The sequence below is a fragment of the Telmatherina bonti genome (genome assembly GCF_933228915.1).
Source record: "Telmatherina bonti genome assembly, chromosome: 9".
Taxonomy (NCBI): domain Eukaryota; kingdom Metazoa; phylum Chordata; class Actinopteri; order Atheriniformes; family Telmatherinidae; genus Telmatherina; species Telmatherina bonti.
In genome coordinates this window covers 21,073,446-21,217,624 of record NC_136627.1, presented here as the reverse complement: position 1 = coordinate 21,217,624, position 144,179 = coordinate 21,073,446, and the positions used below count along the sequence as shown (strand labels likewise).

The 144,179-nt window shown below is 38.1% G+C and overlaps 2 protein-coding genes across 2 annotated transcripts; both read left to right on the top strand.

Moving 5' to 3' along the window:
* Positions 1 to 30,361: 30,361 nt before the first annotated feature.
* Positions 30,362 to 84,024, top strand: LOC306760153 (cGMP-inhibited 3',5'-cyclic phosphodiesterase 3A-like; the record flags this gene model as incomplete). Its single annotated transcript, XM_079245945.1, has 16 exons — positions 30,362 to 31,273; positions 59,670 to 59,720; positions 65,996 to 66,241; positions 71,797 to 71,942; positions 72,018 to 72,133; positions 72,224 to 72,467; positions 72,704 to 72,780; positions 72,926 to 73,122; positions 73,314 to 73,451; positions 74,705 to 74,816; positions 76,520 to 76,627; positions 77,122 to 77,321; positions 79,166 to 79,369; positions 80,163 to 80,324; positions 82,917 to 83,178; positions 83,708 to 84,024. 16 exons carry the CDS (start codon positions 30,362 to 30,364, stop codon positions 84,022 to 84,024), a joined length of 3,492 nt encoding a protein of 1,163 aa, XP_079102071.1.
* A 23,480-nt stretch (positions 84,025 to 107,504) lies between these two features.
* Positions 107,505 to 143,280, top strand: LOC306760152 (solute carrier organic anion transporter family member 1C1-like; the record flags this gene model as incomplete). The annotated part of the gene is made up of 14 exons (XM_079245944.1): positions 107,505 to 107,600; positions 121,532 to 121,673; positions 127,132 to 127,264; positions 127,426 to 127,547; positions 128,904 to 129,050; positions 130,299 to 130,397; positions 132,441 to 132,689; positions 134,784 to 134,948; positions 135,722 to 135,917; positions 136,910 to 137,075; positions 137,441 to 137,613; positions 139,300 to 139,364; positions 142,314 to 142,431; positions 143,043 to 143,280. The coding sequence occupies 14 exons, from the start codon at positions 107,505 to 107,507 to the stop codon at positions 143,278 to 143,280; spliced, it is 2,109 nt and encodes a 702-aa protein (XP_079102070.1).
* Between the last annotated feature and the right edge of the window lie 899 nt (positions 143,281 to 144,179).

Genomic DNA, 144,179 nt, shown 5'->3' with positions numbered 1-144,179 from the left:
CTTGGACATATGGGCTAAATTCAACAGGAAGTCGGCCATTTTGAAAAAGGTGCCATTTTTGGGGTCATTTCTTTGCCATGCATTTTAAACAACTCCTCCTAGGGATATTGTCCAACTGACACCCAACTTGCACAGGATGCTCAGGAGGCATGTGTGATGTAAAGTTGTGTTATTTCTTCTAATAGAAGATTTAGTTTAGGAGGGGCGGACCCTCAAAGTTTTATGTCTCATTAACAAAGACTTACTGCTAAAAGTCCCACATAAAACAACATATCAGCACAGGAATCGACACATTTGATGCCAGTCCCATGATGAACAAAATCTACAATGCAATAATGGGACTATGAATTAGCCCCACCCCTTGGCAACAACAAGTGTCTGATATCGTGAACCAGGAAGTACCTGTAACAAAGCCATGAAATTGTTGATCTTCACCATACTTGCCATGAGTCATGACAGTTATGTCCTTAATAGAGTAAAATTACAATATAGTGGAGAAGATAGTAAATGGCTCCATAGCGCCCCCTACAATATTTCAATCAATCAGCCCCGCCCACTACATTGACTGACATGGATATGATTCGGCACAGTTTTAGAACCTTCCAGTACCTTCAAAAAAGTCTCTTGGACATATGGGCTAAATCAAACAGGAAGTCAGCCATTTTGAAAAAGGTGCCATTTTTGGGGTCATTTCTGTCATTTTCTTTGCCATGCATTTTGAGCAACTCCTCCTAAGAATTTTATCCAACTTTAACCCAAATGCGTCAGGATGCTCAAGAGACATGTGTGATTAAAAGTTGTGCTATTTCTTTTAATAGGGGATATCATTTAGGAGAGGCGGGGCAGCAAAGCAGATGTGATGCAATGAAAAGGAAAACTGACATAACTCCCACAAAAAACAACCAACCTGCACCAAATTTGCTACAGATGATGCCAGTCATATCCTTCACATTTGTGCATGTCAATAATTAGATGATAAGTTAGCCCCGCCCCTTGGTGACAGGAAGTGACCCTTCATTAGGCCTAAATGGCCTGAAGTGCAGTCTGGCTGCACTTTAGGTTGAGAGAGGCATGGGAAGGATGTTGCCAGGGGAGGCGGTGGCATTATGCCAAGCGGCGCCATGGTGCAAGGGCCTATATCACCGCTTGCGGTTTTAATTATTATTATTATTATTATTTTTATTCGGACACTTTTTTTTTTTTGGAGGCCTGAACGTGCTCGAAAACTCACCAAATTTTGCGAACCCCCCCAAGGGAATACGAAAAATTTGATATTTTGAGGTGCTCCAGAATGTTTGGGCGAAACTGAATGAGAGCGCCACCTATTTTAGGTGCCCCGCCACTGCATATCGTCAATCTTTATGAAACTTAATACGCATGATCTACATGCTAGGGCGAACAAAAAATCCTCTTAATGTCATGGTGAAATGTCGACAGGAAGGCGGCCATTTTAGGTCAAAGTCAATATTTTGGCGTTTTAGCACCTCGCATTTTAACGAACTCGTTCTAGGGCTTTTATCCCACTGAGCCACAAATTGCTCAGGATATTCAGGAGACATGTGTGATTAAATGTTGTGTTATTTCTTCTAATAGGAGACTTAGTTTACGAGGGGCGGGGCCTCAAAGTTTGATGTCTCGCCATGAAAAGTTAAACGGATATAACTCCCACATAAAGCAACATTTCTGCACCAAATTTGCTAGATATGATGGCAGTCCCCTCCTACAGAGTTCTATATGTCAATATTTTGATTATGAAATAGCCACGCCCCCTGGAGGTCAAAAGTGTTGTTTTTTGCTCACACACCCATAACTCTGGCTTGGTGGACACCACATGGCCCAAATTCACTCAGGCATCACAAAACATGTTGGTGAAGAGATCTGGTAAAGGACGCTGCTCTACGCTGCACGGCATGCCCGTGACGCCATGGCGAAGTTCTATGCGGCGGCGTGACATAATAAATCACTATAAAATTGTCTGTTTTGATCTGATCACCCTAAAACTTATAGGGATTAATAAGGGATCAGTCCTGAACAGATTAATGTGACCATTGCTGGTGTAGACCTAAGCCCCGCCCACTTACAACAGGAAGTGGTTTTTTCCACGTTTGAGGGTCATGCTTCTAAGCAAATGTTTCAAAACACTTGAGCCTCCTCCAAAACATGTCAAACCCTTTCATGAGGCCACAATAAAAACCTCAAGTCGCTACGCTAAACGGGACATGGCGAATGGCGGTCCAACGCCATGAAACAGGAAGTACCTGTGACCAAGCCATGGAACCTTGGACCGCCACCAAACTTGCCATGACTGATGACAGTAAGGCCCTGAACTAAGCCCCATTGAAACATTATGGAATAAATGGAGCATGTCTCCATAGCGCCCCCTACAAAATTTAAATCAATCAGCCCCGCCCACTACATGGACCGACATGAATAAAATTCAGCACAGTTGGAGAACCTTCCAGTACCTTCAAAAAAGTCTCTTGGACATATGGGCCAAAACCAACAGGAAGTCGGCCATTTTGAAAAAGGTGCCATTTTTGGGGTCATTTCTTTGCCATGCATTTTAAACAACTCCTCCTAGGGATATTGTCCAACTGACACCCAACTTGCACAGGATGCTCAGGAGGCATGTGTGATTTAAAGTTGTGTTATTTCTTCTAATAGAAGATTTAGTTTAGGAGGGGCGGGCCCTCAAAGTTTTATGTCTTATTAACAAAGACTTATTGCTAAAACTCCCACATAAAACAACATATCAGCACAGGAATCGACACATTTGATGCCAGTCCCATGATGAACAAAATATACAATGCAATAATATGACTATGAACTAGCCCCACCCCTTGGCAACAACAAGTGTCTGATATCATGAACCAGGAAGTACCTGTAACAAAGCCATGAAACCTTTGATCTTCACCATACTTGCCATGAGTCATGACAGTTATGTCCTTAATAGAGTAAAATTAAAATATAGTGGAGAAGATAGTAAATGGCTCCATAGCGCCCCCTACAATATTTTAATTAATCAGCCCCGCCCACTACATCGACTGACATGGATATGATTCGGGACACTTGTAGACCCTCCCAGCACCTTCAAAAAAGTCTCTTGGACATATGGCCTAAATCAAACAGGAAGTCGGCCATTTTGAAAAAGGTGCCATTTTTGGGGTCATTTCTGTCATTTTCTTTGCCATGCATTTTGAGAAATTCCTTCTAAGAATTTTATCCAACTTTAACCCAAATGAGTCAGGATGCTCAAGAGGCATGTGTGATTAAAAGTTGTGCTATTTCTTTTAATAGGGGATATCATTTAGGAGAGGCGGGGCAGCAAAGCAGATGTGATGCAATGAAAAGGAAAACTGACATAACTCCCACAAAAAACAACCAACCTGCACCAAAATTGCTACAGATGATGCCAGTCATATCCTTCACATTTGTGCATGTCAATAATTAGATGATAAGTTAGCCCCGCCCCTTGGTGACAGGAAGTGACCCTTCATAAGGCCTAAATGGCCTGAAGTGCAGTCTGGCTGCACTTTAGGTTGAGAGAGGCATGGGAAGGATGTTGGCAGGGGAGGCAGTGGCATTATGCCGAGCGGCGCCATGGTGCGAGGGCCTATATCACCGCTTGCGGTTTTAATTTTTATTGTGACTAAATCAGCAGAAGGATATTATTTAAATGCATTAGTTAATTACATTAAGGATATTTGCACAGTACATCATTACCATCTATCTATCAATCAATCAATCAATCAATCAATCAATCAATCTATCTATCTATCTATCTATCTATCTATCTATCTATCTATCTATCTATCTATCTATCTATCTATCTATCTATCACATAATTACATGACATTACCTTTATGTGACTATTTACTAAGCAGTTTTATATCTAATACTCAGTTCTTTTGGAGACTCTGAGTGCAGTCCGCTGTTTGAACAGTCTCCACTTAATTTTTTATATGCCTCAATGACTCACCAAGACATAACTTTGTTCCCATGAAGGCATGCATTATATTTTAAATGTTTGCCCAGCCACCCTGAGGCTGCAAGTGCCCTGAGGTTTACTGACAGACTGGCAAGTCACCGACGGGGCACCCATCTGTTGAAGCACAATTTACATGCTTCTGATTTGCATAAATAACATGCAGGTGAGACAAGGCTTTGTATGTCTAAGTTTTCTTAATGATATTGTTTGAAGCCAGAGTATGTTCCACGTGGAAGCAAAATCTGATGGAATCATACTAACTTTACGCAATGCATTGCCCATGTAGGCTCAAACATTCATTCATGCAAATGCCGAAGCACACACCGGCTTAGAGTGGTAAACTATGCAAAAGATATTTTTGTATGTACCTTGTTGTTATTATTTTATTAGATTGTTTTTTTTTTATGCTGTGGACTCGTGTAGGTAAATAAACCTGGTTAGTTTATCTAACTGTGCAGTCATATTTTATACAGATTTATTTGTCAGTACAGACAATCTAAATGAATAATCCATTTTTCTGAACTCACTAGAACATTGACTCTCAAATGTTAATAACCTTTTTAAAAAATTTTTTAAAAAAGCACGTTTTTTTATTTTAATCATAACAGACTTAACAAAAACCACTGAACGAACAGTCAATATACTGACAGCGAAAAAAAAACAAAACAAAACAACAAGGGAGGACAAAGAAAAAAATTGCCAGATTGAAACCAGCCCTCAAACCCTTGAAGAAAAAAAGGTTCAGTCCCAAAAAAAGTCATTATTGATCAATGTAGACTCAGGGATTAGAGCATTACACATCTAAGAGGTAGAAAAACTGATTTTACCTGTTTATTTTAAAGCCAATGAACTTGCCATATTGTTCAAAAGGTAGCGAGGATCTGGGGGACTGACAGAGCTACTTCATCTATGTAGAGAGAAAAAACATGGACGTAAAGCAATATATGACAGCTATTTTTGCTGTTTTAAATTTCATATAATCACTGGGTCCTCCAAGCGTATAATGACTGACAACAATGACCACCATGCATAATGCTCTTAGGACAGCTGATTAATTTTATGTGAATTTATTGATTATAATTTCTCTTTCAGATCATAGGCAGATCAGCTGGTTGTCAAACAAAACCATATGAGAGAGTAAGCATCCACACACACATGTATCCACACACTCAGACTGTGAGGAATGATGTATGAACTTCTCACCATCTGTGCTTGTGGCAGGCTCTCTTTTGTAATGACAACTGGGATATAAACAAACATCGAGCCCAGTCACACACAAACGCATGGACTCTATTCCTGTTTCTGACATCGACACACATCACTGGCTGGTTTTATCTTAGCCAATCAGCAAACGGCTCACTGGGTGTTTCCTTTTACTGCAGCAGGACGGACGCAGAGTGCTTCAGACGAATGGCTCAAAGGTGTATGTGAGAGAGAGGAAGGGATCAGACCACTTACTACAGTGACGTGAATTTGTTAATTGTACGTCAAACAAGAAAGCGGTGTCACACCGGATAGACCAATAGGAGGCAGAGAAATGGGGCCACTTATGACATCAATGCTGGCTTGGGATGAGAGCTGCCTGCATGAGGGAGCTTTCCATTGAGCAGACAGAAGGAGGGAACAGTGATGCTCAAGACATCAATGATACAAAAACTCAGCCCACAAGCTTTCTGCATTTCTCATTTTCAGTTATGTGAGCGAACAGCTAGTAGATACTCAAAAACTACAGCATGCATTAGAATTATATGGTGGATATGAGAGCTTTGTAAATCTGCTCATCCTGACTTAAAATAGCTTTTAACTCTCTGGCTGCCAGCCATAGTTTGAACAAATGTCTTTGGCAGCCAGTGAGTCAATATTACATTGAGGCAGTTTTATTTTATTGCAAAATTCCAGCCTCATTCCATATAGGCAACCTGATATATAAGCATTTATTCTCATCATTTGACTGAACAATAATTAGATCCACATTTAAGTCCTTATTTTTTTAAATGCACATCTGGATGTTGCTCTTCCTTTGGTAAATTTTATGGTGAAATACATCATTTTGACACTGCCCCCAATATTGAGTAAAGTATGTGGAATACACACACACACAGACACACACATTCACATAATTACATAGAGGCAGGCATGCAGGAATCCAGATAGGAATATCATGTTTCAGACCAAAACAAAGACCTCTCTTTCTGTGTATCTCCATCTCTAGCAGACATAATTACACATATAATGGAAGCTCTTGCTCATACCATTCATTTTATACACATACTTATGTTGGGATGTATTGTTTTTAAGAGAGACTAAAGCACAAATATACAAATTATAAATAATGAAATTATTTTAATTAGATTTATATCATTAATCAAAGTCATAATATGAAATTTGTGTGTATGTCCCGATGGCAAAGGAGACGAAACTGTCGGAAATTACCAGCAAGTGCACACAAGTTACTTAGGTAAAATGATAACATATCTTACGTCAGTGTTCATGCATACATCTGCACCTACTAAATTAACAGTAACAACACTTAGAATGGTAAAATGTTATTGATTCCAGCAAATGAAATTATAAAAAAACGTTTCTATTAGCAACAAAGCACAACTTGTAAATGAGCTGTGATTGATCAGAAACCTTCATTAGATATCACTAACAGTTTGTAACGAGCTCTGTTAATCCCAGAAGAACCAACAGTAATCACACTCAAACATAAATTTTACTTATCTTTGACAGTGTATAAGCACCATAGGTAAGCACACATACACTTTACAAGCAACTCTTCTGTTATTGCTGACACGTCTGTAGACTGATATATTGAAAGACATCGGACAGTCATTATAGTATTATATAGTATTATGTATAGCATTATGCAGCCAAAGTTTTAAATGTAAAAAAAAAAAAAAAAGTTATAAAATAATAGCTAAATTAATCATAACAAATTTTAGGTCTAATTAGGTCTAAATATGTTTAATTCATCTTATAATTACCCACGAATGATTAGCACTTCAGTAAATTAATATGTCACTGAACAATATTTAGATTTAATTGCACATTTCAATTTTATTGCCAAATAATAAATTACAACTATGTCAATGAATTATAATGTTGCCTTCACTATTTACACAATCTGAAACACTTAAATAATAAATGACAAGAATTCTTTATTTTCTCAACATTATAATGTTAAAAAAAAGGGGGGGGGGGGGGGGGGGAATCATGTCCTCATTTTGCACTCACAAACGAGATGGAATGAGATGCTTTGTAAAAAGTGCTGACTGTAACTGTTTGAAACATGAAAAGGCATTGTAAGTGGCCCAAAAATACTATTACTCTATTACCTTTTTGTGTTGTAATGAACTTTTTGAACAGTCATAAAATGTGACCAGTGACAGGCCTTATGGGAAGAGATCCAAATTCAACAGTGAGCAGCTGTGCCTCAGGAAATAGCAATGAGAGAGATTCTCAGACTTACTATAGAAACACCTCTGGGGAATGTGGGAAATTTATGGCATCATGCTGAACTTGTGAACAAGCCATTCTCCTTAGGACCGGACATACTGAGTAAAAGCAACCTTGAGTTTGTGAATAAGCGAGGGACATGCAAACTTCTGCTGATGTGAATCATAGACAGAATTTGACCTAATAAATCAGATATTTGGTTGATAAATAGGCTTTATCAGATCGCATATATATATATAAATATATGTTAAAGCAAAATTCATTTTTAGTATCAGGAACAAATGGCATGTGATACTGGAAACAGCAAAGTCCTGACTCTTATTAATGCATTTTCCGCAGTTACTAATGAACAAGCTGATGTCATTTTTACAAAGAGCCTTGCTCTGAATCCTTGGAATTTTGCCTTCAGTAAATCTGCATTTCTCTCTGTTGTCTTTCTTGCTTTCTCCCCCTCCCCCTGCTCTGTTGGCTTTAGCCCACAGCTCCTATGGGAAGGTGTTGGGATGATAAGAAACAGACAGTTTGGAAAGCAGGGATAGATGAGAAGGGAGCAAAGGGGTGGAGTGATGAGGCTTTTACAGCTGTATCATGTGGTTTACTCTACTTCTATTTATGATTTCCATATGTTCATAAGACAGACAGATCATGATAAATGGTTGAATGTATAATCAGTGTATTTGTCATGCAACCAAAGAATCAGTTCACCAGGTGGTGCATTTTGTTGCATAACTTCTATCTTCTCAGACAAGGCTACTCTACCAAGAAATGTAAAAAAAATAAAATAAATAAAAAAACATAAAAATAAATAAATAAATAAATAAAAAACAGGGCCTTTTGCAGAAAAACAAAAAGAAGCTTATGGGGTAATGACGTCATCAGTGACTTTGCTATTTCTATTACAGCAAGAAAAGCTGTTACTCATCAACACTGCAGTAACATGCGACCTTTACAGTTGTTCATCATGCCGGTCATCTTTGTCTCAGGTGGGCAACAACATACACTGCTCAAAAAAATAAAGGGAACACTAAAATAACACGTTGTACATCTGAATGAATGAAATATTCTTATTAAATACTTTGTTCTTTCCATAGTTTATTGTGCTGACAACAAAATCACACAAAAATTATCAATGAAAATCAAATGTATCAACCCATGGAGGTCTGGATTTGGAGTTATGCTAAAAATTAAAATGGAAAAACACACTACAGGCTGATCCAGCTTTGATGCAATGTCCTTTAAACAAGTCTCAGTAGTGTGTGTGGCCTCCGCGTGCCTGTATGACTTCCCTACAATGCCTGGGCATGCTCCTGATGAGGCGGTAGATGTTCTCCAGAGGGATCTCCTCCCAGACCTGGACTAATGCATCCTCCAACTCCTGGACAGTCTGTGGTGCAGCTTGGCGTTGGTGGATGAAGCGAGACATGATGTCCCAGATGTGCTCAACTGGATTCAAGTCTGGGGAACGGGTGGGCCAGTCCATAACATCAATGCCTTCGTGTTGCAGGAACTGCTGACACACTCCAGCCACATGAGGTCTAGCACTGTCTTGCATTTGGAGGAACCCAGGGCCAACCACACCAGCATATGGTCCCACAAGGGGTCTGAGGATCTCATCTCGGTACCCAGTAGCAGTCAGGCTACCTCTGGCGAGCACATGGAGGGCTGTGCAGCCCTCAAAAGAAATGCCACCCACACCATTACTGACCCACTGCCAAACTGGTTATGCTGGAGGATGTTCCAGGCAGCAGAACCTTCTTCACGACATCTCCAGACTCTGTCACGTCTGTCACATGTGTTCAGTGTGAACCTGCTTTCATCTGTGAAGAGCACAGTACACCGGTGACGAATTTGCCAATCTTTGGCAAATGCCAAACGTCCTGCACGGTGTTGGGCTGGAAGCACAACCCCCACCTGTGGACGTCAGGCCCTCATACCACCCTCATGGAGTCTGTTTCTGACTGTTTGAGCAGACACATGCACATTTGTGGCCTGCTGGAGCTCATTTTGCAGGGCTCTGGCAGTGCTCCTCCTGTTCCTCCTTGCACAAAGAGGTAGGTAGCGGTCCTGCTGCTGGGTTGTTGCGCTCCCACGGCCTCCTCCACATCTCCTGATGTACTGGCCTGTCTCCTGGTAGTGCCTCCATGCTCTGGACACTACACTGACAGACACAGCAAACCTTCTTGCCACAGATTGTATTGATGTGCCATCCTGGATGAGTTGCACTACCTGAGCCACTTGTGTGGGTTGTAGACTCCGTCTCATGCTACCACTAGAGTGAAAGCACCGCCAGCATTCAAAAGTGACCAAAACATCAGTCAGAAAGCATCAAAACTGAGAAGTGGTCTGTGGTCACCACCTGCAGAACCACTCCTTTATTAGGTGTGTCTTGCCAATTGCCTGTAATTTCCACATGTTGTCTATTTCATTTGCACAACAGCATGTGAAATTAATTATCAATCAGTGTTGCTTCCTAAGTGGACCGTTCGATTTCACAGAAGTGTGGTTGACTTGGAGTCACATTGTGTTGTTTAGGTGTTCCCTTTATTTGTTTGAGCGGTGCATTTTGATAATATACTAAACTTTTGTGTTTAAATGTGTGGCAGACTTTGTACAGCTACAAATAGTTCTTACAGGACATTTAATCAAGGTCACAGATGTAAAATGGGCAGCATAAACAATTATAGAACAAAAGATTTGAAATTCAGCAAAATACATACAACTAGATATAGTATTTGCAAATAAACACCAATCAAAATGGTGGTACTTTTGTGTTTATATTTTTCCCATATTTCAGTCTTCTTTACAAATCCATCTTTATACTCTACATTTTTCAGATTGTTGCACTTTGGATAGAAACAAACACTTTATGCAGAGAAGTGACTCAATGGACCCGAAGTATGACAGGAGGCATCCCAGGATAGTTGAAACAAAAAGCAAAAAAGTAAATAACAAAACCTGTTACACTACTTTTCTTGACCCTGATAGAAATCAGCGAGAGTTTAGGGAAACATGACAGGGGAAATTCACGAGGACTTAAGCTTTAACAATAACTATATAGTTCACCCATGTTAAGACTAAACTGTGGTCTGCAGCAGCAAATCATTAATGTAAAAATAACTCCATTAGAGCTGTTAATTGTTTTAAGACAGTGGACAAATCCTCTAGTTACAAAGTGCTGTCACAAGCTGATCATACTCACCCTCCTGTTCTCATATTTATGAATCCCAGTTAAACAATATACAAAAACACTTGAGTATCAACTTAAATTTTGTTGTTGCAAGGAATTGTGGGACAAAACTATGCCCTTTGCTTTGGTAAAATATAGCCTGGTAAGCATTCAGCTGCTTTCCTCAGCATTCATAGAATTTAATTTGCCCTTATCATAGCTGCCAAATTAGTCACTTTGGGTCTTTAACTCAAATAGGAGTCTTTTCTCTAAAAAAGTTTTAAAAAATGAAAAGTTGACTACACCACTGCATGCCTGCCTGAGATATATAGCAACCTGCAAAATATTATACAATGATGTAAATTATATTCTACGGAAATCATGATTGCACATGACTAATAATGTTTTTTGCAAAATATGTCATGAGTAAACTGACATCTCCTGTTTGTCTACTCTTTATTTATCTATCTATCTATTTATTTATTTTTTACATAGCACTGTTACAGATATTTTCTTCTTTATTAATTCTGTTATAACTAAACCTTAAAATTCTTTCAAATAGCAGCAGGATTCACAGCTTTAATATAAGAATTACCAATGTCTGTGGGTTTGTTTGCTCAATGTGAACCAAGGACACCTGTACAATGTCCCATAATGGCTTGTTTCTGGACAAGGAGTCCATCTGGGTGATGGGTAAATGGACCAGCCTTTCCCTTATGTCCGTTCACCTCTCACTTACTTCTAAAATATTATGGGGTTCCTTCTTGAATTGAAAGTATGTCAAACTGCAAATCTATATGTTCCTAATTAATAAGTAAAAAGTTTACTAGAAAACGTTCACTTTTTTTTTTTAATTTTTTTTTTTACTGAAAGTCTTATTTTTTAATATTTAAATATAAGCCTGGCGTGAATATTTATCTTAACTGACAGCTTTTGTGCATCATTTGGGTGTGCAGGATTTACACTACATAAGCAAATAAAAAGCTGTTGAAGCAATACATGGGATATTATAACAATAAAGTATATTTTAACAAGTTCTTACTTTAAAAGGAAAAAAAAAACAAAAAACGACAGATGTTTCTTGAAAAGTCATGCAGCATTTAAAAAGTCTCGCTGTTGTTGGAAGTCTTTCTTTTCTCAGTATGTAGAGTCAAATTTCGATCCACTTTGATAACACCTCATGTTTTGGAAAATCCACTCGATCAAATCTTTTGTAGGGTGGTAAAGTGGTATTTTTACCAGTCCAGAACAGAAAGTACCTCTCAATCTTTACGACAGTACAATGTGATTCCTGAGGGATGGTTTCTATTTCAGTGTAAGCACACTTTCAGCCACTGGATGTGTATGAGATGATTAGAAGAGGTTTATGGAGGAGAAGGATAATACTATGTCATCCCAGAACAAATCTGTTTGGCAAGTCCTTCAGATCTTTGATTGCAGAGCTCAAGAGATTAGGTATATTTTATGAGTAAATATTGGTTAAATGTGCTCAGGTACATCCATTGCACAGTGGTGTTCACACTAATAACAAAATTAGTTACTGAATAATAATAATAATAATAATAATAATAATAATAATAATAATAATAATAATAATAATAATAATAATAATAATAAAAGTTACAAACAAGGCAAATTCAACCTAATTTGTAGGTCATGACCCAAACCTGCTATTCAGTTTTAAAGCTTTTTTATTAAACTGATTATATGTCACCACATCTTTGATCGCTTATTGATTTCAATTCAATCAGGTGCAAAGACTTGGAGCTGTATGTCTCACAGCATTAACTAACATATTAAACCTAATATAATGAATTTAAAGGCATAAGCCAAAGCAGCATAGTTGCTGCTAAACATTTTTTTCTAAAACAAAATGCTTGTTTTCTTTATTTTTAAATTTATATTGCAATATCTTTAAAACTTTTGCCAATCTATGAAAATCTGAAGAGTAAAACTCTTAGTATGGAGCCCAGAAAATATATAAGGTATAGTTGTATTTTTTTCTCATGACATGTTCTTAGTTTGAATGAATGACATCCAGTAGTTCCAGCTGCTAAAATTGGTATCATGATCAAGATCACTAACATATATTCATTAGTACAAAGAAATAAAACAATTGACTGGATGTGCTCTATCATTCATAGACAATACAAAATTTGCACCTGTGTAGAGCATGTGTTTTAAGAGGCCTAGACCAAAAATATAAATTGTCCATCTTACCAAATTTGGCTGAAAAAGAAATGAGGTAGTGGTGGTCTTTAGGGATCATAGAAGCTTATTAAAACAGTCTGTGTGGATGTGTACAACTCCACAAGCCACTTGTCCTCTGGACAAGTATCCCATCATTGTTCTTTGCCTTTGAACTTTATGCTAATCGTGTGTTCATTCGTGTTTGCAATTCACAGCAACACTTTGTTGTTTTTCTCCCATACAGCCTGTCTTTGTGAACAGCTGAAAGAGTAATTGCCAGCCTCACTGACTGATTTGGTTTTCATTGCAGTCAGCACATTACATTATAAAACCAATTCAAAGAATCTTTTTTTCCCCTGTTTTCTCCCATTACCCACAAATATCATTATAACATGTCTTAGAAATATATCTTAATAACTCAGAAGGTGGCTGCACGGTGGCATGGTGGTTAGCACTGTGGCTTCACAGAATCACAAGAAGGTCGTTCATTCGATCCTTGGCTGGGGGGAGGTTTGGACAGCGGCCTTTCTGTGTACAGTTTGCATGTTCTTTCCGTGTGCGTGTGGCTTCTCTGCGGGTACCCTGGCTTCCTTCCACTGTCCAAAGACATGCATGTTAGGTTAATTGGTTACTCTAAATTGCCCATAGTAGTGAGTGTGAGCGTGTGTGGCTGTTTGTCTCTGTGTGGCCCTGCAATGGACTGGCGAGCTGTCCAGGGTGTACCCTGCCTTTCGCCTAAAGGACTGCTAGGATAGGCTCCAGCTTCCCCGCAACCCTTCATCGGATTAAGCAATTAGGATAATAAATGAATGAACTCAGAAAGTTAGATTAGGCTTAAACTCTCATTCGCATAATCACAGCATGCAATTGTTTAAATGTACATGCCATGACTACAGAAATCTGGGTTATATTAAGTCAGCAGTTGAACTAAGTCATGTCGGCACAACTTTCCTGGTCCCACAACAACAAAACACAGGCACAAGTTAAGTTTTTAATATCTTTACCGTAATTTGCCTAAATTAACTGTGATCAGGCTGCTGTCGCAAATGGTTTTTATGATTTCTTACAAAAAAGTTGTTCTCTTTCGGCTATGTGTGGATAATTATACATACCCTAAGAAATCCTGAGCAAATCAGTGCAATGATGAATCAGTGGTTGTCCTCTGTTGTGTTATCTGCAGGACTTATCTGTTTCTGAAGAAATGGCCAAAAGGCAGAAAATGCTGAAGAATTGTTTTAGATATCTTAATCACAACTTCACTGATTTATCTGTGGTGCAACATTAAAGTTTTGCTCTCTAACAACATATTCTTTTGTGTATGTGGGTATTATTAATGCCATCAGACCACTTTGAATGAAATGTGATCACAGACTCTTAGTTTCATTTATACTGACTGAAAAGATCCTTTTATATTCTCCTATTATCAGTTCACCTCTAGAAGTGATAATAATAATTATAACTAACGAGGCGTATGCATTGAATTAGTTCCCATTTCAGAGCTGCTCATCAGACTGAATTTACAATATTAGTGGTCCTTAGCCTATTCATATGGAAAAGTGGGGTTATTATCACCTGATATACAAAAAGACTCTCCATCTCATCAGACAAGAATCCAGTCTGCCAGAAGACCTCAAATCCTCAGCATTATGCTGCATTTTCAGGGATTATTTGCAAAAAATAAAATAAAATTGCTGCTTCATAATATCTAAGATGAAAGAAATCTGATTACTAAATAGAAAAATTAAGCAGTCTTTTTTTTTATTTTCCAAGAGCCTCTAAGGTTTCAAAAGATTGTTGCTAATGCAGTTGCTATAGACGCTACTACTTGCATAGCATACTTCTGTCACGTTTTGGGCTTTCTGCTGTCAATGGGCTGCACTTCACTTCAAATTACCATTGTCGAGTGGCATTAGTAAGACCTACAAGTCTAACAACAACACTGATAGGGCAGTGGCCTGTGTCACAAATTAAATACATCTTTACAAGACTGTGTGGGGCCCCCACCAATATTTTTCAAATTATAAATCCTGGATAATGATGAGCATATGATCTCCAGACCAGGATCAGGTCTGCCCAACGTTACTTGAAAAAGATGGCGGGCCTAAAGAGACTATAAGGTGAGGCTGTCCCGTTATATTCACCCTGAGTTGATTTTATCACTGTGGATGAGGTGAGGTCTGAGCTGAGAAAGCTCCATCCTGGAAAGGTCATCTGGACCTGATGGAATCAGGCTTTTAAAGGACTGACTTCAGAAGTGGCTGTGGCTCTGCACACACTCTTCAACTGCGGCATACATAAGGGCCGTGCCAGTGGAAGTCATCCTGCATTGTGTCGGTGCATAAGGTCAGGAAGCCGTCTGTGGTTAAGGATTACAGACCAGTGGCCCTGACATCTGTAATCATGAAGACCCTTGAAAGGCCCTTTCTCCGGCTCCTGGGGCCACAACTGCAGTATGCACAAGATCCCTTACAGTATGTCTATTGAGAGAATATGGGAGTGGAGGATGCCATCCTGTACATGCTTCACCGAGCCCTCTTTTTTCTCAGTGGCTCTGGGGGATATGTGAGGCTAATGCTTTTCGATTTCTCGAGTGCTTTCAATACCATCTAGCCTCAGATCCTGAGAGGCAAACTCGAGAATCTGTGCACGGAGCCTGCATTCATTTAGTGCATCGGTAACTACCTGACATAGCAGCCACAGTATGTCAGACTTGGGTATTTGATCTCTGAGATGGTGAGCACCAACACTGGAGGCCCCCAGGGAACTGTGTTATCACCTTTTCTCTTCACCCTTAACATATTCAATGTTGCCTACAGCTTTCTATCATGATACATACAGAAATACTGCAGCTGTGCTGGATTTTGTGGAGAAGGGGAACAAAAGAGTCATCCTGGACTTTACATGCTGGTGCAGGTGCAATGGACTAATCCTCAATACATCTACAACCAGGCAGATGGTGATGGATTTTTTTTTTGGGGGGGGGGGTTGGTTACATAATCTTCATGTGGTTATTGAGGGGCAGGACATTGAGATTGTCCAGATTTATAAATATCTTGGTATCTACATGGATCACAAGATGGACTGTTTGTTGAATGCAGGTGCAGCAGACAAAAAGGACAATGCAGACTCTTCTTTCTCAGGGAGCTTAAATTCTCAGAAGTCTGCAATGAAATGCAATACCTGTGCTGGGGGAACTGCATGATGGCCAGAGTGGGGGAAAGTAGTTGACAAACCGGTGAGGAAATCTGTGGATCTGATGGGGACGGGGGGGGGGGCGGAGTCTGTTAGAGAACTGGTGGAGATGCGCAACAGGGGCAACATGCAGGCAATCATCAGGAACAGTCATCACTCTATGCATGTCAATGTGGTCCTCCAAAGAAACAGCCGCAGTAACTGACTCCTCTCCATACGCTGCAGGACTGAAAGCCTCAGCTCTGTTCCGGCCGTTATGAGACTCCACAATAAATCCAGCTAATGGGCACTTTATTACAACTGACAACTGAATTTCCCATGCTGGCAATAAATAACATCATTAACATATATGTCTCCTGTCTCAGCAGGTCTCCCTGGCCGGGAGTAGCAGTTCCTGTTGTCTGTTGTCTTTCTGTCCTCTTCCCCCCACACAGCAGAGGCAGATGGCTGCCTGTCCTGAGCCGGGTTCTGCCGGAGGTTTCCTTCCTGTTAAAAGGGAGTTTTTTCCTTCCCACTGTTGCCAGTGTGCTTGCTCAGGATGGGAGATTGAGTTGGACTCAACTCAATCTGTTGGTTTCCTTATATAGGCTATTATGAATTGGCCTTCATTATGTTTTCGCCTCTGTCTGTAAAGCGTCTTGAGATGGCATTGCCGTGATTTGACGCTATATAAATAAAGTTGAATTGAATTGAATTGAAATAAAATAAATCTTATCTTATCTTGTCTTATTTTGTCTCCTCTTGTCTCATCTTGTATAGCGTACCACAGTTCATTTAGTGAAATAATTAAGATATTTTTTCTGCATTAGAAAATATAAACTTGTGCCTTTATTTTGACATTCCAGAGCCAGAAAAATTATGCACACACCATGACAAAGCTTCACTACGGACTAAACATTGCCTTGATTTCTGTGGTGCCAGCACATGTGTTGAAACCTCACGATTGTTTCATTTATTGTTGTAAGATCAGTATGGTATCTTTATTTAGTGATGTCAAACCATACCATGCATACAAATAAAGAACAAATTAATCCTCTGACCACAATAAACAATCAGAAACACACACATGTAATATGGCCATCAGGGTCCTGACAGGAACTTTTCATGCATGGACTCCTTAAAGCTTTACAGAGACAGATTATCACTCTGCTGTAGCAGTGCTTACTAAAATATCTTTGACAAATATAAGCTATTCTTTTACCTACTGGTAAGAAATAAGATGCTGCTTCAGTAATTTAATCCCTCTGTTGTCACGCATTCACACACATTCATGCAAAAACCTATAAACACAAGGATATTCATGGTCCAAATCATTACTGGTGAGAACAGGCCACTGTTTGAGATTTATGCCTGTTGGAGTGAAACAAACAGGATATGGTGCTTCTTTCTGCAGTGCTGACGCATAAACAACTTCTAGTTCATCATATGGAAACAGTTATGGAAAAATTGTAGAGGCCTAAATGATGTATGAGGGTGTTTGTGTGTCTACATATTGTGGTGGAAAATACTCTGGTCTTGAGAAGTTGTAATACATCTAAGAGTCAACTGTCTTCTTACAATGAACATTTTATTATAAACTAATACAAGCACACGCTGGAGCTTGGAGAGAGAACCCTCTCTCTAGATGCTGAAGTAACACCCAATTATAAACCTTGCTTAACTCCTCCTAGTTGCTGGGCAGACCATATGAAACAATCATTATCTCTTATTTAAGACTAAACTGAACTCACTAAGCATCAATCACTTACTATATTACTTTATTACCTTTAACCTTTAACAACTGGTCAACCAAGCAGCTGACAAAAACAGATGCCCTGCAGGAAACTCTTCCTGTCTCAGACTTTGTCTGCACATTCCAGACAAGGATCATATAATTTAAAGAAAGCTTTGTGCATAGACACAAAACACAGCAGGATCACAGCAAATCAATGCATATATGTCTAATACTTAATACAAACCAAAACCCATAACAATTTTCCCCAACAATATAACTATATATATTTCTTTATATACTTATATCTATATTTTCTTTTTTATCTTATTTTGCAAAGCAGTTTGACTAAATGAAATTGAATAAACTTTGATTTAGAGTTTGCAAATGATCTGCCAACACAGCATTTTGCCATATAAAATACAACCGCATAATTGTAGATTTCATGGCTAAATTTGGAAAGAGTGGAAAATGAAATGTTTAGCAGATTTCAAAATCCTTAATTGCAGTAAGTGGAATAGGAGGACACAAAGCTGAGTTTTTTTCTGAAAGATACGCTCCATGAGAGTCTCAAAATGATATGCCACGTTATCTTTTAGGGGTACATTCAATTCTTTGGAAGCTGGAAAATAAGAAAAAACTTTTGCAAAGATGAATGCATTTGGTGTGATTGTGTGACAAATCAGTGATTTCATGACCTTAGTTTGCATTTTCTTTCAAACATTGTCCAAATTTTTTAACAACTCCTGTCCATAAAAAAAACAAAAACAAAAAACAAAAAAAAACTCTGTGATTGATGTTGGGCGGAACAAAAACTTTACAAAGCTTCCATTTGCATCTGAAGTACTGTAATCATGTTTAGTTAATAAAAAATAAATCACTAAAAATGCAGTGCAATGGCATGGGGTCTTTATGAAAACAGTACTCATATGGTTTTGTATTCACCTGCTCATCAGAAAATATAAATGCTTGTCCAAATTTCTTAAGAACTCTTGTCCATAATTTTGTCCACATTTACAATATGTTTCACAGTTCAGTAGGCTTAATGCCCTCCTGACCCCAACCATCACCCTAGAAATTGACATCATGAATGTGAACATCATCAGTACTTTACTTTCATTACAGTAGAGTAGGTATCCTACACTCTGGTCCTCAAGGACAACTGACCTGCAGATTTTAGATGCTTCTCTGCTCCAACACACCTGATTCCAACAAAATGGTCATTTGGCTTATAGTGGTTTTTTTTTTTTTTTTTAATACAGCAGTAATAACGGGACATGATTTCAAACCCTAAACTTCCTTTTATTTTTATTTCTTACCATGACAATGTACTTTTAAAATGTACTTTTGATACCAAAATCCAAAGACTTGTCACAGCAAATGTGGACAATTTCACCAAGTCTGACTGAAAGTTACAACAGAGTTGTGGAGTTTCTTTTCTAATAAATGTAGGAAGAAAAAAAAACAAGATTCAAAGCAGTTTTATTGTATTCTTTAGATAGTTTTTTTTATTTATTTATTTTTTATTAAAAATTAAAGGAAATTCAATATTTGTGAAATTGAAAATATGATGTGTGAATGACATACTGGCATCCTATGCTAATTTTTCTATAAGTTGTCAGTTTTGCATCTTTCAGTTTCTCCAAGATGGCAGATGATACTTCAAGAAAATGACATATCATACCGCAGTTTAGTGCGAAAACAAAACACAAACACAAATTACATGAAATGTTGCACTTGTGGATCACTCTGTTTGTCACCCTATGCTGGAACTATAAGCCTTATTTCCACCTTAATAAGCATAAAGAAAAAAAAAATTAAAGGTTCTATTTTTTGTGTGTTCCTTTTTTTCTTAAATGTAATCAAAATATTGTTCATTCACATTTGAAAATTACACCAAAGAATTTCAACAATAAATAATTGCCTTAAAATTAATTTAAATTAAGTTGTGTTGGCTGTTTTCAGTCTTGTGTTTACTTCTAGGAGTCAGAATAAATCAGAAGAATTACACACCTGAGAAAACTTTGGAATCCACCTGATAAGCTGGTGAAGAGGACGCTACATTATCTAGCCTATCTAATGACACTGAGGAGCAACCTCAGACAATTTGAAAGATTAAGGGCCAGATCTATTACAATCCCAATTTGTGAGTAGTAATGTGTGTGCAAACTAGAATTTTTTTCACATGGAGATGAGCCACTGTTTACGGTTGATTTACTAGGAGCGATAACACAAAGGGGCGGCAGGTGCAAACATGTTTCAGACTCGTTATTTAAATGAGAGATTTTTGTGTGACGTGGTTATCAGCATTGCTTGTTTCGAGAAAAAGCAGGACCTACAATAAAGAAATCTGACTGCCACACAAGGTAATGCCGTATGGAAGCAAACTTATGAAAAAGTTAATGTTGGTGAAACAATGTGAACAGGGGATGAAGTAAAAAGACAGTATAAAGATATTATCATGGTGAACAAAAGAAATATTGGCATATCATAAAGCAGGAGTTTCGGGTGTATGTACTGTCTAAATAAGAAAGAAAGAAATAAAAATAAGAAAAATAAATCCACAATCTGATACTTGTCTAATAAAAATAAGAAAGAAAACATTGATATGACATAGTCTTTTGTTTCTAATACAGGTCTAATTAATTTTTTTAGTAGGATTTCAGAAATTGACTCACCTATGATCCAGCCGACTCGCACTCAGAGTGCGGAAGACATCATGCATTGATGTGAGGTATTTTGCACATGGGCGCAATCATATGCTCCTATTACTGTAAAAAAAAAATCTAGCCACTGAAAAAAAAAACTTGTTCGGTCTCAGTTCCAGACTACAGAGTGTGTGGAAACCTAATAACTGTGACTATCTGGCAACATAGCTGTCTCTTTCTTTTGACAGTTATGACAGCCACGTGCGCATTTACGCACACAGACTGTTTGCATGTACTTTTAAAACTTTTTACAAATAGGCACATTTTTGATTAATAAAATTGTTATCAGGTTTGATACATTGCAGGTGCTGAATTAATATATTTCAATTTTCTCCTCTCAATATGTACAAAATCATGTGTGAAAATGCCCATATTGCATATTCATTGAGGTAGACATACTAACTGGATGCAGATGTGCTTTTTTGCGCCTTTGAAAGATACAACCCTCAGCGCTGCTGTTAGTAAATCACTTTGTAGTTTTTTTTCTATGCAGTGAGTTAGCACACATTTTATTACAGGTAAACTTTTAGTCGATCTAGGTCCAAGAATCTAACTTTTTGCTAGACCTTTCAATTGATGTTATGTAAACATTTGAATAACCAAACCAAATTTACCAAGATGATGGTTACTAAAACACTTAAGACTAACAAGTTTATCCCCCTTCGGCTACCCCATGCAACATAACTAGCCTTCTGTTGGGTGTGCCACCAATGTATTTATAAATAATTCATCCTAAACTACGAGAATACATCCTTTTGGGTTTCGACTTCAGTAAAATACATATAGTAGCCTATTCATGAAATCATTACTTAATTTTTGCTAATAAAAAGCCAAACCCGTCACACACTGTGGCGAGCTCTCCAGCTTTCCCGCAACCCTTAATTGGATTAAGCGGTTAAGAAAATGAATGAATGAATGAATGAATGAATGAATGAGTTACACTCTGTACCTTTAAAGGTATTATAGGCCTTGTATAAGGGCTGTTGTTTTCTGAAGCTCTTATATGATCAAACTCGTTTTTTTCTGTGATAGCCACAGGCTATCATAATTTACTGTGCTTTGTTTAGAATGGTGAGTCATATGTCTTTGAAATAAAGGCTTTCCTCAGTGCGGGTGAACCACTGCACCCAACACTGTACAGAGCCATATGCTGTATAGTTGCCCCACAGGAGCAAGAGAGGGGGAAAGCAGCACTTTCAAATAATATTTCTGCCTGTTAGCAAAACATGAAAGGCAGAGAATATAAGCAAGACATCAGTCATCTTACTGCTGTCAGGCCCCAGAAACACAGTCCCTCCTCTTTCTGCACATTGGGACTTTTGCACACTCTCAGGTATATACACATCAGCAAGCATGTAGGTTCTTATCTGATAAGCACAAAGACAAGTAATTTGTTTTTCTCTTGTAGTCAAAATTATTACGTACGATGCATCTACACTGTACATTGTATCGGGAAATGTCTGATGTTCGAATGTATCATTATATTTGTTTAGCAACATCTAAAATGCAAAGATGTTCACAAGTCCTTTTTGCAAGTCCAAGTCAAGTCTCAAGTCTTTGACCTCAAGTAAAAGTAATGTCTAAAGCTTGCCATGAAGCTTGCTATCTGGTCTGCTTGTATATCCAATGGATTTAAAACCTATACTCACCCTTTGTCGACCAGCATTTGATAACAGCATTGATCTTTAGCTTAAACTGACAAATGCTCTGGACCATTTCTTTGCTTTTCTGAATTAGGACAATCTGTAGTTGAAAATGTAAATATATTCAGATTTGTAAACATGCTCTTAAAATATTTTTCCTAAGAGTGTATAAAAATCCAATTGGATCCACAGATACGTTTTCAAAAATAATATTGCAGTTCATAGCATTTACTGTGGAGAAGATGGGGAAAATGCTACATCTAAGTGCAAGGACCTGCTGTGCAGGTTTTTAGATGTTTGTCTGGTACAACACATTTGACCCTAATCACATTTGATCCAAGTGACATCTTGTTATAGAGGTCTTCACAAGCCTCTTGTGACCCATTAATTTGCCTTGGGAGTATTGTAGCAGGTAAACATGTGAGACAGTGGCTCAAAAGAGCCACAGTTGGCCATCCCTGCAAAGATGAATTAGTTGGTGATTCAACAGATGCACATGTAGTTTATCAGCACTAAGTATGGAAGAGAAGTGTTTGAATAATGGAAACAATGTGAAGTGCTTTGAGAGCCTTAATAAATGCAATAGAAATCAAATTAATTGTTATTAAATTTGTAGAGCATCAGGAAAATCTTAATCAGTTTTAAATGTCTTTAAATAACGGAGATTATTCATTTGAAACGTGTTAACCCTGCAAAGCTAAATCTATCATGTTTGATTCATACAATTTCTGAGACCTTTTGCATGAATTTATGTTAGACACTTTACTCAAAATCCACAATCTGATACTTGTCTTATTCCCCCCTGAAGTCCAATTTAAAACTTCAGATTAAAAAAATTGGACTTTCCCCCCAATTTTTCTAATGGTGGAATTTAAGTTTAAAGGGTTCAAATTCTATCAAAAAACATTTTAATTAGATAAAAAATGTTTAATTAATTTAGATCCTAAAGTTGCAGGCCCAATAGCTCCTAAAATTCTCAAATCAGCAACAGCTCTAACAAACAGACCCAGTAAAACCATATGTTTTTCAGAAGGTCATATTCCAGTTTGGCCAAGTATAACATCATCATGACTAAGGCACAGTGTATGTAAACTGTGGTCAGTAAAGGTTTTATTCTTCTGAAAAGAGCCAATATGAGGGAGGTAACATTGTTTCACCACAAAGGTCCTGTAACAGGCCACCATTGCATTTCAAGGGTTGAGCATGCTGTTTCTTTGCAGTGTTGCCATTGAGTAGGCAGGTTGTTGCCATTTGGTAGGATTTGTAGTTAAAGAGTGAATGAAAAGACTAGAATCTTCATGGAATGCAACACTGGATGTCTCATTTCCGTAAATTATTTTGTTATCAACTGTTCCTGACCCCAGGAAGCTTATTGACAAGTTAACATTTATAACATTGGGGCTCTAAACCTATTACTTACATAGGTGCTGACATTGAGCTTTCATGTTACAGGGAAATCATTCCAGCTGTGTTTTAAGGATGGTAGAATGGGTCATCCACGCATCAGAAAAATGACAGTTTGATTCCTATTCCCCTAATCTGTCATTGAGCAAGACATTTTACCCTCCATGCGTCCAATGTTAGCATCGCTGATGTAGGAATTTCGGCAGTAAGAGAGTCCGTTGGCGCAAAGTGACGGCATGTTTCCATCCAGTGCTGTGGCTTTTATTTTGGACCCTGTTTATGTCATGGGTTCGCAGAAGATTAAGAGGATGAAGGATTCACACTGAAAAAAAGAATCATATCCAAAAGTTTATTTAACAAACAGAAGGAACAAGGAACTGGAAATGACAACAAATAGACTGGTGCCTGCTGGGGAGAAATGAGTTGGTTATAAAGGGAGGTGGTGGTGATGGTGGGCAGGTGTTATTCATTGACGTGATGAGGTGCAGCTGTGGCTGGAGAGGGAGCATAATCCAAGTGAGAGCAAGTGGAACCAGGAAGGCAGGGTATGACACTTTATTAAGATTATAATATCCAAAAGTTGCAGCAGCGCTGTGGAACAGATATTCTAGCATTGCTATTGTTTTGAAAGGGCGTGTGCATGTGGATGATGTTAATTTCAAGTTTGAGTTGAGTCTCAAATCTTTTTGTGAGATTAAGTCTAGTCTTAACTCACTAGAACTGCGACTTAAGTCCAAGTCTCAGAAACGAGTCCCCATGGGTGTGTATTATAGTGCGCTAGAAATCCTTACCTCATAAGGACTTTACCATGGGACACAATTCTACGGTGGCCACCATAGAATTGTGTCCCATTGTAAAATCACAACTATATGAAATTTCAGTCTTTTAGAAAGGTTTAGTTCCAATTTGAAGGGCTGTCCTGTCAGTTTTTATGACATCAAAATGATACCAGAACAGTTCTTGACAACATATAAGCAGTGTTGAGGCACAGGGAAAAAAGGCTATCGTAGCAATATAATTAATGCTAATATTTCTCATACTAGTTAAATAATGTAAAATGTTTGTGCATGCCCAGTAATTATGAAATTACTTCACTTTCAAGGGTAGAAAAACATTGCCAGCCAACACTGTCCTTTGCGAATACTGTAATGCATTTGATTTTTACAACTGTATAATTTACATCATGTTATCAGAATTCTTTGTACAGCACAAAAGGCAAGACGAAGCAGAAGGCTACCTTCTTGCCATTGATGAATCTTAATTGATATATGCTAAATACTGGATATTTTGTTATACTTGTGAGCTAACACAGATTTTTTTCAATCTATTTTGACCTGCAGATGCCATCCTCCATTTATCAGCTCTGCTGGAAATACAAGTTTGAAGAAGCGTTTTATTGGATAAAAAGTAACATACATTCCATAATGCAGTTATTAAAGCACATTATTTTAAGTAATAAATAAATAAATAAATAAAATGCAAACTCTAAGATAAAATTAAACAATTTAACAAAATAATATTATTGCTGAGATGCAGATGGGTGACGTAGTAAGAGGGTGTTTCACTAATATTCACTCCAAATTATTGGTCTCCTGGAAGAGTCATTGGTAGTTTGTGGGCAAGAAAATATTTCTAAGGAGACATCAACAGTTCAAAATATAAATGCAACAAATATTTGTCACAATGAAAAAGACATATTTAAACAAAAAAAAATTCATGTGACCTGTTCACAGTTTAACAATGCAAAACTTTGTTCACCTATTTTATTCCCTGCTCAGCCCACACTGATACAGAGATATTCTTTCAACAAATAAGGCTGACAGTTTCTGACCTCAAACAGTATTCTTTGTTATTTCTGTCTCAATGATAGTTTTCAGAGGCAAGCTCTTAACCAAAACCTATGCTGAAAACGACAAGTTAAAACATGAATGACATGGAAGCTTGCTTACTGCAGTAAAGTGTAAAATCTATCCAATCTGTCTGATTAACAAAGAAGATATTTTACTACATGCAATGAAATGAAATCCGTAAGATAAAGCTCAAAAAGCACAAATGAAAAGAAAAAGAACAATTTCCATTCAGCAATCAAATCAGACCCACTTTGTTAAAAGAGGCGCATTCAAAATCCCCTATCAGAAAGCATTATGTCAAACCATGTCAATGCTGCTGAGCGAATTTCACCTTTCAGCCATGTTACATGAAATTTATTCTGCTAATTGGTTTGACTGTCATTGATTGGTAAGTTAAGACACCAATGAGCTTTTAAACTCCAGATCTATTACCGAAATGTGCAGTTAAAACAAAGAAACAAAAAACTATTTTTCCCTAATCTCTTTTTCTTATATCATTGTAAATAAATTCAGGTGTTGAGTATGACTGTGTAAGCATCCACATAGCTAGAAAAAAACCAAAATCCCAGACATCTGCAGTTCTGTCAAACATTTCCCATTGATAGATGACAACATTACACCACTTTCTTAGTACAGCAGAAGGGTTATGTCGGGACAATTTCTCTATAGGGATAAGGACAAAAACCATTATTTTCATTCACAAATGTGATTTGCATTATTGCATCATGTGGACAACATTGAATGTTTCTGTTTATTTACTTACTATATACATACTATAAACTTACTATGACTTACTATAAACAAGTTGGCAACTATCTTTGAGTTAAAGCAGAATGACAAGTGTACATGGGATTTGGAACATTATTAACTTCCAGAATATAAAATAAAGTCCAAATGGACCTGTTTTCCTGTACTTGTCTTCCCATTAGTTTCAACACCAATACACAATAACAATAAATTTATGGGTTGGATGCAATTGATTCATTCCACTGGTGTTGTGTAACACTGCTGTATGTGGAAACACTGCTCGTATGTTGCATCACCATTCACACAAGTAATGAGGGAGAAGTGGGCCTTTGTATGTTTCCTGATGCATTTGTACACATATCAGTGTACCCCCTATTAGACAGATGTTTTGACCTCGTTTTCAGCAGATCAGAGATAATCCGGCTGTTGTAATGCATCTCTTTGCAGAGGAGCAATTTATCTGAATCTACTGAATTAATAATACAACAGAAAGAGATGACAGACATGAATGGCTTTATGCGATTGCAGTGGCTTCTCTTAAATCTTTTCCACAAATGTAGGGCAGCAGGTGAAGAATGCTAACTTGGCCTGCGGTCTATGACACAGGAGGAAGAGGATGATGGGATTTAGGAATTTAATCCAGAAAAAAAAACAAGACAAAACATAATTGATATCAAAGAAAAAGTATGTTTTTTGCTGGACTGTGCATTTTGCTGTGGCACACTGTCTGACTAGGAGAAAAATCACCACTAAAAACGAAGGTCACACAATTTAATATTTTGTTGGACAGCCTCTAGCTTTGATTATGGAGTGTGTTTGCCTTGGCATTGTTTTTGATAAGCTTCTGAAATGTCATAAGATTTATTTCCATTCAGTGTTGCATTCATTTTTCATCGACAGCTTATGTTGATGAGAGTCCAAACGCTAAGCCTTCTCCAGCACATCCCAAAGATTCTCAGAGGGGTGTGAAAATGATGTCTCATCCTCACTGAGCCACTCTTTATATATTTGAGCTCAATCAATCCTGGCTTCACAATCTTAGAATATCGCCCATGCCATAAGGAAAAAGAGAAAAAATACATTGATGGAATAATTCGTTCATTCAGTATATTCAGAAAATCAGCTGACCTCGTTCTGTGGACACATAATGTTGCTGAACCTAGATTTGACCAATTGCAGAAGCTCCAGATCATAGCACTCCTCTCACAGGCTTGTACAGTTTGCACTGGGCATGATGGTTGCATTACTTCATGTTTTCTCTGCTTGATGCATGTCAATGATGTGTGTGGTTGTTTTTTTTTTAAATTTTTTTTTTTTTTTTTAGCTCTTAGTCCTTTACCTGGTTTGTCCTATTTCTGATTTATACAACTGAAAATACAGGTTTGTTTTGTCAATTTCATTGAGAAAAACATATGGACTGATGATCATATTTGTTTAAATTCAGTTGTTTTCATCCATTTCTCATCCATTTAATTTTAATAAAGATTTTTCCTTTTTTAATTTTGTTTTTACTATAATACTATATTGCTATAAAAACATTAGCAATATTGAGTGATACAGCTCTTTATGGACCATATCCCTCCTTTAATCCTACCTTATTTTCATTTATTTAATCAGACTGGACATTTCACTGAAACCCCTAGCGGTGCACCATTTACTTAGTAAAGCAAGAACTGAAAATGTTTAATGTCCAGTGTACAAACTATTGCCGTTTGTGGATTATTTTTCCATTCCATTTTTTCTTCAATGAAACTTTTTGTACTCTCTTCCACATCACTTCTCAAGGATTATCAAAATGATAGCCTGTGGGTGGATCAACAAACATCTGTGATGTAACCCTGACCGTGGCCCATGCGCTGGGTGCTGACCCTAAATCCAGCATTTTAGGCCTTTCTTCAAGCTATATGAATATTCTAGATTGTGAATAATAATAAAACTTTAAAGGTGACTCATTTTGGAATATACATTCTAAAAAAAAAGAAGGAAAAAGGTTCTTTGTCAGTCAACTAAAGAATAAAATAGAATAAAAAATTGGCTTTCCGACCTTTGAACCTTGACCTCAGTGCATATTTAAAGGCTTACAATTTAACAACAAAAGGGGTAAAAGACATGGGACAGATTGTTATTAACTTAGAGAGTTAAGGCTTATTGCACATTTTGATGGCCAAAATGTTCTAAATAAAAAATAGAGAAAAGCCCTCTTCTGAACTTATAGGCTCTGCACATCTCAAAAGCATTAAGGTCATATTAAATCTATCCATCATGAAAATGCAGCTGACTGGATAATTTTATCTGGCATCTAAAAAAACACATCAGATGGTATCTCTGATCACATTGATTTCAAATGGAGAAATAAAATAGAATTAGTTATTTGAACCAAAATTAACAATGATTCTACTGGACATTGGTCATGGATATTGATGAACCACCCCTCATAGCTTCTGTCTTATCTTGGCCACCCCTTTTCTTGGATATGCTCCTGTTTAGTGGGAAAAAAAATCACTAGTTGTAGAATCCTAAAAATGAGAGAGCCTGCATATTTCTTGTTGTAAGATGAACACCAGTCAGAAAAGATTGGAAACCATTGGTTTAATATCAAACAATGTGTAATATTTGGAATGAGTTCCATCTTACAAACGTTTCTGTACAGTATAAAATATAGTAAGTTATTTGCTACACTTACTTTACACTATAAATAATGTCTGCATGCAATGGGTTTAAAGGAAATGGAAGAAGTAAATAAAACTACTCCCATATCATTTTTATGTGTTCTTTGTGAGAATTTGTGCTGATATATCACATTGTTTAAAGTCACATGGCACCAGTACTCTATCCATTTTTGGTGTCCTGTCATTACAGAAAGCTGCGTGTCTGAGATGTATTACAGGTTCACTATTGGTCCTTCTCACAATGAGCTTCTCCATCTTCCAGAACAAGCCAGGAAATCTTCATGTAAACATGGCATGCATCCACAGTGAACTGCGTCGCTCCCAGAGCAGACTATGGGGTTCTGTTTGTGTCAAAAAAAAGTATATGTAATATGTGTACATGTTGTTGGTTTATGTTGCTCCAATGTGTCTTTGGTACATGTCTATGGCCTAATGTTTTTGACAAGTGTTGTTGCTTTTTGTATATGTCAATATTGTGTATGTATTTCTTGCATATGTACATGTACATGTTGTATATGTACATGTATCTGTTGCATATGTATTTATTGCACATATAAATGTTGAATGATGTAAATGCTGTACATGTATGTTGTTGCATTTGTGTTTGCTGCATATGTAGACTTCGTATTTTGCTGCACGTCTTTACCTTCTGATTGGCTAATGTCGTTGCTTTCTGTTGTTGGTCAATGCTGTTGGTTTATGTCGTTGGTCTCTGCCGTTGTTGCCTTTGTCACAAATAAATGCTGAAATAGGCCATGTCTGGTCTAAGTGTTTATTAGACATTACAAAAAATGTTAGAATTTTAAGAAATACATATTTTTAAAAGCTTGCAAAATATTTCCATTATAGCGGGTTTTTTTTTCCCCTTCAGGCGGTAATTCGGACAGCAAAGGGGTCCTAGTGCAAATAGCATATAAATACATATGCAACAGATACATATACATATGTACATATACAACATGTACAACATGTACATATGCAAGAAATACATACGCAATATTGATATATACAAAAAGCAACAACACTTGTCAAAAACATTAGGCCATAGACATGTACCAAAGACACATTGGAGCAACATAAACCAACAACATGTACACACATTACATATACTTTTTTTTTTTACACAAACGGAACCCCATAGAAGACTGCAGCCTGCAGCCTGAGCAGAGCTGAAACGTGATGGAGTAATCAGCGGAGCGGCACAAAAAAGGGATAATGTCTAGTGGGAGGGGAGAGAAGGAGAGAGAGGCTGAGAGAGAGACCATGTAGAAAAGTTGAGGCAGTGGCCTAGATGTGTGAAACGCCAGAGGTTGCTTTTTTGGTTCACTGGTTGACGACCAGGGGCAACTCAATAGTCGACCAAATGTGATGGGGTAGTTCTAACCCACAAAACTTAAAGAAAAGTTTTACAACCCAAACTTAAGCGGTCTTTATATATATTTATATATATATATATATATACATGTTCTAAAAACTTTAGTTTTGGAGGCAAACATACCTGACCAGTGTGCGCACTGATCACGCGCGATTTGATGGAAATTGCTGATGAAACATGTAGACAGAAACATTAGCACAAAAACTAAATCAATAATTTCTCTGTACTGTCAGCGCAGCATTCCACTTGAGCAACTGTGATGGCCTTGGAGTCATTCAGCGACATAAGTTCATCAAGAGGCGCTCGTGAAAAATATCCTCAGGCACTGTTGGAGCGCGGCGGCTACGTGAGGACATGTGTCACCCCGCTGTACCAGGACGAAGCGAGCCAGTCCTGGTTGAGACTCGCCGTGACATGGACTTGCCGAAGAGTGTCGTCTGCGGTCTGCGTTGCCTCCATCTCCGTTTTACTCGCTCTGCTGCTCAGATTGGTCGACTGGGATGCAGGCAGCAGCAGCAGCAGCGGAAATAGCAGCGGCTCCGGCTGTCGTTTCCATTTAGCGGCGGGCTGCGCTGTGGAGCTGCTTTTCACTGCGTGTCATTGCGTCTCTCCGGTTTTTACACTCGTATGTGCCTTTTTCTGGGTCTGGCTCTTTTTGATTCGCTGTGGGGTGCTAATCCGGAGCGCGTTGTTTTTGTTAGCGGTGTGCCACTTAGGCGAAGCGGCGGCGCAGTCTCTCCTGCGCGGCGCCGAGGAGCAGCTGCTGTCCTTAACCGCCACCCTGGTAGTCCTCAGCTGCCTGGGCAGCGGGGCTCTGCTGGTTGTCCGGTTGGGACAGGGAGTGTCCATCCTCGCCTTCATTAGCGTCATCAGGGCCGTATCCCTTGTTTCTCTGAGCAGAGTCCGGGCCAGTTGGAGACCTTACCTGGCCTACCTGCTGGGGCTGCTGGGGGTTTTGCTTGCGAGGTATGCTGACCGGCTCTTGCCGGCCTCAGGGACCAGCGGGACGGGGTGCTGTGGCTCTGTGACCGGGGCGAAGGAGGAGGACATCCCTGTCTTCAAGAGGAGACGGAGGTCCAGCTCCATAGCGGCCTCGGAAATGATGGCTCACAGTCAGAGCAACAGCAAGTCCCTCCGCAGGACTTCGCTGCCTTGCATTCCGCGGGACCAGGTAAGATATGTCTAACTTTGGACATCTGGAGCAGACCATATCGGATGCTTTGTTGCTGCATATGACCTTTCAACAGCTGTCGGCCTGTAACGACTTTGGCTCTCCTCTTTTTCTCTGATGGCATGTGTGGCAGCTTTACGCGCGTTTCCTTCATCGCATTGGGACAACTGGAATGACCAACCACTGTCATCATGATGATGACTTTTTGCTCCCCAGGCCGTCATGTAGGCCCATACATGCTGATAATGGTCTATTGCTTCTGTGTTTATAACGTTACACCATCAAATATATTCCTCAAACATTGCTGCTTGTAGTTTTGACTTTGGTCTGGATTCCGCTATCATCTGTGTGTTGTGTGTTTTTAGCAGATGATAAGCAAATGCATGATGCGTTTATCGTGCCAAGTTTCTGAGTGCCCGAGTGTGTGTGAATAGGTGTGAAGTATCATCTAAATATTTTGAAAGCCTCTGCTTGTCCTGGTTGCGGGCCAGTGCTGCTGCCAGACTTTACATGGATCCTCTCGTGATGCATGTTTTTGTTCTGGCATTGTCAGCATATGGTGTACTGAGTAAGTCGTGGTCATAATCACAGCTCTTTTTTTTTCTATTTTTGCATGCACCTTAAAATCAGTGTGATCCATCCACTGACGGTTTGTTTTATTTTATTTTATTTATTTTCAAAAGGAGGGGGTGGGGGATCCTCAGTGCGGGGTATAGATGAATATGATGGTATGGATTCAAAATGAGGTAGATGACTAAAAAATCATGAATGACATAAATGTACTTTTTTCAGTACCAATGAGTTGACAAAAATAGAAACCTGCTTTTGCCATTTTTAGTTTCTGAATAGTTAGTGCAAAATTACTGTTTTTCTTTAATCTCAGAAACAATATTATTATGACCAATTGCCTCTATTATCTCTACGTTTAACTAAAAAGCCTCTACCAAGAATTCAACCTACTCTAAAATGACAGGTATACCCCTGTACACATCTCAGTATCTTTAGCACTGACAAAAAATACGTGACCAAATTCAAAGCTATCTTGAGAAAACATACTCTGCAAAAGTGGCCTCACATCAGCTTCACATTTTGTCCTCTTCATTTTGATTTGGATAAACAGTTGATGTGGTCAAAACAAGGAGTGGAGGTAGAATGTAGAAAGTTGAGCAAAACTGAACAAAATCACATTTAGATACGTTTTTATGTACAGCAATGTAGTAAATCAGTCATCAGTCTTTCCTTCAGCTGCTCTGAATGCTGTTTTCTTGCATCCCTTACTTTTTGTGTTTTCTACTGTGCTTAGGTCTTAACTGACCTAAACAAAACACAACTAATAAATTCAGATCCAGCGCCAGGTTTTAGGATGTCAACATGTAGAAAAAGAAGCAGTTTTTTCTTCCATGTGCATGCAACCCACAGTGGATTCTGTGTGATGATTCACTTAGCTAAACCGGCAACTTTAGCCTGGCTATTTTGTAGTTTGAGGAGTCAAGATGGAAGGGAATGCCTTATTGAAATAACTTGATTCTAGGTGTTTATGTATTTTAGAAGGTGTTACATTTTGCTTACATTTCAGTAGCATCAGGCCAAAATATTGTACCTACAGTGTAACCTTCACACTTTGTAGCCACTTCAATATTCTCCTTCTACCCTTGTCTCTTTTCACAGTATGATCGTCATTCTGTTTTGTGCTAATTATTATAGGAAGTGGTAATGAGGAACAAGCTATAAAATGATGCCTTGAAGACCTTAAATCAAACTGAATTGTTAAATTATTATTCTTCTTTTCTACCTAATTTTTTCTAACTCTAAGAAATCTGTAGAAACATAAACAACTCTGTTTTATTGTCACTGTGAGCCAACAAATGCCCTGTTATGAAAGAGCACATGCACTTTTCAAAGCATCAAGTTTTTTTTTTTCTGTCATCTGGGAACTTGAGCTGTTCGCCCATCAGCTGTCTGATTCCTGATGCCTGGTTGTTCATTGCTAATTGGTATCCAGGGAACACTGAATTAGTGCACTATCTGTACTATTAGAACGGCTCCATTACCCATTCTGCCTTATCATGCCTGGAACAGGAATGATGACAAATTGAACTGTGAAACTTTAAGAAAAAAAAAGCCTCTCAGCTGACCAGATGCTGAGGACTATGTGTCCCCCTGTACTCTGTCCTGAGCAGGACAGAGATTGATATGAGCCACATAAACACATGAACAAGTTAAACACAGTTTACATAAATAGATAGTCAAAACAATGCAATTTTCTAGATTAATCATTCATTCTGGCTATACAAAAATGGCATTATTTAGACTCGACAATATGTACTGTTGTACATAATGCAATGATTAAAATATAACAATAAACTAGAAACTCTACCTCCCTTTGCCTGGTTATGACAGAGTTGCAAACAGTGTTGAGTGTGATCAGAAAAAATAAACGTAAAGGAAGCAAAGAAATTCAGCAAATGCTAAGAAATGCTTAAAGACTTAACAGGCAAACAAAAACAGGTCACAGATCAGTCAGCAGATCCTTTTTATTAATCATAATTACACATGAATCACTTTTGTCCTTGATTATTGTGCCATATTCTACTTATAATGATGCTATCAGTGTCTTTTGTGTTATGAATCTAGCTAAAACCTTTTCTGTTTTTGATGGGTCTTAAATCATCGTTAATTGCTCAAACATGATTTATATGTGTGTTTGTTTATTAAATTAAACATTAACGATCAGTGCATTTACTAAACTGGTCATGATTCTTATTATTGGCTGAACTATGAAGCCCTGTACAGTTAAATACACTCTGCTTAGTGATGTTTAAAAAGTTCTCAGTGCTATCAAGAGTTGACAAATTTCTACAAGCACAAATCAGTCAGAAACAAGTTTCTTCTAAGCCATGCAGTATGCATGGAATTAGCAATATTTTGAAAAAGGTCATGAATACACCTGGAGTTAGTCTGTAGGTCAGGCTGCCTGAAATCATTGAGTGCTTTAGACCTACAGTACTTAACATATTTTACTTGGACGTGTGTTTCGTGTTAAAGCTTGTTCAATGTGATGAGTGAAATAATAATCATTTAAATATGTACCTCACTTAAAATATGTAAAGAAAGGTCATGCAACACTCTTCCTGAACAAGGGGCTGAGTGCTGGACATGGCATCTTGTCAGGTGATCTATGTGGGATCAAAGACCTGCACATGAAGAAAGTAAGATATTCATCTGTAATTAATCATAACATTAGGAATACATTTGTCATCTTTGTCAGATATCGGTACAAATTTAAGACCTTTTTAAAAACACTGAATGCAGAATTTTAAATAATCTATTCAGCTCCTTTATCTCACAGTTACTGTCTGACACAGAGACACACAGTTTGCCAGTACAGTTTATTCATACTGTAGATAATGAAGCTCTCTGGAGTGCAGTTGTACCTAAGAGAAGCGGGGGTTTTCATCAAGCATTGGTTGTGCAGTATTTATGAAGCAGGCTGGTGCAGCCTTCCAAGCCAGAGGCAAGACAAGCACTCTGCTGATCTAGAAGCTGGGAAGTAGCGTTGGCTCAGTCTCATGGCTTTATTTTCATAGTTTTCTCTCTGGTGAATGGGATTCAATGTTTCACTCATGAACTTTGTGTAGAATATATGACTGTAATTACACATTTCTTGCAATCAACTTGAACCTGCTTAGAGTTTTAATATTCAAATATTGTTATTTGAATTTGACTTTATAATTGTTTTGGGTTTTTTTCTTCATCTTCTTTGAGAAAGTTGTTTGTCTTTCAGCCGAGGCCTCATTTGGATGCAGATTTTGTAGAGTAGTGGTTTTTGGGTCACATGCATTTGAGAAGCACTTGCTGTCTACAAGATAACAATAGCCATAAATAGAAGGTCTAAAAAAAGCGGCAATACTTAACAGTGCTTTGAGTTTTGATGCTTCACCTCCCAGCTTTGTTTCCCTCTCTGTTACATGGTGACAAAAGTTAATCACACAGATATTGTCACATAAGTTTCATTCAAGGTCAACAAGGCATTGCAACGTAACAATGCAAAGTGAATAGCTTCAGTGTATCAGACTGTGAGTGAGGATACTCTGTAACACAAATAATAATAATTTTGTTAACACTGCATTAAGTATTTGCATTAGACTGGAGGGCAGAGGAGAGGAGAGAAACAGATTTTAAAGCGGAAACATGGTCTCTCAGATCTATATGAGGTAAGGCCCATGTTCTCTCACTGACGCACATACTTTTCCAGGGAGACACAGCCTACTCCAGTCACCAGCTCTCACTTTGAATGGCATCCAGGCTTAATATATCTTTTTTCCTTTTTTTTTTTTTAAAGATAATGGAGAATTCTGTTTCCATTTCTAATGGACAAACACCGGGAGGCTGGATCTTCTACTGCATTCTTGCTAGAAAAAAACAGCGGTACAGCATCATTCTACTTGATCAGGATTATGATAAAAACAGTTTAAAGTTTTTTAGAGCTATTTTTGGCCAGCGAATTTGTGCAATACACATATGACAGAATGATTGCCTGGTATACAATATTATCAGTTGAAAAAGACAAACTATGACTCGTTCAGGTAAGTAAAACAATATGAAATAGTCAAATTCAAAGGCGAAACACATAATTTAGCTCTGATTTGATGCAAAAAGTTTTTAGGAAACTGTTTGGTGATGTAACATTTTGTGTTCATGTATAACATTCATCTTTCATCTTCAGTAGAGGTTTTATCACGTGTCTTAGCAGAAAAAATGTCAACCAGCTCCATATTAAGTGGAAAATATTTTGCTGAATGCAAAACGGTACACAAAGAGACCAGGCCTCAAAGGTTGCTGCAAATTTATAGAGGATTTATGTAGTAGCTTGTAAATTACTGTTAAAACCGTCACATGGAAATGATTTTCTACTGATTAACCAGTAACAGTTGATAATTAATCAGGATTAACAGTATTTTCTTATAAGCAGCATCCTACACACATTTACACCATGCAGTGGTGGGTTGCTAAAGTAATGACAAGCCTTATTTATCAGTGCATTTAAAGTAGTAATCTACTCCTTAGGAAATGTTGGATTGGGAAGCAGAGAACAACCTGCTGAGCAAATTTAATTCGGATGAAAAAACTAAAACATAACTTCCCCAATGAGCGAGGAGGAGTATGGATTTATTTACATCACTGTATCTTTGTGGGACCTTTTTACTAATCATTGCATAATCACTTGATTCTAATTATTTGAACAAAGCAGTATTTTTTTCACAGATATGTAATATACCTTTCCATCTGCCTGAATTGAAAAAAAACATTTGGAATATTTTGCAATATTTTTATGTAGTTTTTTAGTGTTTTTGCTGCCATCTTCTACCATGGTTTAATGGCATCAGCTGTTTATCCTAAGGTGATAAACTTTCAATTATTCGCAGTCATTGAATGCTGATAATATCTTTAACATTAACATGACGGATTACAAATTCAAACACAACAGTACTGCTATTGGCACATTTTGGTTTTCAGTAAATAAAAAAGAGAGCACAGAAGGCAACGATTTGGCTGTTTTGTTGTTAGTTTCACTAATATGAACTGTCAATCACACATAATTGATATAATAGATACAATAAATTAATCAAAGTACATTTTTATCTGGGGCAATCATTTCTCAGTAAATTCTTGGTGCCAGATATACTAAGATCGTTATTTGTAAGTTGTAATTTGCGTTTGCAATTTAGAATTTTGTGCACAGGGCTGAACATTCCTGTAGGATGTGTGGAAAACCTAATAACCATGGCCATCCTGCGACACGGGGCGTTTAAGACTCAGACAGCAGATTTGAAAGACAGGATTAGGAGATGTGACAGCTACTCTACGCTGGAACGTAGATAGATATGCAAAAATGTGCAGACTTGTAAGTAGTTTTGTTATTGCAGGTGGACTATGGCGCAACTCTTCCACCTGGTTTCAAATCCATCCTGAGTTCCTCAAACAGCTTCAAAAGGCTGGAAAAGAAATATGTTTAATTATTATTTTCTCTTTCATTCTAAAAATATTTACACAAGGGTGAAAAATGCTATCTCAGCATTTGCTGGCTTTGTTTTCATGTCTCCTTGTTGCCACAATAATTGCAGCCATGTGTGGGCATTTAACGCACACAAACAGTTTGCACCTCTTTTGGAAATGCATTAAATATAGGCACAGTTTCTATGAGCAAAGTTGCTGTCCGCTTTAATAGATCACATTGCAGGTGTTATTATATATTTACATTTTCTCGAACCAACACACACATAACTGTGTGTGAACGCTCCATATTGCATATTCATTGCTGCAGACACACTATCTGGATGGAGACGTGCTGTTTTGCTCATTTGACAGATGCAACCCTCAGTGTGCTGCTAGTATATCAGGTTGTACTTTTTTTGCATGTGCAAGTTTGCACTCTGTAATGTGGCAGCTCCATATATAATCCACAAATGTAACCAGGGGCCAAAAACACTGTTGCATTAAAGAAGGAAATGTTAGCTGTTGATAGAATAGCTGTTCATGAACATTTTTAAAGCAGTAAGAGACTTAAAGAGAGCTTTTAATATTAGTGTCTAGCAGACATGAGAAAGAGGTGAAGGCAACCATTCATTAATAAGTTATTTAACAACTGGATTTGTGTTGTTGATCTGTACCCTTTTAGAAAGTATAATTTTATTCAAAATCAACAAAAAAAAGGTAGCCAGAGATGTGATACAGATGTGAAACGATGAAGAAAGGATGATCAAAAGGTCAAAAGAACAAACATGCTAGCATTTGGACTGTTGCACCCAACTTTAAGCAGCACTCACATAGCCCAAAGTGGGTTAGTGTATGCATGTTTACTGTTCAAGTGTGTGTATGTGTGTGAAAAAGAGAGAGCTCGGGGTACAGGAGGCAAACAAGCGAGAAGGGACCTAATGCAGGAGCAATGTGAGAGAGGATGAGGGGAAGGAGTGAGAGGAGTGCACAGCGAGTGCTGAAAGATTTGCTGGGGAGGGTGAGGAAAAAAGGAGGAGTGAGAGGAGGTTTGCTGCCAAGCCCAGGCAAAGTGTTGATGTTAAAAGGACAACTATCTGATCCCTGCGTTCAGCCTCTCTGCTGCTGTTCCAAACACACCATCGCTCCGAGGTCTTGCATGGCACACAGACGTGCTGTCGAGGCAAGTTTGTGTCCATCGCTTTTGGTTTGCTCAACAGATATTGCATATGTGACTTTTTCTGTGTGTGTGCCTCCATGTAATGTGAATATGGCTCCATGCCATCTGTAGAAAGAAAAAAAAAAGAAAAAAGGAAAAAAAAGTGAGAGTAGCCTCCAATGCTTGCTGCTGAAAGGCAAAAGCAAATAATTTTAACCTACCCTGACCACTTCTGTATACTGTACACATGCTCACACATTCACACACTCACACACACATGCATGCATACACTTTCATACAGTGGCTTTCCTGCTGGCTGTCCAGATGAGGTTTGGTGGCCTGGGACAAGGATTGCCTTGTTACTTGATTCAATGGTGTGTTTTAGCTCCAAAATATGCTCGGTGAGAGGTGAGACTGGGGAGGGAGGGTGGCCTGAGCAGGGGGCAGACTCTAGATCTATCCATAATGTCTGTATGTCTGTCTGCTTCTCTACTGTAAACAGTCACACCCTGTGACAGGCTGTTAGCAGGGGAGCATTATAAACAGTTCTGTGCTGATCTTTTTTTTTCTCTTTTAGTGCTTTACTTTAAGGAAGTGAGAAGTGTGTGACCCATTTCACACAACATAATCAGGGATCCTATGGCTTTTCCCTTTTTTGTACGTAAACACACTGCATTCAGATTTAAGATCTTATAACTAATCAGGAGGTGAGTTTAGATGTTAAAGCTAAATATGCAAGAAGGCTTGGCATGTTTTTGTTTCTTTCATTGCTGTAGTTTGTAGTCTGTGAACATCCTACCATACACGTAAACAACGCTACAATAAAGTGACTGAGTTAACTTGCTTAAGAATGTTACTTGTTTGTAATCATCATTAGACCTTATTTTTCCAGATTGTGTTTTTATTGAAAACAAATTAATTCAATTTAGAATAATCCCAGATTTAGTTAAAAAATTTCAGTGGTTACAGGCAGTGTAACAAAGCCACAAAATCTTCTGTAAGTTAATACCCAGTTAAACAAACACCTTGACTTTCATGTATTTTTGTTTCTTCTAGTGTGGATTTGGTAAATCTGTTATTTTAAATTAGCATCAACATAATAAAGGTAAAATCTGTCATGTCATCACAAAATTTCTTTACCCCACTCCCTCTGTCTCTTTCTTTCTCTATGTTTTCCCCACTTCCTGTGTTGCTCATTCAGGAGTTTCCCATACAACTGTTTTATGAAGAGTAAAAATAACGGCTGTGTTCAACACAGTCTTTCTGCTTAATGCTCACTATACCTATGCATCATTGAGCACATGCTCAAATACAGGTGTCTGCATGTGCATGTATCCCTACTTATGGTTGATACTTTGTCAACAGTCTGCCAACAGTGTGTTTGTCTTGGACAACTGTAGATTACCCAATCAGATAATCAAGGGTATAATAGCATCACATGCATCTGGGAGTGTTTTTCCCTTCCATTATCCCCCAGAATGCACAGATACATGTCTGACTCAGACACACACACAACCATACTGTAGACATGCAGCAGTAATACACATGCAGCAGCGAACGGTCAGAGGTTTGCTGTGTTGAGAAAAAAAAAAACTTCTGTGGTGGTTCATCTGGATTTAAAAGTGCTTAGCTGGTTTATTCTGTCTCAGTCTGATTTTGTTGGAAGGCCATCACTGAAAGCTAAATTGTTTATATATATATATATATATATATATATATATATATATATATATATATATATATATATATATATATATATATATATATATATATATATTTATATATATATAAATATATATATATTTATATATATATATATATATATATATATATATATATATATATATATATATATATATATATATATATATATATATATAAAGGATTGTAAATGTCAGAAAATAAAATGTGATTGCAATCTCTTATTTGTTACTTCATGGTCCAGTTCCCACATCATTATCATAACTTCAATTCCAGTTACATAAGAGATAGTATGTATATATATATATATATATATATATATATATATACTATCTCTTATGTAACTGGAATTGAAGTTATGATAATGATGTGGGACACAACAACAAAAATGTTTTTGGATCACAGTTTTGCTACACGACACCCTTTCTCTTAATATTTTGCTTACAGACGTATTAAGACAAACATTCATTCACTCATTCATTTTCTGAACCGCTTAATCCAATTCAGGGTTGCGGGGAAGCTGGAGCCTATCCCAGCTGGCTTTGGGCGACAGGCAGGGTACACCCTGGACAGCTCGCCGGTCCATCGCAGGGCTAAGACAAACATATTATGAAAAATATACTTGCACTGTGCTTCCAAGTATTTGGTAGTTTGAAGTTGCTTCCAACTTGAAAACACAAATTGAACTGCAATAAATTTTCTGCCCACTAGCTTTGACAATATCTCCATCAGTTAGCTGTTTAAAATGGGAAATGATTTATTTCAGAAATATGCAGTTTCAATTTTAAAACTTTAAACTTTCATCAACAGATAAAATGTACACTACTCTTATTAACTCTTATTTTAAAAAACTTTTTTCCATAGTCACATGCGGGCAAATTACAACTTACCCTTTGTCATTAAATACATCATCACCACCTCCATCATTACTTAATTGTCAATTTAAGTGAAAACTGGAATGTATTCAGCAGTGCCTCTAAATACATAAAGGACAGAGGAATAGACAATAAAGCCCAGGGTGTATGGAGCAGATGTGTAACAATGTGACTTTTGTCTGCTGTCATAAACATTTCATCAAAATCTCAGGAAATTTTGAAAAAAGGGCATGATATGTGTCCCATAAGGCCATGGACCTTGCAATAGAGGACTTGTCCAGTAGTTGGAAGGTTTGCAGTTCAATCTGTGAACCTTCTTGTGTCAAAGTGTCCTAGAGTGACCGCACTTTGGGCCTGATTTGCTCATTGGTGTGTGAATCTGTGCTTGATGGAGAAAACAAAGCACCAAATGCAAAGAAAAAAAGAGTGTTGTGAGAATGAGTGCGGACTATAAGCTTTACCAACACTTAGAGGTCCTCAGAAGTCTACTTTCTTTATGTGTACATTTCCACAAAGGTTCTCATGTGGAAAAAAGAACACCTTTTTTAATTGTTTACAACTTACATCAGGGAATGTAGCAAAAAAAAAAAAAAAGGAAAAAAAATCACCTGGTCCTTATCAGATCTTAGCAGTGTTTTATTTGTTAAACCAACAATAACATCCACAAACTATTTCCAAGAATAAAAACATGTAACTTTTCAGAAACTGATAGTTTCATTGTGCACTGTAGGGATTTTATTTTAGATGGAGGCTAAATCTGCAGTGCATGCACTCTCTCCCAGTTAACAGCTGTTTTCTGAGACACCAGCAGTGCTTTCAAGCATCATAGAGTGTTGCCTTTTTGTTCGGAACTGATTCAGGCTATGTAGCTGTGGAGAAAGTGGGGAACAAACAGGTATGGGCAGAATTTTATTCCCAGGCTAACTTGTCAGAGTACATTTAGTCTAATTTGCTGATGTGGGCTTTCTCTATTTTTATCTACAATAATCCTGACGTTTGGAAAACTCCAAGGGCTTTACAAACTTTAAAGCAACACTGAAGTCTTTATCCTATTTTGGCTCCTGACTGAAAAAAAAAAATCACAATTACTGGTATTTTTATCGATAGATAAAAGAAGTATCAGATGGCAGCTCAATTATAAACAGAATTTCAAGAAAACTCAAAGAGTACTTCAGAAGTTTATGTGATCTAAATTTACATCTATCTGATCTCAACTTTTATATTTTCAAATTAAAACAGTGAACAAAAGGTACAAAAGTCTTTTATGGGCAAAATTGGCACACCTTTAAAATGATGATTGAAAGCATTTTCAATGTACACTTTGTTTCTAATTAAAATATGTTAAAATGTTTTGAGTAATCAATTGATTGTTTTAATATAGGGCATATGTTGTACCCAAGCGGCAACCTCCGGCAGTTAAGAGTGAAGCCTATGCAGAAGTGCATAAAACTGCACTCATCCGCTAGGCACTGGCTCCAAAACAGAGCAAATCTCCATAGACTCCTGTAACAAAGGACTCCTCAAGACAGATAGAAGAATTAACAGGTTTAGTCACCAAACAGGTATTTGAAAATCTCACCAAGCTGTTGGTGAGACAGCTCATGGGATGATCCATGAGACAAGCAAGGGGTAAACAAGAGGGATGTCGAGACAAGGAGTCCAGGAAACGAGCAGGGGTCAATAGGTCAGGTTTACCTTCATGACAACTTTGGAGGGATTGAATTTATTTCTAATTCCCTGTACTTTCATTTATTCTTGAAATTCAGCATATTAAGAGGCGTGTCTTTTTGATTGACAGGTACCTTATCTCCCACTTCAAGTAAAAAGGACTTAGAGCAACCACGGTTTTTGCCAGTTAACGTAACCTAGCTTTAGCCTGCTTCCCTCCATTAGCTGGTTAGCTCCTGTCAGCTCCAGATTACTTAGCTTGGCTCTTAGCTACAGGCAGGTCGGATGTCAATCATCCACCCCCACGCTCACAGCCCAACTCTTAGCTCTACCTCTATGCCCATATTTGTATGTTCCTGGCGAGATGACACACATGACCCTGCCAAGATGGCGATAGTAGGAACTGCCTACCAAGGTTAAATTCAGCTCTTCAGAAACCTATTGGTGACGTCACAGAGGTTCTGTCCATCTTTTTATATTCAGCCTATGGTTGTACCCTAGAATGGTCTCTTCTCTTCTCTTCTTTTTATAGTATTTGCACACATTACTTGAACACATATACACATTGATGATATATAGCATATTTAACTGAATAAACATCCCAAACTGTATTGAAAACACACATCAGGACCATGACAAGAAGAGTGGTTTTTTTTTTGTACATGTAATGTCCATCCATCCATCCAACCATCCTTTTTTTAACCGCTTAATCCAATTCAAGGAAGCTGTTGCTGATCCCAGAAATTCTAATTATAAATATAAATTTGGGTTATACTTGCTCTCAGGCTTTTTCCTGCTGGCTATGAGCAAAAAAAAAAAAAAAAAAGGAAAGAAAGAAAGAAAGAAAAATAAATGGACAAAACTCTCTTTGCTCTCTTTAAACCTTTTCATTTCCAGTAGCCCTTGTCTTTACAATGTCTCTTTTTAACTTCCTGTGTTTCTTCAGTCTGCCTGTTTCTCCCGGTTATATCTTGCACTCGCCCAAATCTTCTCTCTGTCCAACTTTCAGGACAAAATGCCAAAAGCAGTATAATCGTGTCCTTAGCTACCATCACTCACTATGTTATGTAACACACCACCTAGTGGATGTGTGTTCTTGTGTCTTTGCCTTCCTTGAGTTTTTATAGGCCTCCGCTGAAGTCACACTCACTACAGAATCTGTGGTTTCTATATCTTGATTTTCATCTCAGTATGATTGGTATGTTTAAATCTATAGGAATTGACGATTCAATTCAGTTCTGAGTTGTCATTTAGACAGATGTATGTACGTAAGTAAGACTGACACTACCTTGCTGGATTGTGATATTATAATCTACATAACAACAGATATGAATAGTAGGGGCACAAAGAGTCAAATGACTTCTTTTGGTTGGACTCTAAATTTAAAAAGTTGTGATATCAAATAGAACTGAGTACTGGATATAATTTGAGCTGTCATTGAAAAATTCCAAAAGGAAGTGGATGTAAGCAGTGCTCCAAAGGTGGTCATCTGGTTACCTTGCTTAGTAAGGCTGCAACAACTTGTCAAAAAGTCGACAATGAAATTTATCGACGCAAAATTTCATTGTCGACATGTCATGTTATAAACTCCCGTAACAGCTTTGCTAATTAACTTACTGAAGGACATTATATTGTGACTGACTAGGAATCCAGATGACATTCATATGATGCAAATGAAGCGAGTGGGGTAAAACATACTAGGGCCTGTAAAATGAGCTGTGTCAACTGGAAGCACAGATGGTGGGCGTGACAGAAGTAATCGTGACTAATCGTTGACTATTAAAATAATCATTAGTTGCAGCCCTATTGCATGTTACTATCACCACCAGATTCTGGATAAGCAGTAGAAAATGACGGAAGATGGAAGTAGTAAAGAAAACCACCTGAATTAACTTGTTTTTGTTCTTTTTTGGCAAACCATTGTATATATAAGTTCTAAAGTGCTAAATGGTATCTGGCATTTTATTTTGCACTTATTTACTTTTTTTCTTTAGCAAAGCCAAAGCTGTTACTATGTGTTAGTTGCTCCCTTTTATGGCACGTTGAACCTGAAAAGTATGTTTTATATTAGTTGGATGTTCTGTATTTCTATAGAAGCTGTGGTAAACCATCTCAAAGTGAGCTCTTGGTTTCTTGGTTCTCATCTAAAAAGTAAACAAAGGATTTGGCCGTGGATGTGTTATATACAGGAGATGGCATGAACTACACATTGACACACACACACACTCTTCCACCCTTGTTCTCTTCCTGTCCTAGTGTCTCAATCACATAAACGTGCACAAACACACACATGCACACACTAATGTAGGGCATTTGTGGCTTGTGCAGTCCCTTTATGCTTGATGCAGTGTGTTATCTTTCGTCCTTCAGTTCTTTTTCTGTTCAATGTGCTTCTCACTTTCTTTTCCTTTAAGCTGAATTCAGAATACAAAAGTTCTTTAGTGTCTTCTGATGTTGTATTTTTGCACAGTCCAGTGTGTTTCTCTTGTGTGTTTTGAAGGCAAAGGCAGTTAACACCACAGGCAGGGCATGTACTACGAAGCTGGATTTTCTCTTGCCAAGGTAACTTCAGGGTCAACTCTGGGTTTTCAATATTACGATACTTCTAGTTCACTTCTTATCAGGGTTTATCACCTTGGCAACTAATGCTGAACAGCTAACCTGCTCCGGAGCAGGTTAGGTTCTGGATAATAGAAAAGAGAGGATAAAAGCACCACTTCCTGACCAATTAGGTCTCTTGGAAAATGACCTGCCCATTCTGTCTGCATTGGTGGGTGGAAAAGAGTTTAGCAAAGAAACAATTTTAGGCATAGATGCATCTTTTTGATGAGGAATTAAAAAACCTTGTTACTGACTAGATTGGAAAACCCTGGGTCGAATTACAGAGTTGATAACCAGCTTTGTAGTAATGCTTCTCTAGATTGCCAATGACGGGGTAAGTCAGCCCAGTTCACAGGGTATGTCAATATATTAAACTCACTTTGTAATACAGTCCTCTGAACTGCTGCAGAGACAAACAGATTACAAGATTTTTTTTTTTCATTTTTTTGTAAATGCATCTGACTTAGATTTTCGGAAGGATCTCTATTTCTGTCGTTCAACTGAAACAGCATAATAGTTCCGGCTGTCATGCAGGGAAACTTCCCTTGTCTTTAACCTTACACTGTACACAATACAAGTAGCTTCTGGGCCTTCATTCGGTTTTGCACACCTGGTTCTTGTAGATAATTGACATACACGCTCCCAAACAGACCTTAGGTTTTGTTTTCCACCATGCTCTCATTCATGGCTGTATGTATGTTATTTTCTTCTTTGGGATTTTGCCCTGTTATGTCACCTGATACCATCTCTGGTGCTGTCTATAGTGCCTGACTGAGGAATAATTTGATTCAAATATATATATATATATATATATATATATATATATATATATATATATATATATATATATATATATATATATATATATATATATATATATATATATATATGGAAGGATGGAAGCAAAAATTAGTTTATCTTTGAAAGCTGAAGAGTTTAAGAATTCACAAAAAAACTTTATGCAGATCAGACAAATCTTGTCCAGTTGAACAACAGAGTGATTTTCTGCATCAGAAACATTTCTTTACAGCTGTTTTCCTACATAAGAATTGTGAAAAAGGCTAACATAAAGAGGCACCAGCACAAAATGGGATTTAAGTCCTTATGCATGCAGCATCAAATGGAAGACCGGTGTGCAGATACTCAAACTGTTCCCACAGGATTCAGCCGCAAATGCTAATACCCAGCAATGTCAGCGTCAGTCAGTAAGAGCAGAAAGCCAACAGAAAGTGGGGGGTCATTGAAGCTGTGACGCACTCACCTCTCACAGTAATAGGAGTAGAGAATGACAAGCTGGCATCAGTAGTCAAGCATAGGTACAACAACACAAGGGAAAGCCACTTCACTTAGTCGTGGATCCTTGAAGAGAAGAGGGAGGGAGGAGGTTGCCACAATAAAATATTGTGTGTTTCAGATCAATATTTTTGAATGTATAGGTGCTCATTTGTGTGTGATGCACCTTACTTATGCACCTTACTGGAAATTTGACGTGTACATGGCAGAATGTATCCAAAAGATTTTTATACAAAGACCAAGTTCCTGCATTTATTTACTGACAGGGTACATTTCTGGGAACACTGTGGATCCAGTTTTATCATTCATCAAAGCCTAAACTGGACAAAGCTTCTGGCTACATTACATATGATCACATGCAACTTCCAAGCTACACGTAACCGTTCATGCATCAAATATGAACGAGGGAGTACAAATATTAGATGTACACTTCTAAACTTGCGGACAGATGCATGCATTTGTTCACTTGACAGTACATGCAAAGGCTTAGTCATGCAACTCTTTCTCAGCCTGAGGCAATGTTAGTGGCTGCCATGAGCACGCGCCATACACAGGGGGAAAAAGGGGGAGGAGATTTGAATAAACAAATGCATAGAAGTGATCATTTTATTTATTTTTTTTTTACTCTTTTTCATAATTACAGCCAGGAAACTATTGGATTTGGTTGATGCTTGATGAGCATTGACAGACTTTTGTTTGTGTCACACATTTAGCAGGCCTTGTTGAGAAAACCATTTGAAAGCGCCTTCCCCACTCTGGCCTACTTTTGTTTGTACTGAATGTAAACAAGGCAGCTTACTTTGACTTGTGGGAACACAGTGATTTAGTGTTCCGTTGAGATAGTCATTAATTATTTATTTTTTAAAAAGAGGTATCAAAGCTTCTCCAAGGACCGGTAATTTCATACGTATAAATGTCTGTCTTTACCTCCCATGTTGTGTCAAAAGGAAGATTTGGGCACCAACTGCTAAAATTTCTGTTTCTGTGTACTTTCTGTCAATTTATATTGTTGATTTAATTTTATCATCTCTGCCAACATGTTGATAAAATTTGTTTGTGCGAACTGGAAGTCATTGGCATGTGCATGCAAATAAAAACAAAAGCTGGTTCGTTTTCGTTGTTAGTCACCTTGAGCCTTGTGTTATGTGAACTTCAACATTTATGAGTTTAGCTTCAGATTTGAAATCATATTCTAGTCTGTTACTTAGTTTCTATTCTTGGCTGTTTTGAGTCCTGCTTAAGTATTGTTTTATTTTTTTAAGTTCATCTTCTTGTGCATTGCATTTATTTACTTGTTCTCTACACACCTGGTTTCATCGGCTGATTTTCTTCACCTGCTCCTGTTTGGATAGAATGCGTGTCTACTGTCTGACTTCACTGTCAGACAAGAACTGCATGTGTCGTCTAGGGGTGTCACCATTTCGTTGTTTCATTGTAATCGATCGTAATTACGTCATGATCTCAAGCATTTAAATGAAATAAAAGACTGACATTTCCACACCCACCCCCCCGCTCCCCCCTCCCCGTCTCTCTCGGGTTTTTGTGTATTCGTATGTGTGCATGTGTTTCCCCAGCCCGTCCCCCATCTACAATAGTGATTGGTTAGGTTGACATACATTAGGGAGGTGGACAAACAAGTAAAAGCTCATGAAGTTGCTGCACATTGTAGCCAACGCTGCTCGTTAGTAGAGCTGCAACTATCGAGTACTTTTGGAATCGTATTCTGTAGATTATTTCTACGAGTAATCGAGCACTCTAATGATTATATACTTTTTTTTAATCATAATTTGTAAAACAAATACTAGAAACGCAACCAAAGTAAATCTATAAATTTATATATGTGAAGCTGTTGCATGGGTTGTTACTACCTAATGCATGAGGAAAATGTGTTTTAATATGTGATACTTTGGTGCAGCCAACGTGTTTGTGCACGCGCTCAATGTGTGGAGAAAAAATTCTCAACCGATTGCGAATTCCTGCGTTTTAAAAGATTTAAAAGAAGAATTCATGTAGAAAGAAGGACTGACTTGTAAAAATGTACAACGTATCTAAGAACTAGCCTATGTCCTCGTGGACGACACGTCTGTTAAAAGTGTGTCTGTTTAATATGTAATAAAAGTTTGCTGCAGGAACAGCAAAACATGCGCTTTGACTCTGCGTGTGTGCGGGAGAGACAGATGAGGGAAGGATTACAAGACCGTTAACGTGCGTTAGCAGCCGACACCTCGCCATGCCTCGTCACTGCTGACTAATATCACAGGTTATAACACTGTACGTTTTTAACAAGTGGTGCTGTTGTTGATATAAATCGGAAAGTTAAATCTCCGCCTGGAGCGGTGAAGTGGGGGTGTTTTCCTTTCAGGTGCTGCAACATTGACAACATGCTTTACAGCGCACACACTGCACTACGTTTTCTGCCCTTTTGAGTGTGAAATGGTCCCACACTTGCAACTTTTTCTGTCTTTTCCTCCCCTCTTCTTCATTCTCTGCCATTAGAGACCAAAGCAACGAGAAGCTTCAGACAGAAAGCAAACCGCTCGCCGCTGCTGTTTGAAATGTCCGTCAACAGTCCGGGTGAAACAGTCATACTGTACAGACATACTGTAGATGACAGATTCTGTTTATATATTTTTATAAATGTTTAACTATTTTATATGTTTACTGAAACAATGATTTAGTCCCTCAGAACAGCGTAGTAGTCCGAGAATGCCGCAATGATGCATAAATTAAAATATATCACCATGTCATATTAATTAAACGGAGCCTCGAGGCAAATAATTTACCTCGATCAATTTTTGTACTCGGGTTACTCAAGTTACCCGAGTAAACGTTGCAGCCCTACTCGTTCGCTAACCTGCAGTTTATGACACCATGGCAAGTGCCGATAAAGGAGACACGGCACCAGAGCTTCAAGCTGCTCCTGCTTCTCTTAAATCACCAGAGTGGAAATATTTTGCGTTCCCGAGGAGTTATGTGGACAATGTTCCTGTTGTTGACAAGATGGCCACAGTGTGTACGATATGCTATGTTCGGTACCATACCTGGGCATGGGAAACACTACAAACATGCCAGGACACATTCACAGGAATCACAAATTGTGGCGAGTGAGAGAGTGTTCTCCACAGCAGGGGGCATTGTGTCGGCTCAGACAGCAGCCGTTTCTCCAGAGAATGTAGACATTCTCATCTTCCTTAAGCAAAACTTAAAAAATGTAAAAAAATAGTAGTTGTCTTGTCTGGCCAATAAATATGTAAATTGTTAAGATTTTGATCTTTCCAAGAGCATCACTCTCTCCACATATAGAAAACAAAATATCTTCACAGAAAAAATCTTTAAAGAAGAATGTAGAAATGACAGTTGTCATTCTCAGAGGGCAAAAAAGTCCAAACTACATTTTTTTATGTTTAAATAGGATCTGTTTTTTTGAAGGCAATTGTTCCATGGCCTTGAACATAACTATTATATTTTTATTTATTTTTGTTGTGTACTGCTACTTCAGTAGTGCACGCTGCTAAAACCAAAAAGAGTCACTAGATGGTAGGCACCCTCTGTGACTTCTAATTTTTGTTATTTTGTTGTTTTTATAACTTGACTGAGGACAAGATTGTTATCTTTATATCTTTATATTGTAAATAAATTAATTTCAGATTGGACCATAAGTGTCTAATGTGATACATAATACAAGAATAATGAAAACTGCATCACTTAAATGTATCCCATTTTTTACATAAGATTTACTCTACAAAAGTTAATGAAAACAAATGATTACAGACAAGACGAGTATAAAAATGTCAGAGGTCTCTGTACTGTAAGAAAAAGAGGAAAATATCGAGAGTGGAATCAAATCGTGACCCGAAAATCGAAAGCAATATCAAATTGAGGATTTGGAGAATCGTGACACCCCTAGTGTCGTCAGGGGTGGTCCATTAACGCAGCGTGGCCAAGCTGGGCAAGTTTGTTGAGGTGAATACTGCAGGCCTGGAAGATCTCATTGCATTTGCCTTCGACATTCGCAAAGGTGGCAAGAGGAAAGCTAGGATACACACACATAAGTCCTTGAATTGTGTGTCTTTGAATGAAACAAGTCCAAATTATAAAGTGGATTTGTGAAATTATTGTCCATGTGTTACGCTGACATAACCTACAGTTATCTGAGTGTAATAACTTGTAGGCTGCAATAAATGTTGTGTTGCTATGTTGAAGCAGCCAAACATTGGCAAAACAGGTACAAAACAGGTTTTGTAAAGATTAGCTTATTGCATATGAAATACCAAGGCTGTTTGAAATAATTTTGCCAGCTGTTAATTATATCAGAATATATTTTTTACTAGGAACACAAGATTTAGGTCTTATCAGAAATTCAAAATTAGCGTCAGCAAGGGGTTAACTGATGTTGTTTAGCGCAGTGGGTCTTGCTGTGCTGGCTTGCCCTAATACACACTGGCCAGTTTGGCTTTGTGACTAATTCTAACTCTGGCTGAACCAGATAGGGTGAAGTTGCATTTAGCTTCCGTGTTCCACGTGTCTAGGGCAAACTTCCAGAAAGCCTCTGATCAGCTGAGACAACAGTTTTTTAAGGATAAGGACCCACCTGTTTTCAACTGCATTTGACCAAAGTTCATATTTAAAAGTCCGAATCTGCACTTTCTTTTAAGATATAATTTTTATTTTTATTTTTTTTTGTCCAGCATTGAAGCAATGTATTCTGCTGAGCAAATTTACTTTGCCAAGGGGAGCTGTAAAGATATAAAGATCCTCTTGATATTCTTGATTCTTTTTTTTATTTCTCTATTTATTTTGTATAATTGTTTGTATTACAGAGTTTGTATTGCTGGACCGGACCAGAGAGGACAGAAGACGGACAGAAAGAGAACTGAAAAACAACACGTAGAGAGACAAAGATAGAGAGAGAGAAAGAAAGAATGAGAAAGAGAACAACCTACATAGATATGCATATACACATCATGTCCCGCAGGAGAACAAAGCCATCAACTGTCAGGAGAGCCAGAAATCAGCAAGCTAAACTGGAAACATGCATAGAAAACTACCTGTTGTTAGTAAATAAACCTGCAGGATGACTCAGTGACTGTGTTACATGCAGAACATACAGAGTGGAATGTGTTCAGAGAAGAGTGATCATGTCAATGTGACCCTGCCCACACAAAGGTGAGAGGAAGGCCAGGAGAACCCCAGGACTCAGGCTGCCGGCAGCCATCCCCAAGCACAGACCCCAACTGCCCCGCTCGGGAGCCAGCCATGCACCCTCCTAGGAGGTGGCACAGGTGGGCCTCAGCCAGAGTCCCCCACAGTTAGGGGGTAACAGGCCTCAGCGGGTCCAGACCGGCAAAGGCTGGCCCTGCCTGGCACCGGCTGCCCAGGGCAGACAGAGTGCGGGTCCCAGGGCCATAAGAGCCTGAAAGCAATCCCCGACCCCCTCAGGCAGAGGGTCCACCTCACGCCAACAGGGAGCCAGGACCCCCAAACCACCACCGGGCGGCAGCCAGGCCGCACTCCAGATCCAGATTTAGGATAAAAAAATTTTAACTTGACGATTTTTTTATTTAATATTTTTTCTTCTTCCTTTGCCTTTTGTTTTTGTTGTAAATTGCGCATCTTATTTTCTGCTGTGTGATGATGTCTGTGTAAAGCCGTTTGAAACACCCTGTTCTTGAATTGTGCTCCACAAATAAACTTGCTTTGCCCTGGCTCAGAGCATCACAAGTGCATCAACTTCTGCCCCCAATTCCACTTCTGTACTTACACAGAGGACAATGATCTGCAGTGAAAGCCCCCACCCCCAGTATTAAGATGAAACTGTGTAAAAAGAACTCATGAGGATTCTTTTGACCTCATCCTAACCTCAATTATTTATTTAGTCAATTCTCAATTACACAATTAACATTTCTACCTTACTCTATCTCTATGACCATCATCCCTTTATTTTCATCTGCAATCATGAACATTTTCTTCTTTGACGTTTTACATAAAGGTGTAGTTAGGGATATTGAAACACTGGACTCTTCAGCTTGGAAATATTTGGATTTTATTTGATAAGTAGTAAGAATTAGTAAGACTGATGTGCTGTGCACTAAGGGAAGGTGCTTTCAGCTGTGATTGTTTACTGCTCTTAGCTTGTGGTTTTGCTTCAGCATTGTGACAGAGTAAGCTTCATTGTTCTATCTTGTATTGTCCTGTTCTTCCCCTTTTGTGCCTTTTTGTCTGACTGTTGCCCTCCTCATCTTCTCTGCTCTATTGTGCTGCTTTCCCTTCTCAGTCCTGATCATAAAAGAAATGCAATCACTACATATAAATGCAGTTATAAAGTACTTTTTAAAGCTTTAATGCCAGTGTTACACTAAGTAGTACCCTTTGTTTTTTGAGAAGAAAGCTGTTGAAAGAAGAGCTAACTGTAATTATAATATTGTTTTTCTGCCCAAGATGCCAAATAGCAAATTATGACTCATGTCCTGAGAGTCACAAAATATTGCAAAATGACTCGATGCCACAAACATGCCATTGCTCCATGCAGCAACAGATTCATTCCACTTTCTTTTGCTGTTTATTATTAACTATAGGTTAATTAATGCATTCTGAGCTAATTCTATCTGATCTAGTGTCACAACTTCATCTTTCTTTTAACATCTTTTTCTTTTTCTTTTTAGTTGCCTTTATGTGGAGTACATCAGGACTAATCTTTATATTCCCAAGCTAGTCATGTAGCCTTTTGTCTTTACCCAGCTGCTGCAACAACAACAAAAGGTAGCTTGTTCACCTTTTTACCCTTTTGGACATTTTTTTGTGGTTGTTTTTTTTGTTTTTTTGTTTTTTTTTTAAGAATCTCCTCTTATCAGGAGAATAAAGAAGAATCAGTTTGAACCTTTCCAACTGTATAATTGCACTAATAAAGTGGACGTGCTGTTATTGGTGCTTAGGAGCAATCAGTCTGATCAGTCAGCAGAACTGAATCAAAGCTTTACCAAATGACTATAGAAATGGCTTGGTTTGGTTTTACACTATCATTTACAGATAGTTAATTAAATCACCTGTCAAAATTTGAAAAAAAAAATCTCCTGGGACTTGAAATCTGTATTAGTGCAATCTGAGATGAGCAACAATACACATGACATCATATCAGATACAGTGTATGACATATGAACGATAACCAGTAGTTACTTATTTTGGCCATTACTTTTTTCCATTAAGATTTATAGCTAAGAGCAGTCACGTAAAGTAGCTGTTAACATGCGCGATCACTTAGTTTTGCTCCAGTTCGTATAATGGATTTCACACATTTGGTCACATGCTAAAGTGTTACTTTTAGTTTAGTTTTTTTTTTTTTTATTTCTTGAATTGTTGCAGCAATGAGGTCCTTTAGAACAGACAATTCAGTCAGTCTGTCAAACGTCTACGTGCAGACACTCGACAACTTGCTTGATTGAGTGACGTAAGACTGTAATGAGATCAATAAGTAATCGCTGGTGAGGTCTGGTTTCACAGTGCATTGACAAGACTCCTGATGTGCTGACTGGGAACAATTAGCATCGGCAAGCAACACTAACAGGGTTTTGAGTGATGACGATAATGACTGGATGTCTGAATTCAAGTGTGTCTATGTGGGTGGGTGAGTCATCATCATCCAGCCACAGGAGTCCCAGCTCTCTCCCTCACTCACACCCTCACTCACACTGTCATAAACACACACATGCAAGCCATGTATGCACAGGCAGATTTTCCAAGTCCATCTGGTAGCTGCGTTGAGAGGGTAAATGGTGATCCTCACGGTCTAAATCAACCAGCTTGTATAGACAATACTATCTGCTTAAACTGCAATGCATGGGATGCAATAAAATTGAAATGATGACCACAGATCACAGGAGCAAAAACAAATACTTAATAAAATTATGTCGGTTTTGAACAAATCCAGAGAGCCAAATGGCTACAACAAGGAATTTATTATCTTCCAGATGAGATATGATCAGACAAAAGGAAATTAAATATTCTGGTCCCAAAAGTAAAGCTGGTGTGGTAGATTGCCAATAAATAAATGAATAAATAAACAAAAAATAATAATAAAAAAAGCAAAAAAATGAGAATGAAATGGTTTGCCACTGATTTAAACTATGATAGAAAATGGTAAAGTTAAATCATTTTCTTTAATGACATGTATGTGTTGACATTCTCTGTATGTACTTAATGTGTGATTAATGTTTATTAAAGCTGCATTACTGAATTTTGGCATATTTCTCAGATGAGTCGTTCTATGAACTGGCATCCATCTGGCATCCATCTTGCATCCTGAGCTCGCATCAACCAATAAATGTCAGTCAATTGTTGAATAGTCTTCTATCTGTTATATTGTGTATCACTCTCTTTCAGTTTTACTTGACCCTCTCAACTGTTCAAATAATACGTTTTTAGTTTCTTAAATTGTGGCCATAGACAGGCAGGCCAGGTTAATTGGTTACTCGAAATTGTCCCTAAGAGTGAGTGTGAGCGTGAATAGTTGTTTCTTTCTGTGCTGTCCCTGCGATAGACTGGCGACCTGTCAAGGGTGTACCTTTCCTCTTGCCCAATGACTGCTGGGTTAGACTCCAACCTTCCCTGCGACCCTTATTCGGACTCAGTGGTTTGGAAATTAATGAAAACTTTAGCTTACCATTATTGCATTTGCACTATGAGTATTTGTTTATTTCTTTCTTTCTACAAATATTTTTTATCACACAGTGAAAACAAGTAACGTGAGCTCAGGCCATCAGATCCTATATCTTTGCATAAACATAACTTTTTTGTTCCACTCATTCTCACGCGAAGAATTCACATTGTACAGCTGTGCATGGCATGATAGTGGAATGATTTATGTTTTTAATTTGCCTACTTCTGTGTGATTCTCTCCACACTCCCTAGTATCAGTCTCCGCTGGGATATAGTGAGAACAGTTGCTTGCCAGTTGGGGTTTTGGTCTAGCTTGCTGGTTTTTTTGGGACTGGAGTGTCTGAGTCGTGACACAGACCATGTGTGTTAATGTGTGTGTACCGTATGTGCCTGGGGCTCTGTGAACGTTTCAGTGTGTGGGTGTGCATATGTAAAATTGGACCCAGGAACATTGATTTTTGTGGTATTTAGCCTCCCTTTTTAAAAACTGCAGTACATTGCAATGTAAACAATTACACAATGCTGTTAGTTTAAGTGTCAGTGATAGCATGTGTATCTCTATGAACAGTTCCAAATGGTTTCAGATCATCAGAGTAAATTTAAAGTAAAGTTTGACACTAACGTAGATTATGTCAAGGACTTTGCTGTTCCGTGTTGTGGCTGTAGTGGAAAAAAAACATTGCATTTTCACAATGCAAAAAAAAAAAAACCCTCCTCCAGGGCTACAGAAGAAATTAAACTTAAGATGCCATGCTGCACTCTTTTCTAAGTGTGTCACAACATCTCAAATGCTGCATGATAAGGTTCGCCTTGTGATAGAAATAAAATCTTTTAAGAGCTGGAGCTGTTCATTAATTTAGAAGTCCTCAGGATAAACAAATCATCATATATATATATTTTTAAAAAAAGACAGACAGTCACATTCATTCTATAATCTGTTTTTCAACTCAATTTTAAGAAGAGATGCATTTCTTTGACCATTATCACAACCTCTTGTAAACTTTATGGAATCACTCTTCATAGGGTGGATGTTAATTCAGATGTTATAATGTTTTATTACAGCATGAAACAGCTGAATGAACGTTCCCTTAGAGTGGTGAGTTAATGATTTATTTTTCCTGGGGGTTGTAATGATTTAATTTGAAATGATTGTGGTGGGGGAATTGGACCCGAATGATTGTTTTAAACAGATTCCAACAGATATTGCTGATCAACATCAGATTAAATCATGTGTTGTGACACTTTTGATCCATTTGCTTGCATTATGCTTCTTATTGTGATATGTATATTTTTCTCTTCAGTTTCTCCATGACTTTTATTTTCCTATTTTTTTTTCCCCTTTCAGTGACTTGTTCTTTTTTTTGTCTTGCTTCTACATCTTCCATTTACCTTTCAATCACTTGGAGAAGCTATGATTCAGTGGGTAGAATTGTCATCCTCGGTTTGATCTCAGTCCTCTAATGTGTCAAAGTGTCTTCGGGCAAGACACCAAACCTCTCCTTGGTCCTAACATGCTCATTAGCATGTAAATGTAGAGAAAAATGAAGAAATATAAAAATAAATATATATATATTCGAAGAAAAGCTTTGGCATGTCCTTCAACTTGCCTAAGAAAGTTCAGGCTGTGGTAAAGAATAAAAGTGCTCATCCTAAAACTTGACTTTCAAGCCTGTTAGAGTCCTGTAACCTCTGTTTCCCCTTATGTAATGTATAACTATCATGCAAAAGATATTGTGAATAATAATAAATAAAAAAATGGACTCATGGTGATTCCTTTCAAGGTTTGCACTGTAAAGACTACAAGCTGAAGAAAAAAAAGAGCTCCCCCTACAGAGTACAGTGTGTTGATGCATGTGTGCATCTGCCAGCAATCAGAAAGTCCTGAATCATCCCAGTTTATACATGATGCAAACTGTTCTGGGTTTTTCTTTTCCAGCACAAACCATATGAGTGAAATTAGTGGCAGTTTAATTAGACTGAATGATGGAGTTGTCAAAGATTATGGGACTCAGAAGTACATTAGGCCACTGATTTCCCAACCTCTTTTAGACTTGACAGGAGAAGTGTATTTGGGCAGGCTTTCAAGGGACAGCACAGCGCAGAAGACGATTTCATAGCTTGTGGCGAAGATGGAAACTTAAGTGTTTGTGATAGAGAGAGCAGGGCTTTTCTCAAGCTTGATTACTGCTACAACAGAACTCTGCCACTGCCTCTTTAATTCAGTATTCTACCCATTCACTTTATCTAACATGACTAATTTATTTATTTTTATATTTGAGTATGCATGTCTCCCTTGAAAGAGCAAATCTGTCTTGCAAAAATATGACACACAGATTGCTGTACTGTATGCTGTAATTCTGGACAGGACAAGTTAAAAAAAAAAAGATCATGCATGATGGAAAAGTTTAGTGTGATTCCGCTATCTTGCTTTTTCACCCTTTCAAACAACCTTGCTGAAATCCCTGTGGACTCACATTAAACACAGATCCGCTGTATTAGCCAGATTATCTCATCTGCCATTCAAGATGCAAACTCATCTCCTGTGGATGACGGTAACACTGTCAGGTCATCCCGTTCTATGACATCAGGCTACAAACTATGACAGAAAAGCATTTCACAGACACACATGCATATTAAGAATAAAAATAATACGCATCCGTACATGTACAGTGCTCCTTCAGACAACCCAATGCAAATCCTGTGCAACACTTCCTTTGCATTGTAGACTGTGATAGGAACTAGTGTTGATTTTTACACACTCACTGGACTCCTGACATATTATAGAGCTGTTCCAGAGAAGTGGGAATGTTTGAATGCAGAGGTATGGAGCTTCTTGGGGAAATTTTTCATCCACTCCTCTAGTAAAAACTTCAGATCAGCAGGTGATACAGTGCACAGCATAGCAGCAAATATTCCAACAGCATGCCATGCGTCTACTGCAACATTGCTATTGTCAACATGCCGTGATGAAATCACAATGACTTCCACCGCCTATACTTCGCATCCCATCCTGCCACCTGCATTCTCTTGACAGATGTTCCTCTGCAACCTCTCACTTGCATTTTCATCCGTGAGAGTAGGCCTCCAGCAGAAAGCCTTCCACTGTGAAATGACACAGCAGCTGAAGAAAAAATCCTGAGCAAACTGTCCACACAATCTCCTGAACGTTTCATATGTTCACATTTCAAAACAGATAATTATTTTACAAGCTCGTATTTCAAATGCACACAGTAGGAAAGTCGCCGTGCCAGAAATATTTCACTTGAACTTCAGCTTTTCTAAGCAGTTTGTTCCGTTGTTCCCTCTTCTCTCCTCACTGCTCCGTTTGTTTGTTGTGTGAAGCGCTGACTTTAAAATTTCATAGCTCATTTCTGAATCACTGTGTGCCTGTACTCCATCTGACATTATCACCCTTACACTCCTGCTTGTGTTCTCAGTTCTACAGACCATCTGTTGCTCTCAGTCCCCAGGGCATGAGACATAAGGGCTCCACAACTGTGGAACAACCTGAGAGGGAAAAAATAAATCCTAAAGTGTGTCTTTTTAAAATGAGAAAAAAATTATTATTGTTTATATTTTTATTTTTTTTAATTCAACTGCTATTTATTATGATTCATGAACTTTATAATTTACTTTTCAAATGTTCATTTAATTGTCTTTCTGCATTTTTTAAAAAAAAATAATAATGTGTGTTATTTATTTTTGCTGGTAATACAGGGGCTGTCTGTGGAAAGCCTCACATTTATTATCAATGTTAGTGAAGCAACCTTTGGTTTTGTAGTCGTTCTGACTTGGTATGAAGTGTCTCCAAGGCGACGCCAGATGTGAGCAACTTGAAATGTAGGTCAGGGGAGTACATTTTACTGTACTATTGTAGCATTGCATACTTTCTGTGCTGTCTTCAAGTGTCAATTCAATTAAAGCAGAACCTCTTGCTGGGACACCAGTCGTCTAATAAATCTCTACAGGAACTCCCTTCCCTGCAACTTTGATTGTATTAATCAAGGCTTGTAATATTAATTCAACTCTGTTATTAATGCAGACTGAGGAATTGTGTTTAGTTTTGCTCATCACAACTGAAACTGTATTTATAAAACGGCATTTCAAAGCCAACTGAGAGTGACAAACAGAAGAACAATGAAGAACAATGAAAACTCACTGTGGAGAGGGCAGAGGAGAGGTTATAGTGGGTGAGGGGTGAGGAGAGACATATGTAGATCAGCCCTCCAGCACTGAGGGGTGATGTGTCCTTTTCTGCTTCTTCATCAGCAGTGCCAGTTCTTGTTTTATTTTTAGATGAGTTGATGAGAGAGACGGATGGAGGAGGGGTACGTGAAGGAGGAACCGTAGTAGAAGAAGAGAAAAGTGGTTTTGCCCTCAGACAATGCTGTATAGTATTGTGGGGTGAACAGGCCTCTGACAGTGGTTTCTGTTTGTGTGCTTCCATCTCCAGATCATGTGCCAACCAGAGTGGGACTACAAGAGACCTCTGAGCAGATCCCAGGTCAGTGCACACTACAAGGAACGAACAGAAGCTTTGTGTGTGTGTGTGTGTGTGTGTCTTAGGCATAATTGCTCTTTTCTAATTTGAAGATTGGATTAATGTCTTTCTCACTGGAAAGTGGGTTTTTATTTAAGTGGTCACATTAAGGTGACAGTTTTTTTTTAACTTTCTTCTTATTTACCAACGGTACAGGCTTAGAGAATCTGTTCTTTTAAAACCCAGCATATTTTAATGTATCGTTTTTGATACATGCAGTTACTGAGACCTTTTACATAAATGTAATGGTAATAAGCTTTGCTCTAAACTCTGTTGAGGTCGTGTTCTTACACCTGGAGGATACAATCATAACACAAGAATCAATTATTAAAACTATATCACACAATAATGAATAAAATTTTTGTGAATTATTTGTTTACATTTTTTAAAGGGCTAAATAAAGATTTAAGTTACTGAATTCGTTCACAAGCCACATGGTTTCCAGTGGCTTGTACTGCTGAACACCATTCTGTTGCATCAATCTACAAAGTAAAGCAAATTAATATCACATTGAAGTAATGTGAAAGTAATGTCTACATTTCATGGTTCCCTTTCTTCTTGCAGATTATAGAACCACGATACCAGTATGATGTGTATACAATACTTTTTTATGTGAACTTATGTGTTATTATGTTTTTTGGATAAGCTCTTGTCTTGGCAAAAATAATAAATCAAATAAAACGGCCCTCAGCTGAAGCTATGAGATGGCCCATGTTTGGGCTGACTGCCACATGAATAGAAGAAAATTTGAGACAAATATTTGTCAAAGCCAGATCATGTCCTATGAGTCACAACTAGTACCATGACCCAAGTTAGACCAAGCTCACAACATCTGTGCCACATAGAAGCACACAATACTTAGCCAGTGGCAAAAGTAGCACAAACAGGCTCCAAACATGTTTGCTATTTGCCTTGGCTTTGCTTTATACAAACATCTAAAATTACAGAACACCACTGAAATACACCACTATGCTACAGTTAAGTTTTAAATATTGTAATACATGCTCTAAAATAAATAAATTTGCACAACTTGTACTGAATTTAAGCCCTGATCTAAACATACCGCTTTATATATTTATCTTGCTTTGCACTGGTACTCTAAAATATTTAGTTAAACTTTCAATGGAAATCAAAGACATTTTAATATCATTAGCATTGCTATTATATTTGTATTCAGATATTTTCACCAAATATATATCTGGTTTGATTTTTCCCTTCAAGATCCATGTCTTCCTATTCTACTATCTTCTATCCTGATATTTTATGTCATCAGTGACTCAAATTTGACTGCTGCTTAGCCAGTAACATACCAATTGTAACAGACTTTAAACAAATCAATGTGCATCTCAGTTCCTGATGTAGAAAGGGCTTTTCCGATAATGCACCTCACTCACCGCTTGGTTGTCAAGCATCAGCTGCAATGACAGGAAACACTTGACAAGTTGTAGGCGTAGTGTAACTGTGGTCAACTGAACCCCAAACAGCTATTTTATGGTTCACAGACGAGTCACTTTGATCTTTGTCCTGTTGTATCCTGGCAACCAGGTATTTTCAATACAGCAGATTTCTTAGTGCTGCAGGTCTTCTCTTTCCCCAAAGCTACTGCTGAACATTTGTTATGGGCAGATACAGAGTCAGGGGCGGGTGAGTGGATGGAGGGAGGTTCATGAAGCAGCAGAGCAACTGAAGAGAAGAGGAGAGGCGAAAAAGGAACAGGCGAGGAGGTGCTACACCATCAACGGATTTAAAGTGGGAATTGAATGGGCTACCTATTGAGCAAGAGTTAAAAGAAGGAACAAAAGTGTGAGATTGCACAGATCTACTGGAATCTAGACTGCTGTATCGTGGCTGAGAGGTTCAAAGTGAACACAAATGATGCAGAGGAGGCACTCAGCCAGCACCATGGGACGGCATCAGGAGAGTGCACATCTTCCCAAACAGGTCCAGTATTGGTTTGATTCAAGCTGTACGCTCTTCCGCATGTCTGCATGAACAAAGGAGAGTGTGTGCAAGCCATTTAATCAGGAATGATGTGATGGTTTAAATAGGACAACTTGAAGCAATGTCTAAATTCAGCTTGTAGTTTTTAGGTCAATTGCGCATGTGAGAGACCGGTGACGACACTGAGTGTCACTTTTGTTCTTAGCAGCGTAGCTTATTATATGTTGAGAGGTTTGTCATACGAAGGTGGCTGTGTTATCTGCGTCTAATCTCAGTCCTGCACAATGGGTTGCACACTTCTTTTATCTTTGAATCAAACATGAATGATTCATATCTAAAAATGTGATAATAACACCAATTTGACAAGTTTTGAGTTAAATTGATTATTAAATGAGAACTACAAGTGAATTTAGCTTGGCGTTCAGTCATCCATGTCCTGCTGAAAGATCTTGGTTACTGTGTGAGAGCTTGAAAATTTGCTTTCCATGAATAAATTGAGGACCAGTAGTTTTTTAATACTTGAACTTGGCCCCTTGTATGCTTTTTTCATTGCTTTGCTATTTGTTCTTAGAGCTGAAAGAGACGTACAGGCTTTCTACGAATGAAAAGCTTCTCTCTGCTGTAGCATTGTATTTACAGTAGACGTGCTGTAGACTCAACTGTGGAGGAGCTCAGCTGCTCTGCTAGAGTAAGCTGTTCTCTTTTTCACTTGACTGGCCATGGCCTGCCTGTGGACTCAACTCCCACTCTCTTCGTGTGTCTGTCACTGCTTCTCTCTTTATCTCTCCCTCTCCACTCTCACCATCTGCCTTTATGCCTGATCTCCCTCCATGTTTCCTAACTGTCTCTCAGGAGAGCGCTTGGGGGTAGAGAGGGAAAACTGGGAAATGGGGCAACAACAGATAAGAGGATACCAGAGGAAAAATAAATGTGATAAGAAGAGGGGGGGGAAGTTTGGAATGCCACATGTCAAAAAGGTGGACAGTGAAATACGGTATACCAAACCTCACACACACAAAAGCAACAGACTGAATAGTTAGTTATTTTGGCAAACCTTGATGTGTGACAGTTTATTAGTTAAACCCTACTCAACTGTAAATTGATATAAGTTTACCTTTTGACATAGCTGCTGTGGCTTGATAAGTGATACAAATCAGTCTTTCTATTCTTAGAAACTTAATATACACAAATCTCGTTTCATTTATCAGAGTACATCAGAGGCCAGAGTTTGAAATTGTCTTCTGTTACAGTGTATTGCATTTGTCGAGGGATTATGACCCATCTTTCTGTGTGCACCATGCACTGTATTCCCCTGAAAGTCTGATAGACTGATCCCAAGAGGCAGTTCTGGTACATTCATGCCTGTATGTATCCACATAGACACATATACACACATGCATTTGCCTCTGCCCACTGTTGATTTACTCATTGACCGTCACTCCCTCTGCTGCATCCTGTGGCTTTTGTGCCGGGAGGAATCAATAACCTTCTCCCTTGCCTTGCCTCTCCACTGTGTCTCTACCAGAGCAGGGCTCAGTGGCACACCATCAGCTGCATGTTGTACTGAATGTACCCAGATAAAGCAGGTCGTGTTTGTAATGCAAAAGTTACATTCTTAACAAATTGTGGAACTATAATAATCTGAGAATAGCAAGGATAGTGCCATAAAACACTTGTAGTGCCCACACCTCTGTGTGTGTGTGTGTGTGTGTGTGTGTGTGTATAGGTGGGCTTGTGTCTATAGCCACACACAAATTCATGTTTCTACTGTCCCATCCCTCCCAGACATTAGCTAAAAAGAGTCCATTACTGCCAGGTAATAGGTGAATGTCACAATAGCAGGATGTCATAAAGCTCTGGAGTGGTCTAATAGGTTTTGTTCAGGTTGAGGTGACACATGCACCCTCTTACACGCACACATAAAGACACATGCTCTTCCAGGAAACTGTTGTTCTATGGGCTTCATGCATTTACTCATCACAGCTTTGACATGTTTGAAGAGCGAATACTGGCTGTTTGAAGAAGCAAATTATGAGAATAATCTGTAACTTTCTCCGAACACAGAAGCGACGTTTCTGCTGTGACTTTTTTGTGTCATCACATTTGCTGCAAGCTAATCTTTCTCAAGACAAGCATTTGCATGAGTGAAAGTAAAATAAACAAAATGTACTCAAATAAACAATAAGTACTCAACTCAAAAACTTAGGATATAAAAGAAAAACAAGTTATATCACAACATTATGAAGGCTTGGCACATACACAAGAAAAGTGGCAAAAGCAGAGGTTGCTGCCAGTTGTCAAGCTTTGTAGCCTCAGGGGAGCAGGCAGATGGGAGATCGGAGGCTTATGGATGGAGTGACCATGTGAGCTCAAGTCCTGGCACTGTGGGGCAGATAGATGCAGGATGAGAGCAGAAGTGGAAAGCAGAAAAATATGCTTTGATTCAACAGCAACAATCAGTTGTGCCATGGGCTTGGCCATTGTTTCATTTAAGATATGATGAATAAAACACAAAGTTCGCATTTTGCTTCACATTTAAAATGATAACACATCAAAGGGATGCAATGTTATTGATCTTATTATCTGTATTTTTTAGGGGTTTGTATTGGCAAGAATCTGGTGATATGGATCATAATAAAGATACAATATATTGCAATTAGGATACTATAAGCATGACAATATATGGCAATTTTTCTAACAGTAAACACTGAACGCTGTTGCATGCTTGACATCAACTTACTGAATGAGAACAGAGGATCTACATTTCACTGAAGTATAAATAAAAACACTGATCTTCATGTACAAGATGAATAAAAAAAAAAAAAATCTGCCTCGTTCGGAAAAATTTGGTTGTTTGATAAAATTGTTACAGTGCTTTTGATTATCCAGGTAATATTATCACACAAAATATTGCGATATTTTGACATATAAATATTGTCTTATACCCCTACCAATGAGTGGACATGGCTTTTGAATTAGATGCTTTAATGGCAAATTATGCATAATTTACCACAGGAAATCATTTTTCAAATAAAATTCCTGGATCCAGGCAGTGATCCAGATAATCCCAAAATCGAATCCCTTGTCCCTTACGCTATGTCTGAGATATCCTGAAATTTTGATCAAAATCTATCCATAACTTTTTGAGTTACGTTGGTAATAATAGTTGGTAATAGTCAGACAGACCAACGCTGCCAAGCATAAAAGCACCACCTTGGTGGAGGTAACTGACAAAAGTTTGTCACAAATTGTAGCTGAAAAAAAGAGGTTATTCTAGATGATAGCAAAGCTGTGCTGTTAAAGTTTGCATTGTGACAACATTTACATTCAGATCTTTTACTGGAAAATAGCACAAAATCTATATCATGGCAACATTTTCAAAGATTGTCCTCTCTTTGTTATTCAAACAGCACTTTTTTGACGCAGTAAAATGTTGCAAGGTTTTAAGAGGTTTCTCCATTCAGAAACCATAAGATGTTTAATGTGGTTTATTATAATATGTTTTATGAGGTTTATGTCCAAATTATGAAATGTCAATAAATCATGTCAAGCTTTTTTTTTTTTTAAACTAATTTATGTAGATTGACTTTAATTCAATTCAGCTATATACGGTCCAAAAAAATTTAGTCCGGTTCAAACAAATTCTTAGCATTAGTCCAGTTTATAACTGTGTCCATATGAGCCAACTCATAAAGAAATAACTAGCTAAGGAAAGTCTTCTCTGCAACCCTCCTTTCAGAGAATGCATGGAGCAGCAAGCAGCAGTGGAAAAGAAAAATAACTCCCTTACTGTTACAAGTTATAAATCTGACTGTAAATGACAGTGTACATGTCTTTTTGTTTGTATGGCTGTGTGTGTTTTTTGTAATGTAAAGAATGAATAGATTATCTGATGTGAAGGGTAGTGATAGATTCCATTACTGAAACCATATATTAACCTTTGACAGAACTGACCCTAGGGGCTCATGCCGTAAGATGTTGAATCATTTGAAGGAGCAGTGTAGAGGCAGTTGAACATGATATTCTTTATGGAAATTGTTGTGTATCTATTTATGTTTTCATTAACTCCTCCTTAATAACCAACTTTTGCATATGATGTCACTGATATAGACTTTGAGCTCACACACAATCAGATGTGCTATTTTGTCTCCAGGAAACAGACTGAAGTTATTTCTCCCACATAAAGAAAAAAAATGTACAGGGAGTTTTGTTTTCTTTATCATGGTTGGATTTCATTAAAAAAAAAATTGGATGAAGAATGTTTCTTTCCCTCATCTTTTTCTCATGCCATCTTCCAGTCCTCGGGTACCAGTATGGTAGTGGATATCGCAGTGATGGGAGAGGCCCATGGTTTGATATCAGACCTGCTGGCTGACCCTTCACTGCCCCCTAACACCTGGAGCTCTCTGAAGGCTGTCAGCAACCTCCTTAGCACCCAGATCAACCTTCAACCACTCCACCGACCTCGCATCCCCACGGACACACATACCTGCTCCGACTCAGAGGATGGGCCGGAAAAAGCAGAGCGATTGGCCATTCCAAAGGTAAATGGAAGCTTCTTTTTTTTTTAAAAAAGTGTTTATTTCTGTCTCTTTGGACAGCATTTTTTTAAGTGGGAAAGCAACAGCAAAGATACTTTTTGCTTTGTTGCTGCCTTGATTTTTTCACCTGGTTTAACGTTTTTCTTTATTCTAGAAAGGAATCAAGAAGCAGCATTTCATTTACTTATGTCTTTGAGTAACTAGCAACAATTTAAGTGACCTTTAGGACAAACTCATCACTACTGCCTCTCAAATGTGAGGACTGGAATCCTATAGTATCACATCTCTGCTAAAACCTGTAGCAACTCATTTTAGACAGTTTGATTCTAACTTTGTCACTGCAGAGGTGTCTTGTGAGGTTTGGTGGAATTTTAAAGTCAGCATTTTATCAGAGCAGAGCAGCATGCTGAAAGTACTGTGTTTTGATAGTGACCATGAGCTTCTTTCTTTTTTTTTTTTCTTTTTTTTTTTGTACTGTCCAGCATTTAAACAAGCAGAATGATTTTCTGGATGCTGTGTTCTGCTGGGCAAATTTACTTTGCCAAGGGAAGCATTATAGATATAATGCTCCCCTTGATATTCTGGATTCTCATTTTATTTTTTGTATTTATTTTACATAATTGTTTGTATTACAAAGTTTGTACTGCTGGACCGGACCAGAGAGGATAGAAGAGGGACAGAAAGGGAATCAAGAAGAGAAAACAGAAAAACACCTATATATATATATATATATATATATATATATATATATATATATATATATATATATACATACATATATATATTTATATATATATATATATATATATATATATATATATATATATATATATATATATATATATATATATATATATATATATATATATATATATATATATATATATATATATATATATATATATATATATATATATATATATATATATATATATATATATATATATATATATATATATGTATATATATATATATGTATATATATATATATATATATATATATATATATATGTATATATATATATATGTATATATATATATATATATATATATATATATATATATATATATATATATATATATATATATATATAAAGCCATCCGATAGTTGATGGCTTTATACTCCCACAGGGGGAGCATGACTATAATGTGTATAGGTGTATATATAAATATATATATGTATGTATATATATATATATATATATATGTATATATATATATATATATATATATATATATATATATATATATATATATATATATATATATATATATATACATATGTATGTATATATATATATATATATATATATATATATATATATATATATATATATATATATATATATATATATATATATATATATATATATATGTATATATATATATATATATATATATATATATATATATATATATATATATATATACATACACCTATACACATTGGAGTCATGCTCCCCCTGTGGGAGTATAAAGCCATCAACTATCGGATGGCTTTATACTCCCGATATAAACCGAGAACTCACAAGCTAAATCAGACACACTGAAAGAAAACTAGCTGCTGTTAGTAAATAACCCTGCAGACGACTCTGTGACTGTGTCACATGCAGACCATACAGAGTGGAACGTGTTCAGAGAAGAGTGATCACACCAATGTGACCCTGCCCGCACAAAGGCGAGAGGAAGGCCAGGAGAACCCTAAGACCTAGGCAGCCAGCAGCCATCCCCAAGCACAGACCCCAACCGTCCCGCTCCGGAGCCAGCTATGCATCCACCCAGGAGGTGGCAGACATGGGCCCTAGCTAGAGCCCCCCACGGTCAGGGGGAACAGGCCTCAGTGGGCAAAGCCTGGCCCTGCCGGGCACCGGCCACCCAGGGCAAACAAAGCGCGAGTCCCAGGGCCCTAAGAGCCCAAACGCAACCCCCCACCTTCGCAGGCAGAGAGTCCAGCCCAGGACAAACAGTCCGCCACCGAGCAGTCTGGGTGTCCACGCGAACTTCATGCATTCACTCAGACTCATCCTCATCTCTCCTTCCCAACATGCCCAGTGTGAGACGCCCTGGGGAGGCAGAGGGCAGACAGGCCCTGCCCAAGGCCCCCATGACCACTGCCCACCCCCCCCAGTGCCCCCCACGGAGGCAGCCAACCCTGCACCCCCCAGAGCCAGCAGCTACGTACATCACCCTCACCTCCTTGCTCACTGCATATGTAGTGTGGGCCTAATGACGCAAAAGCTTCCAGGGGACTTTTTAATGTTTTACAAGGCCAGTGCTTTGAAATGTATGCAGACACTCAAAGGCAGCACGGAAACTAAATAAAGCGTGTGATGCAATGCAGGATAGTCTACCTGGAAAGTGACTAGCTGTTATAAAGATGCCTGAGTGCACTCAAATGTTCAATGCATGTAGTGAATCTCAATGAAGTGCTGCCCAAATTCAGCCCATTGGGGATTTGTGAGTCTGCATGTTAAGTTGAAAAAGTTAAAGATCCTTCTTATTGGTACTGCCCTTTTGTAATGCTTTAAAATAAGAATGGAATCACAAGTTAAGTAAAGGTTGTCGGTGATGCTGTTTTCTAGGGAGGTTAATTAGTTCAGTTTTTACTTTGCTTACCTAATTTAGAAAGTTATTGGTTTTTTTGCCATTATTGAAGGTATCAGTATAATTTACAGACTTGAAATGGCCTTCTATTGCAAAGGTATGGGCTTCTGGTTGAGTCTAGCTTTCAACAAATTGTCAACAACACTGATTGAAGTTACACTCGGAAATTGAAGGCAAATTAAAACTGCAGTTTCTCCGCTTTAATATAACGCACATCCAAGTTTCTTTTCAGAGGCTCAGCACGTAATTAAACAAGATATTGGCCTGGACATTCATCAAATGTGCATTCTGTGCATTCTTGAGAATGCTTTGAAGTAATGACTGTATCATCTATGGAAGCCATAAACATCAAAGTATGATCATCATCCTTTGTCAGGCCTTTGTTGTGGCTTTTATCATTTTGGTTTGTTTTTTTTTTTGTTCTTGTTAAATTTTTTCCTACTCTTCAGGAGCCAAAAACTACATTTCAATGCGCCACATCACTTAATGTGTATTGGCATTAGTTAGCAGTTTCAGACACTATTACTGAACATGAATTTCAGTCATTTATTTATAAATGAGTGGCAATTTCTTTGTGAAAAAGCTGGGTTGAAGAGAAAATGAGGAGAAGCTGCAGCACCCACAAACAGTTATTCAGCTCAGGACCACCTTGAATAATTTATTTATTACTATCTTCCTTTCGTTAAAGTTAGTGTTTACTTGAGGCCTCTTAACTACTTTGGTGTGGAATGTTTATGTCTGGGTTTAGAATACACAGTTTTATCATTTTAATCCATCTAGTTGTAGAATGATGGTGAGATAAACTGTTTCACTATGCAAACGGTACAGAGGAAACGGATGCTAAAGGAGGTTTGCATCATGAATAATCATGACAAAAGAACTGCAAAAACCAGCATAATTGTTAAAAGTCTCCATGTCTTTAATACTGTTTTCAACAAATAAAAAGTTCATGTAGTTTCTTTGGAGGTAGATATTGCAGAAAATTGCATCTTTATCTTGATTAAGTCCATGTTTTATTTGGCAGCAGATTTTTGGCCTCTGATATGAAGCCATCATTTGATTAATTTTAGTCTATTACCCTTAAGGGCTCATACAGGTTTTGTCTCCTGTTCAAAATTGACTCCAGTAATTTGAATCCAAGGCTGCACGGTGGCGCAGTGGTTAGCACTGTGGCCTCACAGCAAGAAGGTCGCTGGTTTGATCCTTGGCTGGTTTGGTCAGTGGCCTTTCTGTGTGGAGTTCTCCCCGTGTATGCGTGGGTTCTCTCCGGGTACTCCGGCTTCCTCCCACCATCCAAAGACATGCATGATAGGTTGATTGGTCACTCTAAATTGCCCCTAGTGAGTGAGTGTGGTTGTTTGTCTCTCTGTGTGTGGCCCTGCGATGGACTGGCAAGCTGTCCAGGGTGTACCCTGCCTGTCGCCCAAAGCCGGCTGGGATAGGCTCCAGCTTCCCCGCGACCCTGAATTGGAATAAGCGGTTTGGAAAATGAATGAATGAATGAATTTGAATCCATGCATTCAGATGACACTGCACTGCTTCCACATGCTCAGAGTCTGAATATAATAATAGAGGCTTTAGATCATAAGCCATTCAAAACTTTCTCCATGTGTACATTCAGTTTTCCAAAGAAGGTAGGTTCAGAACTGCTCAAGCCGTGTCTTTCTCGTTTAAGTGTAAACGCTCAGGCTTTTCATTCATTCATTCATTCATTCATTTTCCTAACCGCCTAATCCAATTCAGAGTCGCAGGGAAGCTGGAGCCTATCCCAGCAGTCTTAGGGCAAAGGGCAGGGTACACCCTGGACAGCTCGCCAGTCCATCGCAGGGCGCTCAGGCTTTTCAAACTGCTAAATTCATTTTTAAAAAAAATGGAATAGCTCACACCACAGTTTTTAAATAGGCTAATTGTTTTTTTTTGCCAATTACATTTGCCAACTTCAAAAACTTGAATAGAGTAGACTTTGGACACTTTCAGATCACATGAAATCTGATCCTATGCTGCCCTCTATATTCCACACTGTGTATGTTTGTGGGCCACATTCAGAAACAGACAACAACAATACAAGCACATGGCTTTAAAGCTAAATGTACATTAGAAAGACTGACTAACGCCTCCATCAGCTTCATTTAAAAAAAACAAACAAAACAAAAAAAAAAAAACAGGAACAGACTTAAAATATCACTATGATACTGTTTGGTTTTCAATTAATTGTTACTTTCACTGAAGTCAGATCTGTTTTCCTTTCTTGTCTATGATTTTTTTTTTAGCAACCTGAAAACAAATACACAATTTTTAATTTACTAGTCTTCTTGAGCTTACAAATTTAGAACTATACTGATCTTAATGTAAAACAACATGAGAAACTGAGACATTAGTTTTGGTTATATCTTTTAAAGTACAGAGGTGGTTCACTTACCAACAGTTTTATGTCAAATCTATGAAGGTAACAAATAGGCTAAAAAAAGGGACAATATGGAAATGTCATGGGTTCCATGCATGCCTAATTTTAATTGTCCATGTCGATGGGGTAGTCAGATCCACAAAGCAACCACACCTGGGGTTGCCATAGTTCCACATATCATGCAGTTCCACTAAAGTCTTGCAAATGAGAAACAGCTCATTTACTCTGACATAAGAGGCTGCATGTTGATCAGTACAGGATGTGCACAATGGCTTTAACAAGACATAAATGCTGAACAAGCATCTTATTCTGTCAGATGTTTTTTCAATCTACTGTTAATCAAGGGCACATTAAACTCACACACCTGTTACTGCTCAGTTTGTCCACAAGGGGGCGTTTCTACAGTACACACACATATTTATTTATATATATATATATATATATATATGTACTGTAGAAACGCCCCCTTGTGTGTGTGTGTGTGTGTGTGTGTGCGTGTGCGTTTGTGTCTGTGTGTATGTGTGTAAACTTGTGTATTTTTTATACACAGCGTCTAAGAAGGAGTTTGCCCCCAGGATTGCTGAGGAGAATTTCATCAACCTGGACCACAACCACCTCAGCTACAGGTCTGCCTACCATAGAACCAGGTCCTGTCCGCAGAGACCGCTCAGCCAGCATCAAACACACTCCAGACAGGTAATGTCACTCACCCATCACCTTCAACACCAGGATCACTGTCATTACAGTATCTGACAGAATCTTACATTAAAGCAGTGATTCGTGGAATAACTCATTGATGATGACCATCTCAAAGAGCCGCTCCATGTCTGCCTCCTGTGCTGCCACTGTCACTTCTAACCACCTCTACAACAAAATAGAAAGAGCAGGTGTGTGTTTAAATATTCTCTACACTCACAGAGTTGTGCAATAAGCATGTTCCTGCTATTTTATATATTTGAAATGTTTTTCTTTTTCAGGTTTCCCTCCCTCCAACATATCACCTCTGGGCTCTCCATGCCCATCTCCTCCCGTCCAGGGAACTCCTGTCTCCAGCCCTACGATAAAGACATGTTTAGTGCAGCTTCCTGAGCCGGCTGGGCCCCCCACAGAGCGGATACCTGTTTCTGTAGCCCCTAAGAGCCATCACAGAGCCTTAACTCACAGCCAGAGCGCCCCAAGCTCCACCACCATTCACTGGCGGCCTCCATCACTCTGCGGCAGGTAACACACATGCAATCATGCTCTTCTTGTTACATTTTAATGAGCAATTCTAAATATAGACAATTAAAATTCAGAAATTATGTATGACTCTTTGTTTCATGTGGAAATGAGGACAATGAGTCCCTTTGTGTGCACTGAGAGTAAAGGAACAGTCTGTATTATCAGATTACATAGAATGAGCAGGATGGACCAGTATATTCTGAAAAAGTTAGTGCGTCTCTTTTTCTGTCTGTTAGTTGTGGGAGGCCGTATAACAATCAATTAAACCATGGGGTAGAATCTGGTGGAAAAGGGGACAGAATACCGCTGTCAGGTAAGCAGCAGTTTGCAAGACTTCCTGTGTTGGAAACCTCCCATGAGAAAACATCCTCAGTATTTGAGAAATGTTAGCCAACGTATTAGAAGTGTGAAGTAATTACAGTGACTGGACACTTCCAACATGTGTAATGTCCTTCCAGATGAGCGTGTAGTAGTTTCATCAGACTATGACAGCACCTATGACAGCACTTATGAGACCAACCACAGTGACAGCAGCGACTTTGCACAGAATGAGGAGGAGGGAGATGGAGGCAAGAAGCCACCTGAAGTGAGAGAAGGCTGCAGGGACTGTCCGGCAAAAGGCATAGTTCTTCACCCACTCCTGCCATCGCCAGAGGTAGGCAATCTGACATGCTTCAAATTTACAATGAAAAACTACACTGAACACTCAAAACCACAGTACTCAGATCATGTATTTGCTTTCTGGCGGAAACAATACTGTAAATAACTAAGTTTATATTTTATGACCACGCTTACAAGAACTTCTCTGTTTATTTCCTTCCTTACATTTGTCCCTTTAACTGGCAGGACCAGCCAGTCTCAGACACCGAGACACTGATAATGCCAGGATTGGAGCCTTTGATGAGTGAACTCAACAAGTGGAACTTTCCCATTTTTAGTCTTGTGGAGAAGACGAAAGGCAAGACAGGCTGCATCCTCAGCCAGGTAGATGCTTACTAGTGAGGAAACATGTCATTCTACACGACTCCATTATCACACATCAACACAACCACTATGAGGAACTCATATTTGGATAAATGTGCACATGTGTAGCATGAAATTAGAAGCTGTTTGAAGTGGTAAAATGATCTGTCTATGAAGGTAGGTGGTGAAATTAGCATATTTACAGTCATTTCTAATTAAATTCAACAAAAAGAAATAAACAAAAATTTTAGGTCAAAATAGAAAATTAAATAGATTCACAACATAATACAAACAATGGACTAAACAATAAATATACAGTTAAAGTATAAATACTTTTCTAGGTTATATATTTATTCAAATAAATATTTTTTTTAATACATGTTTTTATTTGTTAGTTATTAAATTTAAAAATAAAAGAAGGTTGTTTTAAACATTCTTGATATTTTTCACCCTTTTATTAATCTATTTATATTTAAACAATTTGATCTGTTGTTTGGTTCTAGCTGTTTTGCTTTTTCCTTTTCTTGTTCTCATTTTTCTCCATTTTCCATGGTCATTGCTCAATTCTTCAGCTTTTGCTTCAAACAGTCAGGTCTGAGCATGTGTTGTATAGAGCTAAAGCTAAGAGACAAATATTTAAAATTTTTACCACTGTGTTGCATCATTTTTTCCATTAAGAGCGTAAGAATATTTCACTGAGGAGACAAATCACTGTGGTTTTGAAGTCAAAATATTTTCTCAATCCCTCCAGAAATAAATTTTAGCTGCTTTAGATGTCTTTACTGATTAAACAATCTGTAGTATTTGGACTTTTTTTTCTAACTCTAGCAATATGCTGTTGTCAAACTTGATGAATGTGATTTGTTTTTCTAAAATGTGCAATGTCTGACCCTGAAACAGACATTGCCTGGATAGTTTTATTTTGAGTGTTTCCCCATAACTTGTATAAATCACTCAGGATTAGTGATGTTTTTGTATATGTGCAGTTTTTTGTGACATGTCCACTCATATTCACGTCATATGTCGAGTCATATTTCTTTTGCCTGATCAAAGCTGTGTCAAGTTTCAGAAAAGGTTAACTTCTGATTTATTAGATCACATGACAGTTTTTCATGTCACAGCATTTAACACATTTTTGCTTTCAACAAAATGTCTTATATATTAATATAATTAGATAGCAAGATGAATTTCTACATTTGAAAATTTTCCCATGGTCTGAAAGGTTGAAACCTCCCTTACGGATTCTAATTAGCCATTATGTTCTCATTTTCCAGGTTTCTTACAAGCTGTTTGAGGACACAGGTCTGTTTGAAACCTTCAAGATTCCTCTTAAAGAGTTCATGAACTACTTCCACGCTTTGGAGAATGGATACAGGGACATACCTTGTAAGTAGATGGTCCACATATTTTTAAGAGTGCATGATGCATTACTATAAGCTACCACAAGGTGGATGTATTTTTCTTTAAATGGAAAATGGAAGAGTCTCTCTCTCTCTCTCTCTCTCTTTCTCTCTCTCTCTCTCTCTTTCTCTTTCCCTTTTTCTATAATACAATCTTGTCCAGTTTACACTGTTTTTTTAGTAAAATTGTAAATTAATGTAATGTGTTGAGACCATAAAACAGTATGGAATAAAATTGTATATTAAAGGGAGTAATCTCTAAAAGTCAGGAAATTCTTAATGAAGCATTTGCTTTTGCTGTTAGAATGTTACCTTGAAATCTGATTACAATTTGTTTCAGGACAAAAATGCTGATTACAAAACCAACTTTATTTAACCAAATATGTCAACCAGAGGACATCTGAATGAATGGCTGTCAAGTAGTTTTATACAACCTGGCTTATTGAAAACAAAAACAAAAACAAAAAAAAAAACATAATAGCAAAAATAGTTCCTTAAAGTTATGGTCTGTATGGATCTAACTATCCTGCCTTAATGCTTTCATACATCATGGTCACTGCAGCAGACTCTTATGTAAAAGCTTGTTTTTGGTATTAGCACAAGTGAGGGTGGTATACTTTCACTTTAGTCATTTTACTTGACATTAATGAGTTAGAGTATGCACCCCCACCCCCTCACCAATTAACAGAAAAATGAGGGGAAAAAAAGTTTAATTATTTTACTTGTCATATTGTTGGTAGAAAAACATTATATATAAAATATACAGTCTTTGTTTTAACACAGTTAAACACATGTGATTTTCTCCATCTTTTAAGACCTTAATATTTTTAAATCCAGAAGTCAAATGCAGTTTACTCTTACACACTTTATGGTGACCCCCTACTTGGATTAGTAACATATACATTTATTTTAGTCCATCCCACCATCCCTTAAAGCTTGTTTTTACACCTTGAGGGTCTACTTTTAGATCTTTGGGAAATTTAAAAGACTTATCTGAAGCATGAAAACTCATGTCATAATTTGTTAACACTGAGCATGACCAAAAAATGCCTGCTTGCAGAAGCACAGTTTTTATGCAATTCACCATAGAAATAAAACCAAAGGACATCTTACTTCTTCCTTTTATGATCTATAGCTATTTATTTATATCTGATTTTTTTTCAGCTGCAGTCAAGTTTGCAGTAAATTTATTCCTAGTTCAAAATGCACTTAGCAAGCCTGTTAATACAATTTCTTAAATCTGTGCATTTGTTGTTAGTAAAATAAAAAAAATAAAAAAAATTACTCATATATAATCCTGTTCATTACATGAGTTATGACCAGTCTTGTGGTTATCACCTTCTCAAACAGCAAAACTAAATATGTTTTTTGTACTTTCATTTAATCTCTTTATTCATTTCTGTAGTTAGATTTCTCCATTAGTGTGTAACATTTTTCTCTTAAAGCTCAATTTTTGCCAGTAATATCATTACAGTTTTAAAAAAAATCAGCTGTCTGAAGTCTATCAAACACTTTTTAAAAAGCACTAGGAGCTCTATTTTTACTGCACTGATGTAATGTAATCATTTTTAAGAAGGGCCGAGAGTGTTTGCATCATGGTACCACGAGGTGATTTGGCTACTAAATTTAATTTTTGCACTCTTACTCTTCATATCTATGTTAGTTTGTGCTTTATTTTACTCTTCCCAGATCACAACCGGATCCATGCCACTGATGTGCTGCATGCCGTCTGGTACCTCACCACTCAGCCTGTGCCAGGCTTGCCAACGCTACTGACTGAGAACAGAACACACACTGGTGCGGGCTTTTTATTGATAGGGCAGTTTCCTATAATTGAACCTCAAAACCTTATCTTTTTGTTCTTTCAGTGTATATCTTATGTTTTAACCTTAAAATCAGATGCAGGGAGGTAAAAACAGCAGTTGAACTCCACACAAATATGCATGGTAGACAACCTAGCATTCATTCAGAGGTCGAAAGTGCATAACAGAAAACTTAGCATAACATGAGTTTTTTATGCTGCTGCAAGTCAAACGGTCTAAAATGTAGTAAACGATTCACCCAAAACTGGAATTTCAACTAAGGTCTTTCCTAAACATATATTCTCTTATGTATTTTATCTGTGTTTGATGTCAATTCCCTACATATTACATAAATATTATTATGGTTTCATTGCATCCCTGTTGTCAGTTGGATTGTGAGAGATGAGATACTTAAGGGTTGGTGAACTGATCAAATCTAGCCTGAATACACTTGTTTAATAACACTGTAAGTATTTCTTCTTTTCACAGACTCTGCAAATGGCATTACACCTAGAGCAACAAGCTTCCTGAAGTCTAAGATGAACTTTGTGGTTGAGGAGGGTTATGGTTCTCTAGCTGGTCTTATCCCTGGCCTGGAGCTCATGGCCCTGTATGTAGCTGCTGCTATGCACGATTATGACCACCCTGGAAGAACCAATGCCTTTTTGGTTGCCACCAGTGCACCACAGGTAAATAAATGTAGAAGCAAAAAAGTGACACAAGTCTCTGGTGGATGGTGAATCACCAGTGAGGTGTCACTGAAGGATAATAGTTTATTTTTGCACAGATTGAACTAAAATTTCTTGCATTCACAACAGACTATGTATGTTCCATTCAGGAAAGAGTTTTTCTTTTAGTTTAGTTTAGTTTAGTAGTAACTTTATTTCGAGCAGATTAACAAAACCAATACCAAGATGTACATACACATAACAAAAAAAAATATATATATATATACATATAAGCTCGAAAAGGAGTGGGAAGAAGAAAAACTTATTAAATCCCACCCCTAGATAACACAAATCAAAACCTTACAATACAAAAAAGCACCTTATTGATTGTAATGTGTTGTGGTTCAAGTTAGGTTATTACCTGCCATGCATTAGAAAAACAAGACTGCATGCTTTAGTTTTGTGCCAGTTAAATATTATGTAAGTTGTTTTAACATGAACTGTTACAACTTGAGAAATTTAGTGTCTGCTTTTGCAATATTCAGCAGAGTGGATTGCAAGTACGTTATTATTATTTTATCAATAAGAGCCTAAAAAAATCCTGATAAAATTATAATCAAGTGAAAACAGATTTCTTCAATCTTTCAATTATAACTTTGTGTGTATTGGAACACGATGAAACAATTCACTTTGTCCTGAACAAATTTTTAAAAGGAGGTAAACACATCCACAGATTAACAACAAAATAAGACATGTTGTACTGTTTTATCATTCACTTAACATAAATTAAGCCATTCTGACTGCTTTCATTAGAACTAAATGTTAAGTAGCCGCCATCTGCTGCTAATCAGACAATTAAATAACTGATCATCAGCAAATGTAACTGCATTCATAATCGCAGACAATGTGGCAGTTTAGTTATGAGGTTAACACATTGCTGAGGAGGAAAGACATCAGAAACTGTATCAGAGAAGCAACTGTTGCTGCGCAAACATAAAGGAAGGCTATGAGGCCATTTTCAAAGATTCAAAGAAAGTTGTCAGTCTTTCTAAAAGTGGACATCACAGCAAGTTTGCCCAAATGTCAGACCAGGCAGTGCTCTGAGAAATTACTAACACTAAATAGCTGCATCTCAGGGCACAGTCACACTGTTACTGTTGTGTTTTTTATAGTTTTGATCAGTATGAACACCAACCGCACTCTGATGTGGACCAAAGAAGCAGACTCTGGTCCACTTGAAACCCAGAGGTCTCGGGGTTCGCTTGCAAACAGACTATCCAGCAACCAAACGGAAAATGACAATGCCAACCACACATATTTTAGGCAGAACTCGATCATAAGATTTTTTTTTAACTTGCATAATATTTCACTGAACCATGAAACTATCCCTCTATCATCTGTTATTTTCCCACTTGGGGGCTTCATTCGTTTGATTAGGAGAAGCTGCATAAACAAGATATCGTCCATCATCCCTGCTTTGTGCCGTGTTCTGTGATCCTAAATCACAGAACCAGCAGCAGAAAAAAATCTCACTGGTAGCGTTGGGCGCATAATGGTGAGAACTTTCCCTGTGCAAGCTTTGGAAATACTCCTAGAGGGCTTCACAATAAACCTCCACCTCCAGAATATAAACATTAATAAATCTAGGACTTTAGTATTTATGTGTCAAAATAATGTGGTAAAATAAACCGTTTCCAAATGCTAACCAGCAGCCAACAGCAAAATAAGGCCAGCTGCTAGTTTTGTTATCTGAAACCGCCCTCTAAATTATACCATGACACACTGAATAAGGCAGAGGAAGCTCCTATGGGTTACGCACTGAATACTAATGCATGCAAATTTCTCTTTTCCCTTCTCCAATATAGGCTCTTCTGTACAACGACAGATCAGTTTTGGAAAATCATCATGCAGCTGCAGCTTGGAACCTCTTCATGTCTCGACCTGAGTACAACTTCCTTGTTAACCTTGAACATGTGGAGTTTAAACGCTTTCGCTTCCTTGTCATTGAAGCTATCCTGGCAACAGACCTCAAAAAGCACTTTGACTTCCTTGCAGAGTTTAATGCAAAGGTAAAGATTAGATTTATCACTATTGCATCACTGGTCATCTTTTCTCTACTCTTGTGACTTCTGCCAAGGCGAAGGTCATGCAGTTGTTGGTTTGTTTGTGGGTTTGCAACATAACCCAAACATTTATGACATATTTTGATGAAAATTTCTGAAAATATTACAAATTAAATACAGAAAAATAGATTTTGGGGATGACCATCTAAATTCCAGGATTTTTTTTTTTTTACAAAAGACTATTACTATGGAGAGATAGGGATCATACATATTAACTCTCTGGATTTTGCTCAGAGAAAAGAACATGGAAATAGCTAAGAGACTTCTACCTGGACTTAGGAGACTTCTTTCTAGAAACTACAATGTAAAAATGATTTTTCAACCTGAGTGGGGTAGTTAGATGGGCAGGACAAGTATCTACCTAGCTTTGACTTCCATTTTTGTTTCAGCAGAATAGCTACTGTTTGGCACATAAATAAAACTGGAACAGTGGAAATAAAAAAAAAAAAAACAGAAAAAAACAAAAAAAAAAACAAGATCACATATCTGGACAATTTGACCTGGACAATTGCTTACAAGTGACTGAAAAAAATTAAGCTCAGGCCAGGTAGATTATGTTTGAACAGTGGAACTATTCATCACTACAGACATAAATATATTTTTCTCTCATTCGTATAATGTAGCATTCACTGAATATGTCCTGTTGCAAGCCGACTTGTACATGATTACAAAATAGTATCCTATATACTGTCCTAAGTGGTAGACATATTTGAGATATTTTGTTCTTATTATCCCTCAGGTGGGGGATGAGGGAGTGTCTGTTATTGACTGGACCAATGAGAATGATCGATTGCTGGTGTGCCAGATGTGCATCAAGCTGGCTGATGTCAATGGACCACTGAAGTCTAAAGAGTTGCACCTGCAATGGACTGAAGGGATTGTCAATGAGTTCTATGAACAAGTAAGTTTGTCAGCTTGTTCAAATTCTACTATGACCAGGTTGGTGGTCCCTTAGCTTAATAAAATTACAGTATGTCCATTTCAAAGTCAGTGTTGTTGTTTGTTGTTGTTTTCACTTGACTGAATGGTAAGTCATAATTCATCTTAGCTTGGAAAGACTTAGTGGGCTGTCCTTTTTATACCCAATCTTGACACCCTTTCCTGTCACCAATTAATCGGCTAATTGCTGAATTATTAGGAAAAAATTTTATATTGATAATTATAGAGTTGATCTTAACAAAAACAAAAAACGATCAAGCAAAAAAAAAAAAAACATGTCATAGATAGCTGCATTTATAGCTGGTTGTTCATAAATTATTGTCAGCTTCTACACATTTTCCATATCTAATCTAAAACATTAGTCTGTGGAGAGAGCATGAAAGCCACAGGCTGTGACTTTGAAAGTATGCAAAAGACTATAACTTATGGCCTGACTGGAATTTCGCCAACCCCCAGAATGTCATTATGACTTGACATTGTAATATCTGTAAAGTCTAAAATGAACCATTTAAATTACTCAATGATTTCTTTGTATAATTCCTTTTTCTGCAGCATGTACCCCTGCATTAAGTAGTTTTGTGCCTTTGACTCTCTACTTGTGTGCAAGTGCATGTTCCCCTTTATCTGAATTTTGAATACTCAGAACACTTAGTAGTTCATGAATTTGTCAGAGATCATTGTAGACAAATGTCTTGTAACACATCCTGCTCTGAAATCCTGAGACCATAAAAATAAGATGTGATTAGACGCAGTGGTAGAATTATTTAAATATGATAATAGTAGCTATATGATAAACCCAATTTTGAACTTCTGAGCTTGAGCACACACCCAACAGATAGTATTGTTTATTTGTTTACAAACAACTTTATAGATTTAAATCTTTGCTGCCATATGGTTCTTTTTCAATTAGCAAACTTTATGTTAGCATATGGGATGTCTGTTTTAGTCAGTGTTAATGGAGCTGACTTGCATAGCAAGGATATCAAAACAGTATTCAGCAGCGCTCTATACTGAGGGGTGGGGAGAGGGGTGCTAAGAGACTGAGTGCGTGCGTGTGGTTTCTTTTTTCAGAGTGGAGACAGATGACCTAAATGTGCCATCCTTGACAGCATTCATTCACAGTCACTGCAGAGGATTTCAAACAACAGAGTCCATTGCAGTGTTAACACGCCTTTATCTATATTCTGTTATGTGCTAACATCCATCTTTAACATCCTACATCCTGGAATGAATTATCAGGTCATTAGCAGATTTTCTTTTCTCTCCAATCAGGCTATGACTCAGTTTACATATATGTACACACCCCTCTCTCAGTAACACTGATGCTTCACTTTGACACCATCCTAGTTGTTTGTTGCCATAGCAATTGGAGCTCTTGCCCTTCGTCCTCTTTTTGAGCAGCGTTAAAAGCCTCAACATCAGAAGACCAACATAAAAGCACAATCCTGCACTGTCATAATATTTAAAAGGACGACAAAAACATTTTGGATGTGGGCTGTGCAACACCGACCACAACATAAACTGGCGCGTTTTTAAAGTTTCCACAGATACAGTCTCAGTGTGTTTAAAAAAACCATAATCAAAATCAATCAAAAAAAAAAAAAACAGGAATTCAGTCAGTAGATTACATTCCAGACATCTGACATGTGCATCCATTTGTCGTTGTGGGTGGAAAATGGGTAATGCAAGACTAACAACTATCCAAGGGACAAGAAGGGAACAGTATGGCTCCTCTTTGGCTAAAATTTTTATCTGCCCTACTTTTACACTGGATGGCAGTCATACAAAATGCTCCTGCAAGGAATAGGATTAAAATTTATCTGATAAGTGGAGAATATCTGCAATAAACATCTAATGAGAATATCTCATTGTGATTTTGTGGGCACAAATATTCAGATTTCACTCAACATAACTGGGGCAAATCTCCTTAAATAGTATGATTTGATTAACATATACCTACAGATCAACCATAGTCTGCTCTGATGATGTTCTGTTTGCAGTCTTGCTGACCTAGTTCCACGAGACGTGCCCAGAGGCTGTATATCTGGGACTGTCAGTGCTTGACAGCTTGAGTTTTTAAAATCTGAGTGATGAAGTTTACCCATAATTCCCTCAAAACATTTCAATTAAATTTATTTCACATTTAATTAAAAAAAAAAACTGTCATCCATATAATGTGATATTTTCTTGTTTTTTGTCATGTATCAATTGTTTTTTTTACACATAGAATGAATCAAATCTTACCCAATACATGTATGTTTATATACATACATGCATGTTCAGATAAAATTGTGGCTGTTGAGAGTAACTTGATTCCCCATCATCCCATCCTCTATTGTACCATTGACACTGTAATGATGTGTGGGATGGATAACAAAATCAGACTTAGTGCCATAATGTTCATTTAATCAACTATTTTTTTTTTTTTTTTGGTAAAAAGTTGTTTGTAAATTCCATAATTGAACAATATGAATGTGTAACTTTTCAACATATCCATATTTTACCTTTTCTGTTTCTCTTGCATGTAAACTCTTGTTTCTTTTTATCCTTCTAGGGTGATGAAGAAGCAAACCTGGGCCTTCCCATCAGTCCTTTCATGGATCGGTCTTCCCCACAGCTCGCCAAACTGCAGGAGTCTTTCATTACTCACATTGTGGGCCCGCTATGCTCCTCCTATGACTCTGCTGCTCTCATGCCAGGACTTTGGGTTGACCCTTATGAAAGCAAGATGGAATCAGAAGTGGGGAAGGAAGGACAAGACACTGAAGAGGAGGACACAGCAGATGAAGAAGCATCATCAGGCTCTGATGGGTCCCGTATGTCACCCTCTTTAAAATGAATGTTATAGGACACATCTCACTTTGTGTGTAGCCTTTAATTATAAAATCTACATCTGTAATCTTATTTAGATGTATGACAACTGAGATAATTATCCTTGGTTTGGTGTTATTCGGGAAGATCTTAGTTCCAGGAAAAAAGATTTCATATCTGCAGATGTGTAAATATTTCATGTAACAGAATGTGAATATTATTTTAAATGGGAAATATCTTTACTTTCTGTAATACCAGGTCTTAAAGAAACACAATGAGCCCCTGTAGCTACATTGGCAAGAGATTTGCCACAAATCAATAGTTAAACTTCACTGTTTAAAAAATGTATCATACTTTGATATTATGACAGTGCTTGGACTTTTTTCTGTTTTAGTTCAATTAAAAACCTAAGGTTGTGTGGTAGTCATTAACATAAACAGTTTTAGTGAATTTGACTTCCAGAAAAGAAACTGTTTATTCTATGTCAGGTTCTTTCCTGTAGGTTTGTGTAATTTTTTCCCTTTTGTCCCACAGAACGGCAAGAAAGCAAAAAGCTGCGCAGGAAGAAAGTCTTTTGCCAGATCATGCAGCATCTTTTGGAGAACCACGAGATGTGGAAACGACTGATTGCTGCAGAGTCCCCAGAGGAAGCCCAGGAAGAGAAGCCGAACTGCATCAGCAGTCCAACTGATCCAATCACAGCAATTCGAGAAGAGGAGGAAGAGCAAGCAAGCAAAGAGGAGGAGTCAGCTGATGACCTGGATGAAAGGGAAGAGGTGCCAGCTATAGAGGAGGAAGAAATCTTCCCCCAGTCAGAGACTTCAGGGGTAAAACAGCACGAACTAGAGTGAGATTTTAAACTTTGAAAGTCCAGGAATATGAACGCTGTTTAAAAATGTTTGTTTCTTTCCTAACTAAACTCTTGATATGGTAGCCAGCACATCACTTTGACACAACACTGTAGAAGATGTTTTGGGTAAAACGTGCCTAACAAAAACAGGGTTGAGGACTGAGATGATGCTTAGCCTTTGCATCTGACATGGGAAAGACATGGGATGCACAAACAAAGATGTGATTACTGAGTAGAAGAAAAAAAAAGATGATAAATACAGAAGAGGGGTTTTATTTGTTTTAACTTTGATTTTTGTTTTAATCTGGATCTGGCGCCCTGCCCTCACCCAAACTGCCCATCCTGCATTGTGGGCCAACCATGCTGATCCACAAATTTTCTCCAACACTGAGTAACATTTTGTCACAGCACCCCAGTCACTCTGCTGCTCCCATGCTAGCAACACTCTGTGGAACCACCCAACTGGCCAGGGATCTGTACTAAGCCCTTTCTTGAGGACAATGGGATAAAAGCCAGGGAAAGGGCTGTGTCCACGCAGGCTCAGCCATGTAGATTATTAGAAGACTGAAGGAAGAGCCAGTAGTAGTACATTGTGTAAATAAATATACACCACAATAGTTCCACACACAAATACACGCACATAGTGCTTCAACAGAAACACATTCCATGCTCTAAGCAGAAAGGAAGTGTTACAAAGAGCCCCATTGTTCACAAACCTTTATTCTAGTTCAAGGAAAAACATACAAAATAATGTTTTGTCCATGCCAAACAATAACAGTAGTGATTTTCTCCCTGTGTTTTGTTACTCTGCACAGTACACCTACGTGTTTCAAGACTGGATGACTCAGGAAGGCAGAAACCTGTAATGAAACAGGAACACAAACGGCACCCAGTGTCCTTGTCCTTTTACATGCTTCTCTGTCTTTGCTTTCAGAGGTCTCCAATTACTAATCAATTGTTATTTATCTACGTCAGAGTAATACTAAAGAAAAATACCTACTAGTGTTAATTATAATATATATAATTCAAATGACACAAAACTAAGTAATAAAACAATTCATTTTTGTTTTTTACCTTCCTGACCTTGATACATTTTTTTTGCAGTAAATGTAATAACTATTGACACAAATATGTTTTGCTGTGTAATCTGCCAGCTGGTATTTACATCACAGGTTTTAGAAAGTCAATTTAGCCACAATTGTGAGTCAGCCAGAACTGAATTGTAGCTCAAAAACACCCAAAAAGATAAACATAAATAAGACATCTTAACCCACTGACATCCAGTAGATGCCTGCAAGTAATAATGTAGGCGTACTAAGCTACATAAAAGTTATTATTAACACAAAAGGTAAAGAAAATATTGTGAAAATAATGAACTTAACCATTTTTGAATACAAACTTAAGGACTGAAGGAGTACTGCGTGTTTGCATGTGTTTGATATTGTTGATTTAAAGAACTTTTTTATGAGTCAGCTGACTAGAGTAAATAGAAAAAGAAGAATAAATGATTTAAGCATTTGACATAATACAGAAAAGGAAGAATGAGAGACAGCTTTGTCAAAAGCTGTCACTGGTGCTGCCACTGGTGTGTATTTTTGTCAGAGTCCAGTAAAGTAGATTTAAGTTCCAAGAAATAACATCCGATCTCGGGCCACAACTTGTAGTCCTTTCGTATGACATAACATTTAGCTTAGCAGGTGGTGTTTGTGCTCTCCTTTAATGTCCTCAGAGATTCAGAATGGTGGTAATGGAGGACAGTGTGAACACAGTGAACAGGCTAATTAATAAAGGCTTTGTAATGAAAGAAGGCTGATGAGAGGGAAGACTTTTTGCATTACATGTAGCTGCTTATGGAGGGTCTCCTGGGTAATTGGGAGTCTCAGATCTTCCTCATAGTTTAGCAGATTCTTCCAGATGTAACTCTTAGAAGATGAGCCAGATTGGTTGGAATCAAAGTCATGTGAAGATCTGTTTCCCAGGTTGGACAACGTATTACAGAGACATGCATTACAGTGTATTCGATCTGATGCCTGAAAAGCAACAGGGACCCTCAGTGATTCAAATCTAGATATTTAAGTATACTTAGTGTCTTCACTTATTAATCTGTTACAGGTAGATTTTATGAAATATGTTAACTGAAGTACTCTCTTAGCACTTTGTGTAGAAGCTGCCTAAGACTTGAAGCTGGGTCGACAGGTGAATGAAGATTTACATAAGCAAAGCAGAGTAGGGGCCAGTTATATAAGCAGTGGTATTAGATGTCTATAGTAATTAAACAGAATTGATGTGTGATTCTGTTTCAGCAAGCAGGGAACTTTTCAAGTATAAGGTTGCAAGTCCTTTAAAAATTAGCTGACATGCAAGATGATGAAATGAACACAATCATTGTGTTCATTTCATTCCATACACCTGTCCATGAAAGCAGCAAAGGACAGGTGTGTTACTAGGTGACAGTTAATCACTTAAATAATGACATAATATGAGGACACGCACAGCATATTTGGATATGTTCCTGTGTACTTTACAGGAAAATATCCAATTATGCTGGATGAAAGCAGGCTCGTCAATCTATTAAACAAGCTTGTTTGCTTATTTTTATTGGCTGAACTTGATCTACTGTGACCCAATTTATTTTCTCAATTAGAGTTTGCTAATACTGTTGTAATACTGTATAATTCCTCATATGTATCAATTGCACTGTTATCAAAATGCCCATTGTGCTGAGGATGGCTAAACCTTGCAGCAGACTAATACCTTTGAGTGCTTATTGTCTTTACTGACAGAAGGATGCAGTTTTTGAACTTGTTTGTGATACTATGTTAGCCTGCTAACCAAAGCCTCTGCTTATTCTCCATGTTTCATTCAAATTTTTAAGCACATTTTTTTTTATAATAGTTCTTGCAGACGCTCAAAGAAGAGACTATTGAAAAACCTAACAGGGTATTCTTTTGCTAACTAAGTAGCAGGAATATGAATCGGACAGGAAGTGTATGATAAACATGGTCAGTCATTAAAACAGTTTTTTGGCAACAAAAACAAAGCAAACAAACCAAAGTAAAATGTGAACCTCTGTTAGAACTCTGTTTGGACACGTTTGAATTTTAAGGCCATTTAACCTGACCCTACTGTCTTCCTGTGACCTTTCCTACCACCTACTACTAAAGACAAAAGTCCCCCGATGGCAGGTAAAAATGCTCCAATACATAACTGATTTTTATAGTTGTTTGCCCATTTGGGCTTTTTCAAACTTCAGCAGCAAGGAAGCTTTTGAATTTAAGGAAGAAAACATAGAAAGACACATTTATTTATTTATTTTTTAAAATAAACAATATAAAGTTGAACTCCACACACTAAATATCCTCTGCACTATTAAGTATACCAATTTCATATTTGCTACTAATACAGTTAAAATGGAGTTTTCATGCCTCACACTTGTACTATCTCATTCTACCCGTCAGTGTCTCGGTGAATTTCCACACTCCCTCTACATCTTTTACTTGAATTTTACATGATCTAAGAGTTCAGAGCTCTCACAAGATTAAGTAAGTGAAAACACTCTTCTGTCCCTTTTTTTCTCAAGGTAACCTCTAACTGTGTACACTGTAGTGCAGCAATCAAAGAGACGTCAAGTAATCAAAGCTGTGATTAATTATGGGGTTGCTGTTTTCATTGCAAATAATCTTAAACATTAATGTACCATAGGCCAAAGATATACTTGTATTTAATTATGTGCTTGTCAGCATATAACTGCTGGTTTGTAAATGTTGCACCTGAATGTAAAGTACACTAGCCAGATTGTAGCATGGTTTATCCACAGAAATCATCAAATTGACTAAATTTGCAGGTCACCAGCCGAAGTAGGAGCAAATGTATGCAAATGTCGAGGTTCACAAGGGCAGCAGGATTAAAAATAGTGGAAAGTTATGAAGTTATAAAAATTAAGCATACACATTAAGTTTATAACTATCCACATTTATGCATCATTTCTGCTGTACATCTATCAAAATGGCCTGCAAAGGTTTTGCACGGTTATAATAACCTTCTGAAATACACCTGTTGTCTCTTTTTTTCTGCTGTTCCCTAAAACTAACCAGATACTAACTCTGTATTTCACCATGTCTGTTGTTTACATCCTGGACATGGTCTCAGTTCTCTGGTTTGACTGTTAGAAGAATTCTAGAGACTTTTCATAAGTCAGGCATTTATAGACTGTCATCTGTGGAAATACATAATTAAAAAACAAGTATATTTATGGCCTTAGTGTGCGTGACCTTTAAATGGGAGTTTTGAGGAAAGCTCAGAGATCAATTTGTTGATTTTACTTTTTTAATAGCCTTCAAGTGTTTTGCAGGATCATTGGTGGGCCACGACAGTGTTGCATGCTTTAGCTTTACCTACACATTGCATATCCTTGACATATTAGCTAACCTTTATATAAACAGACTTAACAGATTGAAAAAGAAACAGTTATTTCATCCCCTTTTACAGAAAGCCATTGGTTTCTTTTTGCATTCTATGAAAAAATATGTATCAGCACAATCTTAAAACTCTTTAACTATTTCTTTTTGCATTCATATTTTTATTTGCAAAATGCATTGCATTAATGCAATAATTTGACAAACCACTAATTTCAGACTCGGTATGTGTTCGGATTGTTCACTTGTACATAAACAAACTGTTCGATTCAGTATATTTGCACATGCTTTTACCCAGCGCAACTTATGTCTAAGAAGGGATCATTTACCTTAACATTTGGAAAGCTTTTTGGCCTAAAGAGTAAAGTTGTAATGTGGCTCACTTATTAAGTATATGCATGTGATCCACAAAAATGTGTTCATTATGACTCTAAAGCAGTCGCTTACAACAGTCTAATTGCTTTTCCTGGGTAATGTTAACTAGTATATTGAAGTTACATTACTAAAAATCCTTCCACCAATCCATCCATCTATGGACAGGTCTCTAGCCTGGTACTAAAAATTCAACACTAAATCATGAAGCACTGTTGCTTTCTTTCATTTATTAACTAAAATACATTAACTTTGGGCTTCCCCTCATCCTGTACTGACTCCTCACTTTGTATGAAGTGACTGAATAATCTGAACGCAGTCCTTGTGTTTACAAAAACTAATTACAATTTATCAATAAGTAATTTAAACCATTCGGTGTCTGGCTCTGGAATCTAATTTATAAAACCGTTTTGCTTTGTTTACAAGGTGATATAAAGAAGAGCACTGATGTCTAATAAATGAGCCCTGTAGATGGAGGACCACAGACATGCTCCTGAAATATTACCTAGCTTGTTCAGAGACACTTAAATATATTTTTTTGAACCCTAAAGGAGAGACACGGCAGGCAAAATTGATCATTTTTTTCTTCTTACTTATATAATATTGAGTAATCTTTTATCCATATTAGTGTGAATAAAAATATACATGAAATATACCTTGGTATTTAATTATTGCATTTCTGTAGGGAGTAATTATTGCAAATCAGCAAATATTTAATGAGACTTTTTTACATTTCTAAGACGAGGAAAACAAGATTATTTGCAGCAGGTTGTGTGGTTACATGTCTTCGTTAAAACTTTTACCTGTAAATAGATATTTACAATAAAACTGTAGTTTTCTTTATTTTTAATTAAAAAAGAACACACAAATTCAGTGGTATTTACTGTATATTCAAACTTTCTGGTTTTTATGGAGACAGATTTATAGAAAATTTTATTATTTAATTCTTTACATTAGCTGTATATAAAGACACAAAATCCCATCTGCACATTGAACTAATTGTCACACTAAAACCGAAAGAATCAATAATATTAATTCCAACTCTATCCAATTATAAGCTTTTGATATAATATCCTTATATTATCTGTTTTATTAAATATTACACAATTCACTATTTAAAAGAAACATAGAACATAGAAAAATTGTGTAAATGTAAATATTATAATTTATTTTAAAGTTTTTGCCTTTTTTGCCTGTTATGTCTCACCTTAAAGTTCTAAATACAAGCTATGACTCGCCTCAAAGTTCCCCATAAGTTGGTTGGCTTTTTGGTTTCAGTCATTGTAGCAACACTGGTCACAGGCTTTTACCTGGCCCAAAACCCAAAACAGTCATTTGATTTTCTCAATTTTCTTAATTTACAGAATTCTAATTTAAAAAAAAAAAAAAAACTGATTATAAATCTTTAAAATGAGTATGGAGTTTGCAGAAAAAACATTTTTGTCTGTTCAAGCCACTATGAGAGCTGTCTCTAAAAATAATGAGAAGAATGGGATTACTGCATACTGTAATGACTTGTGCAAACCAAAGAAACTTTTTGAACTTCACGTTTTTTGGAAATTTGCACGAATTTTGTCCTTAATGGAGCTCGATTTTTGGCGGTGTTATTTAGAACCTAGCAAGGATTACTGGATATTCATATGTTTTGTTCTCATGCACATTAGACAGATGGCAGAAAAATAAGTTTTATCACCATTAATTCAACAGACTGCAGCTCACAATGTTGTCTATAATCTGTAATGTTTGGTATTCTTTCACTGCCATGTCAATACTTAACGGTAGCAGTGCAGCTTAACTCACCAACTACTCTGTTCTCAGATTTAGCCCGTTACAAACCAAAAACACTTGTTGCTTGTACTACTTGTTTCATCCAGTTTAAAGTGGGAAAATGCTTCAGTGTCATACCATTTCCACAAATATGTATGTATGTACACATTATTTGAATTTGAATGCTCCTCAGCATTACTCGTTTGTCATGAAGAAAAACCAAAACAATTTTTTTTCATCACCTTTATAAAGCTACACAAACAAGGCTGGTATGTTTATCTACAACTGCAGGCGCTTTACAGACTTACTTCTTTTCTTGTCTCCAGTATCTTGCACTTAACACATGTAGCAATACCTACAGGATGGGGAAATTGTGTGATTCACCAGTATTTAAGTGGAATATGACATTTTATTTCTAGATATTGTTTGACTTTGTAAAAAAAACTATATTCTGTACAGACTCAAAAGTATATTATGACAAAAAAAATTTTAGAAAAATATTTATTTTTACTGTTTTGTAATTTAGACACAATACTGTAGCTCCTCTATTGCCAGACTTACTGGAAGTGCCTCTCGATAATGTAACTATACAATATATTGGGAATATTAGAACCTGTCACTAGCAAAGCATTGTTGATGTCGTAATGTGACTGTTGTTGAATAATAAGATTTATAAATGCTGCTTGTGTCTCTCTCGTTCTTTGTACAGTTTTCCAACAGCTACATTTGGTACCAATTCACATATTCAGATGGGTAACGTTGCAAAGCACTGTCTTCACTTCACAGCAGGTGTTTTAGTCACTTTAATAATATATTTCCTGTGAGTAAATAAAGTCAGTTAATGCAAGCAATGTCCTTACTTTGTTTGAAATTATATCATGTAGCTCTGTTGATCTTTTATTGGCAAACATTATGTACTAAAGCCAAACCTACCCAAGTGGTGCTTATATGTAAGCATGTGTATAATTATAAACTAAAATAATTTTAACTTTAATGAAGTGAAAGTATTTAAAGAAAAGCCAGTTTAAAAAAAAAAAAAAAAAAAAAAAAAAAAAAGCAAAACACTGATTTATTATTTCACAAGCATCCATAAATAGGAAATTCTAAAAAAAAAATAATTAAGAAATACTACTACAAAACCACGAGTGCACATTGATTTCTTCACCATTCGGTGTTATTTATCTGCCAATGACCTCCTTCACACCTAGCTACATATGGTGTGATGTTTCCATTAAACCAAAGCATAGAATGCAATGATGTGGTATGAAAAGTAATAATTGACTGTGAAGTGCATGACACAACCTCATTAAACCTTGAATTTTGAACTCTGGAAAGGGAAATATCTACGAAAATATGTGCAATTAAAAAAAGGCACAATAATCATTGTGCTCATGTCTTCCAGTTGCTAAATTACTATATTGTGTCATTAGTAAATACTGACACGCACAGGCTGCAAATTGTGTCCTGCTGACACGCTGGAAAGGAAGGAGAAAGAAGATATACACCGGAGTCTAATTCACATTAGAATCAACAACTATTAATTTCTGTGCCTGTGGTTTCATGTTGCTCTTTTTCTTTGTTGATTGCATTTTAAGCTTACATAGCCATCAAATTTAAATTAGTATTTTTTAAAACTAATTTAGATTTAAAAGAGCTGATAGACTGAGTGTATGTTCATTCTTGTATAGATCGAAAGTAATCCCTTTGGTAATCTTGTTTTCATTGAAGCTGCCCTGTCTTTGAAGTACGCCTTGTCTGGTTGATTTTGCATCAGCTTTTGGGATTTACCACTGAGTGTTTTAAATACTATAAGACATTCTTTTCATCTTTCTACTGACCAAGCTAAAAATGTAACAGAAGTTATCCCTGAATGTATTCATAAAGAATTTGTTGCCCTTGATCTTTATGACATTTTAAGTTTTAGTGACATGGTTTATGTAAAAGCCAGAGGGCTTTCAGTGTATATAACATTCATTATTTTCCTATAAGACCATATGAACACACTGCAGGGTTATTGTTAACCATGGTTATATTTCCACAAGCTATCACAGACATTATTTAGTCCCCTTCATTTACTTCTCCCTCCTCAATAATACATTCCATCTTAATTTTAACCCCAGTGACTTGTGACCATGTTTAAAATGATGTCACATGGGGCAAGAATATGTACCTTTAATCATACCACACCAAAAGTTTGTGTCTTTGTGTCCGTTTTTTTTTTTTTGTTTGTTTGTTTTTCTTTTTTCACCAGGGTTTTCTTGATTGATGACACATAAAGACATGTCCACCACTAACAAATTAAACAAAGATTTAAAAAGTAGCCTTGAGTGGCTTGTCCCATTTTATGTTTTGTGTTTATTTAGTTTTGGATGGGAGGTTTAAATAAAATCTACAAGAATATGACAATTTAGTGTGTTGAAATTAAAATAATTTAAAAAAAATTATTAAAAGAAATTCTTCCTATAAAAGAAATAAAAGTTTTCCAACAGAAAACATCTCATGAAGGCATGTAGGATTTAGATAGATCTTATATTCAAGGTTAGGGGTAAGGTTAATGACATATAGAAAAAAAGAAGAAAAAAAACATCACAACTGCTGTTTTGTGGGTTTTCCTCCAAGGACAGGCCACATTGGTAAACTGTTAACATGAAAAAAAAAAAAAAAAAAGACAACAGATAAGGCAATAGTGAAATAGAAAAAGACATTTTTGAATAGTAAGTTTATATCTGCATGCTATTTCTACCTTTACAACGCACTTAAACTTTTAGTGTTACTTACTAGATCAAAGTAACCTATAATAAATCTGATTATGATAACTGTTTCTTATGTTTGAAGTGTCATCAACAAATACAATCAATGAAGATACGTGACTTTGTACAGAAGATTTAGGCCTAATCTGATACTCTATAGATGTATACCGATCAGGAGTAGGTCATTTATAATTTGGTTAACGAGCAGGGTTAATTGAGTGCCCCATCATTCAACTGAAAACATTGGGTTAAACAGAGCTCACTAAGCAGTAATCTCACTTTATTGATCTAATTCTGCCCTCTTGTTCAACACTGATGTGGAGGGAGATTTAGGAACAGTACCCTGCACATTCTAATTCAATTCCCTTTGTTTAGACACAGTAGGGGGTTTGTTTGGTACCACCCATTCCTTAAACTAAGGAATTGGAGAGCGCAGACCTCCACCAAGCAGCTCATTTTCACCCATATTGTGAAGTTTTTTTTAAACATGTCTGTGTCCACAATTACTTTCGGATCATTCCCAAAAAATTAATGGAATCTAAGTTAAATTAAAAAAAAAAAAAAAAAAAATCAGCCCTGTAGTGTTTAAATAAATTTTTCCAACAAACACAGATAAACCCTCTCCCTGAGCCGTCACCTTATCGTGGTGGAGGGGTTTGTGCGTCCCGAAGATCCTAGCAGCTATGTTGTCGGGGGCTTTATGCCCCTGGTAGGGTCACCCATGGCAAACTGGTGTCTAGGGGAGGGACCAGACCAAGCACGGCTCATAGACCCCTATGATGACGACCAACCTGGGCATGAATGTTCCCTTGCCCGGACGCGGGTTACCGGGACCCCCCTCTGGAGCCAGGCCTGGAGGCGGGGTACGAGAGCGAGCGTCTGGTGGCCGGGCCTTCGCCCATGGGGCCCGGTCGGGCTCAGCCCGAAAGGGTTACATGGGCCCCGCCTCCCGTGGGCTCACCATCTGCGGGAGGAGCCGTAGGGGTCGGGTGCAATGTGAGCTGGGCGGCAGCAAGGGGCGGGAACCCTGGCGGTCCAATCCCCGGCTGCAGAAGCTGGCTCTAGGGACGTGGAACGTCACCTCTCTGGTGGGGAAGGAGCCTGAGCTTGTGCGCGAGGTTGAGCGGTTCCGACTAGATATAGTTGGACTCACCTCGACGCATGGCTTGGGCCCTGGAACCAGTACCCTCGAGAGGGGCTGGACCTTCTTCCACTCTGGAGTTGCTCATGGTGAGAGGCGCCGAGCAGGTGTGGGCATTCTCATCAGCCCCCAGCTTGGTGCCTGCACGTTGGGGTTTACCCCGGTGGATGAAAGGGTAGTTTCCCTCCGCCTCCGGGTGGGGGGACGGGTCCTGACTGTTGTCTGTGCTTATGCACCGAACAGCAGTTCAGAGTACCCACCCTTTCTGGGGTCCTTGGAGGGAGTGCTGGAGGGTGCTCCTTCTGGGGACTCCATTGTTCTGCTGGGGGACTTCAATGCTCACGTGGGCAATGACAGTGAGACCTGGAGGGGAGTGATTGGGAGGCATGGTCCCCCCCCTCTGAACCCAAATGGTGTTTTGTTATTGGACTTCTGTGCTCGTCATGGATTGTCTATAACGAACACCATGTTCCAGCGTAAGAGTGTCCATATGTACACCTGGCATCAGGATTCCCTGGGCCGCAGTTCAATGATCGACTTTGTAGTCGTATCGTCGGACCTGCGGCCACATGCCTTGGACACTCGGGTGAAGAGGGGGGCGGAGCTGTCAACTGATCACCACCTGGTGGTGAGTTGGCTCAGATGGTGGGGGAGGAAGCCGGTCAGAGCTGGCAGGCCCAAACGTGTTGTGAGGGTCTGCTGGGAACGTCTGGCTGAGTCCCCTGTCAGAGCGAGCTTCAACTCCCACCTTCAGCAGAGCTTCGAACATGTCCCGGGTGAGGCGGGGGACATTGAGTCTGAATGGGCTGTGTTCCGTGCCTCTATTGTTGAGGCGGCCAGCCGGAGCTGTGGCTGCAAGGTCGTTGGTGCCTGTCGTGGCGGTAATCCCAGGACTCGTTGGTGGACACCAGCAGTGAGGGATGCCGTCAAGCTGAAGAAGGAGTCCTATCGGGCCTTCTTGGCCTGTGGGACTCTGGAGGCAGCTGATGGGTACCGGCGGGCTAAGCGGCATGCGGCTTCGGCCGTTGCCGAGGCAAAAACTCGGGCATGGGAGGAGTTCGGCGAGGCCATGGAGAAAGACTTCCGGACGGCTTAGAGGAGATTCTGGTCCACCATCCGGCGGCTCAGGGGGGTGAAACAGTGCTCCATCAATACTGTGTACAGTGGAGATGGGGTGCTGCTGACCTCAACTCGGGACGTTGTGGGTCGGTGGAGGGAATACTTCGAAGACCTCCTCAATCCTACCAACACGTCTTCCCATGAGGGAGCAGAGCTGGTGGACTCAGGGGTGGACTCTCCTATCTCTGGGGCTGAAGTCGCTGAGGTGGTCAAAAAGCTCCTTGGCGGCAAGGCCCCGGGGGTGGATGAGAGCCGCCCGGAGTTCCTTAAGGCTCTGGATGCTATGGGGCTGTCCTGGCTGACACGCCTCTGCAGCATCGCGTGGACATCGGGGGCAGTACCGCTGGATTGGCAGACTGGGGGGGTGGTCCCCCTTTTTAAGAAGGGGGACCGGAGGGTGTGTTCCAATTACAGGGGAATCACACTCCTCAGCCTCCCTGGTAAGGTCTATTCAGGGGTCCTGGAGAGGAGGGCCCGCCGGATAGTCGAATCCCGGATTGAGGAGGAGCAGTGTGGTTTTCGTCCTGGTCGCGGAACAGTGGACCAGCTCTATACCCTCTCTGGGGTCCTGGGGGGGGGCATGGGAGTTTGCCCAACCAGTCTACATTTGCTTTGTGGACCTGGAGAAGGCATTCGACCGTGTTCCCCGGGGGCTCCTGTGGGGGGTACTCCGGGAGTATGGGGTACCGGACCCCCTTGTACGAGCTGTCCGGTCCCTGTACGACAGGTGTCAGAGCTTGGTCCGCATTGCCGGTAGTAAGTCGGATTCGTTTCCGGTGAGGGTTGGACTCCGCCAAGGCTGCCCTTTATCACCGATTCTGTTCATAACTTATATGGACAGAATTTCTAGGCGCAGCCGAGGGGTTGAGGGGATCCGACTTGGTGGCCTCAGGATTGGGTCCCTGCTTTTTGCGGATGACGTGGTCCTGTTGGCTTCATCTGGTCGTGATCTCCAGCTCTCGCTTGAGCAATTCGCGGCCGAGTGTGAAGCGGCTGGGATGAGAATCAGCACCTCAAAATCTGAGACCATGGTCCTCAGCCGGAATAGGGTGGATTGCCCTCTCTGGGTCGGGAGTCAGGTCCTGCCTCAAGTGGAGGAGTTTAAATATCTCGGGGTCTTGTTCACGAGTGAGGGAAGGATGGAGCGTGAGATCGACAGACGGATCGGTGCGGCGTCTGCAGTAATGCGGGCTCTGCGCCGGTCTGTCGTGGTGAAGAAGGAGCTGAGCCAGAAGGCGAAGCTCTCGATTTATCAGTCGATCTACGTTCCTACCCTCACCTATGGTCATGAGCTGTGGGTCGTGACCGAAAGAACGAGATCTCGTATACAGGCGGCTGAAATGAGTTTCCTCCGCAGGGTGGCCGGGCTCTCCCTTAGAGATAGGGTGAGGAGCTCAGTCATCCGGGAGGGGCTCAGAGTAGAGCCGCTGCTCCTTCGCATCGAGAGGAACCAGTTGAGGTGGCTCGGGCATCTGGTCAGGATGCCTCCTGGACGCCTCCCTGGTGAGGTGTTCCAGGCACGTCCCTCGGGGAGGAGACCCCGGGGAAGACCCAGGACACGCTGGAGGGATTACATCTCTCGGCTGGCCTGGGAACGCCTCGGGATCCCCCCCGCAGAGTTGGCAAATGTGGCTGGGGAGAGGGAAGTCTGGGCTTCCCTGCTTAGGCTGCTGCCCCCGCGACCCGACCCCGGATAAGCGGCAGAAGATGGATGGATGGATGGACACAGATAAACATAGCAAAAACACGATCCCCTTAGCAGAGGTGCTAACCAAGAAAAGTTGTATTAGCCTTTCTTTTTATTTCCTTTCCGATCATATTTGTGTTGAGAAATGAAAACTTTAAACAGCCTCTATTGAGCAAAATATTCATGCCTGAAGTGGTAACGTCACTTAATCAGCCTACATTATGCATCAATTCAGATGGTCTGTCTTTTTTTTTTTTTTAACAGCAATGCTCCCTCCTTTCACACATCCCTCCAGCCTTCTCAAGGCTGCTTGCACACTGCTGCACACACCAGTTTGGTTGTTAATGCTATTATCTCCTTATTTTGCAACAAGTCTTTCAGTTCTACTGTGTTGACTCAGTGTGTGAAAGAAAATTATTTCATTGTTGAGCTGTAATCCACATGTAATTATATGACGTCAATATATAGGCCAAGGATGAGGGGGCAATACTGAATTCCACAGTACAATTGCTACATCAGTTCAAGCTGCTCAAACTACATTGATCCTTTCTTAGTCATACTTAATTATACCTACTACATAGGCCAAAAATGGTTTTGTTTAACAAGGTTGTTTTTTGTCTGAAAAGTCTCTCATATTCACAGTTTTCATTTTAGCTATTTAAAAAAATCACTCAATTTCAGCCTTGTATTATGGGAACTGGACTTTCAATCAGCAATAGTTTAGAACACAGATTGTCCTTCATAATCTACAGCAGTCTTTAAGCTTTTTTTGTTTCTCATAAGCTTGGCTAATGGCTTTTCCATGTCATGTAGTGATGGAAGTTGTAGACTTTGCAAAAGGATGTTCCTGTAATGATATGCTGTATATATTTTCTTGTTTTACAAAAAACACACAAAGAATCTATGATGCTGTATAAAAAGAATTACATTTAATAATTTTCAATCTTTGTTTTTTTGTCACAACAAAACAATATATGAACCGTATTAGCTTTTCTTAAATTTGACGGCAATGAATTCACCATTCATTTTCTTCAATTATGGACATTTCAGTCAACTGAACTAAAAAAAAGAGGAGACCTCTCTGACTTGTTATTGTAACTCAACTTAAAAGACTGCTTCCTTGATGGTTTTTGGGGCGTTTCCAGATGCACATTGAATTGATACCTTGCACATCTGGAAAGCCACTATTTGTGCTGAAAGGTATAGCTACAGCAACATATGCTGCCATACAGGTGAAAACTTGTACAGGGGAAAGAAGAAGTATTTCAGTAATGCAACAATAAACTACATACTGGATCTACTACAACAACATGCCTTCACAGAAGAAGAGTGCAGGAAGGGCCTCCAATTAGTCCAATTAGTTTCAGTATTTGATAAGTTTTCTGTATTCCATCATCAGTTAAATAACACTTTATTTTAAAATGGAAATTGAAAAAAAAAACACACTGATTAGGTTTGCAAATCATTGAACTTTATTTTCATTTACATTTTTCAGCCAACAATTGGAAGTGGGATTGTCAAGGAAAACAATTTTAGTAAAATTCCTAGAAGTTTAGAACCTCAGCTATACAATGTGACAAACTCTTTGTTTACCTATTCAGTGTTTCTCTTTCTCTGAAAACACAGTCATAAAAATCATTGTAGGTCGGTAACATTTCATTTCATTTCTACAAATATAACGCAAATGACCCAACATCACTCTTGACTCTTATTTCATTCCACAAATAGTTCAGTGTACAGAAATTCCCCAAAGCAGTCCAAGTTTCAGTGAAGACTTAATGTGATAAAAGACATCCCTCCGTAGCCTCGGAGAGTTCAATTTCATGGGTTAGTGAGTAGGTGACAAATGGTCATATCTGACCAAGAGGTCAATACTTTCCAGAAAGTAGACTTTATGTTGTAGTGCAATGTTTTAACTGTGATACAATACCAGCAGGTTATGGAGACACGGTTTGAATGAGAGTTTCAGAAAAATCAAGGTCATTGTGTTTGTAACCTTGTTGTAATGTGCACCATCTGACAGTTGTGAGTGTTAATGCAATCAGATGTAACATGACAGAACAGGTGCCTCAAGAACACTTTAGAAATATGCTACCAGTCACCTTCTGTGTCTACATCCTTATGTAACCGTGACATGTCCTCCAGTATGAGCTGGACTCACTGAGGACTGCCATCGAGAACGAAGATCTGTCTGCTGGAAACTGGGTTAAAACAAATGCGCGTGTTTTGGTGAAGTGAAGTCTTATGATCATTACAGGATCAACTTGTCTCCAGTCTGTAAATAATGATGAATCAAATCAGTTACAGCCGCTCATAGAGTACCAACCACTCAACAACATCTGTTATCAAGGCGACATATTCCAGAGCAAAACTCTCAGGAAGTAAGATAAACACACCAAAACAACAAAACATATCCAAAATCTTTGTGTGTTTGTAATAATAATAAGCGCAAAGAAATAAAAGCATCATCTGGCCAACAAGTGAGAAGGTTTTGTGGTGGCCAGCATCAACCCTTGGCTCACTAAAAAGAAAGACCATTACAAAACGTTATGTACGAATATTTTTGCACACAAAAATAACATGATCCTTCTACTTGCACAACTGCATTTAAATTTAAACACAACTGTGTTGCATTTAAATGCAAAATAGCCTGACCCACATTAATAACCGTAACAGACTTAAAAGTAATTTGGACATTATCTTCATGTAGCAAATTAAATCAATGTCAAATTCATAAGAGAAATCAAGTGTTTTATCTTAATGAGGAATCAGTTATATAACCCCATTGAAAAGGTATCCTTCTCAGATTCTGCAATGGTAAGCAGCAAGTTATCTTAGAAATTTGGAAGATATAAACAGATATTTTATGAATCTGTACTGACATGAGATTAAAGATCATCACTGTTTGCACAGAGATACAGAGAGAAATACATCAGGAAAAAATGTTGCTGTCACTTTAGAGAACAAACGCACACAGACACACACAAATCATCTAAATGATCTAAATCATGGGGAATACTGTTCAAACTGACTGACCATGACTCTGATACTAATTCCTTCCAAAATTAGGAGAATTACAGCCCTCCCCCCCCCTCAGGAATCATATGTTGCAAAGCAAATTAAATCGAAGAACTTAGAAATGAGACACAAATATGTTTGAATTTAGGTTGAGCTGGCTTTCATTTGAGTGTTAATAGTCTACAGTTTACCTGAAATGTGCCACAAGCTGCATTTGTATTTGGGAGGGGGGGGGGGGGGGGGGGGGGCAGGCTGAGAGAGAGAGAGAGAGAGAGAGAGAGAGACTCAGATTAAAGACAGTCGCCTCTCTGGAGGAGTGTTGTGGCGAAACCTGCCTGTCAACACGAGGCAGCACAGTCAGTGAGACGTGGGGCGGCTGTGGGTTCTCACGTGGAAGCGCATCCAGCGCATCTCATCCTCTGGCTGCGTTTTCAGCGAGACGCCCTGAATGCTGGAGACATATGTGTCACGAGACTAAAATGGCCATTTAATTCGGACTAGTCTGCCTCAGAGTTGCGGTGTTTTTATCTGGAAATGAACTGTGAAGAGACATGTCGGTGTGAGAGCATTCGCGACAAGAGCCGGAGCTTCTCCTTATTTTCCACGCACATGAGAAGTTTGCCAGGAGCTGGCTGAAGGGAAACTAACTGCGCTCTCCACAAGCTCTCCAATCCGCTCGACGCTTGTTTTTAAAGGAAGCTGAGGTAAGTGATTGCTCCCCTCCCAGCTTCACATCACGTTGGTCTTTGCGAGAAATCCGAGCAGGATGAATCAAGGTGTCTTTAATTAAAGATGGCAACAGGCTGTTTTATACTGGTGTGACTGCCAGAGGCCTTTTTTCACAGTCTCGGCGTGTTGCACTTGTTAATGACATTTAAAAAGCACTTTTGATAATCAGTGTCATCTATAGATATTTAATTTAGGACTTTGGAATTAATCTTTAAAATTGTTCTAAATTGGGTATGTGTGTGTGTGTGTGTGTGTGTTTATGCTTGCAAGTAACCTGCACCACCTGCAGGGCATCCTGGCAAGGGAGCCCAATAGCAGCATCCTCTGTTTTACACTGTAAAATGTGTTTATTGTGTGTGAAGTTTCCAAAAGAACTCACTTCTATTCTATTCTATTCTATTCTATTCTATTCTATTCTACAGTCATTTAGCAGACGCTTTTATCCAAAGCGACTTGCATATTGAGTGAGAGGGTGCTGCCCTTGTTACTTTATCATATAAATTTAACAGAAGCATTTCCCAGTCCCCCTCGAGACCACACTGCTGGATACCAATTTAAGTCTTCTTGCAGAAACAGATAATAGTTACTTTAGGGTCTTACTGTTACGATAGAACAGTGACAGTTTCATATACATAGTAATCTAGGCAATGATGGAAGATTATTAAAGCTCTTATCAGAAACATAAACATAATACCAAGAGAGTTGAAAGGTGATTGTACATGTACAGTGAATGTACATAAAGTAGAATAGATCCAGATGAACAAGTCAAGACAATACAGGCATGGTGGTATTCAATAAATGGTGATTTGATGTCAGTTATAGTCACTTGTCAACATATTATTGTTTTATTATTTTTATGAAATGCCCCAAAAAACAGTATGTGGGAATCATATCAACAAATGGTTAAATGAAAACGGCAGCATTATACAAGGCTAATATATCCTTAGAAATATTTCTTTTTACGCAAATGTAAAATAAAATAAAGTTTTTGCATGGAAGAATTTGTACAAAAAAAAGACAGTGTAATAAAGGGAGTGCTTTAAACTGCTTAGTATTTATCATTATCTTCCAGAATACACCTTTAAATGTTTTTTTAATATTGATTTGATTGAAAAAATAAATTACTGTAAGTCAAATTATTACTGTTAAAGTCAAACATTTCTTACTAGGCTCTTGGTAATTTTTTTAAATGTGCAGTTAAAGTCCCTAAGTTGGCACCATGAGACAATACCATTGTAATGGATCCAGAGCTCAAGTTGTTGCTGACAAAGGCAAAGGGAAACTGGGGAGGGGCTGGAGGAGAACTAAACTTACTAGACTTAATATGTTTTAACAGCATTTCCAGAAGTGACTTGTTGTTTAAAAAAGCAACAATAAGAATTAAAAACTTGGTATACAGTCTAACCCTAGTTGAGGGCTGCTTTCTGAGTTGCTAGGCTCATTGAAGCAGAAGGGGGCATCCTGTATTGTTTCCCGATATTTCCCTGTTTTTAATTTAAACTCATCCCACCATAAAAAAAATAAACAGTTTCTAGCTACAATGTTTAGAAGTTAAAGAGAAATGCCATCTGCTTTGTGTTTTGGTTTGTGTTTTTCATGTTATTTTCTTTGTGGAACTTGTTCCATTAAACTGTAATTCTGGCTAAATTTTACTTGTATCACTGACCTCATAAAGATAATACAACAACTATCTGCGTCAGGGTGCTGCCCTTTAGCATAATGGTAAACATTCAGCAGGGAGTGATTATCAATCCCCAGTGGTAAAAATGAATAAATAAATGAATAAAAGAAGGAAAGAAATACGTAGAGACATGTTACAGAGATATGGCGCGCAGAATGCATGAAGAGAGGACACATGCCATTTCGTGTACAAACTGATAGGCAAGAAAAAAAGGCAGAAGACAGGCTGCTGACAAGGAAATGCTGCTAAACCAGTCATTCATTGCCTGTGGCAGATCCACTTGAAGCATACATTTCTCCATATGACAATCTGATACAAAAAAGGAGCTTTGTTTTGTTTTGTTCATGTAAAGCTTATAAAACAACCTTCATTCCTGGTTTATCCTCAATATACATGAAATAAGTAACACTAAATACTGTATAGCAGATTGGGGCATCTCTTCACAGTTAATGCTGGCACTGTATTGACTACAACACATAATTTAAAAAAATACAAATAAAACTTATAAGAAAAAAAAAACTTGGGAAAAATATAAAAGATACCTAGATACTAACAAAAAGTAACAAAGAAACAGATAGTTTTTTTGCTTTGTGCTTTATGTTGATTCAGTTAAAGCTGTTCTTGGTCTAATTCTTTGGAAGTAGGTCAACCTGTTGCTGTTGATTTGACCTCCTTTAGTTTGAAGACAAATCGCTCAGTGAGAAATGTGAACATATAGTGCTAATGTCAGCCTCACTGACAGTAATGTCGATGGTGTTATGTTAGTGTTCTTTTCTGCATAGCAATCACCAGCTCGCTCCCCTGGAGCAATTTCAGTCACTGTTTCACATGACTTCTGAACCAGACTGAGGAGGAAGAAAAGGGAAATATGTGAAATAAGCAAGACAAATGCGAGGAGTTACAAAGAAATAATTCATAGACAGCAAAAGGAGGTCACAAAGGAGGAGGAGAGGAAAGACAGGAAAGAGATGTTAGACAAGGGCTAAAATCAGTGCATTTTATCTCAGTAGTCATCTTTTAATATAGACGAGGTAAAAGGAAAAGGTTACATAATGTAGTTGTTTAGGTTTTGTTGTTTTGTTTCTCTGAAGTATTTTTCTTTGACTTTTTTTGACTTTCTCATGCTCCACTTTTTTATACTGCAGCTGTGATCAAACTGATTACGATAACCTAAAATTCCAGTCTATAAACAAAGAGGATTATGGAAACCAAGAGTGGCCATGCTCGCATGTTTCTTTAACACCGTTTTCATGTAATGACAGGATCATTTATCTTGTTATCTCAAGAAAACATACTTTGTTTCCTTAAGATAATGCATCATTGAAATTCAGATTCACATGGGGGCTGGAGCTGCTCTTAGTCCATCACAGAACCAATACATAGAGACACACTTTCAGTCAGACACACAATCGCTTCTAGCCAGATTTTAGACTAACACGCATGTCTTTGAACTGTTGAAGGAAGCTGGGAAAGAACCTTCATACACACAGGGGGATCTCCACTCAAGACTCCCCCCAAAATCTAGTTATCGGCAATATATAAGAATACAAATTATAAAGACAAGAGAAATAAATAAGTCCATGAATAAATTGAGTTGAATTTTTGTTCAGTGGGTTTGTGATCTACTGGCAGTGCTGGATTCCAGTCTAACTGTTGCAGGAATCAGCAGCTTTGAATGCAACAATCTGTTGCTGAAGGAGCTCTGGGGCACTTTCCATATCCGGGAGGGATGTGGGGGGTCTTTTAAAATGGATGAGGGTTTAGCTGTTATCTATTATCTCCCCTAACACCTTAACACCTCAACAGTCCAAGGGGCATCCCAGTACAGACCTCAATAGAGTTAAACCATCAAAAAAATGCAAGCTGAGGTCAGATTATGGAACATCCATCAATGATCAATACATTTTTATTTCTGTCAAGTCTGACAAGGGCTGAATTATGACTATTAAGTTTTACCAGTCATCAGTCGCTGAATTACAGATACACACTATGACACTTTCCCTAGCTGTTATAACACAGTAATCATTTGGCCTACTTTTGATCCCGCTATAATCATCTCATTATCTCAGAAAAAAACTTTAGTTTCTTGATAGTATTAGATAAATTATTCTGTTGTAAGGATCCTCAATAAAGGAAATAATGATAAAAAAAAAAGAAGAATGGAGCACAGCCTCTCTCGACTTCCATAGAGGATATCAGTGGAGTAATCACAATTAATCACATTTCAAAATGTAAGCATGTTAGCTTGCAGTCTACAGACAGCTAATGGTGTGTTCAGATCAAATGCGTTTTGAGCGTCAAAAACGCGTTTTGAGAGTCAAGAACGCTGAGCGCTTGATGCTGGTCACTAAACTGCCACTTTTGTTTCCGACGCCAAAACGCTCCTGCCGCGTCTGCCACTTGTTTGGAGCGAGCAGCATATGGGGCAGAAAAAAGAGAGGGGGAAAGGCAGAGCCTTTCTTCCGGTCAGTCTGAATGATGATGGACTCAGTAGAGCGATGGCATGGTTTTATTCAATAAATAAAGCTAGAGAACGTTGTCATAAGGCAGGGATAGTCACTGTTAATGCAACAAGAGCCGCACTCAGCAGAGACCCGCCACCTCCCCCAAACAAAGTGTTGCTAGGCAACGTATCTTGCTACGTTGACAAATCAGTAACATTCAGCTTTTTAGCAAGGAACGGTAATCCTAAATATTGCACAGAGTAAATGGCATCTCAGCCCTGTGTCTGGGTTCACCACAGGAATTTTCCAGGAGCTGCGAGTTGATCGCTCTGATTGGTTGACGCCTCACGTCAAGCGGCAAAAGTTCAGCTTTGCCCATCTCTGGCTTTTGACGCACCTTCCACGCGGAACGCGCTCGAGCTTAAAAAACTTCTTAAATTTTCGGCGCGTTCCGCGCAGAACGCCAACTTCCAAAACGCGATGTGAGAAAGCTCGACGCCCCCTTGCCGCGCCTCCACATAGACTTTACATGGAAACCTGCCGCTTTTGACGCTCAAAACGCATTTGGTCTGAACACACCGTAAGTGTTTACCTTCAAATGGCAGCCTTAACAAATACTTGCTAGACATGGAGATATTGTTGATTTGGTGAAAAGGAAACTCCTTTCTGTTCATGTATGCAAAAAGCAAATTAAAAACCTCTTTTAATCAATTATTCCCCTTAAAGCCTTCCATTCTGCTCTGGTCACATTCAGACATGGTCATATTAAGACAGTTACAACAACTTCTTCTTTTTCTCATTTTATTTGAGGTGGGAAACCAGCAGTTTGGTGCATTACCAGCAGCAACTGGTAGGGAATGTGGATCAGAATGTCAGATAGGACATCTGAGTGGTTCACTGAGTGATACATCAAAAGTGTTGCGAAAAAAAGAATAAGCTTCCTTAGGTGGCTGATAAGTGAACTGTGCATTCAAATCTTGATCAGCGCAGTTGATTGAAGGAAAAATTTGGCATCCCACATAAAAAATATCATAACCTCATCTTTGGGAATCAAATAGAATACTTAATGGCATCATTTATGTCTTTGTTATTTACGCAGTAATTTGTTGAATGCATTATTTTATAGATTACTTTGCTATACCATGCAAATTTTGCTAGCCCTAATACAAAATACACACACAAATATGTTTACGTATATCTTTAAAGTCCAGCTGTTTTGATAGTAGCTTCTGTATTACATTTAAATTTACTTTAGAATTTACCTCACTGACGCTAAAATCCATGTTGACATTGGTTTTAACATTGTTGAAGGTTACGTTTGGTCCAGCTTGCAAGAGCTGCATGGATAATTCCAGGAATTCCCTGCTGTAAAAGCTCAAACAGATTGACAGGCCTAAAGTGGGTTACACCATGTTTTTAAAAAAAATCCACTATGATAATATATACAGATTAAAAAGGCCAAATACAGCTAAAATAAATCACTTTAGCATTACTCATTTCTTTAGGTTTTACCTTGATAATCACATATATGTGCAAGATTTTGAAGGTTGCAAAAAGTTTTATGGAGTTGGTTTTTTTTTGTTTTTTGTTTTTAAAAAAAAAAAAAAACATTAATGTGACCAGTCAATAAACAGGTCACCAACATCAGAATGTAGATAAATATATTTATATGCACAGCAGTGCAGCCAGTGTTGGGATTTCGTGATTTTGTGAATGTGTGATTTTCTTTTATATTAATGGATATTTATTTGTCTTATTGATGATTTATTTTCATCACATAAACTTTCAACCAGTTTTTTCATCCTTTAAAGAAATTCGAATTCTTCTTATCAATCTATTAGCAAAATAAATTTCCTCTCACATTATTTACATTTGATTTCAGTGTACTGAAGCGCTTAGGATTAAGATTATGGGTCCATCAGACTTCACAGCTTTGTTTAAGCTTCATTATAGTTGGTCTCATGATCTCAGTTACTGCCTGAACAATACATGAAAGTATGTAGTTTGATATGCTGGAATGTTCAGCTCTGAGTGTTTTGTTTTGTAGCTTAAAATAGTTAACTTGAAATTTTAAAAAAAAAAGTCTTTTTTTTCTTAAAAAATCCAGTAAAATGCCAACTTTTTACTTGTGATTTTTTCCTGGAACAAAATGCAGACCAGCCTGTTTTAGTTTGTTAGCCTTTCTTGTATCAACTGCAGATATGTTTCTTTCTTTCTCTTTTTTCTTTTTTTTTTGCTGAGGATGAGAAGTGGGTCACATGCTTGAATTATCCATTTGCAGGATTGCATGCCTCAGTGCCAAGAAATTGCATTCAGTGAGAGACCTCTGCAAAGGAGACACAAATACGTATCTGGAGGATGGAGGACGGATCTGAGGAAGATCGCACACAGGAGAATGGGCGCAGTGACGGAACGAGCACAGAATCCCGCACCCCACCTTGCACCAGTTTGAGGGTACACAAAATAACATGTCTTCATGAATGCTAAGATTACAGAGCACCAGCTAACACCTATGATGTGTTTTTGAGTGAGTTCTGTTTGAGAGTCACATGCTTGTTAAGTTTCTATGCATTTGTGTGTGTAGAGGCTAGTTAATTAAATAATCTAATTACAGCAACAGTTCAGTGAAATCTCTTACCACAAGAACTAAGACTAGGGAACAGTGAGCACTTTAACCTGTGGCTTGTGAGGCTGATTGTTAAAGCACAGCCTGTGGGAAAAAGAAAAAGTTGGAATTACCACTCCAGTTTATTTTACTTTTTTTTTTTTTTTTTTAAATATTGTAGAAAAGGAAAATAAACATGGATACATTTTTTTTTTTCAAACTTGTGTAGTTTTGGTGACCCCCAAAATATCAGAACTAATACATTTGCTTCAGCTTTCTTAGGTTTAATACAAGGTTAAGGTTGTCTGTAAAATTACAGTGATTACATTGATGCACATAGTAGTGCTTGGCTAGGAACTTAGCAACTTTGGTGCTATATAGCAAGTTTTAGGACCCTCTTTATATAAAGAAAAGTGACTATCACCAAGTCTAGCAACTTTTTGTTGTGATATTTTGGTGATATTAGATACCAGATATTGGATACTTTTGGTGGCTAACATGAAGGCAGGTATAATTTACTCTTGTCCATGAGCAGCAGTGACTTCTGCATAAGGACATTGTGTAAAGACAAACATTACACAACTAAATGCATTAATTATTTGATGTGTTAATTTTTCTGATGAGTTAATTAATCATAATTAACATGTTAAAATCCCACTCTGGTGTATCCAAGTGTATATCTATATCTATATCTATATCTAATGTAATGAATATATATATATACATATATATATACATATATATATATATATATATATATATATATATATATATATATATATATATATATATATATATATACATATATATATATATATATATATATATATATATATATATATATATATATATATATATATATATATATATAGATAGATAGATAGATAGATAGATAGATAGATAGATAGATAGATAGATAGATAGATAGATAGATAGATAGATATACATACATACATACATACATACATGCATATATATAGATATCGATATACACTTGGATACACCAACTACACTTTGGTGCTCGTGCCTAATGAGGGTAGTTGTATTAATCCAACATTGTTTAACCAAGATTATGTTTATATTTTAGCTATTGTAAACCAGAATCTTCTAAATATATGAGGTACTGGATGGGGATGTTAGGCCTTGTAGGGATTTTAGTTGGTTCTATGGCATGGTAGGAGTCTCTGCTCTCTGAGTGCTGTCTTTGACTTTGTTATGTCAGACTGCGTTTGATGAACTTCTTTGATGTATTATACATTTTGTCAAAAACCTTGGCGCTGGATCTACTAAAGGTTTGCATGTACAAAAATGTGTGATAACTCATTGCACAAACAAAAAATGTACAAACTGATTTACGAAAAGTGCAAAATAGCATGTTAACATGCAGTTAGTATGTCTGTTGCAATGAATATGCAATATCGGGCATACACACAATTTTGCATGTGTTAGGAGGAGAACATGTAAATACATTCATTTAGCACCCACATAGTGATCTATCATACCTAAACGTAATTTTGCTCATATTAACTCTGTCTATAATTGATATGTTTCAAAGTGGGGTGCAAACAGTGTATATATTGTGCACACATGGCTGTGGTTATTCTCACAAGAAGGAGACATTGAAACAAAGCAAGGAAATGCAGAGAACATGTTTTTCAGCCTTCTGTTAATATGTTTTAGATGAACATGGAATGGATCATCAAAACATATTACATATCCAGGAATGCTATTTGGAACTGTTATAAGAACTCTGGATGGATTTGGAACCAACCACAAGGAGGAGTCGTCCAATACCTGCAATGACAAAACTCCTTATAAGTCTGTACGTTTTTGCATCTGGGTCATTTCAACAGATGGTGTATGTCACCACTGGGATCCCCCAATCCCGTATCCCCCAATCCCGTTTTTCAGATGTGCTGTTCAAAGTCCTAAATGGTGTATGTTGCCAGATGGCAGTAGTGTGTCTCCTATATATTTAAAGCTGCCAAAATCTACGCAATCACTGTTAGTAAATTGCCTGTAAACCGTGGTTCATCCCCCTCATGCAAAATTTGAGATTGCACAAGGGGAATCAATACACGCAAATTATGATCTTAGAATATCCTGCCCTCATACTCATCTGCAGGCATGCTTTTACATCTGCAGACATGTTTTGTTCTTGAAAGATAAACTTTTAAACAATAAATAAATTAAAAGATAAACTTCCATTTTATTGCATATGATAAGATGTTTCCACATTCATTTTCTCTACTTGATCTGAAAAAATTGCCTTTTATCACAATTTTATTTAAACTTTCAACAGAAACCAAATGTTCAGCTTTTAAATATAGTACTATTGTAATATCTTAGATTTGGTCTGACAAAACACATTCTATTTTACATCATGTGGTTAAATGGGTGTGTTTGTGTAATTTACCTGAGGAAAAGATATCAAGGTAATGTATTATGGGAAGAAGATGGAGGAAGTGCAATGCTCTGGGCAATGTCCTACTGGGAAACTCCAAACCCCCTTTCAGTTGGATACTGCAGCCTGTTCCACTGAAATAGAAAAACACCAAAAACACTAAGAGATGTATGAAGAACAAATAGCTCAAGGAACTAACTTGGCCTCTAAATTCCCCAGATCTCAGTCTGATAAAGCATGTATAGAAGGGATGCGCCATAAGAATTTAAAGACAGTCAATGTGTCACGTGAAATGATTGCTGTGCCTCACAAGAGGCGTCTCTTAAAAGATTTGTCGTGAACCTGATTTTTTTAAAACACCAAGAGTCTTGAAAACTAAGATGTGTCAGTATTTGTTTTGGCAGCACGAAAGGATAAAGTAAAGGATGTAAAGTCACTTACTAACTCATTTTCATGATTTTATTGGAACAACATAGAGTAAAAATATGTTTGGTTTTTTTTTATTAAATATTTTGTTACAACAGTTGTAGCTCGTTAAAACTTGCTTTGTTTTGTCTTTTTTTTTAAATTTGTTACTTGGACCAATCCAGCACAGTGTGACTGCAAACAAGCGGCTAGCTGACACATAGTGTTCCATGAGTTGTTGTTGCTCATTTTAGAGCTTTCAGAGGTAGGTAGGTAAACATGTCTCTGAGATGAATAAAAAATTAGCTTAACTGAGTATTTATTTGTGCACCTGAGTATTGTGTTCCCATTGATACCAAGGCTAGTTTTGACATTTGAAGCAGGAATTGATGACATTAGCTACATTTACCGGATGGTATTTAATTCGGAATTAATAATTCGGGATGAAATAATTCGGAATTAACATATTTTCCAAAGAGTTTACATGAAAATAATAATTCTGAATGAAGGTTACACGTCCTCAATTCCTCTTTAGAGCGCCGGGTTGGGCCACCCGGCCACTTAAATCAGAATTAAAGTGGAACTATTATGTGCATTTCAGGCTAATTTATTTTTATTTTATTGTGAGTTATTGTCACAAATCGCTTTATTTACTTCAGACCGACCCTCTCTGTAGGCTGTCAGATCAGCCTGTGGGCAAAACGAGTGGATTGAGACTTGTCCGCATTAAGCCCCGCCTCCCGCCACTGCACTACATCGGTAGCGCGTACCGCAACTGTTTTCGCTGTTATTGTAACATCTCATAAACAGAAGGATTAGGCTAATATGAACTCAATTAAAAAAAAAAAATACAATGTCAACACATAGCATACAGCCCTACATGTTGGAACCTGAATCAGACCCTGAAAACAAAGTGGAAAACAGCAACCCACAGCAACGAATGCAGCAGGATGTCTCTCTTTGGTAAACTCACCAGCCATCATTCGAAATAACTTTATCCGACATTTTCCACCCACCTGATGTATTTGTACATGCCCTTGTTAACCAGTAGAAGGTAACCAATCACCGAACCTTATCCCCCGGGACGTCACAAGGAGTAGAAAAAATCAAATAATTAATGCATTTACTTTCCAAGTAGAAAAAAATCTCTAAAACGACGCGTTTTTCGTTGCCATGGAAACCGAACGGCGAGAGTGCTGGAACTCAAACTCAAACTCAAACATGCGTTTAGGTGATAAAAAACAGTGCCGTTCACATGTCTGATGAGGATTCAACACTGTAACACTGTAGAAAGCTCAGAAAACTCCAAATACCATAATAGCACCCCTTTAAGTTTAATTCCAAATAGAAATTTGCATTAGGAATTACGTGTTTACGTGATCATTTTTCATCAGTTTAAAGCGAAATTAACTTTTATTTGGAATTAAAGAGAGTTAAAACTCCCATGTAAACACACATTGATATACTTCACTGCTGCGAACTAATAACTGGAAATGTGTTTAAGCCACTTTTTTTAGATAGATAAAATGCATGTTTTGTTTTTTACTGTAATTTATTCTTGTGCCTTTTTATTGCTATTGTAAAATATAAAAGCAGTTATCAGCATTTCTTTTTGGAGAAAGATTAAATAAATTAATGTAGAACATGACAGTCATGAAAACTGAACTTCCACAATAATTTTTGTCTTTTGTCTTTTCTGGCCTGTGCCTCAAACAACTTCTACAACAAGTAAATAAATAGAAGTTATTAAAACATCAATAAAGCTTTAAATAAGATCAGACATTCTTGTTTCTTTTTCCCACATAAAAGTAAGTGAGACAATGGTGGTCACACAGCTTAACATAATACAGACTGCCGTGGTAAAATAGACCTTTTTCCTCTCAGAATTGTTTGGTTCCTTGAAAGGGGTGGGATATGGCACAGTCCGTTTTGAGCCTGTGCCAGGGAATATCATGGGTATTCCATGATATTCACTGTTTTATTTTTCTTTCTTTTTTTAAATGGCATTGACAGAGTAGAACTTTGGTGCCTCACTGTCTCAGGGTTTGGCAAGAGAACTCTGATTCAAAGTAGCGTATATCGTGTAAGTGTCCCAATGCTTTTAAAATACAAAAACAAGCAGCTTATTTATATAAAAAGAGAAGAAATCTGTATTTAATTTATCTGTTTCTCAATGATGTGAACTTTTTTATTTTTTTTTATTGAGAAATGATTTTAGTGAGAAAAATTTAGAGTGAAATCTGTGCCTGCTGTTAGTAAATCAGTTTGTTTATGTGTGGAGTGAGTTACGAACCTTTAGTAGAATCTGGCCAAGATAACACTATAAGTAAAAGAACCTGAGAAAAGCTCGGTTTCTGTAAGGTCCGTGTGTTTAGTGTTTTGGGGGTTTTTTTAGGAGCCCAAAACAATGTGGGCTTGTAAAGTCTTTTCATTTTGTTGAATTGTTTTCCCTCACATCATGAATCGTATTAAACTAAATCCATTTATAAAAAGACAAATCTTTTGTCAAATTATTAGTGAATTACATGAAATTGCATCACATCACATCACGACCAGGAGTGAGCCATGTTGCATTGCATTGGCAAAGAGCTTCAGTGTGTGGTTCATGTGTCTTGTTGCTGGTAATGTTTCGAGATTTGTACCAAATCAACCTCAGTTGTGGGAATTTGCATCCTTATCGTATCTCCGTAGATGCGAAGAGGGCTGCAGGAGGACAATAACCCAGCAGATAGCAGCAGGACTGCTCCTTTGTGCAAGGACACTGCCAGAGTCCTGCTGCTCTACAAGGGTGGTATAAGAGCCCACCATTTTAAAGTGTAGCCCGTGCTCACAGCTCAACACCATGCAGCCCAATTAACATTTACTGTGATTGGCTAATTTAGCAGATTGTTGCCCTATGCTTTCCACAACTGAGAGCAGATTCACACTGTGCACATGTGACATATGTGAGACTGTGGTAATGCTATAGAGCAGGGATCCCCAACCCTGGTTTTCCAAGTGTTCCTGCTGAAACACTCCTGACTCAGAGTTACGGTGTGTTCAGACCAAACGCGTTTTGAGCGTCAAGAGCAGCAGGTTTTCATGTAAAGTCTATGTGGAGGCGCGGCAAGGGGGTGTCGAGCCTTCTCGCGTAGCGTTTTGGGCGTCAATATTCCGTGCAGAACGCGTGTCAAAAGCCAGAGATGGGCAAAGCTAAACCTTTGCCGCTTGACGCAGGGCGTCAACCAATCAGAGCGATCAGCTCACAGCTCCTGGAGGATTTCTGTGGCGAACCCAGACACGGGGCTGAGATGCCACTCCGTGCAAGGATTACCATTCCTTGCTAAAAAGCTGAATGTTACTGATTTGGCAACGTTGCAGGATACGTTGCCTAGCAACGCTTTGTTTGTGGGGGGGCGGGTGGCGGCTCTCTGCTGAGTGTGGCTCTTGTTGCATTAACAGTGACTATCACTGCCCTACAACAACATCTTCTAGCTTTATTTATTAAATAAAACCATGCCATCACTCTACTGAATCTGCTATCATTCAGACTGACCAGAAGGAAAGCGGCGCCTTACCCCCTCTCTTTTTCCGCCGCGTTTGCCGCTCGTTCCAATCACAAGCGGCATGAGCGGTGGGAGCTATTTGGGCGTCGGACATAAAGTGGCAGTTTAGTGACCTGCGTCGAGCGTTCAGCGTTTTGAGAGTTTTCGACGCCCAAAACGTGTTTGGTCTGAACACACCATCACACAAGCTCTGCACATGTCTGCTAAATACATATTGATTTGAATCAGGTGTTTTGCAGCAGGGACACTTGGAAAGCCTGCAGGACACTGGTCCTCAGGAACCAGGATTGGGGATCCCTGCTATAGAGAACGTTCTGGTGTCTACAACATCCACCAGCATTACTGGTTTGACAGTGAGTCAGTAATTGTCTGAGGAAACATGTTCTTGGACAGTTGCACAGACCTCCATGCACTAGCCAGAGGTACTATAACTGCTACTGTGTACTTCGATGAGATCCTCAGACCCTTTGTCAGACCACTGGTGCTGCAGTGGGACCTGGGTTCTTTCTGACACATGACAGTTCCATATAAATGCCTCGTGAGTGGAGTTTGTCCGCAGTTCCTGCATGACAAGGTCATTAATGCTATGGAGTGGCCTGCGCATTCACCAGACTTGAATTCAGTCGAAGAACCTCTGGGACATCATGTTCTACTCCATCCATCACTGCCATGTCATTCCACATAGTGTCCAATGGTTGACACATCCCCTAGTCCAGGTCTGGGAGGAGATCCCTCAGGGGAACATCAGGAGCAGGCCCAGATGTTGTTGGAAGCACATACAGACACGTGGTTGCAACACACTGAACTTTGTTTTGAACTGTCTTAAAGGAATTTCAGTAGAAGTTGGGTGGTCTGTGATCTGGTCTTTCCGCTTTTATTTTAAGTGTGTATTGATTGAATATATAACTCTTTAAAAACTAAAATAAATGCAACTGGATTGCTACTTCCAAAACTTCCTCTCTTTTGTGACGCTGACATTATATTCTTGATTATTTGTTGACTAGTTTGTGCATACAACTTATAAAGACCATTTCGATCTGCTTGGAATTAAGGAGACTTGCCCAGAAATAGCAGGGAAACAAATGGGTATGCATGCTTGTTTGCAATGAAATGACCCCAGGAAATGTACATGTGATGAGCTACTGTTGCTAATGCCCCACAGCCAGCACTGGTAGCCAGCATGATCTCAGCAGAGGTCTCTTTGCATTGATGGGCTCTTTCTCACTTTTATCTTGTAAATGAAAGTTCTGTTTGAGCACTTTTGCATACATAAGAAAAGATGTTCGTCTATTATTAAGTTTGAATTCGGCTTCATTTGTTTTGTCCCAATACATGACAACTTTATAGTAATCCAGCTAAAATAAAGAAAAAAACATCCACAGTTCCTCACTGTAGTCCCAGAAGCAAGACTAATGCCACCCATAGTACATTACATCTCTCAGCAGTGTACTACTGAGATGCTAAGGTACATATACAGGAAGCTCTGTCTATTGTAAATTTGGAGGGTAAAACTGATTATTCCAGGTCTTTATGTCTTGAGGACAGGTTTGTAGTAACTGATTGGTTTATTAGCCTTCATGAACAAGTAAGTATATTCTGCATAGCAATGAAAATTTATGTCATGCTTTTTAATATAATTATCCAAATGCAGCATGTACAATGTAAAAGTTATCAGTCCAAGCCCATAACCCTGATGAACTGCATGACTGGTGTGTGATAAGCATTTGTTGTTCAACAGCCTGGACTGTGTCAGAAAAATACAAGTTAAACCAGTCTAATACGAGTTCCTTTCATTTTACCATTAATAAATTTATCATGGCACAGAGTTAGATGGAATACATGCCTCAACAGCACTATGACTCCTAAGGCCTATACATATTCTATATGAACAGTGGAATTTGTTTTCTCTTTTGAGGAGGAAAGAACGAGTGTAAATTTGCTCTGGCCAGGACATTCCTTGCATATATGAGAAACCTTGTTTGAGGCATGTCGCCAGGCATGTCGTTGTCCTGGTTTTATACAATTTACATGCTAGATTTTAAATCTCCTTCACTGCCTTGGTCAGCTGCTCTTCAAAGTTATCCATCCAACATTGTTACCTCTGCCACGGAAGTTACGTGTTTTAACCCATGTCTGGTTGTCTGTTTTTTAGCAACTTTACACAAAAATTACTGGGTGGATTTATTTTTTCTGAGAATGGGTCTTAGTCTAACCCAGATTCCATTAAATTTGGGGAGGGATATGGAATAAACTGTGGACACAAAGCTTTAAAAAGTTTCTTCACAATATGGGTGGAAATGCGCTGCTTGGCGGTCTGCGCTCTCTGCCTTCTTTTCTAGTTAAACTTTAGCATTGGTGGAAATGACAACTTTACACTTCCTACTTTCACACATTAACCACTCCACCTTAAATTGACTGACCAACAGCAGAATAATTTTCAGACACAACATAAGATAACATTCTGTGCAGATATGTCTAGAACAAGTTGGAAGAACTCCCAAACCGATCATGTGAGAGAAACATGGAATCATTTGTTTCCCAAAGCCCTGGGAAAAAGAACACATGTTCTGTTCTTGTGTACATATGTACACAGCTTTACTCAGATTTTCTACTGGGATAAAAAGAAACAAGGAGTTCTTTATATTCTTCTCAATCAACAATGAATAATAGTTCTAGTTTTGCAAAAAGCTTCCTTCCTTGCTTTCCAGACTAAGTGAAATCTTTTAAATTAGATAAATGTATTTTTTCTTTCTAATCTTCTTTAAGTAAATGAAATTCTGATGGATGCTCTCTTTTGTATTGTCACATAACATCATAGAAAATGAGAATGAAATTTCTTCTTAGCAATTGTGTTGTCAAGAAGCTTAAACTTAAAAGCTTTTAAGAAAGGATCATACAAGACAGGGTTATGTGAAAACACTAATAAATGTTCACTTTTAGACATTCATACTCCCAATCATGGTGCATATGTTGTTTAGTGTCCTTAAAGGTGGAATATGTAAGATTTTCAATATTTTCTAAATAAGTTAAATAATAAAATAACTACAATCATAATTAGATAGTTTTCTTTAACATGTAGGTTCCAGTCTGTCCATATTTGATGCGTTATTAAATTACAAGTTTAATAAATGACAAATGACAAAAAGCACTTTTTTTTACTGGTATGCAAACATTTAAGAAACTTGTAATTTAATAACACATCAAATATGGACAGACTGGAACGTATCTAATTATGATTGTAGTTATTTTTTTAGTTAATTTATTTTGAAAATATTGAAAATCTTACATACTCCACCTTTAAAGAGGACTTCTAGTCAGTTACTTCTTCCCTCTCTAACTTAGCTAATGTGGTTTCACTGGAACTAATAGTATAGTCAGCTGCTTTCAATTCTGCTACCACTAAATGGTGAAAAGGCCAAACATTGTTGTCACTGATTATTATATTGCACTGTTGCATAGGTAAATGATAATAGCAGCTAACGATAATAGCATTGTGTACAATGTGACTCTCATGTGCATTTCTCGTCTCACGTTGTAAGGGGGTTGGGATACACCTCGAGAACAGTGATCAAGGCCACAAACTATTATATACAAGCTCTAAGGCAGACAGAAAGAGATTACAGACAGTCTAAAGATAACACAAAGGTCATATTCTTCTTTTGCCTGATCACGGCTCTAAGGAATCATAGGCGTTAAGCCACTGCCATTTTTTCTCATTTCACAAGATAAACTAGCAAAAGAAACAAATGAAAAAGAACCAAGTCAAAAAAGAAAGAAAAGAAATGAATACTACAGTAAAGTCAAATACTGGTAAAGAGTTACTATCATATCACATTGATCTGTAGTATAGTTATTCTACATTAATCACATTGCCATCTTAAGTGTAGTTAATTACCTGCTAACATTTGGTGATAACATGTTTTGTGTGATCCAATCGCAAGCGGAGAGCGCTAAATAGCTGATGACAGATTGGTTATCATTTCAGATTCGATCATTCAGACCATATATAGATGTGGTCCACAACACTTCTGTCCACACACATGAAAATATTAACTTGATCCTCATAGGAACATTTTCTCATTTGAACAATTTACAGACATGGCATGACTCAATGCAAGCGGAGAAACCGAGATGTGTTTTTGCTCTGTTTATAGAAAAAAAAAAAAAAAAAACTAAAAAGGCTGTGTCAAAACTTACAGAAAACCTGTCTGTGATGTTAATTTGCTGCAGTGACAGAAGCACAGCAGTAGGGAGGCCAAGTCAGTCCTCTGTGACCACAAATGGTCACTCAGGAAACAGATGGGGTGAGATTGTAATGTCAGGTATGAGCTCACCTAGTCCTGCCCACTTGCGATCAGATCACAAACAGACATACTGTAAAAGAAACCTCTTTGAAAACAAAAGAAAGGTGCACTTATTAGAACAAGCTGCTTTTATAAGTGTGCTGGAGTTTTGAAATGTTTTGAAACGATGGCTCAATTGTTCTATTGCAAAGCAATTGCTTTAAACTTTCAGCAGAGATTTTCCACCTGACCCAAGTCAAATCTCTGGATTATTTACAAATGAGTCAATATATGAATTTGTCCAGCAAATATTTTGGAGCATTTGCAGCCATTGTGTATGTGATTTTGTGTGTGTCTGTGTGCGTGTAACTGCTGGTGAGAGTTTATTTTCTGCTGACTGTCTGCTGATTCCTACATGATCCCCTTGTGGAGATGTACAGATACAAAATCCATAAAGCCCATACATCAACAAAAAAAATCAACCTCACCTTTTATTATCAGTATTGTAAATAAAACACTGCTATTCAAGTGTAATGAAATTAAATATTTTGCATGAGTTCTTTAAAATCTAAGTTGTTTTAACAGCATTTCATTAAAAAAAAAAAAATCTACATACTTTCCTTAGATCTCTCTTTATGTGAACTTTGATTTGTACAGATCAAAACTTGAGCCAAATTTAATACATCACATGCTACATTTGAATAGTCTCAAGTAGGCTTCTGTTTGAAAATTACTTTAAAAGTGGTGAAAGGCTAGATGACAAATTATAGTGATGTTATTAGATCTTATTTTTTATTATATTTTTAAAAAAATAAACAATCACAATCAAGTCTGCATCCCTCTCAGAAGCCTCGATTGACCCTCAGGTCTCTGAAGCCATTTTTACTCTTGAATACCAAAGATGTTGAGGACAATGTGGTTTGTCTGTTTCCAGAGTTGCTAAACCCACCAGCACCTTACAGCAGGAGACTTTCAGGCAACACAACTTGCCTATGTTTTCTTTACAATATGTTAATAATAGCAGGTGTGGCTCCTCCATAACCACTGTTGCACTAATGTCAATACCATGTGTATGTCAGTAAACAAGTAATAGCAAAGAGCGAGCAGAAAGCGCCAAACGCATCTGCAAATTGAAAAGGAAAATCCAAGCGAAAAACTAGTTGTTATTAAGATTATAAAAAAAAAGAAAAAAAAAGAATACTGCTGTTTTCCTTGATACCAGCAGTTTTTCTAAAAATTTGGACTAAAATGGGCCTCAAGTTTTCTCTTCAAAGTGATGCAGTGAAACAAGCTGTGCTGGTAGATATAATGAAAGTTGAATCTAAAATCTGCACTTTACATCTGTTTTTTTTTTTTTGCTTAGCATCACACTGGACTGAAAACACACACCAACATATAAATAACAGCATCCTTTCTCTAAAATTAAAATAAAAACAATGATAATAAATAAAATAAAATGCCATGGGCAAGTGTATTGACATGGAAATGGTATATTTTTTAGATATTTTTTTGAGGCTTTGATGGTAACAAGGTCAGTGTTTCTTTTTGTTCTGTTTTTTCCCCTCTCTGCCATCACTTAAAATGCTTATTATATTGCTTTTGTTAATTAAGAGGATATTAAAAACAAATAAAAAACATTTTTGTGCCTGCTTGAAACCAGTTGTTGGCCATAAACATATTTATTTCAGTTGCATTAAATGCTCTCTGAATGATTGGAAAAAAAATGATAGACTCCATGTGTTTTGATGCGTCCTAACTGGGGAAATCCCACTGCTTTGGAATTTGTTAGAAGTATTTGGCTGAGGTCATCTTGACTACAGTCCAAGTCACATCAAAGCCCATTTCTTGACTATTAATAGCACAAATACGTTATTACATATTTTGTTGGAAACAAACATTTTCGCTTGTGTTGTAAAATGTATGATCCATATCCCCTGGTTGTTGACTTTACTTCCTATCTGACTTGCCCTCATTAACTTTCCTGTCTGTACCAGTTTGCTCATCTAAATCTATCTTGTTTTTGTGTGACTGGTAGTTGTTGATCAGTTCAAATAGGTCATGGAGGTACAAACATTCAGTAAAAAATGTTTCAATGACAGTAAAAGAAAAGGAACAGAAAATCTACTTATTTTCAACACCCTTTCCAACATTTAAAGCTAAAGTATATTAATTTGGTTTTGTGCAATTATGGAGAGAAATGAGAACAAAGGTGGATAATGCAAAGGTTTTTGGTACCCTGTCCCTGTCAGATTTAAAATGGATAACCTTTAGGAAGATCTCCGATGTTAATATGCTAGCCCGCTAAGGCTGCCGCATTCACACATTGGGAAAGGCCAGGTGGTGTAAATGTCAAAGTTTTAATAGATCCACAAGCCATGTCTCAACAATCAGCAGCCATGGGCTTCTCCAATCAGTTTATTGACTTTATGAAAACTAAAGTCACTGAAGCCTCCAAGGGAAAGAGGATTGCAACATGTTTCTAGCTTTTTTTCCATAACTGATGTCCTGAATATCACAGAAACCGTCTGCTAGAAATGGGAGTTAAAACTACAGTTTAACTGCAAGAGCTAACAGGAAAACATAACAGACTGGTGTTGTGTTGCCCTGTTCAAGTGGCCAGATGTGCACAATTATGACATTTTGTAGATAAGTAATCAAATTAAAAACCTCCAACATCCTCAACACAGAATCTGGCATCCTTTTTGAATGAATATCTGAGTATGAAACTTATGTATTTAGCTGCTGCTATTTATTAAAAACAAATAGTGTATTTTAGTTGCAGACATTTATGTAGAGGTAAAGAGAAAAAAGCATGAATCCAACTTTAAAAAGTTTGTTGCTGGAGTTAATGGCAGTGTAATGCAAAAAATGCTATAAGGGGGAGAAATGGGTTGAATTAAAATACAAATACCTGGGGCAAGCAGGATAATGTTTCAAACAAACAAAAGAAAAACCTCAAAAGAAGATCACACAAAAGTAATTCTGTTTTTATTGGAAAAAAATATAAACAGCTCACAATTAAGTATTCTACTGAAAATTGAACGTAGCTGAAAATATTGTTTTATTTGACACCATTGTATATCCATGTAAAATCCTTGTGTTGTGTCTTTCTCTTCCTTTTTCTTATCTCTTCCTTCTTTCAGATGTTTCTGGTAGCTTTGTCCTTTGCCTATTTTTCAAAGGCTCTGTCGGGGAGCTACATGAAGAGCACAATAACTCAGCTTGAGAGGCGCTTTGACATCCCCAGTTACCTAATAGGTGTCATTGATGGGAGCTTTGAGATAGGTGAGTGGGCCTCCCAATCTTTGGTGTTATTTTGTTTTTTCATTTGTTGTCAGTGTCTCTTGGGCTCCCCTCCCTTTTTCTTTTTCTGTATTTGGGGCGAAAATATGAATGGGTCATTGAGATATTCAAGCTGCAGATAAAGGATTTATCAGGCTTCCAAGAAGAGGACAGAGGGGTGTGTTTGTGTGTATGTGTCTGTGTGTGGTGAGTCATGGTGTTGAGCAAGGACATAATGCACAAGCCTCAAGCTCTCTTAAAACTCTGGACAGCCAGACCGTAGCATCTGTAAGATTTCTTTTACAGTATAACTTCTATATATTACTAATTGGTTGTCTACTTTCCCAAAGTATACTATTTGTGGTTATTAACTGACATTTAAAAGCTTTGATCTTGACATGTAAATCAGCTGCAAGCAAGCACCGCTCACAGTTTACAGTTTTTCTCACAGTTCATGCCTTCTTCTTACAATGTAGTTGACCACTAACTTATCACACGTCCAGTATTTACTTAAATTTCGACTACTAAGAACAACTAAATGCTACTCGGACAGGTCAGGGATATGTGATTTTGAAAGTGTTCCAGGGCACTGACAATCCAGCTGATCCATCAGGATCCTGAGAGGTAGAGGGGATAAAAAAAAAAGGGTTTCAAAAGCAAACTCAAACCAGTTTGACAAAATAGTGTGTCTGTGTACAGGTATTGTGAGATAATATTCAACATGTAAAAATTTTGTAAAGAGCTGCTTTAGGGCTCTGGGGAAAGAGAAGTAGAGACATGTTTCAGCAGGTTTTAAAATCTCCACAGCTTGTTTGTTGATCTTTTGTGCACTATTACTGAACATATAATCCTTAGCTACTGTACGTACTAAAATTCTGCTCCCAAGTTGACCAATTTTTTTCCCAGTCAGTTCTGTGTGCCTGGTCCATTCAGTTTAAGTATTTTTGTATCCCATATATCATACAAATCCGGTGAAAAGAAACATAGGACAAGACAAACGTGATCATCCTCTGTCATTTAAGGCCACGATAGTTGTAAAAAATAATGCACACGTTCTTTCAAATGATCTCGACTTGAATGTGCATGAGCAGTGGAGGAAAGGGTAAATATGAAACATCAGTATAAGTCAAAGCTGAATGTTGTGTGTGATTTTCTTAAGCTTCATCACTCCATCTCTCATGAAAGCTGCTTCTCTCGTGTGGCCTAGGCAACAAGCTTTTTCCATAGGACTGTTGCCAGGGTAACATAGAGACAGAGTAGGGCAGCATGAAGAGAAGGAAAGTGCAAGAAACAACAGAGGAGAACAGTGTAGAGTGAGGGCAGGAGGGGATGAGGAGTATTGAGGAGAAAGGAGTTGATAGACACTGGTCTTTGAGGAGATCACGTATGCTAGATGAGCTCAGGTAACTCCTCCATTGTTTGTACAGGTTTCATATGCTGCGGGACACAATCTGAACATGCAGTGAATGTATACTAAAGATCAAAATGTTTAAATGAAAGCAAGTAACTAAAGTATAGATACAAAAATCAAAACATATAATGAACCGATCACAGTGATTTTTTTCCCCCCCTTTTTAGTTTCATAAAAATTGTAGGAAAGTAGACGCAGCTGCTGTTAAAATGTTACTGCATGTTGGATGCTTTAATGGTTATAATCATACTCTTCCACAAGGCCGGCTCTAGGAATGCATACTTGAGGGGGCAGGCAGATATGTAAAGGGGGCATCATGCGTGCACATCACGCTTGTGCTCTTTTTGTTGTTATTGTTTTTTGTAAGTGTTTTCTTGATGGGACTGTTAGAGTCTGACACTCTAAAGAAATGGATTGCACTTTGTCAGGCCTCAAACCAAAGACCTGTCCAGCTTGGGTGTCCCACCAGAAACTGAAGCTCCTGCTGGTATAGCTGTTAGGGTCACTGAGGCACGCAACCCTCTGACCACAATAAGGTGACAATCCCTCAGAGGGGTTAAAGGAATAAAAAAAATTATAGATACATTAAAATAATAAAACAATGAGAAATATCAATGATCAAAGTTTTAACAACCAACAACAAAACAAATGTCTCATTAGATAGCCAAATAACAATAAACTAAACTTTTAAACTAAGCTAAAAATAGTTAGGCCTGTCACAAACAACAAAAACAGGGCAGAACATCAAACCACAATAAGGTGGCATTCCCTCAGAGGGGAAACAAAATATACAAATATTAGATACATTAAAGTTAGAAAAAAATTACAAATACCAATGATCAAAGTTTTAACAGCTAACAACATAACAAATGTCTCATTCGACAGCCAAATAACAATAAACTAAAATATAAAACTAAGCTGGCATAATTCAGCAAACAACAAAAACAACTAACACAGATCATTACATTTTTTTCTTAAATTTATTCACTTTCTCCTCTTTCTTTTTTTTTTTTTTTAAACTCAGTCCCTACTTTACAATAACTAATAATAACTAATAAACTAACTAATAATTAAATTGGGGGCTGAGCCCACAACTCAAGTGTCATTTATTGGGGATATAGGCTTAATAATCCAGTATATTTATGAAATATGCAACTCAACAGTTTAAATGTATTAAATTTATCCTTTCTGGATAGTTGGATATTATGCCTGCAGGAAAATATTGGTGTATATGATAAATCTAGAAAACGAACATAATAAAAACATTTTATTTTCCAGAGTAAATCTTGGAATGCAAAGCAACAGGACAGGTCACTCAGTTATATGGTAGTTAAGCATTCAAAGTAAATCAAATTATTAAATTAAATGTTGAACATTTCTATCAGGAAGCCTCATCTTAACAAACAAAAAGAAAAATCCTCTCACACTGCATGGCAGGACATGTGTCCAACTGGACTCCCAGCAGTCTGACCAGCACTTATCCACCCTCCTGTTTGATTTACTGCTTGTGATATTTATGTCATGTCTGCTATTTTATTCTATTCTATTGTCATTTATCAGATGCTTTTATCCAAAATAAGTTACATATGATACTGAGAACAACACAAGCAGGAAATCAAACAGTAGAGGACATCGTAGGAAGGTGCTGGTGGACTGCTGACATGTAATGCAACAGGCTTTTTTCCCCCACCCCACAATATTACCAATGTTAAAATACAAAGAATGCTAAATGACAGTCGTAGTAGAGGTAATAATCACATTGACGAATTTCTACATGTATAACTGCAAACATCAAATACAGCTCAGTCTAGTGGTCTTCTGTGTCCCTCCCAGTCTCCAACAGCCCATCCTGGAGCAACACACACATACAAGACCACCATCCTCATTAATACATAAACACCAAAAAGCTGAGATCATGATAAGACTGGCTTTCTATTCCAAATGTACTGTAAAGCAACAGAAGATGTAATACCATCAACCAAACAGCTGGACTTTAACTGAACAGCCAGAGACGTGCAAGTAAACAAATTAGTAAATATTATAATAAAGCTGTTTCTTTTCTAACTACATCTGAAGTGAAGTTGCATCTAGAAACAAAACTTCCAAACTGATGTTAAAGCTGTTTTTATCTACTGCAACACGACGCACACACGTGCACACACACACACACTCTCACAGCAGCACCTCTTCCTTAGTTGTTTTGGGAAATTCGGGACGTTTTCCAGTCTCACACACACACTTCCCCACTGGATTTGATGCAAATGACAAATACCAGACAAATACCAGGCTAATGGTTTAGCATAACTAGCTTAACCTTTGAAGTATCAATACTGCCATGAATGATCTGCTTCATGTTCATGTCACTTTGAAGACATACTAATTAAAATGAGTAGTTTGTTTACCTACTTCATGTGTTGACCCAGAGACCCAGTGGCTGTCCACTGGTAGCCAAGAGTTGCTTCTCTTTAAAAGAATCATCTGAGGTGTATTTTAACCCCTGATTATGTCCACCCTAATTCAAAATAACAGCAGAGTTCAGATTAGGACTAAAACTCCGGGCTATGAGCCAATAAAACACGGAGGTGTCCCCGCTTCTGTAAACTTCTTCTCTGATTGGTCACATTGCTGTACCTGTGTTGCATTCACTGAAGCCAGGCAATTAAAAAACTACCTTCTTATTTAATATTATAAGGCGGCTGAGTTGATGTAAACTTATTTCTTCTGGGCTGGAAAATCATTCGGTAATTGATGAGAAATGTTCGGGGCTCGGGCCGGAAATGCCCAGACCAGTCAACTCCCGTGTTCTGAGCAGGCACACAACGCATCCAGTGTTCATGTGTGATGGAGTAATGCTCCCACTGACAGGCTTACACACTTAAAAAAGCAACAATAACCTGTTGACACAACATATAGATGGTATATACTACTGTATTTATTGTTAATTAGTTATTAAGTAGCCTATCTCACGATATAAATCGCTACGAGGTATTTAACTGAGTTTCACTTCGCTATCATTTTACCGCTGCAGCGTCTCAGCGAGGTGAGAAACCTGACACCCAACAATCAGGCTGCTTGTCAACTCATTTGCTTACTAAATGCTGATTGGTTGTTCACAGGGGGAGAAGGAGGGGGGTCAGGTAATGCAACGCTGTTCAACTGGCACACAGCTCTGTGCAGAGGGAGAGAGTTTAGGTAGTTTATGCAGTTTGGGCGCATTTATTTTGAGGGGGCAGAGTATTTGTTTGAGGGGGCATTGCCCCCTCTTGCCCCTGCCTGAAGCCGGCCTCCCTCTTCCATATAGTAGGACTACTTGAACATTCCTCAGAATTTTATGAGGTTATATCTTATCTCACCCACACACACTTGCGCACACAGACGTGTGCATTAACAGTTGAAGGACTGAAGATTTGATGTCATCTCATCGAATGAACATTAGCAACTGAAAAAACGTCATATGACATTGTGTTAGCTTCAAGGCCACCAATGTACCTTGTTGTGGGTTTCTAAGTCAAAGAAGACAAAATGCACATGGAAAAAAAAGGCTTAGAGAAAGCACCAGTAGAGTCTTTACCTGTTGAACATAATAAATCTTTAGCATGTCACATGTGAACACTGTGAGAACTCACCAACCTTGCACAATTAAATCCCGCACTATCGCAGTCAACCTATGAAATTTTTTTGCATCTGATTGTAGACTGGTCTTGCTATTATAATATTTATCTCCTATATGTATCTAATATTTTATATACAGTTGAGAGATTTCAGAGGAAATAACTTTGAATATAGATTTTCCGTCGCATTTTTACTTCCTATTCTGAATAAAACACGAGTATAAACAGTAAAAGAGTTCACTTGTTGCACATCTATCTAGGACTAACCTTCAGTCATAACTGTAAAATACAGTCTTTGACAAATAAAAACTCAGCTGCACCAAAGGCTGTAAAAACATGCAAACAAAAAAAAGCAAAAATCCGGCAATCATTACTCTGCATCATCAGCTGCAAAATTGAGAATTGTAAGACAGTAATATATCTGGATTCATCTCTGCAGGTAACCTCCTGGTGATAGCTTTCGTCAGTTACTTTGGGGCCAAGCTCCACAGGCCAAAGATCATTGCAGTGGGGTGTGTATTGATGTCTATCGGCACCTTTCTCATTGCTCTGCCTCACTTCATAATTGGACGGTAAGAATATAAACTGTAGGCATGTATTCCTGTAAGCAATACTATCAGAGATCCCCTCACTGGGGCAAAACATGTTTCCACTACAGTGTGAATGTCATAATTACAAGAAAAGATCGCTGCATCTCTGTTTTTCTGGGTTTGAACTTATTTTTGGTGCACAGCTATGAATTCGAAACATCAGTCCGGTGGGTAGAGAACGCAACATTTAACCCATCTCCATGTCAGTTGGGTTCGCCAGCAGACCTGACACAAGATGGTAAACTGCCTCAAGTGTCATCATCAGGTGGGTGTTTGCACACATTTTTAAAGGTTTGCCTGTCCAAAAATGTGTGGAGAAAAAAAAAAGCAATAATGAATTTACTAACCTTTTTCAAAGGTGCAAAATAGTGTGTCTGCATCCAGTTCATACATCTGTCACAGTGAATATGCAATATGAGGCGTTCGTGCACAATTTTGTTGGAGAAAATGTAATTATATTAATTTAGCACTAGCAAAGTAATTGATCAAACCTGAAAGAAGCTTTGTTAATCGAAACTGCATCTATAATTAACACGTTTCACACGAGGTGCAAACAGTCTTTGGGTGTAATTAAGTGTATATGGCTGCAGTTATTGTTGCAAGGAGACATAGAAACAAAGTAAGGAGATGCAGAAGGAGTATTTTTTACCCTTGTATGTATATTTTTGAGATGTACAAGGAAACAGACATCAAAACATGTCACGTATCCAGCATTGCCATCTTGGAGCTGTTGGAGGAATTCCTGATGGATTTGGAGCCACGAGGAGTCACGCAATACTCACATCTATCCATTTTCCACCGTTTATCTGGAGTTGGGTCATGGGGGCAACAACCTAAGCAGGGAAGCTCAGGCTGTCTTCTCCCCAGCCAAATTTGCTAGCTCATCAGGGGGGGTCCTGAAACATTCTTACGTCAGCCATAGATATAATCCACCCAGAATGTCCTGGGTCTTCCCTGGGGTCTCCTCCCGAATGGACATGCTCGGAACCTAACCTAACCTTTACAGTAATATATCCCCGTTTCCACCAAACGTGGCGCTGTACTAGTATTTATTAAAAGAGAGGACAAAACCCACGGGAAGAAGAAAACTGTTGCGAGGTAAACATGGAGTATGAAGTTATTGCTGTTTTGGGTTCTTTATTTAGTCCTATGCAAGCATACTGCAGAAATAAACTGCAACAATGTGCGCAGTAAGAAGCAACAGACGAGGCAGAAGACTCTTAACCCGATCGCCATGTATTTACCCACAATGCAATGTTATGTCAAATGCAGGAAGTGACTTTTTTTTTTATTGTAGTCCACTTCCTGTATTTGGTTGTAACGGGTCGAAGCCTACTTTTGTAGGTAGTCCGAGTCCGCTACTTTCTTCCGAATCAGATTCCATTTGGCACATTCACATTTCCCCAAAGCGGATTAGAATCAAAGAGACTGATGTGAATGTGCCCTCAGTAAATCACCTGCACACTGTGATTCTGCCCCATATGCAAAATTCTAGATTTCTTTCATATTTAAATTACAACACACAAATTAGGATCTTAGTAGATTCCGCCCACTATGTTCATGTACAGTATCTTTCAAGAGACGTTAAACTTGAATATGTCACTAACATCTTTCCCTTCAGATTGTGAAGGCGAGTCCAACCTGTCCATGTGGATATACGTACTTCTGGGAAATGTTTTGCGGGGCATTGGGGAGACACCTGTGCAGCCTCTGGGGATCTCATACATAGATGATTTTGCTACTGAGGAGAATGCTGCGCTATATGTTGGTAAGATAAACATCACCCAGTGTTAAAAGTAGGCCTACATGAAAAAAATACCTTTCCATTTATATTTTATACACATACAATGCACAAGTTGTAAACAAGATCAGTTCTCCTAAAGCCTTCCCCAAAAAAGGTAAAGACCTTTTACAAAGACAGACAGTGGGGAACAGATGAGTTAATAAAAAACAGAATTACAAAAGAATAAATAAAACCAAACATGGGAATAGATGAGCACTGTAAGTGATTGACCACATTTAAAGCGATGCATAGGGTTTTACATAACCACACAATGACATTCATTCATATTCATTTTTCTCCTCACATGGAGCTTTCACTATATTAGAATATGCAGTGATAAATTGTGGTTACTGACAGTAATTTTCAGCGGTATTCCTGAACCCATTAAGTAATTTTAGGCAAAAAATCTAGCTTGTATGTACAGAGTCCTTCTCCCCGAGGGCCAGAAGATTACAACCATTACTTATTGGTTTTCTGCCTTGCCAGATTTGTCTCAAGATTTTGTCAAATTCTCTGAATCTTTTAAATGTGTTTTGTACTTTGAAATCTCAAAGTTCGAAGAAATTCCACAATTAGAAATATTACTGGAGAAATATTTTCCCACACAGGCTAACATGTTTTCTCCATCTCTACCTCTGAAAGGCTCTTTTGAATGTGCTTCTTAAATCCTAGCAAACAGACCTGCTGTCAATTAATCTGATAAGATGGGATACTTTCCACAGACAAATTCAGTGGAATGTAAAATATACTCAATTTGCTTATTAGCTTTTTTGTATTAGGTCCTGTACACTTCCTTCCATGTATCATCCAAGTTGACACTTGAAATAAATAAATTGAAAAAAAAAAGCGTAAGGAACATTTTTTAAATGTTTTGTTTGAACATTCAGAGCTTCAGTGTGCTTGTAACAACAGCAACTGCTCGGAAATAATGCTGTGCTGGCACAAAGCTCTGCCATCTGCAACAAAGTTGTTCTTTTTCCAAACAAGAGTGTGGCAGTAAATCTCTCACAAATCTCTTCTACAATAGCAGATTATGCGAATTACTGAAAAAGAACATGCATACTCAGAGTTTTTCAGAGAAATTAAGGTTTGGCTGAGTGTTTAAAAATCTATAAGTTGCAAATATGTCATTTAGAATAAAATACTGTAACCTATATTTAATGTCCTGTAGATTTAGCTCTATTTCGGTTCTTTAAAGATCTAAGCAGTTTCTGTCTGTTTCTCACAATGTAGGCTGTGTGCAGACTATTTCTGTGGTTGGCCCTGTCTTTGGATACCTGTTAGGCTCCCTTTGTGCCAAAATCTATGTGGATATTGGATTTGTGGAAATGGGTAAGTTTAAGGACATTTTAATAATACAGTATATAATAAAGACATGTGATTTAGTGAGTTTGCCAACTTTCTAGACATATATTGTCATTGATACCTCACCCTAAACTTACATACTACAAGAAAAGGAAACCAAAAGACAAATAGTATACAAAATCTTCATAAATTTATCACTGACAACCAGACTACTATACTGCAGATGCTATAAAGTTACATATTTTTGCACATATGTGTACCTTTTTTTTTATAAAAACAGGACAACTAAATATTGACATCGCTAGTTTACCAATATAGCTGCTCTTATTATCAATTTTCTGTTTGTCAGCAGGCTAAATAGGAACATAGGAACTTTAAAACAAAGGGACATCTATGTTTTAATATAGATGGGTTTGCGGATTTTTATCAAATATTAGCCTTATATAAATGCAAATTCTGCTTTTATCAGTAAAAAAAAAAAAAATCTTAAATGGCTAATTCAGTCTTTCTGCATATACACAGTGTGCGGAAGGACATGTGGTCCCTGGGGCCTGTACAATAAGTGGCTTATTGAGGTAGTGACAGGTTCAGCTCTGGATTTCTTGGAGTACAAAGCTGGTTCACTTCTTGCCAGGTGGTACAACCATGGCAACATATCCTGGAAACCTAACCTGCTCTCTTCCAAGAAAAGAGATCAACACATGTAATAGTTCCTTCTTCCGACCAATTGATTCTCTTGGAGAGTGAAAAAAAAGGAAAAGACATCTGTTTGTGAAGTGGGAAAGAGCCTCTTTCACTCTAACTGGAATGAAATGACGGCTACCCTGTTAGACATTTATTTGGAAAACATTTTTATAAGAGATACATCAGCAGAATGTAATGCTGAATCCACCTTGAACAGACTGATATCCCTTAATCTTATTCCTGCTGACTTCTAAAAATAATCTGATAATACCTGATGATATTTATCAAAGTAATTCCTGATAAACATTTCCCTTTTTCTCATGACTCTACAGTGTACCAAACCAACAGAGCTGCAACACATTATACCAGTATGTTCATATTCACATGCATTTTTTATGCATTCATTAAAAAATGATAAACATTTCAAGACATCTAAAAGCCTTCTTATGTAGCATTTTATTATCTAGACTGTGCAGATCTTAGATATTTGTAATAAATCAATTGGTAATAATGAGCTGTTCTGTTAATTAATTAATGCAAAGAGCATTTAGAAAAATCAGATTGTAATTATTCTTTTGTTTTTACTTTGGCTGCAGCAAGTGTGTTTCTTTTCAGCCTGCTAAGCAATTGTAATTGGTCATTTGACTCCAACTGTTTTACACAAACATACATATCCAGACTTGTGAAACCTGGATTGACTTACCGAGTTAATAATCAATTCTGTCGCAGTGCTTTGTGGGATTTCAATTGCGGGGTTTTGTATAGCCAGATCACCTAAAAATACCTTGGATTAGTTGGGCCTACTTTGTTGTACAAGCCCCTGGTGTTGTGCACACTAAGACACTTGAACACAACAGATCTATTGTTAGTCTCTTTAGTAGCACCTGTACAACTCCTACCATGACATATTACGATGTCTGCTTTGTAAAAAGTCTATTTATTCATAAAACTGAGCCACAGGGTCATCTGATACAGCACAGGAAGGATTGGAGTCAGCCTGTGCACAATTTAAGACTCAGAGCAGGTGTACAGCAGTAGCATCACTTAGCTAATGAAGAAGAACATCTGAAGGAGAAGGACAAAGCTTTCAGACAAGTAAGACTCAAATTAAATGCAATGTGGGACAAAATGGAAGAAAAAAAGGGGACTAAAGAGGCAAGAAAGGTAACTAATAACCAAAAAACTGTAAAATGGAAATAAGACACACACACACAAAAGTTTTTTTTCAACACTTAGATAATTTTCAACACTTTCATCTCTTAGAATGCATCTCCAGAATACTACTTACTATTTAACCACCAAGCATGTGATAATCTACAAGCCTTTCACTTGTTATGGACATTTAGATTCATTACTGACCTTTTAACCCCTGTGCTCCTGACATAGAGACCATCACCATCACCCCGACAGATGCCCGCTGGGTGGGAGCCTGGTGGCTGGGCTACCTCATAGCTGGGGTCATTACCTTGCTGTCTGCCATCCCATTCTGGTTTTTGCCCCGTTCTATACCCATATCTGGACAGCAGGTGTCAAAGAATTGCACTCAGGAGCAGACAAGTTTCATTAATGACTCGCCTCATCTCAAAGACAAGTATGCAGCAGAAGAACATAACAGTTTTATAGAGATGGCCAAGGGTAAGGATATCTATCTATCCATCTATCTGAATTTGCCACAAGATATACACTGCTCAAAAAATAAAGGGAACACTAAAGTAACACGTTGTAGATCTGAATGAATGAAATATTTTTATTAAATACTTTGTTCTTTCCATAGTTGAATGCGCTGACAACAAAATCACTCAAAAATTATCAATGAAAATCAAATGTATCAACCCATGGAGGTCTGGATTTAGAGTTATACTCAAAATGGAAGCGGAAAAACACACAACAGCTTGATCCAACTTTGATGTAATGTCCTTTAAACAAGTCAAAATGAGGCTCAGTAGTGTGTGTGGCCTCCGCGTGCCTGTATGACCTCCCTACAACGTCTTGGCATGCTCCTGATGAGGCGGCGGATGTTCTCCTGAGGGATCTCCTCCCAGAGCCTGGACTAAATTATCCGCTAACTCCTGGACAGTCTGTGGTGCAGCTTGGCGATGGTGGATAGAGCGAGACATGATGTCCCAGATGTGCTCAATAGGATTCAGGTCTGGGGAACAGGCGGGCCAGTCCATAACATCAATGCCTTCGTGTTGCAGGAACTGCTGACACACTCCAGCCACATGAGGTCTAGCATTGTCTTGCATTTGGAGGAACCCAGGGCCAACCGCACCAGCATATGGTCTCATAAGGGGTCAGAGGATCTCATCTCGGTACCCAGTAGCAGTCAGGCTACCTCTGACGAGCACATGGAGGGCTGTGGCCCTCCAAAGAAATGCCACACCCCACCATTACTGACCCACTGCCAAACCGGTCATGCTGGAGGATGTTGCAGGCAGCAGAACGTTCTCCACGGAATCTCCAGACTGTGTCACGTCTGTCACATGTGCTCAGTGTGATCCTGCTTTCATCTGTTGTCACGACCGTCGCGGAAGGCCGTGACAACAATGAGGGTAGGCCATGCTGTTCATACACAAAGATGTATTTTATTAAAGAAAGAACTTAAAGTATGTGTATGCAGCGTGTAAATGTGGAATTCAGTGGTGTAACGTGGTTGCAAGTCAGTGTCTGAGCAAACCAACAAACCAAGCTGTGGGCTGAGAGAAAACGAGAGCAAACAGCCCTCAGCCTTATATAGGCAGGTGAGCTACAGGCAGGTGCTCTGATGACTGGAACTGCCCATAACACACCCACCTACAAATAAAGAAAAACATAGTTAAGGCCAGGCTGTCACACTGTAAAGAGCACAGGGCACCAGTGGTGAATTTGCCAATCTTGGTGTTCTCTGGCAAATGCAAAACGTCCTGCACGGTGTTGGGCTGGAAGCACAACCCTCACCTGTGGATGTCGGGCTCTCATACCACCCTCTTGGAGTCTGTTTCTGACTATTTGAGCAGACACATGCACTTTTTGGCCTGCTGGAGCTCATTTTGCAGGGCTCTGGCAGTGCTCCTCCTGTTCCTCCTTGCACAAAGAAGGAGGTAGCGGTCCTGCTGCTGGGTTGTTGTCCTCCCACGACCTCCTCCACGTCTCCTGATGTACTGGCCTGTCTCCTGGTAGCGCCTCCATGCTCTGGACACTACACTGACAGACACTGGAAACCTTCTTGCCACAGATTGTATTGATGTGCCATCCTGGATGAGCTGCACTACCTGAGCCACTTGTGTGGGTTGTAGACTCCTGCTACCACTAGAGTGAAAGCACCGCCAGCATTTAAAAGTGACCAAAACATCAGTCAGAAAGCATCGGAACTGAGAAGTGGTTTGTGGTCACCACCTGTAGAACCACTCCTTTATTAGGTGTGTCTTGCCAATTGCCTAAAATTTCCACCTGTTGTCTATTTCATTTGCACAACAGCATGTGAAATTGATTGTCAATCAGTGTTGCTTCCTAAGTGGACAGTTCCATTTCACAGAAGTGTAGTTGACTTGGCGTTACACTGTGTTAAGTGTTCCCTTTATTTTTTTTTCAGCCATGTAATTTATCCCATTGTTCATACAGACAAAACAGGTGACTTTGTCTTGCAGCAACATTTACAGATTGTTACAGTCAGTAGTCACAGAAACTGGATGTTTTATGACTGTGGTTATGTTCAGCTTATGTCTTTTTTTTTTTTTTAATTCTTCACAGACTTTTTTCCAACCTTGCGGACTCTCCTGGCACACCCTGTGTATCTTATCTACCTCTGTGTGACAGTTATCCAACTGAACTCGCTCATTGGCATGGTCACTTACAAGCCCAAGTACATCGAGCAGCACTTTAGACAGTCTGCGTCAAAGGCCAACTTTCTGATGGGTACGGTGCATGTTTCATGCATGTTTCTGTGTCTTATTAATTATTAGCGCATGACATGCTGCGGAATCATCAGGAAACACAAGTGGTAAAGGCTTTTCTGCTTGGCTTACTTTATGCTTGAGAATGAGCTCTTGGGCATGCTTAGTCTGCAGGAAGACGTTCTAATACCAAATAATGAGATCAACGCTTTTGACATGCTTATAATTCCATATTTATGTGATTTCTTTTGATAAGCAAGTCCTCTGTGGATTTTACTTTTCTTCAATGAGGGAGACTTTCAGATAAAGGATATTGTTGAAGAATTCGGTTAGATTTATTCTAATTCAACTCGTCTACTGCCACAGCTTTGGGCTTTATGATATGAGAAGTACTCTTCACATGAAATAAAATATCTAATGAGGTTCACAGCATTAAATGAAAATATCTAGGTTTGTGTGGTCTCATTAAGAGAGATGCCTGCACTGACCAGACTGGCTGCATATGAAAGAGAATCCAATATTAGTGACCAGAGTTAATAACATGTATAGATCAAAGAGTGTGTCGTCCCATTGATCTTAAATGAAGGTATGAGGGCAAAAAAAGAAGAAAAATTAAAAAAGCAAGGCTGTTTAGTCTTGCTTTTTTCTTCTGAGAGAATCTCATTAGTTATCCACTAGTCTGAGCGATTATGGCCAAGCTTGTACACAATGTGAAATTGTATTGTTAATCCCTGCTTGTTCAAGTCCTGATTATTTAGTATTTGTCTTGGGTTTTGCTGTTTGTCATCATCCCAGGTGTAATCAATATTCCTGCTGTGGCACTGGGGATGTTTTCTGGTGGTCTGCTGATGAAGAGGCTGAAACTAAATATCTTAGGAGCAGCCAAATTTGCATTTGGCACTTCTCTGATTGGTTACATCCTGTCACTGTTCTTTTTTGCTATGAGTTGTGAAAATGCCAAGGTAGCCGGGGTCACACTAGCGTACAACAGGTGAGTCCAGAATCATCTTGTAACCTACCTAGTTAGTGAACTTCATGAGTTGAGAGCTGTTTATATTTTTCTATTCTCTTTTGTAAAAACAAGGAAAAAGTACTTTCTTGACTTTATTTAATCATCAATAAAAATGCATATTAAAAGGTGATGTCATGTTAATATGATATGGTATGTCAGTTGAAGTGGGACCAAGCCTGTTTAGCTATCCAGTTCAAATAAAAAATCAACGTCATTTTAAAAAGAAAAAAATCAAAGGAAAAGATTGTAGACCACCCATAAACGGAAAATATAGACTAAAATTCTCCTCAGACATAACTGAAATGACACCACTGACAAAAAACAAAATATAGAAGCAGTCAGCAGGCTGCAGAGTGCTAATTAACTCACAGCAAGTTTGTTGAGCTGGCACACAATTATAATCCTAACACTGGAAGTGGTAAATAAATCCCTGCATTTCTCATATCTTATGAATTCTTTACTAATTTTGATAAATGAGTGAAATGTACCTTGATACAATAACTTCTTTAAAAAGGGTGGCACTTAACTAAAAAAGGCTAACCTAACTGGTGAGCATGAATAGAGAACCAGAGATTACCTTTGGATCCGTCTTAAGACCAGAAAGGACTTATAACTCCCAGCTGGCCAGAAAAACTGCCTTAAATTATTTATGATGATTTTGGGCTCAGTGAGTTAAAGCCCAAGTATAAGCTAGTTTTTCTTAGAAGTTTCATTATAATTATAATTATCCATAAGGAATGTTGTCTTTTTGATTCCCCATTAAAATAAGTTCATGATGCAAATGTTTTCCTCAAACTACAATATTCATGAGCCTAATGCAATCAATAATCAATTAAGGATTTGAAGACATGATTATTTAATGTGAGCTATAACTTATTTATATGAATATATTCCAACTCTATTACATACCAGTAGCTAATGGCGTAAGAAATTTTGGGCTCTAGTTGCAGGTCTTCTGCTTTTTCTTCCAGCTCCGACAAGATATCTTATGATACACACCAAGTGCTCACAAGCTGCAACTCAGGCTGTTTTTGCTCACCGAGTGAGTGGGACCCAGTCTGTGGGGACGACGGCATCACATATGTCTCTCCATGTCTCGCAGGCTGCACTGCCTCTGCAGGCTCAGGGAAAAACACCGTAAGTTGACATACGATTCCCACTATAGATACTTAAGGCTACAGAAAGAAAGAAAACCTGCTCAGAATTTAGGTCTGAGTAATTTAGGGTTTTAAAACAGTCCATTTCTGAAGTAACACATATTCTCTGTTTGCTAGAAAGCAGAAAGGTTAATTTAATAGCTGCACCACATTGGTGCCCACTTATAAATTTATGGGTCATCTGCATTGCTGTTTATATATGCCATTGTCCTGCACTATGTAGCTATGTGTGTGTGTGTGTGTGTGTGTGTGTGTGTGTGCGCGCGTGTGTGTGTGTGTGTGTGTGTGTGTGTGTGTGTGTGTGTGTGCGTGTGCGTGTGTGTGTAATTGTGTATGCCTCTCCAGGTCTTCTCCAACTGTAGCTGTGTCAGTGTGGCCGGTAACTTTACGGCCAGTACAGGTCAGTGCACTGAAAAGGACGACTGCGACAGGATGTTCCCTTACTTCCTGGCTCTCTCTGTCATCACTTCCTTTATTATCTCTCTTGGAGGAACTCCAGGATACATGCTTCTTATCAGGTAGGAATCACATAACAAAGAAGAAAAATGTTCATATTTCTGCACAAATGTCTTGAAACAGCCCCTATTTGTATTGCTTCCTGAGAGCTGAAATGTTTCAAATTTTTATTTTTATTTTTTACAATACTTCTTTAGACTTTCTGGATATCTTTCAAAGTTTTTCTGTGGTTAAACTGGCTGCTTTTTAACTCACTTTTACGTCAATCCAACCATTTTCCAGATGAATTAATTAGTTTACTTAGTGGCAATCCCTAACTTAAGGGATAAGCGTTGTTTCAACAAATACTGTAATAAGCAACTTAGGAAAGGTTTACAATCAGTCCTGTATTTAATTTATATCCTGTAGTTCCTATTTAATTTTTATATTTTCTGTTTTCTTGGCAAATTTAAGGCATAGTTTTCATGTCATTTCCATATAATCCATAGAGTTTGATAATCCTTGTAGCTTCTCTGCAGGAGCTGTCATGTTTAAACCATTGCTTGCTGCAATGTCAACATTGTTTCTTATGTTTTTATTTCGAATTCTGAAAAACAGTTGGCTTAAACATACTACACAGGTGACATGCTCATCCTAACATTGTTTTAAGAAATATGTTAGACCAAGTTGGGATCAGATCAAAGAGAAATAATACAAACATTGTGCAGCAGTTTTTAGCCATAATTTCTCCTCTTCATTATTAAGGGCAGTAACACCGTTCAACATGTATTATGATATTAATTTAGGTTTCATGTCCAAATTGTTTGGCAAGCTGGCTGAAGTGGATGCCATGTGTTTTATCATTCAGAGCAGGTAACCCACATAAGAGCTTGGAGCACCTCCTTGTGGCTGAGTATTGGATTGAACTTGGAGGATGGTTAGCCTTACCACATGAAACGGAAACTAAAATGTTCGTCTTAGTCTATTGGAGTAACAATGGTTTGCTCTACCTACGTTCAGCTAGGTTTAAATAAATAATTGAGTCTTATTAAGATTGTATTGTGTGACATTAATTACATTAGAAACTACACAGCACTCATACAGCCCAGCCCAGAGTTAAGCATTATAAATCAAAGAATCTTGTATGCCGTAGCAGCATCTGCTGGCAAATTATTTAATAAAATGTGACACGACTTCATCTAGAGCATGCCCTACTTTTGGCATCTGCTGTCATGTCTCCATCTTCACAGTGAGGTGTGTTTATAGACCATAAACAGAGATTTCAGCGAGAGAATGTTAAAGAAGTTACACCCTCCTGTGACATGTCAGCACATTTACACACTTAAAGTAGCTCATACAAGAGCTCCTGAAACTGTGGCAGCTGACGTGCAAAGTGTAACACTAATTAAATTACTTTGCTCTCTCTCTCTCTCTCTCTCTCTCTCTCTCTCTCTCTCTATATATATATATATATATATATATATATATATATGTATATATATATATACACACACATACATATATGTATACCATTCACACATCTGAATCAGGTGTGTTGGAGAAAGAACATACAGGGTAGTGGTTACTGAGGACTTGGATTGAAAAAAATACACCTTTTATCGTAAATTATTATTTTCTTTGTTGTTATATAACTTAATAGTTAAAAGAGTGAGAAAGAGATTTGAGTGAACTGAGGATGTTTTTAATAATATATCTTAAAAACAAATCAACAGTAAAATAAAACTGAGCCTTAATTGTTATTTGTGCAGGTGCATCAAACCACAGCTGAAATCACTGGCTCTGGGTTTCCATGCTTTGGCTACACGTACACTTGGTAAGTTTCCATCCAAGTCCATCCAATCGTGATCATGTTCAAGTGTTTCAGGGTTTTTTAATATGTTTTCCTTATTCTAAATCTGAATCTTTGTGATTGACAGCTTGATACAAGCTTTATGCTTGATGCAGTCTTTTGTATCAGATTTTTAAAAACTTTATATCGTCACTTTCTGACCCAAAAGCAGCTGCTCTTTATTTGAATATTTACTAATTATGTATCTGGTCGTGCATTATCACATAGAGGGGAAAGTAAACCGATGTAGGCACCTACCACTGGTACAGTCTGGGGTCAGTAGCTGTTCGCAGTGCAGGAAGATGGGAGTGGCTGCATGCTAATATGCCCTCATTCACAACTAGTAGCAGCACTCTGGGTCAGAAAATAGATTCATCAGCAGTATCCAGCCTATAACTACTATGTTTAAAATGTTCTTTTAACTTATTCAGCTGCTATGAGAATAAGTAGTTGTGTTTACTGCATTTTTCCAAGTTTAACTACAAAGAAAAGTTCTGAAAAGAAAGTGCTGATGAGCTAAGGGCTGGGCATTTCACTGTGCATGGACGTCTGCTTCTGAAACACGACGGTTGCTATGGGGTGTGGTGCATTTGATTTATTGCACTGGGTTGTTTTTCAACAATTGGTTCACGTACTTTTAAGAGATGGCCCAGGAACAGGACAATCAATATATTAAACCAATGAAATTCACACATTTTTATCATTGCCTGCAACATCTTCAACATGATTTAAATATCAATTATCTTGATGGGTACTTAAGTAAAAAAGAGAAAAACACTTTAAAAAACAGCCTTTTTTTTGTCAAAGTGATAATTTACAGAAAAATTACTTTTTCAGAAGAACAGACAGGAACAATAAAGATGAGTCACCAATGAAAGTCAGATAAACACCCAGTGTTGAAGATTTTGATCTTGAGAAAGCTGAGAGTCAGGGTGAGGAGGAACCATGTCAGGAAGAAGAATCAGGTGATGATGATCCTACGCATCCTGCTTCTGGATCAATATGAGCAGTCTTAAAGCAAAAATGACAAGCTGAACATGGGAAACTGGAAAGCACTCCATGCCACGATGTTAAAAAACCTGGTCTAATGGCATCTTGTGGTGTGAATATTGCAAGCCAGTGGGCTGCGGGACAGACAACCCCATGGGTAATAAAGAGATGTCCAGCTTTTATTACTGTGTAAGAAAATCAGGAGCACTGAAACTCCTAAGTACACAATGAGGTATTCCGTTTTGAGTTCTTACTTGTGACCTCATGATCTTCTCTCAGAGACATGTATCCTGGATGTTTATCAATGTTTGAATTAAAATGAATAGTTTAACATCATGTCAGGTATTTTAATTTCTGCATACTCAGATAAAAGCAGTTGAAATTGAGGTCTTCCTAAAAGTGTGTGAGTGCTTTTATAGAATTATGATGAGGAGCTGGAGAGCATTGTCACGGTCGAAGACCGGGGTGGAGGGGTGGACCCAAAAGCAGAATGCACAGAGGGAGGGGTGAATGAAGTATTTATTTAGTTACTCTGATCCTGTTGGTCTGGTCCAGGAAGAGCTTTCTTAGATAACTGGAATTTCGATGAGTGGAGGTCGCTGGGATGTGGTTTCTGGTTGTGGTGGTTGGTCTGAGTTTGAGGCAGGGCGAGCAGGCAGGCATCAGCAGTAGGTGAAGTTTGGTCAACGAAACGGATCCCGATCCAGGGAGACAACTATGATGATCTTGATGTGCTGAGGGGGCAAAGAATGACAACATGAAAACTCTAGCTATGAGCCACAAGGTAATTACTGAACTGGCCTGATTACCATGCAGAAAAGAGAGACAATCTGGCTAAGACTGGAGCTCCAGTTTGTCCTTAAATAGCAGGATAATCAATCAGGAAGACGAGCTCCAGGTGGTTGTAATTGAATCTCCGCCTCGAGTCCCCATGGCAACCTGCACAGACTCAAACAGCAAACCATGACAAGCATATGTCTCTCCACTGCTCTGGAAACATCAAGGAATTCCCCCTGATGAGTTGGAAGATGGTGTCTGGGAAAGAAAAGTTTGGGTTTCTCTGCTTAAGCTACTGCCCCCACAAGCAGGCCTTGGATAAGCAGTGGGAAAAAGATGGATGCATGAATGATTTAAGGAACACGCTCAAAAATAGAGGTACCAGCTTGTACCTAAAAAGGTACAAATGCTTGTTGCTGGGGGTGTACTCTTTTGAGAGACATTTCTGTACCCTTCAGTTCTGGTCTATTATAGTATAGTATAGTTTGAGGCGACTTTTTACATTTTTTTTTTTTTTTTTTAATTAAAATCATAGCACTGCTGCTAATGATAGTTTTTGTCATGACAAACATTTTTCAATGCTGCAGGTACCCTTATGGTTAAAATGGTACAAATTTGTACTTTATGTCACTTTGAACTCTTTTTCATACTCTGAAGGTGTGATTCTGGTCTCTTAAAGACACAGCATTGTACTTTTGAGAGAACATTTCTTTAAACTGTACCTATAGGTACAGAAATGTCCTTATCTTGTACCTCTATTGTTGAGAGTGAAGGGACAAGTCTGACAAATACTGGACTTCTCTTTCACCCCAACATTAACAGTGTAAGTTTTTTCTTTTGTTTTTCATTCATTCATGTTTTCCTCCATTCCTATTTTGAGATCAGAAAAGAGTCATAGTTAAGCAGTCAAAAACATATCAAACATAATTTATTGGAGGAAACTACACCTACATTTCCTATGTCAGCATCCTGGCAAACTCTCCAGTCGATGGAGTGGATTCCTGTTGAAATGTCAGTATGTGATGAGTTGTGAGATCTACACGAAGACCTTTTTTATTTACCCAATAGAAAGCAAAATGTCAGTGTACAACCTAAATGTTTATTGTAACTGCTTTTGTGAATTGCTTAATTGTAAAAATACTGTGTGTTGTGTTTGTTATCCTGCAGCTGGAATCCCAGCACCCATCTACTTTGGAGCAATCATTGACACTACATGTCTGAAATGGGGTCAGAAGAGATGTGGGGGGTTAGGAGCCTGTAGAATCTACAATACCACTGCCTACAGGTAGAACTTAACATGCATAGCGCCTAAACTTTGTGGATTAATTGTGGTCATAATTTCTTTTGTCCCCAAACTTATTATCTTTGTCTATTATGTGCACCTATGAACTCTATTAAATCACATTCTTACTCTCTTGCCAACTACAATGAATTAGACCTGCTAATAAACACAAAGTGATACAAGGAAGCTAACTGCTGTTTAGCTACCAGCATGTATAAATTTCCAGTTGTATTCCAGCTCAAGAGTGTGGTGTTGATCTCAGATGTAGCCTTACTGATAGTTTCAGTCCAAAAAACAAAGTCCATCAGTCTTTTAAAGTATTTTATTTTATTTCAACTTGAAAGCTTTAAACTCAAAGTGTAACTTTTTTCCTTGAGGATTTTTTTGCGGATATATCTTCCCTCATTATTTACTCCTCCTTTACTACTACCACCCCTTGAGACTGAAACTACTATCCACCTTGCTGAGGATGGAAATTTTTTTTAGTTTTCTCATGTATTTTCAATTTGTCCTTTCTTTTCACTTCTCCTTTACTTTGTCAAATGTCAGGTCAACATAAACTGTCAGAATGTCAGAAATAAATACAAATTATTTCTCTTGCTTCTCTCTCTCAGGATAGCATACCTGGGCCTGACTCTAAGCCTGAGGACCATTTCATTTATTATTTGCATACCAGGTTTCATCCTGCTCAGTCGACAGTTAAAGGAGGAGGAAAGAAGCGCCATGCACGGAGTGCTGACCAACGGTGGAACTGAACTCGAGGCACTCAGGACGGAAGAGTTTATGATTTCAAATTCAAACCAACCAACACACGCAACAGACATCGGCACAGATAGAAACACCCGGCTGTGACGCATCCAGCAGGGCTGATTCCTCTTCTTGTCTCCTCTACATGTGCTGAGCACTCACACTTTTACAGCCAAAGTGTAAAACGAGTGATATGCACACACACTCGCATACAAATAACATTAGCAGGGAATCATGTGTCCAATCATCTCATGTAAAGCATGAAATCTATATTTGTACTATCGAATGTGTGTATGTGTTGCAAATATGACAGAAATTTGATATAAAAGATATATTTCTTGAATGTACATGCCGTTGTTTTTGCTTAAAAACAAAAGACATTTTTTTTCAGCTTCAATTCTGGTGCAGAGATCAGACAAGAAACGTGACGGTGCATACTACTGCAAAACAGTATAATGATCAACACCAGCATTAATGAATCGCTTCTGTAGGATTGTACTTTAAATTGAAGGTTTTGCTGCCACCAGTGTTGCTGCAGAGAAGAGGTAAAGTGGCCTTAATTCAGAGGCACAACACACAACAACAACAACAAAAAGAGGAAGGTCAATCCTTTAAAGTAAAGTTTAATCATGGTGTTAAGGAAATACATGCCACATGTAATACATGTACTAGAGTAACTTTTTAGAGGACTTGTCAGTTTTTGATGTGATGTACAGTCTGCAGCATGTGCCTCGTTCCGACAACAGTTACCTCTTAACTGTGTGCTACAGTCCTGCTGATAGAATTTGAACATAGACATTTGAATCGTGTTTCATTCTTTATGAATTTCAGGCTGCAAGTCTTTCATGCAGGGGAACATTTTTAATCTCTAATTGACTTTTTTTTTTTTTTAAAAGTATTTTACTTAAAGCTCATGGTTTGGTCTGATTGTATTGAAGTTTCCGTCTTGTGGTTCTCTATGTGAAATTTGGTATGCTTGCTAAAGTAAAGGTTTTCGTTTCAAT